The sequence below is a fragment of the Corythoichthys intestinalis genome, chromosome 3 (assembly GCF_030265065.1).
Source record: "Corythoichthys intestinalis isolate RoL2023-P3 chromosome 3, ASM3026506v1, whole genome shotgun sequence".
Classification (NCBI taxonomy): Eukaryota; Metazoa; Chordata; class Actinopteri; order Syngnathiformes; family Syngnathidae; genus Corythoichthys; species Corythoichthys intestinalis.
In genome coordinates this window covers 22,374,742-22,503,160 of record NC_080397.1, presented here as the reverse complement: position 1 = coordinate 22,503,160, position 128,419 = coordinate 22,374,742, and the positions used below count along the sequence as shown (strand labels likewise).

Below are 128,419 nucleotides of genomic sequence, written 5' to 3'. Positions count from 1 at the left end.
TATTTTTTTTTAATGAGACCAAATGAATATGAATAGTTTTATGAATAGGACTTTATTGTCATTGTCAGCAATGAATGAACATTGTCAACAACGAAATTTGACGTGGCACTCCAGTCAAAAAATATGTGTACTGTCTAATGACAAGAAAACAATAAAGAGCTATTCTATTCTATTGTATAAGTGAGTAACTATAGCTTGCATAGACTGAAATACTGTATGTGCAACATGGTCCTGAAGTTAGCAGTGCCATTTGAGCAAAAACAGGAATAAAATATGAATAACATTTTTCTAGAAATAGAAAAGTGGTCCGAGTAATGTGCAAGTTCACAGTTTAGTGCAGGTTAAAAACACCACTTGAACAGCGTTTATGGGGAGTTCACAGATTTTTGTGCATATTTAGGGTAGTAATGGCCCTGGGAAAGAAGATGAAAATACTGCTTGTCTGAACACTATGTCTAGTTTTAAAACAATTTAGGACTTAAAACAAGTGCAGTTAAATTGTGATGTAAAAAACATAAATAAATAAAAATGCTGGCCCTCAAATCTGGCCGTTTTTACAATAGAAGAAGTCGGACAACCGGGCATTAATGACATCACCAGCCACAACAAAGCGTCACCATATTGAAAACGGGGCAAAAGACGAGTCACAAGCAGTTGCTCTGTCGTGCATTTTAATACAAACGCGTTGAACTTTCGTCTTATTTGCGGTCTTTTTTCCGTCGGAATGACTAAAAGTCGCTGTGGTGCGGGTTGTCACACAAGAAAGAGTTCAGAGCCGCATTTGAAGTTCTTCATTCTTCCTCGTGAGAAGAAAAGGAGAAACAAATGGCTGAAAGCAATTAATCGAGGAACAGTAAAAGAAGACTGTTCCGTGGACTATTCTCGCCTGTGGGAACCTAAATCCAAGCACATTTACGTTTGCAGCCGACATTTTACTGGTGAGTAAACTTTAATCGTTTTTTTTTTGTGCCTCAATTAGCTGCTAGGATTCAATAGACTAGGCAGTGGTTATTATTACCGTAACCGGCAACTCGCAAAGCGTTATTTTTCTTTTGCCGTGAACTGCTCTGATTAGTCAATCGGTATATTATTGGCCTGGTGGGAATTTGTTATTTTGCCGTGACGTGTTCACGGCTAAATAACGTTTGGAGGCGAATTACCGGTTACGGCAGAAATAATCACTACGTATATACTACCAGTTTTTTTAGTTCCACACAGTGAATATTACACGTAATTGATAAAGGTCAACTTATTGTGCGACTTTATGAGGTAGTTGTAGATGTTTCCGAACTCCACTGCAGGCCATTCCTTTGGATCGTTCATCCAGCTATCAGCTGCGACTTTGTATGCGCAGATTTGCAAGCCAATACACGGTAATTTTAAATTGTATCGCCTCCTCGCGTCTGTCGGCAGTGACTCGTGATAATAGTAGGCCATGTTTAAGACGTTTTTATGAAAAAAGACGCAAAACACACCTGAAATATATGAATTTCAGACGTTTGTTTACGGAATGTTTAGCTGTGCGTGCCCCCTTTGCAAAATGGCAACACGTTGCTAAGCGAGGCGACGTAATCGTGACATCACGCAGACTTCCTCTATTTTAGTTATTCCACCCAAAATAAGGGAATGTCCACTTTTAGTAATTCTGGTTGTGACATCACACCCAGAATTAATGTCTAGCCTCTCCGGTGCCGCGCTAGCAAGTACACATTGACCAAATGACTACGCGGTCACATGGCAATGAGATAATAGAAAGCTTCTTTATAGAATGCTAGCAGACAGCATAAATCTGCTCAGACATTGTGGGTGGGGCCAAGGCACCTGAGAAAGGACTAATTAGGATCCAGTTTCATTAGGCCTTGTCACTGTTTGGATGAATTTTCCCAAAATCTAGTCTGCCATCATTTTAGGTCACATTGCAGCATTTCATTATGCTTCAAGTCCACTTACTGTTGGAGCCGGGTGTGCAACCAGAGGGGTAATGGTGACATTTTCTCAAGTAAATACTGCAACTTCTATGCTTTCACCAGATATGACGACAGCGGCTCTACCAGTATAATACATTCGTCCTTGCCCGCCGAAACTAGCAGACATCGACAAACTTGAGATATGTTCCTTTGTGAGTTTATAATTTACAAATTCGAGAATGCTCACGTAATTTGAACTTCAGATAAACAGTTACTCAGCACTTGAGTATAATGGATTATTTGTACTTTGGAAATTTTAAATAAAGCAACTCTTGCATACAATTTTTGGCTACTCCACCCACTTCTGTGCAAGTCACTGGTACTTTTAAAAATGTGATATCCAAGATATCTAAATTAGGAGCCACACTGTATAACTGTATAATTTTATTCTTCCCAGGTGTAGACTTAGAAGTTTGCATGTCCTCTTGTATACAAATGTCACCAAGTGTCATAGTCTGAAGAGGAGGATAAATGTTAATGTTCGAATGTGCTGATATTTGAAACTATGGAATTTAAAAGGTCGTACAATACTTACATTGACATTTGTGTCCTCTTTCAGGGGGGTGACCGACTAAATTCTCGTCAACGTATTGTATTTAAGCCAGACAATGAACAGGGTCATTATCAATATAAAGTGCCTTTTGGTGTCCTCATCAGAAACACCCAGTTATCATGAAAATGTATACAAATAATTAAAATCTTATGTCTTATTATGGGAGAACAAAGATTTTCACACATATCTGGACAACAATATGTCTCTTAAAATCTGTTTCCTTTATTTTATGTGTACGTTTTCCATTTGATATACTCCATTTTGTCATGTCCCACACACTGCACTGCCAACTTCAGTGTGTGTAATAAATGGTTAAATGATAAAAAATGAAACGTTTTTACATATTAACTTATTGCCACAGCAAGTTATTTGATAGAATTGGTCATTTTGACCATGCATATCCTTACTTTCATGAAAATATTTAACATTTTCCCCCAAAAATACAATGTTCCTGAAAAAATTGTCCTCCCTGTCATTTAGGGAAAACTGCCTCTTTAGAAAACCTGCTGATTTTTTCAGTGATGTCACAAGACCAATTTTGTCTTCCTTTATCGGTGACTAAAACAGAGGCTAGTTGCTGAGTATGTATTTACACTTATGTTTCGCAGTTTTTGTCATATTAGGTGTGTAGTCAGATGTTGTCAAGCTTAACCTGTCCACTCTGTCATTATAAAATATCAATTATTATAAAAACATTTGATATATTTGAAAGCTGTATGTAAATACGTCCACAGTCTGCTTGCTAATTTAACCATTTTGCGCACTGAAGGTCCACCATGTGGTTAATAAATACCAATATTAGACAAAAATCTCCACCCTGTCATTGTCCTCCCTGTCAGCAAAGCTTCCATGACAGGGTGGACAGGGTTCTTAAAAGTTTAAGCCACATACTGATAATGTCAACGTGCTAATATGATAAGAGTTATTACGTACATTTTATAATGGGTCATGCTAGACATGGTAAAAATGGATCAGAGCAGCACTACAGAAAGCCTAGTTTGATTGGGCAAGGCAGATTTACTCCCCATTAAATTGGTTAAGTTACACTTTTTGTGTTGAAATTTTCAAGGTACGAGATCAAAAGGAGCTAAGACAGTAAGGAGATAATCAGGAAAGTCGTGGTGCTGACACTGAAAGAAGAAGAGAATATCTGGAAAAAGAAAGGGCTTCCAAATGACCCTCCGAAAGACATGATCCCTTGTCAGTCTGGGCCCACCTCGATCCAGTTTTGAAGGTAGTGAGAGAACGACACCTACACGTCACAATAATTTTATCAGTTATGGGCCTGCTATGCGGTATCGACAAAGGACATATAACTTCCCTCTCAGCAAAGCCCTACTAGTATGGATTCAACGAAATGACATGGAATTACTTTGCGGCAAGTCATGGCAAAGGGGCACCAGATGCTGTGGGTGGGGTCCTCAAGAGCTCAGCAGATACAGATGCTCAGACCTAGTATGACAAGCTGAAAAGCCTTGACACATCTGTCGAGTTGCTCTTCATCTCAGAAAAGGATATTGTATCCAAAAGTGAAGTACCTGCAATAGCTGCCATAAAGGACACCATGAGAATCCACCAAGCATTTAAGAGGTCACTCCTGCTGATTCATCTAACGAGTCCCCATCATGTGGAAAGACATCAGAAAATACTTGGAGACCAAATATGATTGCGGTAAAACACATTGGAATCTGGTGTGTCGTTAATAATGACAATGAAGCATATTCAGATGTCATCAGAGAGGTCTAAAGGCACAGTGTGAAAGTTCAGTGCATGCACCGCCATGGCATAAACAAGTTCTATTGGCCAAGTACCTGGGATGACATTTGTTGGTACCATGACTGGCAGGTACTTTGCCGAATACCAGAACCACAGGGTGTGAAGAAGCGCTCTGTACAGATTGAACCATCTTAAGCCATGCCTCTGCAGAAATAAAATTTGTTTATAGATGTGCCTCATTGGTGTTCAGTTATGTTCATTTGTTTCTCTTCAGGTCAATTATTATTCAGCAATTTACCATCTCATTGTACAGTTCAATGTTTGGCTGATTCAGCAGAATCATCCATGGAGTTAAGTTGTAGAATGCCACAATTATGGCTCATTTTGGTGTTTTGGTAGGTTCTGGTAGTTCCATCTGAAGGGGATAGGACCTCTGGTATATATATTTACATTTAAATTATTTGATTCATTCAACGATCTTTCACAATTTGTCCACTCTGTCATGCTAGGTCAACCCTGTCAGTTTACTGTCCACTCTGTTATTTTTTATATTCTAGGAAAATAATGCATTTTTTTTCACAAGTTAGCAAACTTTTTGTGCGATTTCTGCATGAACAAGTAAGGGCCTTATAGTATCAGCTGAAAATTTGACCACATATCTTTGTTGACAGATTTTATTAAGAAAAGAATGTAGCATTTTTGCTGATTTTCAGGAAAATCAAATAATTTCCCCTAATTTAATTACTATCCAAATACTTTTCCAATTAAACAAAACGTAGGCTGTAGATAAGGACAAAAAACCTTCCTGAAAATATACATTTTATAATCACTATGCAATTAGAATATATTTATTCTGCTTTGAATTTGTCCATGACAGAGTTGACATAATTTGCTGTTTACGTGTACTTTGTCTGCTTGTAGTTATTATTAAAAAAGTGTGGGAGCTTGACCGACGTGCATTCCTAACAGTACAACAGGTAATTGATACTATAAATGTGAAGTTGAATGGAAAATCTCAGCTTTTTTTTGGGCAAGTTGGAAGTTCTCAAAGGCACCGTATATTGATAATGACCCAACAATTACATACAACTCACTTGCCAGTCAAAAAGTGATGGGGGGTGGGGGGTTGCAACAGCAGGTTTGAGTGTACTGTACAGTTTTAATCTTGATTTATAACTGACTACTAATGGAATTTACAATACCAATCATTAAAAAAATTCCTTTAATGATTTTAAGGCTGGAAACAAAACCATTAACACAAGCATAGCTCAAAAATCTATTCAGAATTAAAATGAGTCTTTGAGAACAAAAGTTGGCCAACCAGAGTTGCAAACTGTTACCACACAACAAAAACCCCGCCACATTTCTCATTTTAAGCCTACCTTGACCTTCTCGCACGTGATGGTCTCAAGCTCAGCCTCTTGCCCAATGGTGAAAGAGTTGACGAGGACCTTGGATCCAGTTGTGAACGTCACCTTAAAGTTGTTGCCATTCTCTTCAATCTCAGAGATGCTCTTAACATCTTTGCCCTTCTGGATAAGCTCATCAGGAAGACCTAGAATAAAATTAACTACATACATTTGACCTGTCCTTGGGGAGAAAAAAAAAAAAAAAACCTTACCAATGGCCTTCATGAAAGGCTCAAAGCTCTCTTGAGACTCCAGTTGGTATTTTCCAACAAAGGACATGGTGTCAGGTAAGTGAAGGTAAAGTGACAAGAAGCGCTCACATCGTCTTACATACAGTGCTGCTCGAAAGTTTGTGAACCCCACAGCGATGGTCAGATTTTTTGTAAAAAAAACTAAAATAACCTTATTAAATGTTAAGTTATACCCAAATCCACAATACTGACATTCCAAATAATGGACTGAAACAAAAGAAATAGTTATATTGTCATTCTTTATTTAACAAAAGTGGTTGATTTAAGAAAAACTCAGATATCATGTGTGCAAAAGTATGTGAACCCCTTCAGTTAATAGGATATTGCGCCTCCTTTTGCAGAGATTACCTCAACCAAACGGTTTCTGTAGTGACTAATCAGCCTCTCACATCTACTTTGGGGGATTTTTGCCCATTCTTCCTTGCAGAACGCAGTCAGTTGAGAGAGGTTTGATGGGCGTCTGGCATGAACTGCTCGCTTCAGGTCCCGCCACAGCATTTCAATGGGATTTAGGTCAGGACTTTGACTGGGCCAGTCCAGAACACGAATCTTCTTCTTTTTCAGCCATTCCTTGGTTGTATTGCTGGAATGCTTTGGATCATTATCATGTTGCATGATCCACCTTCTGCCAAGCTTTAACTTCAAAACAGATGGCGTCAGGTTATGTTCTAGGATTTGACAATATTCCTCAGAATTCATGATTCCCTGGACTATGTGGAGTTGTCCAGGTCCTGAGGATGAAAAGCAAGCCCAGATCTTGACATTCCCACCTCCATGCTTCACTGTTGGGAGAAGGTTCTTTTGGTGGTATGCAGTGTTGACTTTTCGCCAGACATGGCGGTTTTGGTTGTGACCAAACAGTTCAATTTTGCACCTACATCAGTTGATGAAAACTCTTTTTAATTTAGTCTCGACAACACAACTGTTAAAAAAACAAAAAAAAACTACTGAATTGATTGATTAGGAAATCAGGTTGAAATAATAGAAAATTCCAAAATGTTGAGGGGGTTCACAAACTTTTGAGCAGCACTGTATATGCACACTCACAAGGGTGGCGTGTGTGTGTGGTTTCGAGTAATAATAAAGAATAAATTATATCAGTCATCGGATAATATCTACATACATACATACATAGTATATGGCGGAAAACACAGACAAGGTTGAAAAAGCAGTTTCCGCTCTCGCATCCCTCTTTAAAATAAACTGTATTTTAAACCAAAAGAACTGTTGTGTTTGATAGAACAATGTCTGTATGCTGCCATAGCAAGATTCATGCCGCATTAAGCCCTGGAACTATATTTATAAATATTTTTAAACAAATTACGTCACAATGAAAAAAATAGTGTCTGTACATAAGTCACGGATAGCGACCTCATAACTATCGCTTAATTGTTTTTTTTTTGTTACTGTCGCATTTCCCCCAATGTTTTAGATCATAAATAATCAATCCAAACAAAGAAAAAAAAATATTTAAAAGGGTAACAATATGAAAAAAAATCTCAACCACTCCTTGTTGTCTGTGATTTCTGCATCACGACCCTTGTTATATCACCATGTTTCACCCATAAAATCCCACAAAAATCCGGCTGTGGCCATTCACAGCTGTCTTGACACTCGGTGATACATGCTACATGGTTTTTGGATTGAAACAAGGCAAGCACGCGACAATATTTCGTTAAAATCATGGAGTCTTTAATTTTGCTCTTTCATGCTCTCACCTCCAGTTAGGGTTTTGCTGTTAATATACATATATTTTTAAAATGTCCTCCTGTTCAAAATTTTTTCTTCCCCCAGACAGAAAATTAAGATTTAAAAAAAAAAAAAAAAAAATTAAACCCTAAACCCTAACTTGAGGTGAGGGCATGAGAGAGCATAAAGTCCCCATGATTTTAACGAGATATTATCGCGTACTTGCCTTGTTACGATCCAAAAACTCCGTGTAGCATCTATCACCGAGTGTCAAGACACAGCTGTGAATGGACACAGCTGGATTTTTGGGGGATTTTATGGGTGAAACACGGTCATATAACAAGGGTCGCGATGCAGAAATCAAGGAATGGTCGAGGTTTTCTTTTTCAAATATTTACCCTTTTAAACGCTACCCCCCCCCCCCCACACACACACACAATTTTTCTTTGTATGGATCGGTTATCTAAAATATCGATTATCATCTAAAATATCAGGGAAAATGCGACAGTAACAAAAAATATATATATATATATAGTTACGATAGTCATGAGGTACAGTGCCTTGCAAAAGTATTCGGCCCCCTTGAATCTTGCAACCTTTCGCCACATTTCAGGCTTCAAACATAAAGATATGAAATTAAATTTTTTTGTCAAGAATCAACAACAAGTGGGACACAATCGTGAAGTGGAACAACATTTATTGGATAATTTCAACTTTTTTAACAAATAAAAAACTGAAAAGTGGGGCGTGCAATATTATTCGGCCCCTTTACTTTCAGTGCAGCAAACTCACTCCAGAAGTTCAGTGAGGATCTCCGAATGATCCAATGTTGTCCTAAATGACCGATGATGATAAATAGAATCCACCTGTGTGTAATCAAGTCTCCGTATAAATGCACCTGCTCTGTGATAGTCTCAGGGTTCTGTTTAAAGTGCAGAGAGCATTATGAAAACCAAGGAACACACCAGGCAGGTCCGAGATACTGTTGTGGAGAAGTTTAAAGCCGGATTTGGATACAAAAAGATTTCCCAAGCTTTAAACATCTCAAGGAGCACTGTGCAAGCCATCATATTGAAATGGAAGGAGCATCAGACCACTGCAAATCTACCAAGACCCGGCCGTCCTTCCAAACTTTCTTCTCAAACAAGGAGAAAACTGATCAGAGATGCAGCCAAGAGGCCCATGATCACTCTGGATGAACTGCAGAGATCTACAGCTGAGGTGGGAGAGTCTGTCCATAGGACAACTATCAGTCGTACACTGCACAAATCTGGCCTTTATGGAAGAGTGGCAAGAAGAAAGCCATTTCTCAAAGATATCCATAAAAAGTCTCGTTTAAAGTTTGCCACAAGCCACCTGGGAGACACACCAAACATGTGGAAGAAGGTGCTTTGGTCAGATGAAACCAAAATTGAACTTTTTGGCCACAATGCAAAACGATATGTTTGGCGTAAAAGAAACACAGCTCATCACCCTGAACACACCATCCCCACTGTCAAACATGGTGGTGGCAGCATCATGGTTTGGGACTGCTTTTGTTCAGCAGGGACAGGGAAGATGGTTAAAAGTGACGGGAAGATGGATGCAGCCAAATACAGGAACATTCTGGAAGAAAACCTTTTGGTATCTGCACAAGACCTGAGACTGGGACGGAGATTTATCTTCCAACAGGACAATGATCCAAAACATAAAGCCAAATCTACAATGGAATGGTTAGAATGGACAAGTCAAAGTCCAGACCTGAATCCAATCGAGAATCTGTGGAAAGAGCTGAAGACTTCTGTTCACAAACACTCTCCATCCAACCTCACTGAGCTCGAGCTGTTTTGCAAGGAAGAATGGGCAAGAATGTCAGTCTCTCGATGTGCAAAACTGATAGAAACATACCCCAAGCGACTTGCAGCTGTAATTGGAGCAAAAGGTGGCGCTACAAAGTATTAACGCAAGGGGGCCGAATAATATTGCACGCCCCACTTTTCAGTTTTTTATTTGTTAAAAAAGTTGAAATTATCCAATAAATTTTGTTCCACTTCACGATTGTGTTCCACTTGTTGTTGATTCTTGACAAAAAATTAAAATTTTATATTTTTATGTTTGAAGCCTGAAATGTGGCGAAAGGTTGCAAGGTTCAAGGGGGCCGAATACTTTTGCAAGGCACTGTAGATATCCGTGACTTATTTAGACACTATTTTTTTTCATTCTGATGTAATTTGACTCAAACTTTAAAATACGCGACTGAATAATTTTATAGTTTTTTAAAAAACATATTAGACATCAATTAATGATTCTAAGCTACAAATGATACACATTTCAAATAAATATTGTTACCTTTTTATGGCTGTGTAGAAACAAAAGCAGTTGCGCGGTGTCTGTAAACAGGGGTCTCCAGGGTAAAAAGGACGAATTAAAAATAGTTTGGGGGCTTAATGCGCCATGAAACTGCTAAGGCAGCACATAAACATATTGTTCTATCAAACACAACAGTTCTTTTGGCTTAATATAAAAAACACCCTTCTTTATTTTAAAGAGGGGTGCAAGAGCAGAAAATGCTTTTTCATCGTTTTCTGTTTTCCGACACATATATATTTTTTATATATATTTTTTTTTATTCTCAGTACAGCAACCTATCAGACAAATGTCTGGGATATTGATCAGGCGAATTCATCAATAGCAGAGGGGGTAGTTAATCAATTTTAGCTGAGTTGTTGTAAATATGATCAACAACAGTTGCATCAGAGGGGCAACAATAAGACTGCTCCCAAAACTAGAATGGTTTTCCAGGTTGAGGCCACTGATACTTTTTTTCCCTTATTAGGAACGATATTAAAGGATTTTTTTCCATTTAGATCTGATGTTTTATATATTTGCAAAATCCTTATGCCTGATTTTTTTCTAAAATCACAATGGATTGACATCTATTGCCATCAATGGCAGTCAATGAGTAAACACTTAAAAATATTTTTTTTAAAAACAAAAAAAAATTTGGAATAAAGTTTCATACTAAAAGTTGAAATTTTAAAGCGAAAATTGCAAAACAGTGAGGGGGGAATGCATAAGAGAAGTGGTAAAGCAAGGATAGTTGTAATTTGACAAAAACTGTGAAGGAAGTCATTAGAGGATTCAAAATTTAGAATTTGAAAGACATGAGCCTCTCAAGTAGTTACATTAAATTAAGGAAAAAAACTAATCCCAATAAATATTCAAATTCATTTTAACAGTTTATAAGGAGAAAAAGTAACATTACATGAAGTCAATTTTCTATGGAAAAATGTGTTCAATATTCCCGGAATAAAATAAAAGATGAAAAAAGGATTCATGGCAAGATTGGCTTCCAAAGAAAAACAGCAGTCTTATCAGTTTTTAAAACTTTTTTTTATTTTATAATTTTTTTGTCTCTTTTTTTTTTTTTCAATTATTTATATTATCTACAAAGTAAAAGTTTAACTTAAAAGTTACATTACGGTCAGGTGAGAGGTGGGTTGTGATCACTGTCATATTTTTTTTTCTCTCATAAATAAACACTCCTATGTTCCCTGCCGCTGGCCGTTTTTTAGTCTGGTTAGACTTGTAGTCTTGTAGCAGCAGCGGTGGCGGCGGTAGAACAGTAAAATTAATACTGTTCAAAAGGGGTCGCTTCCCCCCCTCTCATTTGTTTTTCACCCCAGCACAAGTTGCAAAGTTCCAGTTGAATTCGTAGATTAGTTTTCTCTTCAAACACGTCACTGCATCATCAACCTGTTAACATTCTCTTATTGCCTTGACTGAGGAAGGAAAGAGGATGGGAGAAGAGGAAGAGAAAGAGGGATGGAGGAGGAAGGAGCGCTCTTCATTCTCTTCTTGAATGGAGGTTGCGCTGGCTGGCGCCCTCTGTTTGCCGTCTACAGCTGCTGCTGGTGATGTGGTTGCACTGCAGAAGTAGGCAAACGCACCGTCAACATGGCACCCGCGCGCAAAGTGTGGCGGCTCCTGTTTTAGTGGTTTACCTTGCGGATGCGCCAGGTAGGAGAAGGGTGTGGTGGAAGAAACTGGGATGTGGTTGAGGGCTGTCTGGGCCATGGGAGGCTGCGGGCCCCCAGGCGGGCCCTGGGCCGCCATCAGCATCATCGGTGGGTGGGCGGCTGCCGCGTGATGGGACGCCACCATGCCCGACTGCATGTGAGCCTGGATTGGAAGCGTCTATATTAAAATTGATTCATGTATTATGGCTGCACCTCCCAAAAATTTGATTTTTTTTAAACCCACAAAAAAAAAAAAAAAAAACAACAACAACAAAAAATCTTTTGGGTCAAAATACAGGTAGTCCCCGGGTTACAACGTACCAGACTTACGTGATTTCGGCTTTACAACACTGGAGTCTCGGTTGCCATTTTGTCTTTTTTTTTTTTTAACTCGTATAAACAGTACCTTATTGTACCTCACAGTATCTTATTTTTTTACTTTATTTTATTAAGGGGAACCTTGGACTCTAATAAGCCACAATTGTTCTCTTTTACTAAAATATGTTATTAGAAACACATAAAATATTGCCATTGATTTAAAACTCATCATATTTAGTATATGTTTTGACCTACGGAGGGCGCCAGGTTTTATGTGTGCAATGGACGCTCAGGGTAATGACGTAGTTTGTCACTGCCACTGGATGAACACTACCGGTGTTCTGCAACTCATTCTACACCGGTTAAAAGCGGCGAGTACTTAAGATTGGTGTTATTATACAATCTTTTATTACCTTTTCATTGCCCCAAAATAGTTTTTGCATGTGTTTCCCTTTCATACCTTTAAGCATTGTTTTCTTGTGGTAGCTTTAAAGCAGATTGTTGATCTGTTGAGCACATTAGTCGCGTAGCGTATTTAAACCACCCTTATTTGATATTACTACGTTTTAAGTATTTTCTTTTAGCATCTTCAGTATGTTCTCTCTGTATGCATCTAAACAAAACAAGCTGAAAGCGCAGGGTAGTACTTTGTGTGTCCAATTCGTCTCTTGTAGTACATTTTGCCGGTGTAGCACATTTTAGCAGAACACCGGTTTTGTCATACTTTCGTCTCGTCTCATCCCGCCTTTCCTGTTCATTTTGCTTTTGCTGCTCGTTTTGTAAAATATCAAAAGTGCTGTCATGCTCATTAACTCTTTCACTCCCAGCCATTTTCACCAGAGCAAGGCCGTTCGCTCCCGGCCGTTTTTTCTGGATTTTGACTGATTTTGCAAGGCCCACAGAAAATTCTGTTCTATTGCTATATAAACTTTGAACCCACCAAAAGAAAGATTGGACTCTCTTCTTTCAGCAGAAAAAAAAAGTAAGTTCGTATCTTTTTCCATTCTTTAGAAATCAGCATTAGAAAATAGCTTAGTTTGAGCAATTTTCCAATTTATGATGAAAAAACGGAGAAAATGAGCTTTTTGTAAACGCATACATTTCAAACATAACTTTGACTTTAACAAAGCTATTTTTTGCATTAGTTACATCCCAAACATCTGAATAATGTTTTCCTTTTACAAAATACTATGAACAACCAGACAAATAGAGCTTTAGATAGAATAGTAACAATTTATTCACACACAACGACTGAGAGATGACGGTTTGTCGGCGAGATGACGCCGTTGTCGCCACGTCAGCTGTGTAAACTTTTCCCTCATCGTTGTCTGTCTCACAAAAATGGATTATTTTTGCATTTCTGCGGGGTCTGCTAGGCGAGCCGCTCCACGGGGGGTTTCACTCGTTTTGCACGATCGTCCAGCGCCTGGTGTCCCAGGCGTCCTCTCTTTGTTTTGTCCGGACGGAGCGCCGACTGGGCTCAATCCGCCAGCGCTTTGACAATGCTGGCCGGCCGTTCACTGCTGTTGAATCGGCTTGTCTAGTCTTCCAAAATGCGTTACTGCCCTCCAGTGGCCAGTTTTATTGCTTTAAAATTGGTTTGGAGCGTTTTTCTTTGTTTCTCAGATACAGCGGAAGCTATATATGCTTCTTATAAAAAAAAAACGCAAAAGACGTATAAATACGGTTGCGGGACAGTTGAGCATTTAAAAATAAAACGTATTTATACGGTTCCGGGAGCAAATGAGTTAATGTTCCTCTTGGGTTCAAATTGAAAGGGTTGAACAGATCGCATCTTTATGTCGCTAGAGTCACAATCTGGAAGCCCGGCAGCGTAACCCAGTGACGTCTCCACCCTGCGACGTCAACAACAATGGCGACCTAATTTTACAAATTGTATGAAAACGAAAACATCAAGAGGGGTTTTAATATAAAATTATTTTAACTTAAAATAATGTTTATCTTTTAAGAACTACAAATCTTTTATCCGTGGATCCCTTTAATATGACTGTTCTGTCTTTTGGCAAAATATGTATTTGATTATAATGTTGACTTTTGTTTTGTGATGCATGGTTTTATTTTAGTGTAGGAAGCGTAGCACTGCTACTACTTCCACACGCGAGTAACAGCGAATGTACAGTGGGGCAAATAAGTATTTAGCCAACCACCAATTGTGCAAGTTATCCTACTTGAAAAGATTAGAGAGGCCTGTAATTGTCAACATGGGTAAACCTCAACCATGAGAGACAGAATGTGGAAAAAAAAAAACAGAAAATCACATTGTTTGATTTTTAAAGAATTTATTTCCAAATTAGAGTGGAAAATAAGTATTTGGTCACCTACAAACAAGCAAGATTTCTGGCTGTCAAAGAGGTCTAACTTCTTCTAACGAGGTCTAACGAGGCTCCACTCGTTACCTGTTTTAATGGCACCTGTTTTAACTCATTATTGTTATAAAAGACACCTGTCCACAACCTCACTCAGTCACACTCCAAACTCCACTATGGCCAAGACCAAAGAGCTGTCGAAGGACACCTGAGACAAAATTGTAGACCTGCACCAGGCTGGGAAGACTGAATCAGTAATAGTAATAGTAACGCTTGGTTTAAAGAAATCAACTGTGGGAGCAATTATTTGAAAATGGAAGACAAGACAAGACCACTGATAATCTCTCTCGATCTGGGGCTCCATGCAAGATCTCACCCCGTGGCGTCAAAATGATAACAAGAACGGTGAGCAAAAATCCCAGAACCACACGGGGGGGACCTAGTGAATGACCTACAGAGCGCTGGGACCACAGTAACAAAGGCTACTATGAGTAACACAATGCGCCGCCAGGGACTCAAATCCTGCACTGCCAGACAGGTCCCCCTGCTGAAGAAAGTACACGTCCAGGCCCGTCTGCGGTTCGCTAGAGAGCATTTGGATGATCCAGAAGAGGACTGGGAGAATGTGTTATGGTCAGATGAAACCAAAATAGAACTTTTTGGTAGAAACACAGGTTCCCGTGTTTGGAGGAGAAAGAATACTGAATTGAGTCCAAAGAACACCATTCCCACTGTGAAGCATGGGGGTGGAATGGTAACATCATGCTTTGGGGCTGTTTTTTTGCAAAGGGACCAGGAAGACTGATCTGTAGAGCTGGGAATCTTTGGGCACCTAACGATTCGATTACGATTACGATTCGATTATAAAACGATTATTGATGCACCCCCCTCGTTTTTATTTTTTTTTAATGTTTTGTACATTAGTTCCAAAATTGTTCAAAAATCCTCTCAGGCTAAACCAAACTACTATTTCAGTATCAAGTTAACATATAACAGTAAACAAATATAAAAAAAATAACAGTAACTCAAAAACTCCAGTCCCCATTCTGTATAAGTAGCTTTAAACAACATTCAATTAATTTAATGTTGTGAATCAACTGTTAGCTGTTAAAATTACTCCAGTTATTCCATAATTTCCCTTCTGTCTACTTTTGTCAAAGTTTTAAAACAATTTCATCATTTAAAGATAGATTCAAGACAAGATTCTGCCGATTTAGGAGTATTTTAGATTAAAAGTTAATTAGGTTCGCTACAACAGAGCCTTCTAGAGAGGTCTACTGCTTTAAGGTGGTGGCTGTTTACTTATGCCGGAAAGTGTCATTTCGCATCTCTGTTCAATAATACATGTTTTAACACCGACGTCGTCTACCATTTTGCATCTAGTTCTACATATATATGATATCTACTGCAGCCGTATGATTGTAGCAACTAGCAACTGGGCGTTGTTTGTAGCGGCTGTCAGCCGCAGTCAGGTATGATTGTTTTTTTATCTAGCGGCATGAGTTGAACATGATATTTATACTCTCGGTCCGTTCCTCATTGCGTCACAAAGACCGCGCTGACTGTGTTTTACTTCCGCTTTACCTGGTATAATTCAATAATCGGAATTTGGATATTTGTGAATCGTTCTCGAATCTTCCACGGCCGAATCGCGAATAATCTAAGAATCGGAAATTTCGCACGCCTCTACTGATCTGTGTAAAGGAGAGAATGAATGGGGCCATGTATTGAAAGATTTTGAGTGAAAATCTCCTTCCATCAGCAAGGGCATTGAAGGTGAGACGTGGCTGGGTCTTTCAGCAAGACAATGATCCCAAACACACAGCCAGGGCAACAAAGGAGTGGCTTCGTAAGAAGCATTTTAAGGTCCTGGAGTGGCCTAGCCAGTCTCCAGATCTTAACCCCATAGAAAATCTTTGGAGGGGGTTGAAAGTCCGTGTTGCCCAACGACAGCCCCAAAACATCACTGCTCTAGAGGAGATCTGCATGGAGGAATGGGCCAAAATACCAGCAACAGTGTGTGAAAAGCTTGTGAAGAGTTACAGAACACGTTTGGCCTCCGTTATTGCCAACAAAGGGTACATAACAAAGTATTGAGATGAACTTTTGGTATTGACCAAATACTTATTTTCCACCATGATTTGCAAATAAATTCTTTAAAAATCAAACAATGTGATTTTCTGGTTTTTTTTCCACATTCTGTCTCTCATGGTTGAGGTTTACCCATGTTGACAATTACAAGTCTCTCTAATATTTTCAAGTGGGAGAACTTGCACAATTAGTGGTTGACTAAATACTTATTTGCCCCACTGTTCACACGAAGAACGTGCTCGCGCACACAAAGAAGAGATTATTTGTTCCCACGAAGAAGTCACGCAGCCGAGTGAGCGAGAGGGAGGAAAGTTTACAGCTTAGCTCTCTGTCTAGCTTGGAGTTAGCGCCAAGGTCTTGGCGGGGGACAGTACAATGACGTATAATGCATGTTTTTGTATAGTTATTTTCAGATATAGAGCCTACCCACGTACCACGTGCTCGCTGTATGGTTCCGCCCACTTGTCCGTCAAAACATAGTGTTAACCTGTTACGGCTACGTACATTTCTCCTATTTACGGCGTGTTTTTCTGCTCCTTAACATTAATAATCAAAATGGTGAAGGCGTGTGTGGCTGTTGGTTGCACTAACAGAGAAGATGGAAGGAGAGATGGAAGGTTTTACCGTATTCCGAGGGATCCAAAGAGGAGAGCGAAATGGACGGCTGCAATTCGACGTGAAAACTGGACACCAAAAAATCACCACAGACTATGTAGTAGTCATTTTATATCCGGTAAGATGCATTTAATATATATTTAGAGGGTTTTGGCCTGACAACCACAATTAAGATCATTGCTAGGCTAATCGCCGACAACATACGACGTAGTACGACATAGTTTCAAATTCAAGATGTTTGTGACTTCCCTTTCTTCCACCATCGTTATTTTTTGAATAATATTTAGCTGGTACCAAGTGAAAGAAACTGGCCTCGTCTACGGGGCTGACAAATAACCACAATTAAGATCATTGCGAGGCTAATCGCCGACAACATACGACGTAGTACGACATAGTTTCAAATTCAAGATGTTTGTGACTTCCCTTTCTTCCACCATCGTTATTTTTTTAATAATATTTAGCTGGTACCAAGTGAAAGAAACTGGCCTCGTCTACGGGGCTGACAAATAACCACAATTAAGATCATTGCTAGGCTAATCGCCGACAACATACACGTATGTATGTCGTGAGAGTGCTATCGCTAAACCATATAAACATTAAAAGCCTTAACTCCATTGACAAACGACATGAAATACATTAGACTTGACAGTGGATGTTAGCAATAACAAAAGATTTTGAATTGAAAATTTCGTAACTCACCTTTCCAAGCACAAGATAGATTCTTGCCGAACGAGGACCTGTTCCACCCAACCAGCAACGAAGTATTATAAGCCTCCAAGCTCTTGAAGTTTTTCAAATTTTCGTGGGAATAGGCTGATTTTGTGTGGACAAGATAATTGTAAATATCAGCGTAGCAGATGTCAGGCAGACATGGCGAAGACAGTGGGTCGAAAAACATCGATTTGGGCATCAAATATGGATCTGGCGACTGTATAGAACGAAGCTTTTCCTCATAACGCCTTTTATGCAACAGATCCAGTGAGTTTGCGGCATCAGAAAGCACCGGGTCTTCCATGAAATGCATTTTAAATTCTGCCATCAATTGAAAACAATGCTAATACACAGTCAAAATGACGGACAAGTGGGCGGAACCATACAGCGAGCACGTGGTACGTGGGTAGGCTCTATAGGGGGCTTACGCAGAAATTCCGGTTACATCGCCAGCGTAGGAATGAACTCGTTCGTAACCCCGGGGCTACCTGTACATTAAAGCACCAATATCTCACAACAATAACAGTTTGTCAAACAACTACAGCATAAGGTGCAAAACTCATTTTGGTTTGCGAACCATTTTCAAGGCAATTTTATCTCATGTGGGCCGTACCAGTACAGTTTTGGCCAAATAAAATAACTCTTTGACTCCCATTGACTGGGAGGGGTGAATTGAACAGTCAAATTAGATTGGACGTCTAGCACCGTGAATGGCACTGAAAGATGAGCATTCATAGCCAGTCGTCCCAATTAAAGCGAAATGGACATCTATCGTTGTCAATATCAGCTAAAGTGTTTATTTTTGGCCACTTCCTTGTAATTTTAGGGTCCTATCAGGTCACTTTATGTACATTTTGGATTATTTCATGTTGATTTAAGGGCATTTACAGGTAGCTTCAGTTCATTGATCACTTCCTTTTGCTTTTGAGGCATTTTTGGATCACTTCCTCGTTAACGAATGCCGGCTGCCATTGACGGTGCTACACGTCCTATCCAATCTGAATATGATGGGGCGAATGACTGCAGACACAAAAGTGAGCCAAGTGCTGGAGTGCAAGCACTTGATCGCACATATCACAAATCTCCGGTTTTACGACGCCGATGTAAAAATAAAAGCGTGTGAAGCGAGTCAGGTGCACTCAATAGTCTGTAAATTACGGGAATTATTTATTTCATTATGAATTGATTACATTTTAGCAATCCTAGTCTTCAATCTTGTTCTCGTGACCAATGCAATGGCCTTACTGTGTTGTTTACCTGCTGCACGTGTGCCATGTGGTTAGGGTTGTAGCCGTGCTGCACCTGCTGCGGGTGGATGTAGACTGTCTGCTGGGCCGACGGAAAGGACGCCTGCGGGGATTGCGGATTGGGGCCCGGCGTCATGGAGGGCGGCGTAGGGGCCAGAGCAGAGTACATGGGCTGCTGGGATTGGTTGGCCAGGTGCAGCGCTTGGGCGGCGGCCACGGCAGCTGAGGGATGACATGACAAAACCAGAGTAGTGTTAAGCGACGTGGGCCGGGCCTGGACATTGGCGAAACGCGCTGGCGTCGTCACCTGCTGCTGCCTGAGGGTGCTGCGCGGGGCCGGCGGCCGGGTGGTTAGGCGGGCCTCCGTGTTGAGGCGGCCCCCCTTGCTGGCCTTGGCCCGTGGGTGTGGCGGAAGGCTGAGGGTGCTGCGGGTGGGGGTGCAAGGTGGCGCTTGGGTGGGGGTACTGCTGCGGCATGGGGCCAGGAGACACTATGTAGGTTAAAGACCAAAAAAATAGAATAAAAAAACTGCGGCGGCCTGTGAGATGATGTGTCGTCAACAGGCATGGTAGGAGGCGGGACTTACCATACATGGTGTGCGTCTGCTCTGGGTACTGAGTGGCGGAAGAAGACACCAGGCCGGGCTGGCCGTGTGCATGCGGCGCCATCATACGGGCGCTTCCCTGCATCACAGGACTGAACACGTGCTGTGCCTGCAACAATTTTTTTTTTTTCTTCATTCTTTACCATCGAAAGCAGCAGACAACAAATCCATTTAAACTAGGATAGGTGGCATTGAATGATTATGTTTTAGTGCCACTGTACATCATTAGGTCGCTGCCAACCAGACCGGTCAAACTGGGTAACACGTCCATCATCGTCAATTAGACGTAACAGTCACATGACCACACACAAGCTTGCAGTTGGAAGTTCCATGATCACGCCAGCCTGCTCAATTACATGGTGTCTTTAAAGCGCAGTAAAAAATACATTTTTGACATAGAGCGCTAGTCAGCATTAATGGAAAGTGCGGATTTCAACCTCTCTCCCAGTTTTTATTTGGCACCGTCATACCACAGAAAACTGGAGATATGGTCGTTTTAATTTCATGGTAGGAAATGTTTTCTCCACAAGAGGACACTGATGCTCTTGGAGGGGTTTCTTAGTTGGAATTTGATGAGTTTTGTGTTTTTCCTAGCCTAATATGGTCAAGTAATAGGGTATAGTACAAAATAATAATAACAATTCAAATACATGATGCTGTGCTAAGAAAAAAAATATACGATGGTTTAAACAGAGTTCTTGCGCCCTTTTAAAGGTCAAATTTAAAAGGACAGCAATTTTATTTCACTGTAAACACTGAACTGCTGCCACAGACGGCTGGTGTTTCTCCTCTCTCATGTACAACTTGACGGCTTTTACCCCCATTGGACCTAACAAAAAAAAGTCTTTCTGCAGACAGCGCTAGGAGTAGTAACCTCTGGGTAGCTCACAATATGATACGATTTGCCATAAAAGGCTCACGATATCAATCTCACAATATGGCAAGACAACAATTATCAATACATGTGTCAGGAAATCATTATATGATATTCTACAATAGAATTGGAATAAGCAAATGCCTATTAGACACCCAACCCATTTTAAGTGTGAGGTTGGCAGTGAATAAACATTTGTTCATTCTAGAGATGCAACAATTAATCGATTAATTGACAACTAATTGATTAGCAAATTTATTGACTACTATTTTGATAACCGATTAATCCTTTAGGACCTTCTTCGCCTTCAACTTGTCTAAATTCTTGAAATTATAACATATACTGTATATAAATGCTCAGTTGTAAATATCAGATTCCTTCATTATATTTTTTTTTATGTCAAAGTATGACATGAATAAAAATCTGCTTTTACTTTGGAAGATAACAATTCACATTTTTGCCATTCTTACTGTCTAAACTAGCTTTTTAGTAAAACTACAACAACGAATCAATTAAATCGATTAATAAATTAGTTGCCAAAAAATTTAATAGATGCAGTTAAAAGAAATAGTCACCCATTTTGTTTTCATTGCTACTTACAATTAGAGCTGAAACGAATACTCGAGCAACTCGAGTACCTCGAGTTTAAAAACTGATCCGAGTAATTTTATTCACCTCGAGGAATCGTTTAATTTTGCTAGCTCTATGCATCACATTTTGCCCGGACTACTTTTAATGTGGGACAACGCGCTGACGTCCAGACCTGTTAAGTTTCACGATTTGGTCGGGAGACTCCCGATTTTGACCCCAATGCTCACGCCTCACGATTAGAAAGCCAAATCTCCCGATTTTCCAAAAATGTCAATTTTTTTTTTTTACGTTTTTGTTTGTCACCGTTTTGTAACGATACCATTCGGCCCGATTCGGAAAGTGACCAACAACGAATAGCCTGGCCGTCTCCGACTTCCCTGCCCTCCCTCCCCTTCAGAGCTGGAAAAGCCCAACCCATACATCTGACAGGGAGGGAAGAGGCGAAGCACCACCGACTTCCCAAGATGCTGGCACTAATAAACCGGCTTTTAGACTGGTTCAAGTCTTACCTGCCAGCGATAGCTAACTAGCCTAATGCTAATAGCATTAGAGCTAATGATGGGAGAACGATGACGAGGAAGAAGTCGCTGCTTTACTCTGTTTTCGTGGATCAAACATCATGGAATATTAAACCACTGCGGTCCTACCCCCACAATATATGAATTTAAGTGAGAAAGCGTATCGTTACTTACTTGAAGTTTAATCATTTAGATTCGCTATTATGCTAAAGCTAAAGTGTATACTACACTTTATTACATTATATCATTATTACTGTGCTGAAACAAAAAATATAAAGTTGCAATTCTAGGTTACAATTCAATTAAAAAACTGCCATGACAAAGATACTTTTAAAAACAAATATGATTAATTTTCTAAATGATGTAATTAATGTTTTTAATCTTGCTGATTTAGTCTGACGAAACCCTAATTGGAGTGATGGTTGATGAGATGAAGAGGCTGCTGAGGAAGCTGATGTCCAAATTTGTGCAAATGGATGTGATCAAGAAAGCTGAGGATATCCTAGATGTTGATTACAGGAACAAGGAGAACTGGCATGACACAGGCAACATAGCAGTATCACATGATGCCAGACAATACATGGAGCAAGTTGAACACTATCTCTGATGCCACCAAAAAGAGGTTCTTTGACAGTGTAGTTAATTTTTACACAAGTGTTGTGACCAAAATGAACTTGAAAAAAAATGGTTGCATTTTGTCTTAGCGATTGTCGCGCGCGCGCGCGTCATCGGGGTTGGCAAACAGAAATCTCCCTATTTGCAATTTCTACAACTTAACAGGTATGGACGTCACGTGCGTAGAGGAAAAAGCAATAAAAAAATAAATAAACCTAACTGCAGCCGACAGGAGCTACACGCTACGCCGTCGTTGCTAAAAACTAGCCCGCATGATGCTAGTGTGGGAGCAGGTAGTGTCCGATGAGTCTCCTAGATATCGCATGCATTTACGACTAGATGCGAAATGACAGACTCGGCCGCGTCTGGGCAGCGTTAGTAAACAGCTGCCATCTTTAAGCAGTAGACTTCTCAGCACTAATAAATATAACGTTACTGTCACTCGCTCACGTAACGTAAACCCTTCGGAGGGCTATGTTTCTATTGATTATGACCACTGTCGATGCGTGGCTAACGTGTCTTACATACAGGCTTTATTTAATCTGTAAAAACACAGCGCTGTAGAGTGATGACGGTGTAAAATTAAAACACAATAAAGCTAACTGTCAAGTTTTAGCTCAGTAGTCATTGCTGAATAAAACACCAGGTAGCACTGGTCCCTAATCTGCTCCAATACAGCAGGTTTCATACATTTATTTTGAACACTGCAAAAACTCAAAATCCTATCAGTACTTACAGTTTAAACTAACTTAAAACTTAACTAGAACTTAAAAATAGCTTGACACAAATGGAAATTCAATTGAACCATGTGGGGAAAATCACGTAGCTTTCAAGTGATGTGTGATATCAAACGTAATTACATTTTTAGGTAAGAAATATGTGGGGTTTTTTTTATAAGATCTAGAGGTTTTTTGCGTGAAAGCAGTGAATTTTTTTTTTCTAGTCACATCTGAGATGCAATTTTTGGCTGTTTTCAACAATGTACATCGAAAATAAAGACATTGATTGACTGAAAATGGTTCAATATTGGATTAAATGTCTTTTTTTCTCAAGTATATTTATAATTGCTCTTTACCTAAAAAGAAAAAAGGTTTATCCGATTACTTGATTAATCGATAGAATTTTCAGTCGAATACTCGATTACTAAAATATTCGATAGCTGCAGCCCTACTTACAATATGCCGAAAACAACTTCAGGGTAAATTGTGAAGGTAATTGAAAGAAGTGACATTTATCCGATTAATCGTTTAAAGACGCGCACGATTGCCGATTATGAAAATAAGTTCTTTTGCTGCCCCAAGTTCATTCGCTGCCATCCCTCCCACTTCAAACGGATTGGATGTCTATGGCCATCAGTGTCAGCCATTGCCAGGCAACAAGTTCATTGTGGGGCATTTCACACCATTTCCTGTTGATTTTCAGTCAATTCCTTTTCCTGTTGAGGCATTTACGGGTCACTTCCTGCTGATTTTGGGACATTTACAAGTCGCTTCCTGTTGATTTCCAGTTACTGAAAAGGAAGTGACTAAAGAATGTCCTCAAATGAAAAGGAAGTGACTGCAAATCAACACGGAGTAACCTGTAAATGCCCTAAAATGAGCAGGGAATGCCCACAAAACACTGGCTGTGAATGCTGTGATTTCGATGCCATTAACGGCGCCAGGCGTTCAATCCAATCAAAATGAATTGGATGTATAGCGCTGTCAGTGGCAGCCAGTTAGCTGACATAAACACCAATGGAAGATTTTGGTAGCAACCTGTTAGTTCCTTTTTCCCCTAACAATGACACCTTTTTAAAACGATCTATCGGTGGGAGCATATCGATAACCTTTTGGGCCACATTGTACCATGATCTGTCACCTTTTCTCACCAGGCACTGCATTTCCATTAAATTTAAAACAATTAAGACCTTGATTATCTGAATTTTAAATTTAAGACATTTTACGACTTTTTAAGGACCCACGGGGGGATAAAATAGACATTGTAAGCAGTCACTCACATTGTTACTCATTACTTGTGTATTCTTTTCACCGAACACTTTTTTACTTGTACTTAATTCTTTGGATGATTACTTTTACTTGAATAATATTATTTTGAAGTAATGCTAATCTTACTTGAGTAAAATTTTGGCTAGTCTAAACACAGTCAAATCTCAAATTAACGATCCAAAAAAACAGTCATTTTACTGTCATCACCAAGACGATGGAGCTAAGTCCTAGACAGCGAGCTAAGCTGTAAGGCCTTAAATTCAAATAATTGGATTGAAGACTTAAAAAAAAAACAAAAAAAAAACGACTTTTCAAGACCCTGCGGATACCCTGATTTTACATTGGAAAGCACAATGTTTAATTTACTTTGTTTAGTTTGACATATTACCTCAATTGGAATATAATATATGGATTTAAATCCATCAACATTGAACTCTTTTTGAGGGACTGTTCACAATCTGCCAAACTAATCATTTTCTGTCAGCACCATGCTATGTTGAATTAAATATGTATTGTCTGATCACCAAGATCTAACTATTTTTTTTGTTTTGTTTTTGGAGCTTGCAACCAGACCTGAGACTGGTAGTGTGGCATCTGCTGGACCAGCTGCTGACTGGGGAACTGCTGAGGACTGCAGGTGAAGTACTGGGCAGAGTAGGCAGGGCTCTGCGTGATGATTGGCGGCCCGGCCGCTGTGGCCGGGTGCATGAGGGTGGGCGTGCCGGGCGGGTGGTGCTGGTCCGACCTCTGCTGCGGCATGTTGGGCACTGACAGAGTCAAAGCAAAAGAATGGACCACTTGGCATTGAAATCTTTTTTTTTTTTAGTTTTGTGCAAAGAGGAGGAAAAAGAAGGCAGTTCTCACCTTTACCTGGTCTGTAAGGTTTGGACTGGTTGACGGTCATGTGGGGCATCTGGACCTGGTACATCGCTGGAGACTGCACGAAAAGGACAATCAAGATGGAGATTCTTCATATGTTTATTTTCTACTTGATTTGGTACAATTAAGGCTTTAAAAAAAGGTTAACGCTCAACATAAAGGACACAAGCATGTCAGACTCTAGGCGTCATCTTACCTGGACTAGCATGCATTTTCTACTTGTTTGTGTGTGTGTGGGTGTGCGTGTGTGTTTAAACATCTCCCTGTCACTAAACCCCATGCACCTTTATCTAGTACCGCTAGAAATTAAAAGTTATAAGAGATGAATTGCAATAAGAAGTTGGCAAACCAACATCTGAATGCGTTAAAATTGACAAGCAAGCAAAACATCTCAGATCTAATTAGGCTAACCCCCAAAAATTGAAAGAAAAAAAATTTAGGAAAAATTCACAAACCTTCCATATTATGCTTTTCTAATGGAGCGAGAGACAGAGAGAGAGAAAGACAGAGAGAGGATGAGGAGCAGGGGGAGAAAAGGAAAAGTGCGTCTTTACATGTGTCTGATGTTGGATCACCAAGTTGTTCTTAAAGCAACACAAGATGAATACATCAGCATTTCCAGTCCAAGCGGAATATTCACGTCACACACGTGTCGGCTGCAAAGAGGCGAGTGACTCACCTGTACGCCGGGGCTAACTGGGGTGAGAGGATACATCTGGGGGAAGCACACTGGCTGACCGTAGACTGCGGGTGGCTGCTGGACCACGATGGAGGGGCTGGGCTGGCCCTGAGGTCGCGGGGGTGTTGGGGTGTTGGCTGGTTTGGGTTGCTGCGAAAGACAGGAACAAACAATAAAACGTTTATTTATGAATTTTTCCTACAGTTCCTCAAATCAGGGCCGCCGTTCTATGAGGTGCCGAGCCATAAAATGTGATTTGTAATGTATTTTCTGGCCTAAAAGTCATGCTTTCATACTTTTGTTTTGGTTGAGTTGGCGGTGTTGTTCAGAAGTGAAGACCAATACTTTCACAGATTTGGTAGTGAGTTAGAGTAAGATCAAGAGTTTGGTAAACAAGTTGTCTTGTTGTATTGTTTCGGATGTAGGTATCTGAATAACTGTTAATGTTACATTCACAGACGTCAATTTAGCCTGTTCTCGATTTTATTGAAAAATAGTTTTCTTTTCATTACTTTATACCTAACAGTTTGAAACTGTTTGATCCTAATTAGGGCTGCCAATATCAATCAATTAGGGATAACGTCGACGATCAAAAACATCAATTCAATATCCTTTTTTTTAATGTCTGAAATGACGCCTGCCTGTCTTTTAAGCACCTGCATACTGTAATGTTTAACTCATTGACAGACATCCAATCCATTTTAACTAGGACGGGCTGGCAGCATTAATTTCAGCGATAGAGGTACAGGCTGAAAGGGTAATAAAAGTTTAATATCACTATCTTCATTGTCTTTAATTATACTGTGCACATACCTGAAACAATTCAAGCTGGATTGTAATGGTTCTGTAAAATGCAGCTGCTTGCTGGCACAATAAAATGTTTTGTATTAAAAAATATGAAACAATGATTATCATATTTCCGGACTGAGTCTCTCATTTACGTAGCGCGGGATTAAAAAAATTGAATCAACATATCGACCGCTTCTGCACACATCCAAGTGGTCCATTTTATTCAGGAGCATGAAATACCGCATGTAATATGAAATAATATACTTTCTTGTGTCATAGGCACTTTAAGTGGATGAAATTTGACAAATTTATGTTTGGGGAATGATGGAGACCTTAGTGATGCAATATGACAAACATTGTAATTGTAATACTTATGTAATATTGTCGTGAATGTAATTGACTGCTTTGTGCATTATTTTGTTTTTCCTGATAACATTTATGGGACTAATTTTCCTCATTGTGTGCACCTGTGTGGGCGTGGTGAATAAATGTCCTCCTGCATGCAGTTGCTGTGTGTGCAGCGAGTGACTGAGGCCATGTCCACGCGTAGCAGGGTATTTGGCAAAAAGAAGATATTTTTCTACGGTTTGACCTATCATCCACACGCGCACGCAGATATAAACCAGGGTTCTTAAAAATGACAGGGAAGGTGAAGATTTGCGAATTCTGCGTTTGTGGCTCCATCATGTGGACACTGATAACCGAACATTTACGTCACTGGCTGCAACAAATTTTGTCCACACGTCACACATGAGACCAATTTTTACATTTGGAGTATATTAAATAGGCGCTTTTTTGCTTCCATTCTTTTTTACTAACTCTTGCTGTGCTTTTTATTGAATAATGGGTATTTTGGACAAATATTTTATTGTTTTGAATGTACTTAAAAACGAATAAAAGCGGCTGGCTGTGGAATTGTTTTTTTTTTTTTCCTACACAAACGTGCAGGTGGACGCAATTATTTTTCCCCTACGTATTAGGGCAGAATCCTCGTTTTTAAAAAACTCTGCTACATGTGGACATGGCCTGAGCAAGCAGCACCGTTTCCTTGTCCTCCTTGATTGGACACGTTTTTATATCTGCTTTTTTGTACAGTGCTATAGCAAATTGGAAAAGTTCGCGGCGTGGAGCCGCTGTAAGGGCTTACTGTGCCAACAGGTTCAGAGATGACCCACGCGGACGATGACGTCACACACAAGGCTGCTCCTTTATGCGCAGGTGTCGTCTGCGCAAATGCAGACGTCCCTAGCGTGGCTTTTATAAACGCACCTTAAAGTATTGCGGACAGGTATAAAATATTCTCTGAATTACAGGCCCCAAAAAAATTATCTGTCCCAAGTGTAGACGTAGCCTAAAGGGCCCGGTTTGTGGCCGTAAAGTGGGCGTGGTTTGTGCACTCGAGCCTTGTTCACATTTGTTCCGCCACTCATCTTGTGCTTGGGGGCTACTTGGGCGAGCACCAGATTGGTGACGCCGGCTTTAAAATATATATTATACTTGTACATAGATGAATATGAAATGTGGTTAAGAATACTTAAAAACTACTTTATATTTACTTCATATTTCAAATATTTAAACATGTATAAATTGTTCTCTTTGAAATGCATACAGTGCTGCTCGAAAGTTTGTGAACCCCACAGCGATGGTCAGATTTTTTGTAAAAAAAAACTAAAATAACCTTATTAAATGTTAAGTTATACCCAAATCCACAATACTGACATTCCAAATAATGGACTGAAACAAAAGAAATAGTTATATTGTCATTCTTTATTTAACAAAAGTGGTTGATTTAAGAAAAACTCAGATATCATGTGTGCAAAAGTATGTGAACCCCTTCAGTTAATAGGATATTGCGCCTCCTTTTGCAGAGATTACCTCAACCAAACGGTTTCTGTAGTGACTAATCAGCCTCTCACATCTACTTTAGGGGATTTTTGCCCATTCTTCCTTGCAGAACGCAGTCAGTTGAGAGAGGTTTGATGGGCGTCTGGCATGAACTGCTCGCTTCAGGTCCCGCCACAGCATTTCAATGGGATTTAGGTCAGGACTTTGACTGGGCCAGTCCAGAACACGAATCTTCTTCTTTTTCAGCCATTCCTTGGTTGTATTGCTGGAATACTTTGGATCATTATCATGTTGCATGATCCACCTTCTGCCAAGCTTTAACTTCAAAACAGATGGCGTCAGGTTATGTTCTAGGATTTGACAATATTCCTCAGAATTCATGATTCCCTGGACTATGTGGAGTTGTCCAGGTCCTGAGGATGAAAAGCAAGCCCAGATCTTGACATTCCCACCTCCATGCTTCACTGTTGGGAGAAGGTTCTTTTGGTGGTATGCAGTGCTGACTTTTCGCCAGACATGGCGGTTTTGGTTGTGACCAAACAGTTCAATTTTGCACCTACATCAGTTGATGAAAACTCTTTTTAATTTAGTCTCGACAACACAACTGTTAAAAAAACAAAAAAAAAACTACTGAATTGATTGATTAGGAAATCAGGTTGAAATAATAGAAAATTCCAAAATGTTGAGGAGGTTCACAAACTTTTGAGCAGCACTGTATAATAGGACTAATTCACATGTATACATATTCAAATAGAAATAAATGCAAAAACCTCAATGTGAGAAAAATTGAGCATTTACAACCAGTTTTTGCTGTCTGTTGTAAAGGCGCTCTCACCTGTGTGTTGAACCTTGGCTTGAACTCGTTGGCATTGGGGTTTAAAGTGGACTTCTTTATTTGACTGCAGGAAAAGAAGCAGATCATTTATCAATTCCATTATTTGACTGTTATGACAGCTGCATCTATGAAGTCTCACTCACTCTTGTACCGCCTCCTTTTTGTCCTCCTCTTCATGCTTGGACCCGCTAAAATTAGACACTGTTGTTGTCTGGACCCCTTGCGACGTCACATCCAGCCCCACTCTCTTCTGGTCCAGGCCTGAAGGAGAAGGGGACAGCGCAGCGGGGCTGCCGGGCTTGCTTGTGTTGATAGCACCCGTGGACGGGGAGGCTCCGCCATGGTCTTCGGGGCCTGTCGCGGAAGCTTTGTCCAAAGAGGCTAGTTCTGTAGGCTTGTCCGCAGAGTCTCTTGGAGGCTTGGTGATCATGTGGTCAAAGGCAGGGTCCGGGTTGGAACTAGACTGCAACTGAAAGAGCGAACACTCAAGAGTTAAATGTAGCATGGAATTTTGACAGTGTTTCAGCATTGCACTGCAAAATACTCACCCTAAAATCTTCACTAAATTTCTTTAAATTGTCTATTTGTTTCCTGTGGTCAGGTGCCAAAGAAGGGGGGCCTGTGATGAGAGGAAACTAACATTTGGGAAAAATCTCAACGCATACCACCTCACAAAAATGCATCAAAAACTAATAGAATGAAAATAGCATCTCAATTTATTGTATTTTCCAGACTATAAATCACATGTTTGGCAAAGTTTGGCTGGACCTGTGACATATATAATGTAAAAATATAGGATTTTATGTTCAAATGTCATGTTGCCAAGGAGTACGCATTACCAGCAACCAGCAGCACTCAAGGCTTGTGATTAAGAAGAAATAAAAAGTAGTGAGGTTGAGCAGAGCAAAATTAGATTTTTTTGTAAAATATTAATGAAACTGGAATAATAACTATGAGAAAGGATTGATTTGAAGCTGTTTGGTTTAATTAGTGAAGCTTTATTTTCCTTTCCATTTTCATTCATTGTTTTTAATAATTATTTCTAAAAACAAACAAGTGGCAAAACATTCTGTGAAAATTGATGTTTATTTTGAATGGAAAAAGGAACGTGGAGTTGTATGTATGCATGTTTTTAACAAGGCTTCAGAAGGAGTACACAAAGTACCAAAAGAAATCTGGACAGTCTGAAATTGTCTCTCGAGCCAAGCGAAGGAAACCAAGCCCTGAATGGAGAACAGATAACAAGCAAATGCGTTGAAGGTGAGCTGCATGACATGTCAAGAGATAACACGGAGTAGGCGAATTCACTTTAGCTAAAATAAGCTAATGGGACTGCTGGTGAGCTGAGTATTATCCGAAACCGCAAGTAAAAGTCTGTCAGCATGCTTAAAAAGTTGATGAAGTGAACATTGTTGATCTAAAGTGCTATAAAACTGAAGCTTGCTAAGCTGAAGGAATGATGGTAGATGGTAGGTTTGACACCATTACTTTGAACTACACTTTTGATGCTGAAGTAATACTGGTGACTGTGTTTAGTTAACCTGGCAATTTAGCCTGGCTTTTGTCATGTACAAGGATTTCGATGCTAGACGTGGGGCTAAAAAGTGCAGGCTGAATCTGAAAGAAGCGAATGTGCCGTAAATGCAATGCGACTCACTTGTCGGTTGTAGTCAATTTGTAGTTTACAAACAATCACGGCATCCAGTGAAATGGAATGTGCGCACCGGTGAACGAAAATTGTAGTAGCTGTTTTTGAAAAGAGAACTAATGCAAAAATTACGTTAGAAAGATTTGAAAATTTTTGGTTAAGTCTGCTTTTGACTCTGACAACAAGTTGGAGCGTGTGTGCCAAGTCTGTTTTGGTGTGCTCTAGTGCTTCTAACGAGACTTCACGTCGTACAAGAAACCTCAAGACGCTGAAAAAAATCAAGTCCAGTACAGCAGGGGTCTCCAACCTATTCCACAATTGCCTGGTGTGGCCAGCACCTTCCAAAACTCCAAGCAGTGTAAAAAGACTCACCGTCGCTCCCCTTCATGATAAATTAGAAACTCCCCCCTTACGTAATTTATTTCTAGGTCAAAATTAAACTGGAGTGGAAATCCAATTGAAACTATAGAAGACCTGACGGACTTGCCATGTGTATTGTACATGGCTAAAGTCAGGCTCGCTTGCAAGGTTAGTGTTGCTCTACCTGGCGTATGACAGATACCTGACATTTTCCTGCAGAATTGCAACTTATACAGTATACTATATATTTATTTTCTACATTGTGAAGCATTTTTTGACTAGTGGGATAAACTCCAGAGCGACTTATCGTCCGCAAAATACATGATTAAGTCAGTGTTAAATTTGTTTAGTTGAAGACAGTGGTAGAATTCTGCAGTATGAATGGATGAGTGATAATAGTTGCATTGTTACTATTTACTGGTTAATTTTTAGTTTTGTCATGTTGTATTAAATTCTCTACTTGGCAATACATACCACTGGCAAAGACACTTTCTGGTTTTTAAAGCTGTCAGGAATTTAGAGTACCTTTACACACAGGTCTGTTGATACTGGCTGAACTGTCCTTCATGGTGTCTTTGTTAGCTTTGGGGGATGTTTGTCTCGTCTCCTGGACACGATTTTCTTTAACTGTGACATATTTTCATGTTAGATACAAAATGAGGCATTCGTGTAAATTATTACATTGAAGCCTTACCATCTCCTGACAAGGAGGAGCCCATGCTGGGGGCAGGGCTCGCAGCAGTAGGGGAGGAAATGGACGTCGGTGTGGCAAAAGAATCTGCGGGAGCTGTTCCTGTCTGAGACAGAGAGGCCGAGGAAGGGGGGGTTCCGCCAATGCTATTCTGACGTGGGGAGCGAGGTCTGTGAGCTAACGGATAAAAAGAAAAAAAATTATGTAACTCATGTAAACTAAATGATTGCCCATTACACCAACACCTACGGTCTATATGAAAACATTGTCATAAGCTATGTAGTAAGCCCGTAACGATATGCGTATTGAAATTGCGAAACTCTGTCTCTCATGGTGTGAGATGATAGTATCATGACAACGTCATGCCAAGGTAAAAGCAAATATTCACATCTGTTGGCAACTTATGAGACTGGCTGAGATGTAAACAACGTTAGGTGTCATACCCGAACAAAGGAAGAAAACAGCTTGGGGAGAAGATGAAACAGAAGCAGAGTGAGAAGAGGGACTCTCGCAAAAGGGTTCCATACGCTGAGTGGATTAAATTTAATTTAAACCAAAGCCAGTACCGTAATTTTAGGACTACTAACCGCTACTTTTCCTACCGCTTGGAACCCTGCGGCTTATAGTCCAATGCGTCTTGTACTTTTGCAGTCTGATATTGTGTGTGTCTTTAGTAGGGGTTGTTAAAAGTATTGAATTGTATTGGTACTGAAATGTTTTATCGGGATACGATATTTGTTTCCTCAGTTATCCATTGGTTTTTTGGGCTACCACAGGTTAATAGAATTTGTTGTCATGGGGTAAATTTAATTCTGCGTGACTCTTGATAGTAATGGAGGACATTTTTGCATTTTCCTTGTTAACTCATTGGCTGCCGTTGACTGCGCTTGACGTCCAATCCATCTGAACTGGGAGGGTTGCAAGTGAATGAACATTCATCCCCCTAGTTCAAATGGATTGAACGGCTACTAGTCAAACTATAATAAAGAGTTTTAATTTTTCATGAGCCACAAGGCTGGACATCTATCATTGTCCAGTGGCACTGTAAGACTTCCTATTAAAAAAAAAAAAAAAACATCGCGTCAACAGTAGTTTTTAGGTGTGACTATCCCTATGGCTTATCGTCCAGTGCAGCTTATACAACATAGTTTCCTTGTCAAATTTGGTAGGCACAGCTTATCTATTAACAAATGCCGTTTTTGTGTAAAATTTGGTGGCTGGAGACTTCTAGTCAGGTGAGTCTTATAGTCCAAAAATTACGGTAATTTCTCTTCCACTGTCCATATGCGACCAAATTTTGCCCATTCTTAAAAAGCACTCTGTCCACTCCGCCTTGAGCCAATTTGCTGTGGACGTCACGGGAGCGAGTGGAGGCGAGCATCTTTCAGTCATTTGGATTCCCCCCCCCCCCCCCCACCCCCCCCAAGTTGCAACATTAGCCAGTAAGCAACAAGCAATTTGGGCTCAAAAGGTCACTCACTTTGTTTCAGGGGTGTGAACCTCAGAGTTCCTCACAACACGATTTCGATGCAGGACTCATGAGAATGATTACCTCACAATATGGCGATATAAAAAATATTGATAAATGGGTCAGGAAATGAACCAATGATGTCACTGGTCTAACGTTAGGGTTTGTAGGCGAGCAGGCAGGCGAGGAACCAAGAAATGGACCCAAATCAGGAAAACGGTGAGGCAATGCAGGGAGGTGATAACTCAAAAATGTATAACTGCAGTGAACAAAAAACAAGTACAAGCTAAACTCAAGAGTAAAAACAAAAGACTGGGTAACACAACAGCTTACTATGAGGATCAGAAATAAGGCAGGACGAGGGCACAGGAATAAGAAGAGCATAGACACTGACAAAGACGATGAGGCAACAAGAACGGACTGCTTATGGGAATCTTAAATACAGACATGGGGATAACAACACAAGAGGAAGCAGATAGGTTGTCATACAAGGGGCAGACACAACATGTTAAATCAATGGGCAATCACAAGGACAAGAGATACGATGGCAAAAGCATGTACGGTAACCAACCAAACGCTAACAAACCGAAACCCTAACAGTCTACAAAATTTTAGAAAATATCTGCGTCAGAGATAAAAATGGCCAAATCGCACTTGCTGTGGTCTGACTGGCTAAAATATTCAAGACATTTAACGTTATTATGCTACAAAGATACATTGACGTAATTATTAAAATATCAGTTTTACAAGTTTCTTCATTTGAACTAAGTTGTGCCACAGCTTATGAAATTTGTACATGGAAAAATGACGAATGTTTAGTTATTGAATTTCCATAGACAATCAGTCAAAAACTATTGTCTTCCTCACAGACTATGAAAATATTTAGAGCTGTCCTGACTAGTCAACATAGTCGATGTCATCGATGATGATGTCGACAAGCACACCATTCTGTCGACGGTTAATGAAGGGTTAAAAAATATATATGCGTTGAAAGTTGAGAATGGCGGACGCTGTTTGCAAGCGGGGAAAGCGGCACAAAGCAAAAAAAAAGCACACCAGAGTGGTCAAAGCATAGACTTATTTCAAAGAAACAGAGGAGGGTCTCTGCAATGCCAAGCTTGCATACAGCCGTGAATGAATACCTGAAGAGACGTCACCTAGTTGTAATTTTAGAAGACGACAGGAGACAACAAGCTGGCAAATCATAAGTCCATTTAACTAACGACATTTTTTATTGAAGTTGACTTCATGTGCGTCGTATCAAAGTGCATCATTAAGTAATTTTCCCGTACTTCACTCCAGTGACACGTGACATTTATCTATCTAATCTGCTGCTGCTCCCGAAAGCTGTAGGTTTCACAGTCTTGTTGTCTGTGCACAGCATGCAGATTGTATTTGTTAGAATGATGCCGCTTGGGGAAAAAAACATTTAAAAGGAAAGACTGGCCAGCTTACTATAGTCCATGACTGCACTAATCTCGCTTACTTTATAGTGTATTATTATGTATATACATATAGTAGTATACTATAATCAGGGGTCCACATAAGTAGTCCGCATGCGCGCATGCGTACCAGACGTAGACAAACGCGCTGGCCCTCAACGACTTCCATACGCTTTTGCGTACCGATGGCTGACCACCGTATTTGCGGCGGACACGAGAAAATAACTTCTCAAAATGTCAAAGAGGCAGGCCACACTGAGTAATTACTTCCGTGTTCCCCCACCCCCGTCAAAAGACAGACAGACGACAGAGACGTCACCGGAGCTACCGAAAAAAAGGACTTTTGCTGAAAAGTAGGAGGTACCATGGCTAGAAGCAAATGATGCTCGCACGGAAATGCGGTACAAAATGTGCTGTGAGAATCCCAATGTCGCCGATAAGAGCAGCGCATTTTATGTAGGGTCAAAGAATTTCAGCCATCCAAACTTTGAAAAGCACGAAAAAACAGAGAGCATGTGGCAATTAAGCAAACTATCGATGTCAAACAGGACCCCGCTCGCCCTATGGACAAGTGGCGGAATAAAGATAATGAACAGCGACATGCACTGACAAACGTGTTTTTGCTCGCATTTTACAAAGCTAAACATGCACGTTCAATAAGGTCTTATGAGGAGGACATCCCACTTTTAAAAAGGCTTGGAGTTAATGTGGGAGCCGCATAATGCCCTTTATTTTGAATTGGTGCTTTTTATTTCTTTACATTTCAAAGTAATGGCAATTTTGTTGTGCCAGTTGATGTTAATCAAGCATTAATTGTAAATATAATTAATTAAAGTTAATTGGCTCTAAGTCAGACATGTCCAAAGTCCGGCCCGGGGGCCAAATGCGGCCCGTGGTCAAATTTCATCCGGCCCCAAGCCTCTGTCATAAAATCAATAACGTCTGGCCCGCACACAAACTTCATAAATTGGTCAGCAGTACTGCAACCAGCATATGAAGTAGCTTACACACTAAATGCTGCTCCTCATTTACCCACTAAAAGGTAGCAGCACTCTAAGCAACATTACCCTGTGTACTTTAGTTCCAATTTTCTAAAATGGCGACAATCAACAAAAAAAAGTTGACTGTGACAGCCGACGCTTCAAGGATAGGTGGAAATTGGACTATTTCTTCACTAAAATACGCAACATCTGTGTCACTGTTTTTAAAGATTTCAATGTGAGGCGATATTACCAAACAAGACACGCAGACATGTACGACAAGATTACAGGGTCGATACGCAGCGAGAAATTGAAGCAACTCGAAGCTATTTTAATTTCATATTGGCAATATTTCGCAAGAGGCAGAGAGTCGAAAGAGAACGCCACAAAGGCTAGCTGCGAGATTGTTGAAATTATTAATTAAAAAAAAAAAATAAAGCAAATGTGACACGCAGAATGGCTTGCTAAAATTTGCTCAAATATATTGTTCTACGTAAAGGAAGTCAGCCGAGGTCGGCCCCCCACATTTTTGCCACACCAAATCTGGCCCCCTTTGCAAAATGTTTGGACACCCCTGCTCTAAGTAAAGCTTGTCATAAATTTATCGCATCAGGCGGGTTGGCTCTCAAGCTCAATGAGGACCAAGTCACATCTCCAGGTCCTCCTCTGAGAACCGGGGCAAAAAAATTATGTGCACCCCTGACTATAATATTAATGCTAGATAATCTTAATATTTAGTTTTAAGAATTGTTTTTAATCATGTTGGAAAGGTGAAGTCACAGTGTTCTGAATCTGTTTACATTCCTTTCTTTTGCACGAGTTAATGCTATCAGCATTGACTTCATCGTTTGTTATTTATGTGTTTATTTGTACTTAAATAAAGAATTTATTAAAGTGTTCCAAAATGTTTTTGTTAATTAATAAGTGTCAACAAAAACTTAATTGATTATTTTAAAATATATATATATTTATATATGTATTTAGAATAGTCGACTAATCTTTTAAAAAGTCTGCTGACTCATCGAAGAGAAAAATAGTCGTTTAGGAGAGCCCCCAAAAATATTTTGTAACATTTCTGTAAATACATCAACACTACTTTATTGCATACATCTTGAAGACACTTTTGTTGAGGATTTCGGCAGCAACCTGTACTTCCTTTATTAAACAATGACACCTTTCTAAAATGACATACCAATTCTTGGCGGGAGCAGATCGATAATCGATTGTGATCAAAAGTATTGCGATACATCACAATACTGATGTATTGTAACCCTAACCCCTGCTTTGTTCTACTTGTTCTTCTTGAGGACAGTAACTCAAATTGCCTACTCACTTGTTCAGACTTTCCTATTCACAAAATCATCTTTCCTTTGTACATTAATTTTCCACCACTTATTTCCATCTATTATTATTTTTACTGCTTTTAACCTTACATCTGCCTTAATGTTTTTGATTGTACGGTGACCTTGAGTACCAGAAAAACGTCTTCAAATAAAATATATTATTATTAGTAGTATTATTATTTATCCTTCCTCATTTGTGGACGGATCGGAATGAAGTTTGGTAGGTATTGTCTAGTGATGTATATGGATTGATGCGAAGAGCCTGATTTGTATTTTTTAGTCCAAGGTTAATTATTAGTGGACTTGTTATGTAGTTACTCTAGTTATCCACAAGAAGGCAGTATTATATCACATTGTGTTTTCAACCATTACACTAATGCACTAATGTCCAAAGTCCGGCCCAGGGGCCAAATGCGGCCCGTGGACAAATTTCATCCGGCCCCCAGCATCTGTCATAAAATCAATTAACGTCTGGCCCACACACAGACTTAATAAATTGGTCAGCAGTACTGCTACCAGCATATGAAGTATCTTACACACTAAATGCTGCTCCTCATTTACCCACAAAAAGGCAGCAGCACTCTAAGCAACATTACCCCGTGTGGCCTTTACTCCCAATTTTCTAAAATGGCGACAATCAACAAAAAAAAAAAGAACGTTGACTGCGACGGCCGACGCTTCAAGGATAGGTGGAAATTGGACTGTTTCTTCATGAAAATACGCAACAACTGTCTGCCTCATTTACAAAAAGACAGTTGTTGTTTTTAAAGAGTTCAATGTGAGGCGATATTACCAAACAAAATACGACAAGATTACAAGGAAGATCCGTAGCGAGAAATTGAAGCAACTTGAAGCTAGTTTAATTTCACAGCAGCAGTATTTCGCAAGAGCCCGAGAGTCGAAAGAGAACGCCAGAAAAGTTAGTTGCGAGATTGTTGAAATTATGAATTAATAAAAATAATAAAGCAAATGTGACACACAGAATGGATTGCTAAAATTTGCTTAAATATATTGTTCGACATAAAGGACGTCAGCCAAGGTCGGCCCCCCAAATTTTTACCACACCAAATCTGGCCCCCTTTGCAAAAAGTTTGGACACCCCTGCACTAATGGCAAGATTATTGTGGACTTGTGGATGTGAATTGGTGAAATTAGTATGTCGCCGCTATCATTTGAATCAGTCATTTAAAATGGGTGTAACAACTGAACAATAGCTATGAAGCCTAGCGATAGTGTGATGAGTGTAGGTCATTTGCAACTGTTACTATTTTTTGGTTAACCTCCTAAAGCCAACAAAATGCTAAAACTGCTTTTGGCACAGTTATAAATATCACACACAATAAAACACAACATGTTTCACAGTGGTTAGCACGTTACCCCCACAGTTCTGAGATCAAGGGTTCAATCCTGGGCTCCGGCCTTCCAGTGTGGAGTTGGAGGCTGATCAAACTCTTAATTGTCCCTAGGTATGACTGTGTGGGCTTCCTTGTGCCCTGCGATTGTCTGGCAACCGATTCAGGGTGTACCCCATATACTACCCATAGTTACCTGGGATTGGTTCCAGCGCCCCTGAGACCTTCGTGAGGATAAGCGGCTCAGAAAATGAATTAATAATTTTTAGGTTTCACACATGCACTAGGCTGCTGCATTACACTCGAACAAGGCCAAAATGAGAAACTGATTTCCAATTAAAAAAATGTATTTTTTCACAGATTTACAAAATTCCTCATAATTCTAATTTTTATATTTCCTCAAATCTAAAAGCAAAACCTCAATTTTAACTATCCAAGAACATAGGATGTACTTTAAAATTGAATATAAACACTGACTTTCAAAAATAAATAAATAAACAAAGATATAAGTTACATACATAAAAAAGAACAAATGACTTACATTATGCAGAGTAAAATGGAATATATTTTGAAGACAAAGCAAACATTGACATTTTAATTATAAGGAAATAAAGAAGTAACCTTACATAAATGAACAAAAATAAGTAGTTCAAAGCGCACATTAATATGGAAGATGTTCTGAACCACCCAAATAAAATAAAATAAACCTCATTGAACTCTATCCTTTCTCTTGAAGATCTGATCAATTTTCCGTTGCATTTGAACCAATCACAGCTAACAAGCAATGCTGATCACATGTCAGTATGTCAGCCAATTGAACGGACAGCAGAGTCCAGTTTTTTTTTTTTTTTTGCTGCTTGCTATGCCTAGTTGAACTTTGGAAGAAAAAAGCTACTTCTGCAATTTTGCAGATAGAGATATATGACCGCGACTGAAGATGAGTAAGTGTCTACCTCCACTAACAACAGAAGACCAAGTTCCGCCCGAGGAGTTGCCTCTGTTGGACGGAGCCAATGGGACCTCTCCAGCGGCATTGTGAGAAATTAGATCCACCCCTGGCGGCATCCCAGCAGTCCTGCTGGGGGGCACTCTGTGAGTACGAGGAGTCCTCTGGGATTTCGGAGACATCCGTGGTGGACCTGCAAAGATAGAAGGCAAAGGACATTTGAGAGAATCGCTAAAGAAAACGAGTCAAACAAACTGCAGTCACAAATGGTGTGTTGTGCATGCTTGTTAGTATCAGAGAAGTGACAAAACCACACACACACAAACACACACACACACACACAAACACCAAACGATTCAAACCGCAGCAAAGCGAACAGAGAGAGGAACTCGGGAGGATGGCAGGGAGAAGGTGAGATGGTATTGAACAGATTCACCAACAAGCAGCGTTTGTGCAGCTAATGAACTGGTGACCCCTTTGTGCATGGCTTTGACAAAAAATAGTCACAAACCACTGAAACTGGCAAATTCTTATTCCTTGGATGACACGGAAAATGCCCCATGGGCACATAGGCACATTCTTTTATTTGCAACTCTAGAAATATCCATCTATTTACAAAATATGTCATGAATTCAACATTGTAGCATTTTACCAAGATGCCTTTGTATGGAATTTTTGGGGTGTTTTGGATTAAATAATGATGATGATTGAGATCTGGCATCCACATATCTGGGCATCACATTTTGGATCATGTAGGCCAACTTAACTAGTCTACCAAACGTTAATATTTTGGCCTACGCAGCCCAAAATGCGATGTCCACGTACCATTATGTGGATGATATATATATATGTATTACCAGAAATAGTCACTCGTCCTTGAAAAAGCATTAATCTGAAATGACAATCTAGGACAGGGGTCGGCAACCCAAAATGTTGAAATGGCTATATTGGACCAAAAAATATATATATACAGTGCCTTGCAAAAGTATTCGGCCCCCTTGAATCTTGCAACCTTTCGCCACATTTCAGGCTTCAAACATAAAGATATGAAATTTAATTTTTTTGTCAAGAATCAACAACAAGTGGGACACAATCGTGAAGTGGAACAACATTTATTGGATAATTTAAACTTTTTTAACAAATAAAAAACTGAAAAGTGGGGCGTGCAATATTATTCGGCCCCTTTACTTTCAGTGCAGCAAACTCAGTTCAGTGTTCAGTGAGGATCTCTGAATGATCCAATGTTGTCCTAAATGACTGATGATGATAAATAGAATCCAACTGTGTGTAATCAAGTCTCCATATAAATGCACCTGCTCTGTGATAGTCTCAGGGTTCTGTTTAAAGTGCAGAGAGCATTATGAAAACCGAGGAACACACCAGGCAGGTCCGAGATACTGTTGTGGAGAAGTTTAAAGCTGGATTTGGATACAAAAAGATTTCCCAAGCTTTAAACATCTCAAGGAGCACTGTGCAAGCCATCATATTGAAATGGAAGGAGCATCAGACCACTGCAAATCTACCAAGACCCGGCCGTCCTTCCAAACTTTCTTCTCAAACAAGGAGAAAACTGATCAGAGATGCAGCCAAGAGGCCCGTGATCACTCTGGATGAACTGCAGAGATCTACAGCTGAGGTGGGAGAGTCTGTCCATAGGACAACAATCAGTCGTACACTGCACAAATCTGGCCTTTATGGAAGAGTGGCAAGAAGAAAGCCATTTCTCAAAGATATCCATAAAAAGTCTCGTTTAAAGTTTGCCACAAGCCACCTGGGAGACACACCAAACATGTGGAAGAAGGTGCTCTGGTCAGATGAAACCAAAATTGAACTTTTTGGCCACAATGCAAAACGATATGTTTGGCGTAAAAGCAACACAGCTCATCACCCTGAACACACCATCCCCACTGTCAAACATGGTGGTGGCAGCATCATGGTTTGGGCCTGCTTTTCTTCAGCAGGGACAGGGAAGATGGTTAAAATTGACGGGAAGATGGATGCAGCCAAATACAGGAACATTCTGGAAGAAAACCTGTTGGTATCTGCACAAGACCTGAGACTGGGACGGAGATTTATCTTCCAACAGGACAATGATCCAAAACATAAAGCCAAATCTACAATGGAATGGTTCAAAAATAAACGTATCCAGGTGTTAGAATGGCCAAGTCAAAGTCCAGACCTCAATCCAATCGAGAATCTGTGGAAAGAGCTGAAGACTGCTGTTCACAAACACTCTCCATCCAACCTCACTGAGCTCGAGCTGTTTTGCAAGGAAGAATGGGCAAGAATGTCAGTCTCTCAATGTGCAAAACTGATAGAAACATACCCCAAGCGACTTGCAGCTGTAATTGGAGAAAAAGGTGGCGCTACAAAGTATTAACGCAAGGGGGCCGAATAATATTGCACGCCCCACTTTTCAGTTTTTTATTTGTTAAAAAAGTTTAAATTATCCAATAAATTTTGTTCCACTTCACGATTGTGTCCCACTTGTTGTTGATTCTTGACAAAAAATTAAAATTTTATATCTTTATGTTTGAAGCCTGAAATGTGGCGAAAGGTTGCAAGGTTCAAGGGGGCCGAATACTTTTGCAAGGCACTGTATAAGTCTGGAGCCGCAAAAAATTAAAAGCCTTACAGTCTTATCTATCTATCTATCTATCCATCTATCTATCTATCTATCTATCTAATGAAGGCAACACATGCTGTATGCATCAATATTAGCCTATCAAAATAACTAAGTTGGCTACAAATACATAATGAGCCTTCATGATTAAATGTTTATTTTTGCTGCAGTGCATCCTATAGCATGAGACTACTCCGTTGTACGGTGCCGCCTCAAGTTTTAAATTCAGCACATTTTTAATGAATTAGAAGAATGCTTGTCATGTTTGTCCTTCTACAGAAACCATATTAAAACAAAAAATGTATTTCCCTCCCCATCTTCTTCCATTTTTGAGAAAGCCCAGGGAGCCATGAGGGCAGCGCTAAAGAGCCGCGGGTTGCTGACCCCTGATCTAGGAGATAACTAAAATACCATTAGGAAGGTTAATTTGTGGGGAAATAGCTTGTGTATCACGTTCCCCCCACCCCACGCACTCCCTAAACAGCCTGAGAACTATATTCTCACAAATTCCAAATCACTCTGCAGAAGCAACTTTATCGAACACTGTTGTTCCATACTAGACCTGGGCAAATTTACTTTTGAAAGCAGTCAACTTATGAAACTTTTTGGGCAAGTTAAACTGGGAGTTACGCGTCACTCTATTAGGACCAATCCATCCACCTTCAACTCATGCCTTTGCCCAGGTCTACGCCACACTGATGTGGGTACCTTCTGAAGACATGCGTTTGGGCAGAGTGGAGGCTGGCGACGAGGGCCCGTGGAGGGGAAAGGGAGACGAGGAGGAAGAAGAAGAGCAAGAGGGATAGGAGGAGTGGGAAGAATGAGAGGGAGGCCTGGAAGGTCGAGAGGGGGGTCTGGAGGGTGGCCTGGTGGGCGTGCTGGCCCGAGGAGGCAGAGAAGAGGTGCCGGGCTGGTAGCGAGGGAGGGGGCGGGAGGAAGGAGATGGACAGGGTGAGGGCCAATGGGATGAACCTAAAAGAGGGAAGGACAAATGATCAAAGATGACACATGGTGGATGATGAGCATTTCAAATGGAAAAAAAGAGTCAAGCCAGAACATAAAGGTGCGTGCCATTCATTAATTATTGAGACAAAAGAACAAGGCTTCAAAAACAAACATAATGGTATAGCAAAACTAACATGCCCCTAGTACACACCCATAACCAAACCAACTGTGATATATTGCCTTTGACAATGTCATGAATTTTCCAAAACTGAAGGGAGATGTATATATTAACTGACCCCATGTCCACACAAAACAAAATGTCTGCAGCAGCGGTAAAACCAAACCAATTACAATTTGAGAAATAGATGCCCGACCGTTACACTAAATGCAATCGAACCATCAAAGAAAAAAATGTGCATAATGAAAAGGTGAATTACATTGGTGCCTGAAGATAATGGTGACCCACGAAAAGCTTTTAGTTTGTCAAAGCAGATGTATACAATTTTGCAAAACCATCACTTCGGGACTGTGTCGTTACATTTTAAGCTGCTATGTGAGCAAAAATGCTTTCTCAATTTACACATGCAGCCAGTATAACAATAACGATTAATTTCCTCTGCGAAAAACAATATAGTATAGAGTATAATATATACCTGTACAATATGGTTCTTGTCATTTTTCTTAAGAGTATGTTTTAAATTTCAAGTTCTTATTAGAAGACTAGAATAGCTTAATCGCCTTCCCATTTTTTTCTATGTGTAAAATATTTGAGAGATGATCGTTCTGAGTTACATGCGTGAAGGAAACAATTAACTTATGCCTCAATGAGCCGTTGTATAAGGAAAAAAATATCAGTGTATGGGGGTCCTCAGAAAACCATAATTTTATTGAGGCAAGTTAACCAAATTTATCCTTAAATTAAAATGCTGTTCAATCTATTGCTGAACTATGCTCGTGTTGTAGTCAAGTCATCTTTATTGAATTTGTTGACCCGAATAATAGTCAATGGACGATTATAGTATGTCAAGTCAATTAATTAGGTTTTGTTTTTAAGACTGACACCTCTCTCAAACTAACATGACCAGAACAGCAGCAGCAGATGCCTAGTGTGTGAAAAAAAAGATAAAAAATTAGCCCCAACCTGGTTAGTTAAAAATAGGCAAGTACATTCCCAAATATAAATAAAACACAAAAAATTACACACGCACTCAAAAGGCAGACCACCGCCTAAACAGCTAAATTCAAAGCATTGCCATTTTTCTGACCTTTAACCCTTTCTCTTATCCTATCACCGAGTTTCAGTTAAATAATCTGATCTTTTATTAAGTTTTGCAAAATTCATTTTCTGACTTCTGTGACCTGAAACCTCACTACCCCAAAATACAAACATGTCTTCCATATAAGATTACAAAGATATCCTGAAAGTTTGATAATAATCCTTTTACCAATTCTTCAGTTATCTTGAACACAGAGACAAATAGATGGAACAGAATACCTACTTCCTACTGGTGGAGGTAATAAAATACCAGCTAACAATACAAGTAGCTGACAAACAACCTACATCCTAACGTCAGTCATCCGAGAACTCATCAAACGCTCTCATATAACAGTGAGGAGACAAAATACCATACTGTGAAGTCTACTGACAAAAGACAGCAGTTGATACATATAAATAATGGGTGTAGCAAATTAGTGTAACCAAATTACTATATTGCAATTAAAATATTTTACAGAAACAAGTAAATACTGCAATTCATATAACTGCATAAAATTAATAAATGCACCACGCGAAAAAATTAAAAAATGGAATGTTTCCCTACTAAATATTCCTAATTATAATATTGCCATATTATATGTGGATCAAAGTATGCTAGGAAATGCTGAACCGTGGGGGTTCTCTACAATATAAAATGGGAGGTCAGCATGCAGGATAAATTCCATAGGCATCACTATTCCAACCAAACCTCCTTTGCCTAGGTGCCAGTTTCGTTTTTAGCTTTTCATCATCATGATCATTTTGTAAACACTCACCCATGAGGTACTGCAAAGTTGATAAGACTCGGGGCTCTAGACTGCCAGTAAATGGGGGTATTTTGATCATAAAATTAAACACAAGCCAAGTAAATTTATCTACACACACCCGCGCAACCACTACATTTGCCGATTTTTCGGTTATTATGAGCTACACTAAAGCCCAGTTGTTGGTGATCGTGCACAAACGAGCTTGTAAAGTATTCATTGTTAATAAAGAGAAATTTTAAAAGAGCTGTGAATATTTACTTCGCGAGTCGATTTACATTGCGTGCCCCTAATTTTCGACTTGCGCCCCTTAAGTTTCAGGTTATGAGCTACTGTGCTCATAGTCAAACAATTTGTCTGCGCTTATAGGTAGCAACAGACGTAACTGGGTACATCTAAAAAAAATTTTTTTTAATATATTTATACTAGGGCTGTCAAACGATTAAAATTTTTAATCGAGTTAATTACAGCTTAAAAATTAATTAATCGTAATTAATCGCAATTAATCGCAATTCAAACCATCTATAAAATATGCCATATTTTTCTGTAAATTATATATATATTTTGTAAAATAAATTGTTGGAATGGAACGATAAGACACAAGATGGATATATACATTCAACATACGGTATATAAGGACTGTAGTGGGCATTTCACTCTACTGTCATTTAAATCTGTCTATGCTGTCCTCACTCCGAAGCGTCTACTTTTTCCAAAACTAGACAGCTAGTGAACGACGCCTTAATAATTAGACTTCTCCCTTTTAGTTCTGATTTATTAATAAAATGGCCTCAAACCATTGTCCTCTTTAGACCCTCGTAAAACTACAAAAAAAGAAAGTACACAAGCATTGCATTAGCAACAACGTTAGCTTAGCACGCTATACAGGTTCACTAAACATAAACAAAAAGCGTCTCATACAAAAAATATAATACTTCGCTTACTAACATAATATGTACATTCTTTACAACAACCATACTTACGGACAAATCTTGTCCAAGGATCATATAAGCACAACATTACAACGTAGGCGTCAGCCCGAGACGTCGTGCAGCCATATTGAACTGGCAAGAAATCAATAAACCATGTCGCAAAGCGACCACAAGAGTTCGCTGTTGGACAGCACAAAGAGCCTTGCTGTAAAACTTACCAAAAGGCAGAATACTGTCTGAGCTGGACATGTGCGTTAATTGCGTCAAATATTTTAACGTGATTAATTTAAAAAATTAATTACCGCGCGTTAACGCGATAATTTTGACAGCCCTAATTTATACATATAGCTTTCAAATTCAAATGTGTCTCTGAGGTACAAGATATTGTGTTAGTGGTAACGTCTTAAAAGGCAGATAAACAAAAGCATCGTTGATCAACATTCATTTGCATAAAAATGCAAAAATAATTAAAAAATAAAAATCATACATTTAAAGCATTAACAGTTCTTTATTAATTTTCATTTTTTTGACAAACTTATATTTTCTAAAGAAGGACGGAAAAAGAAAAAGCTGACCTAAAAACGTTAAGGCCATGTTTCAATGAAAATGTTGGTTACAAGGAAGCACAAAGCATCACGGGTATGTGTGAGGTGGACCTTCCGTACCTCCGTTCACCACCCTCTGGTCGCCCCCAGGGCTCTGATTGTAGTCATGCAGTCCAACACGAGGAGCTGAAGGCCCAGTAGAGTTCGCATTCAAACGAGGGGAATTCTGCCGTCCAGGCCCCCATGACATGGCATCACGGTTTCTCTGACCTGGGGGAATGTACTTGTTCTCTCTGCACGGAGACACACACACACAATCAATACGATCCTGCTTCGTCCCAGTGGGTCTGTCGCTGTGTAAACTTTGCATCACCTGCTCAATGTGTGCATCTCTCTTTCACCTCGCACGACCGCAGTGAATTTGTCCTCCTCTGAGCGCTCGTCGTTCTCTAGGGCCACACGGGCCTTATATGTGGAGCTGGCTTCTATCTCCTCAGCCAGCTGAGCAGCCCGTGCTTCCCTCTTGAGGAACTCCTCAGAGTTGTCACGTTCAAGGGGAACCCTTCGAATGCAAGAAAAGGCTTGAAAACAGCAATGGGCTAATACATGTACAGTATGTAATGTATGTAACTATTATGGTAGCCATAAATTGTTTAAATCAGAAAATTAACACATTTCTGAAAAAACATGACTTGAACTTGATAATGTATACGATCTATTCGGATTTATGAACAGTTTTAAAAATAAAGTAGGCCACAAGAGGCCCTCGGGCCCCTCTCTTTGTGCTCGCCGTTAATCCTGCCCATACTTGGCCCACCAATGTTATATTCAGAGGTGCACATCAGTGGTTAGCAAGTACACATGCACAATTCGAATATTAAAATGCGAACCAAAAATCCCTTAAAGCATAGTGGCGTACCAAGCATATTGAAAGTGAATTCTGCCAAATTGCAGCTGTCAAGACAATTTCCTAACTAGATGTTGGTTTGATCTTTATTCATGAGTTGTTGGGCTTTAAATTTGAAGTCGACCTCGTAGTAGTAATGTGTGTTTCTGGCATCATTGTGATAGCAGGCTTGACTTGGCTGGCCACCGAAACTTCCCGCACACACTGACACTTGGGGTTGACAGGACTGGCATTGGCACACCTTCAGTCTTGCTGTGCAGCAGCTTAAATGCTCAGTCAAAATGTTGTCTTTTACATGAAGGTGAAAAAGTGATGCAAAAAGATTGGAGACTGTTAGTTACACATGACAACTTGAGCTGCCAGATTAGCTAATTTTCCAGTTCAAACCCAGCAAGTGAGGGGAATTCATTTTTCAAAGGGGCAATTTGAGAAATATAAAGTTGTCGCGGGCCACAAAAATGCTTAACTTTGTTGTTGTGTTAAATATATGCGGCAGCAGGCCAACGAAGAAGCAACAGACCAAAACAAATACACAGCCTACGAGGGCGAAACATGCAACCCCGACAAGTAGTCACAAGGCTACTAGCAATGCAACAACGCAAAAGAAAAACAGGAAAACTAGGCCTGAACGATATATCGTTTAAACATCGCCATCGCGATGTGCGCATGCGCAATAGTCCCATCGCAAGGACGTGCGATAGTTTTTTCATTTCATTTTTTTAAATCCACAAACGTTTGTTTTGAGCAAGGAGCGAGAAAGAGAGTGCACAGTCACTCATTCTCTCCAGCTCGCAGTCATCGGCTCCTCCCCCTCCCCTGCTAGAGCAGAGTGGAGGGAGGAGGGGCCGAACAGCAGAGCGGAGGGAGGAGGGGCCGTTTTCAAAGTGAAAGCAAGCAATCAAGCAGCACGTTGAATAGGGAAGACTGTCTCCAAAAGGAGTTTTGGAAGTATTTTGGCTATCGACAAGAATATAAGGAACAAAAAACAGCCCTGTTGACAGTGCCTCGCCATGGTTGCCTCAACAAGAAGTAATCCGTCGAACATGTGGGACCATTTAAAACGCAGGTATCTATGCATTCCTGCTACGAGCTTCCCATCAGAGGCTTTTTAGTACAGGTGGGAACATTGTTACGTGCCAACGTTGTTGTCTCAAGCCTGCAATGGTGGATAAACTAGTAGTCTTGGCCAAAAACCTATGAGACCCAGTTGAGGATTGCTGAGCAAGGAAGGTGGACGATATGCAGACAAATACATAAATTTGGGAGTTAAAATGGTTCTGTTATTCATCAGTTATTTGCTGTTATTCAGTTCAATTATTTACAAGTTCAATTGAGTTTCTGTTTCTTTTATATTTAAATTAACTGTAAATCGTATTTTTCAAATAACTATAGTACAGCTGCACATAAAGTTTTGATACTTAATATTTTTTAAATATTTTTACAACTTTGTTGCAGTTTTGCAGTTCTATATTGTTATATTTTGTGTAAACAACTCAGGGGACTAATGCACTTGCACTTTTATTTGACAGATTTAATATTTAAGTTCAAATATGTTGACAACTTTATTGTTTTACTGAGGTTCTTATTTATTGTTATAGTTTGTGAACAACTCTTATTTGTCATATTTAATATTTTTGTTCAAATATGTTTACAACTTTGTTGTTATTTTACCGAAGTTGTTATTTATTGTTATATTTTGTCAAAAACTCAGGGGACGAATGCACCTGCTCTTTTATTTGTCATTTAATGTATTTGCTGCTGTTGAAGTGTCAAATATTGTGTTCAAGAAATTATCTATTTTGTGCAGACATGGCTTCCTGGATCCCTTCATAATAATACAGCAATCTTAATCATTCACAAATGAAACGGTATTATATGAATACACTGTGGTCACGGTGTGTCATGCAAAGTATTTCCAAACAGCTATTCAAGTCATCTAGTGAATATTTCTTTAAAAAATTTTTTTTTTTTTTTTTTTTTTTTTTTTTACTATCGCAATATAATATCGCAATATATTGCACACCTAACAAAAATCGCAACAATAGTTTTTTCCAATATCGTTCAGGCCTAAGGAAAACCCATAGGGATGCAGTGTCCAGCAGTATGCAACTGTCACGCGAGAAGAAAAAAGGGGACAGAAGCCTGTTGTTACCAGATTTTTTTTTTTTTTTCCCCTGAGTGTCAACCGGGGATGAGAGGTGACTTTTTTTGATATTGCTACTCGTACTACGCATGTGCAAAAGGATCATTCAATGTTTTAGCACCGCTTCTGGTGGTCAGCAGGGATGAAATAGAAATGAATTTAATCTTTTGTACTGTATTATTTGAATAAGGTGCTGCCAGTGTATCTATGGTCAATGTTTTATTTAGGTAAAAAATTTTAAATAGAAAATTAGGTTGAAAAAAACATTAGCATGACCTGATATTGACCCCTAGTTGTAAACAAAATGCCGTATTTTCTCCACTGGGCAGGAAATAAGGAGGACTACATCTGGTTAAAAGTAGCGTATACTTGACATTCTATTTTGACGTCCTTAAAGCAATGAGGGAGATTGAAAGATTGGACGGGGCAGATGTGGCCCACGGCCTATTCTTTGTTTAGTTATGTTGCAAGTCTTTCAGTTCTGCCATGAATTTGTGGGTCAGGGAAAAAATAGGCAGAAAACAACAGTAGTCTAAGCAACAACCTCTGGTCCTCATTGACGAATACACCAAAAATGTTATGTGCACCCCTGGTTTCATTGCTATTGTTGTTAATTGTCTACTCTATATAATGTATACGTTTATACAATACGAAACAGTCACTCTATTTAAAAAAAAAAAAAAAAAAAAAAACATGTATAGAAAAAAAATAGAGCTTAGAGAGAACCATCATTCTTACGTATAAGTGGACAGGCTGCTGTCATATGTAGACAAGACACCATATTTCTCCTCGTTGTACTTGAACATATCATTGGGGTCCCACCCGTTCGACTACAACAATAATAGGATGTTATTTTTTTTTTAGTCTGCACAACAGTTGTTTGTTGTGGCTTTGCATTCCGATTCTTACCACATCATTGTCAAGAGACTCAAGACTGTCAGAATTGTGGGTCTCACCGCCATCCCACGGTTCGAGATCTTTCTCTTTGTGCTCGCCGTTAATCCTGCCACTCACTGCGGCGTCAGTGAAGTTATCGGAGACACGCAAGGATACACCTTTATGCTCTGCAGACACACATACACAGAGGCATGAAAACCACATCCTTACTATTTTTGCACCGAAGCACATATGCCTTCATAATTTTGCCACAAACTCTGCGGTTTTCTATGTGGGAATAACAGTGACATTAACAAAAAAATATAATCCTTTGATAACAAAATATAGAACTATTGAGCTGGGGTTTTATGGCATCATCCATTTTAAAAGCTTTCCCACCAGGGTGGTCATTTTATAGTGGCAAAATACATGAATAAATAATTGCTGCCACCAATGGACAGAGTAAAGCACATCAGCCATATTACATATACTGTGTGTACTGTTATGGGCTAAGTTACAGTGCTGGCCAAAAGTATTGGTACCCTTGCAATTCTGTCAGATAATGCTCAAATTCTCCCAGAAAATGATTGCAATTAGAAATGCTTTGGTAGTAATTTTCATTGATTTTGCTTGCAACGAAAAAACACAAAAGAGAATGGGAATTTTTAAAAAAAATCATTATCATTTTACACAAAACTCCAAATATGGGCCGGATAAAAGTATTGGCACCCTTTGAAAAATTATGTGATGCTTCTCTGACTTGTGTAATTACAGCACCTGTTACTTGCCTGTGGCACATAACAGGTGGTGGCAATCACTAAATCACACTAGCAGCTAGTTAAAATGGATTAAAGTTGACTCAACCTCTGTCCTGTGTCCTTGTGTGTACCACATTGAGCATGGAGAAAATAAAGACCAAAGAACTGTCTGAGGGCTTGAGAAGCAAAATTGTGAGGTAGTATGGGCAATCTCAAGGCTACAAGTCCATCTCCAAAGACCTGAATGTTCCTGTGTCTACCTTGCGCAGTGCCATTAATAAGTGTAAAGCCAATGGCACTGTGGCTAACCTCCCTAGATGTGGACTGAAAAGAAAAATTGACGAGACATTTCAACAAAACATTAGGCGGGTGCGGATAAAGAAACTCATCTAACATCCAAACAAGTTCAAGCTGTCCTGCAATCCGAGGGTACAACAGTGTCTACCCGTACTGTCCGTCGGCGTCTGAATGAAAAGGGGCTTTATGGTAGGGGACCTAGGAAGACCCCACTTCTGATCCAGACACATAAAAAGCAAGGCTGGAGTTTGTAAAAACGTACCTGAGAAAGCCAAAAACGTTTTGGAAGAATGTTTTCTTGTCAGATGAGACAAAAGTAGAGATTTCTGGTAAAATGCATCAATATAAAGTTTACAGGAAAAAAACGAGGCATGCAAAGAAAAGAACACGGTCCCACAGTCAAACATGGTGGACGTTTCCTGATGTTTTGGGGTTGCTTTCCTCCATCTGGTACTGGACTGCTTGACCGTGTGCAGGGCATTATAAAGTCTGAAGACTACCAACAATTTTTTCACCATAATGTAGGGCCCAGTGTGAGAATGCTGGGTCTCCCTCCGAGGTCATGGGTCTTCCAGTAGGACAGTGACTCAAAACACACTTCAAAAAGCACTAGAAAATAGTTTGAGGGAAAGCGCTGGAGACTTCTAAAGTAGCCAGCAATGTGTCCAGACTTGAATCCCATATAACACCTATGGAGAGATCTGAAAATGGCAGTTTGGAGAAGGCACCCTTCAAATCTCAAAGACCTGGAGCAGTTGGCCAAAGAAGAATGCTCTAAAATTCCAGCAGAGCACTGTAAGAAATTCATTGATGGATACCGGAAGCTGTTGTCCGCAATTATGTTTTCTAAATGCTGTGCTACCAAGTATTAGGCTGAGGGTGCTAATACATTTGTCTGGCCCATTTTTGGAGTTTTGTGTAAAATAATAATGATTTTATTTTTCATTTTGTGTTTTTTCATTGCAAGCAAAATAAATGAAGATATTATTACCAAAGCATTTGTAATGACAATCATTTTCTGGGAGAAATTGAACATTATCTGACAGAATTGCAGGGATGCCAATACTTTTGGCCAGCACTGTATGTTAAGAGATCTTGTTTTATGAACACAATCAATCCTTTAAGTGGAATTTGCACACAAAGGGTAGAAGTGGCGTGAGGTAAAACAAGCATGCATTCAGACTGCAGTCAATCAAATGGATGTCAGAGTAAGGAAAGTTGGGGCATCTGAATATGATTATTAGTGAACAACTTCATTTTGCCATGTTTTAAGAATGTAATTCCAACCTGTTGCTTTCAATGGAAGTGAAATAGTCAATTTACCGGTACTGTACCCAGGGCCCAGTTGTCATCTACTAACTGAGCAACTGTTTCAAAAAACACAAAATGTCTAAATGGAATAAGTTTAAATGGCTTATTTCCACTAACGGTCTCCCTCTGCAGGATTTTATAGTGGAAACTGGGTGATCTTCCAGTGAAAACAACATTATGATGCTCAACTACAGTGGAACCATACAACTTAAACAGAAAAAGCTCCAGGATGTTGGTGGACCTTCACCTTAGAAACGGACATATTGCAAACCATTCAAGGTAAAAAAAAATAATAATAAAATTTAAAAAAATAGAATAAAAAAGATAAGATCATTTTAAATGTAAAGCCCGTCAAACAGCCTTGAGAACCAATACTAACATTGAAACACGTTTTTCTTTGAATTTGAATCAACCACACAAAGTACTACTGAAATCACAAACAATTGAGTGACTGACACTGACATCATTCAAATGATAGCCAAAAACAAATGACAAAATCCTACTGAGAGGAAAAGAGAGAGGGGAGAGGAAAGAATATCTACCAGACACCCTGCCATGCACCTCCCCAAATGATTATGTTGCCTATATTGTATATATGCAGCAACTGCTTGCCATTACATTAATAGCCCAAACCAAAATTAGCGCCTCCTCACCGTGAAAAGATTCTTCTTTGAGATGTTTTACTTTAACATTTAACTGACACCAATTCCTCTTTAGAAAGTGTGTTAGCTGAATCTGGTGGCATCTTTGGCAGTTTCAGAAAGAACACTAACACAGACAAGGACGTAGCATTGCATAGCTCCACAGAGAACAAAATATAAAAAAGTAAATTGAAGAATGAATTGTGAATGCATAGGTGAATAATGTAGTAGACACTGGCCTTTTACTGCTTTGACTCTTAAATTTGTGTTTGGTATTCATATTCGCTTCACTTTCTTCTATTTAGTGTAGCAGCTTAAGGTTAATACACACACACAAAAGCACAGAATTAGCACTTAAACAATCTTTATTTCCCAAAAATACTTATCTTAAAAAGTTAGGTTGCATAACTAGAAAAGATATCTAAACCATATAGGAAAATGAACATGGCTTCAAGAGCAGTTAATTTTGGAGGTTCCACTGTTTTTGATTTATTTCTAAGCCATATGCTACAGCAGCAGAATCCCCATACAGGGCAATAGCAGCAGCACGAGCAATTGCAACAGGTTTGATTGTTAGGAGTTTGCAAGGGAAAAAAAGGTTGAGGTTAATATATTACCTGTGTCTGAGGAAACTAGACCATGGGAGAGCAGAGACAGACAGATGGCACAGAGTCAGAAAATGGACTTACAGAATGAGAATGAACACCTACATCATTGCTATGCAGCGCAATATGATAAACTGCATGGCTTTGTAAAATTTAACCCATGCTTCATGTACAGTGATCCCTCGCTACTTTGCGCTTAAAACTTTGAGCTCTCAGTCCATCGCGGATTTTTTTTTCCAATTAAAAAATAAATAAGGGCTGTCGAACGATTAAAATTTTTAATCGAGTTAATCACAGCTTAGAAATTTATTAATCATAATTAATTGCAATTCAAACCATCTCTAAAATATGCCATATTTTTCTGTAAATTATTGTTGGAATCAAAAGATGGGACACAAGACAGATATATACATTCAACATACTGTACATAAGTACTGTATTTATTTATTATAACAATAAATCCACAACATGGCATTAACATTATTAACATTCTTTCTGTTAAAAGGATCCACGGATAGAAAGACTTGTAGTTCTTAAAAGATAAATGTTAGTACAAGTTATAGTAATTTTATATTAAAACCCCTCTTAATGTTTTTGTTTTCATAAAATGTGAAAATGTGATTCACGTTCATTTGAGTGCTGGCTTCACAACGTTCGAGACCACTGATAGTTTTTATATTGTGACAAAATATTGCCATCCAGTGTATTTGTTGAGCTAAATGAAATGTTTGAATAGAGTTTGTCCAAAGTGAGTAAGTTTTATGTGTATTTTGCATAGCTATTTTGATTGGGAATGCCAGCTTTTCTTTTTGTGAACATTATTTTTTTTGAGGGATAGGAATATTATTTTTGTTGTGCTTTCACAAAATGATACTTATGTTTGTTGTGAAGGAGATGAAGCTTATGCCAATAAACGGCGCGGGCCAATGAACGCCTGTGTCCACTGCCTTTCTCTGCGTCTTATCTCTCAATGTGCAAAAACGGCATCATTGTAATCTGTGTGAGGCAATGCATGAGCTGGTCATTCCGCGCACGCGTTAAATGCGTCAAATATTTTAACGTGATTAATTAAAAAAATTAATTACCGCCCATTAACGCGATAAATTTGAAAGTACTAAAATAAATATAGATGAGCCCTACGAGCCGATCACATAGTCTCACTCTCCCTCCCGCTTCTCTTTGTTAGTCAGGCAGTGCACTGTATTTGCTTATTAAAGTTAAGGATGATTGACAGACATTAAGATTCGGCTTCCAGGTATCCGTGGCAAGATCATACTTTCGGGGAAAAAAATTGAAAAAACATATTTCCAAGGCTAAATCTGAATAAATACAATGAACACACACACAAAAAAAATTGTAATTAAAAAAAAAAAAAAAAAAAAAAAAAAAATCGTTTTTTCACTTATCGCAGCGGGTTCTGGTCCTCATTAACCGAGAATAACGAGGGATCACTGTACAGTACTTCAACTGATAAAGAAATATTGCGTCACTAACAGTGCCTAGCCACAATCAACACTATTGCATCTATTCATTCTCAGACAATAAATGTCTGGCACACCAATATCTCAAAGGAGAACTGTTTGGGTCAAGATGAATTGGATGGCATCATTTAGTCTGTATTATAGAGTGCCTTCGCTGCACCACGGCTTTGGACCAATTGATGGATCGCATTAGTCTTCAAGGAGCAGCCTCTCAAAGCAGACATGACAAGAGTCCCTACTTATTAGTAGTTAATACAGGCTGTAAGATACGGTGTGTCGTCACTGCATCACTCAGCCATTTGTTTGTGAGTGAATTCAAAGTGACAATCACCTTCTGACACGCTGAATACCTCGTGAATTTCCATATCGTTTCATATGAATTAACACAAAGTCGATCAGTCAAAATATGTTGCTAACCTTTCCTGGCAAAGTTAAGGTCAACGTCCTTGAAAGAGACAGTGACCACATCGGACGCCCTGAAAACAATGCTCTCCACAATGTCCTCTTTCTTGGGGCCCACACTTGGCTCTGGGCTCTTCCTGTGGGCTGCGTCCAACACCAGATCGCACTGGAAAAAACATCAAAGAAACTCACAATTCAAAGCTATTTATGCTTAACAGAGCATAGATGCCAGCCAAGGTCAAATCACTGACAAAAATGAATACTTCTTCCAATAATAACTACAAGTGAACCCTTATCTGGAAGGTAACCAATGCTTTTGTTATAAATTTCAATGTTGCTCAACAATTTCTACATGATCAGGTAGGTTAATAGTAGGGGTCGGCAACCAGCAGGCGACTATTAGAACCCTCTGTTGCGGCTCACTTTTATTTAAATGAATAATCACTTGATAAAGTTAATTTTGGCGGGTGCGAGTTTTAACAAAGTTTAACTTCTCATTAGTAGGAGGATCAAGTCCTGCTCACTGTTTTGTGTGTTTGTTAACATTCATGCAAGTATAAATGTAAAGTCATGGTTGTCACTCAGAAGTGCCTGTAAGTGGCACAAAGACATGTGGGTACACCTTCCTGGTAGCAACCGTGACTTTAAATAGCTAACTCGTGCAGTTTGTGAATTCAGCAACTATGTAAAGTCATAGTTACCACTCGGAAGGTGTACCCACAAGTCTGTGCCCTTCACGGGCACAAAGACATAACTGTCGATGTAGCCACACCTCGCTACTCTTTACCCCTCTTTCACACAGGCTGCTACAAACATAAGGAATATAGGCTAATTATGGTTAATATAGTACTGTCACACATCAGAAATAAAAACATTTTATGGCAAAATACGTACTCTTTATTGAAGGTTGCTATTTCAAACTTCGTTAGTTACCCATTTCATTTGATTTGCGCTATGGTTACATTGCAATATAACAAGGATTGCTTAAATTATGTGTGCATTAGAAATGCTGTGCCATGCTGTGGCACAGTGGTGGAAAAACACTTGTCTAGATGGTTAAAAAAAATGCAAAATGAGTTTTGGTGGCAGCTGTCTCCAGGGTTGCCAGATCGGAAAGACGCAAATCACCACGGTGAAACCCGCTTAGTTCCATTAAAAAAAAAAAAAAAAAAAAAAAAAAAAGCGCCCAAATTACAACTTTCCATCCAAGATACAATTTCCCCCAAAAGTAGCCCAAATTTTTATCAATCTGTCTAATGTATTTCTCTCCCACCCAGAGTTTTTGAAAATTGCACAACTGGGCAGGAATCCACTCAGGAGACTAGTAGCCAAAAAAGGAAGATGAAGGCCCATGTATCGCTTATCCAAAAAAGGAAAGACTATAAGGAGTGGACTTTATCAACACCGCTTCTACAATGTGCCGAAAAGACAATCTTACCTCTGGACCATAGGTTTTGAACACTCCTTCATAGATGGCTCCATTTTTCACCTTTAGTTCACACTTGGTCCCCTGTAATCAGCATTCATGTACAGTAAGTTACTTTGGTGAGCATTATATTCGTGCACATCCTCAATAGTCAATGTCAATTCACAAGTTCTAAAGATACACTTTGAAACCATGCACATTTAAAATCCCTGATGCCTGATCAATGTATTTTGTTAAAGCAGGCAGCTGCCTAAGCAAATTGGCCAAACTGTTCTGTATTGCCACCCGGACATTTTGAGGAAACTACTACATGACAAAGTCAATTACAGAAAACAAACAAACAATATCATCTTGTATGACTGGCTTTACTGCTACAGGTTACACAAAATTCCGTCACATGCATCGGTCTACTACAAAGAGAAACATACCACAACTGACGTCAAGACGTGGACCATCCTCATGTTTCCATACACTCCACTGAAAATGACCTGAAGAGCAAATAAAATTAATCACTTGAACCTGGGAACTAAATATACTCATAAAACCATGTTTATCCTTTGAGGTTAAAAAAAAAAAAAAAAAAAAAAAAAAAAGGCATGGCACGTAGTTTACCTTGTGAAGAAAAAGATTTCATCTTTCAACCCCTTGTGACAGTTTTGGTATTTGTTCTACTGTTCTCTAGTCTACATAGCTTACTAGTATGTGATGATTGTTTTCATGCTTTACCCAAACATATAGGTGTTATAACTAACAAAAAGACTACCGTAGATTGAAATCGTTTCACATAATAGCAGTGTATCCAAAGACTTGCATAAATAAAAGAGAGGTCAAGCAAGTTACTTACTGCTGCAGGAGCTTTACCACTGTGTCTTCCCCTGTAAAACAAAAATGTCATTGATGACAAACATTCTCTCTCATGTTCTTACAAGCAAAGTGAAGTGATCAAGGATTTCCTGTAAGGGGTAATTGCAGAGATTCCTGGAGACCGACATCGACTGTACATCACTGAAAATGAAGCAGTGTGGTCCATACATGACGAACACATAGATGCCATTAATCCTGTTTTAATAATAATAATAATTATGTATTGGATTTATATTGCACTTTTTGGACACTTAAAGACACAGTACATTGCATTATTCTTTCACTCTTGCACTTGATTTTGGTACGCTACTATTGTAGCACCAGCTGCCCGGGTGCTGATTGGCAGAAGCGAGGCAGCTAATTTGCACCATCGGCCCTTCTGACCACCATCAACAACTCGTTCTCACGCTGCTTTCACTCAGGCAAGTAGGGTGAAGCTTCTTGCCCAAAGATACAATGCAAATGGCCACAGGTGGAAGCTGGAATTGAACCAGCAATCCTTCAGTAGATGACCCGCACAACCAACCGCTCACCCACCTCACCATTCTTTTGGAGGGATGTGTCAGAATTTAAAAAGAAATTCTTAGCTTTCCCAAAATCAAATAATGCTTCTACTATTATATAGTGTATGTAGAAATAACCTTTCACCCTCCGTTAAATATTTTCCACACTTATTGAAGAAAAGGCCGATTTTACTTGCCCATGCCGCAGGAGTTCCGAAGACAATTGGCCAATTCATCAGCTTGGCCAAACATTGTTTACTAGCCGGTGTGACGTCATCAAAGGAAGACAGTGTATGCAAACATACAACTCTGCCCACTGACCATTAAGGGCGTAACGAATTGCGTGGATGTATTGAACAGTTTCGGTTTGGATTATCGGTTTGGTTCACTTACGAACCGTTTCGGTTTGATCATTTTTTCCTCATAAAAGTGGTTATTGGCAAAAGCTAAGCGCCATGTGCGGAAACAACTGTGGGAGTTACAGCACGGACACCAAAAGTGTTGGATGCTCAGGGCATTCTTAGGGGCAAAACACACGGGAGGCGACATCGCTCCTGTTCAATACATTTTCTATGGAATGAGCGTGACGAGGCGAAAATTAACAGTCTTGCGACAAAGCGACACGCAACATTCGTGCACGTGAAATATTGCGGACCAGTGACGCAATACAAGAAAATAGGAAATGGTTCCATTTCTGTCGCCTGGCGCTACAACCAATTATCAACGGATTTATTCACTTTGGAATTTAAAAAAAAAAAAAAAAACTGTCAACATGGATATTAAATTTTTCTCTCGGCTCTCATACATTTGCTGTTCTGTACAAGTTTGAATGATTTTATAACATTGCTTCTCATTAAAAAATGTCAACATGGAAGAGTGTGTCATTTTAGCAGTGTACATGCGATCAGCACATACTTTATTAGACCTATGGGCTCTGGCTCTCATCACAATTTCAGAGACATAAATAAAAAAGCAGTAGTATGGGAAGTTGTTAGTGCTGAGAAAAGAAATTTTGAAATGCCCTCCAAATTCATAGCCAATCAGAGATGAGCGATGACACACAGCCAGAAGGTGATGCTTGTCGTTTGCCGCTGCAGTCACATTGCACCTCGTGTGCAGACCCGTGCCGCCCATAAGGAGGGCTAGGCAACTGCCTAAGGGCGCAGCATCGTCCAAAATGGCGTCAAGAAAAATATTCAAATATTTGATGATAGCAGTATTCAAAAAAATATACAAAACAAAAAAAACAACAAAACCGTTCGCGATAAGTCTTTAAATAACAATGAAATCATTTTCTAGTGTGCCTTCTCTCCATTTCACATTTTCCTGTGATGCGATAATTTAACCACAGACCCTAGTCTCACTCACCACCCATCAGACCAGCGAGCTAACTGAAGGTGCTATTTTTAGCCTCCACAATTGAGCGATGTTACATTGACAAGTCAACTTCATGAAAAGACAAAAGCCCTCCGGGTCAGAAGAAAAAGAAGAGAGCATAAACGGGAAGAAAAACAGAGGTTTGTCGTGATGATTTTTTTCAACAGCATAAGCACGTATACTTAGCGCAACTGCAAGCTTATGGTTATTTACATAGTTTATATGACTTACTGCTAAAGCAAAACTATACTGTATCATTAGCCAGGCTGTTGTTTTAGATATATCTTCAGTATTCAGCCAGCTGTGGATTAGTTTAAGTTAAATTTACTCCCCCTCCCATTTTAGAGAAAATTGGACAAAGTCTATGGGGGACTAAAATTGTCTTGCTTATTTTCATGTGATGTGAACCACTTTTACCTTGTGTTAAATTGTGCTTTTCAAATAAATTTGCTTTGCCTAAAAGTGCCAAGGTTAATTGAATAAATACACCATTAAATATGCAATTAATAATTTCAAAGTTCTGTGGTATGGGGGACTAAAAGTGCCAAGGATTTAAATGGAAACATTTGTTATTAAATGTGTCATTAATTCGTTAAAATGGTGATCACGTTCATGTAAAAAAATATTCAATTTTTTTTGTTTTTTGCTATCATATATTATTTAATTATTATTGGATAGTCCTGTGTAGTTGCAGTGCTTCAAGAATTTATTTTCTTTTAACTACGCCCACCAAAGATAGTGGCCGTATTTAATTGACAGGTACAGTAGGCTGCAAGAATTTAGGCGCTATTATGGTTATGTCATGCTGGTTTCACAATCAACAGCTATTTGACTAATATAATGTAACATTCCACTTTTTCTTTGTAGATGCTCTTCTGAAATATTTTCCTTCTACCTCTGTACACCCTGGGCCATGTTTTACAGCGAACTTATCCACATCAGCACCAAGTCCAAGCCCAACAAGTCCAGGAAAGAAGTGCACCTTCCAAAAACAACTGTGATATGAAAGTGCAATAGATGCGTTTGCATCAGTGAAGACAAGGTGAGTAAGGTTAAAGGCCAAGGTGAAAAATAAGTTGCATTTTAAAGTGTTCTGTGTGTCTTTATATAGGTTTGTGTGTATGTGTGTGTGTGGGGGGGGGTGTTAATAATATTGTAATAACAATTGTAATTAATTTCACTCATTTGTTTTTGAAGTGTTTTTTATTGGTGCTTTTGAAAAGTTATTAGAGCATTTTTCTTTTAATTTCTGCACTTGTTCGTTGTTGTCTTTTTTATATAATAAATTACAAAGAGATAATGTGCTTTTTCAGTGTGAGTGTTTAAATATATGTGGTGAAGATGGGGGGGGGGGGCAACAAATATGTTGCCTAGGGTACCAAATTAGTAAGGAACGCCCCTGCTCGTGTGTTAGCTTTCAGCTCAACGGCGATGACTTTCGTATTTCGCCTTCGCTCATCGTGTGTTTTGCCCCTTATATTTCACTACTGATTGGTCGGCCCGACTGGAACAGCTATGGACACCCAGGCTGCACCCGACGGGAGACGCTACAACCAGTGGCAGTAAGGGGAATACTTTTTGGCTTCCCCGTCAAAACTTAGCAATGGACAAACGCAGGTGGATAAATTTAAAGTTATATTGACACTGCCGCACGGATATTTAAAACCACTTAATACGGCAGGACCATTGGCCAATTCTTCTTTCTTCAGCAATTAAGAAATGGAATCAGATGAAAATGTTTTCGTTTTTTGCGGAGGATAGTTTTGAGGACGATATATGTTGTGACGACGATAGAAATCCTCCCGATTTTATTGGTCCGTACATGTATGAGCCGGAGGCAGAACCTTCAGCTGTTGATGCATTCGCCGACGGTGAAGAGAGAGAAGTTGAAGTAATCGACTTTAACGTTTAGGAAAATTGGTTAGCATTTCCTAAAAACTCTTAATATTCAAGATATGGTCATGGATGGGAGAAATGATTTGCTTGCTTATCTGCCTCCTCGCCTAACATCACCACAGGAAATCCCTAATATATTTCATACTGGGCATTAGTTTTGCTGTAGTAAACTGTCCTCTTTAAGAGTACAACAGGTTTAGTGTCATGAACAAATTTAGACCATGCACATGCATTCAAAGCAGCACACCACGGAGATCAAGCTTGAGACCTTTTGAACACGGAAATGTTCTATTATTCCTAGATGCCCCTTCTTATTCAAATAAAACAGCGTTTTCTTCCAGCATGTTTAACAATGCACCTTATTACTTGAGCATTTCCCAAAAGGCCCCTTATTCTTCTCATAAAATGCATAACATTTATTGAGCACGTCTGGAGATCCATTATTCTTCAAATCAAATCCTACAATTCACCTTACCCATTGAGTGTGCCCAGGAATGCACTTTTTCTTCTTGTGAAAATCTTCTAGTTAAAGTTGAATAAAAGTTCAACTTTAAGACGTTTGGAACAAATGGCTGTCAAAGATTAAATACGAACGTATGTGAAATAATAATAGAACTTAAAGGCAGGTTAAAGATGTGCTGTGCACAATCAGTAAACAAATGCCGTACATTGAATTAAAAAAAAAAAAAAAAAAAAAAAAGGCACAATTAATAGTTACTATATTCATTCAGTTTGATTTTATTCTACATTTTAATGTTGAAAATAGGGCTGTCAAACGATAAAACATTTTTAATCGAGTTAATCACAGCTTAAAAATTAATATTGATTGCAATTCAAACGATCTCTAAAATATGCCATATTTTTCTGTAAATTATTGTTGAAATGGAAAGATAAGACACAGGACGGATATATACATTCAACATACTGTACATAAGTACTGTATTTGTTTGTTATAACAATAAATCCACAAGATGGCATTAACATTATTAAATTTCTTTCGGCTAAAGGGATCCACGGATAGAAAGACTTGTCTTGTACTAACATTTATCTTTTAAGAACGACAAGTTATAGTAATTTTATATGAAAACCCCTCTTAATGTTTTCGTTTCAATAAAATTTGTAAAATTTTCAATCAAAAAATAAACAAGCAGCTTGCCACTGTTGACATCGCCGAGCGGTGGCGTCACAGCCGTTCTTCCGCAGTGTCTTTAACTACGTAAGATAGTGATTGAAATACACCACAAGGTGTCAATTGCGAGTTTTAAATTACTTAGAAATCAAGCCAATGAGTGTGTTTTGTCCCTCGACTGACGCCGTAGCTCCCTGTTTTTTTGGGGTTTTTTTTTTAGACTGGGTCTATTGTGATTCACGTTCATTTGCATGCTGGCTTCACTACGTACGAGACCACTGATTGTATATTGTGACTAAATATTGCCATGCAGTGTATTTGTTGAGCAAAACGAAATGTTTGAATAGAGTTTGACCAAAGTCTGAGTAAGTTTTATGTGTATTTTGCATAGCTATTTTGATTGGGAATGCCAGCTTTTCCTTTTGTGAACATTATTTTTTTGAGAGATAGGAATATTATTTTTGTTGCGCTTTCACTAAATGATACTTATGTTTGTTGTGAAGGAGTTGCCAAAGCTTATGCCAATAAACGGCGCGGTCCAATGAACGCATGTGTCCACTGCCTTTCTCTGCCTCTTAGCTCTCAATGTGCAAAAAACGGCGTCATTGTAATCTGTTTGAGGGAATGCATGAGCTGGTCATTCCGCGCATGCGTTAAATGCGTCAAATATTTTGACGTGAATTATTTAAAAAATTAATTACCCCCCCCCCCCCCCCCCCCCCGTTAATGCGATAAATTTGACAGCCCTAGTTGAAAAGTTTAGCACGGATACAGTGCACGGTGTATATCACATATTTTATAATGATAGAATACAATATTGACTCTCTGGAGAGCGCTACATCATTTACCGATAAAACAAAGTCTGACAGAATTCAATTTCAATTCCGTCCGAAGGCTTCCGATTGACGTAATATAGTATTACGCATGCATTCACAACACAAAGTTACGTTTCACCTAAAGCGACCAGGCAAGTTTTACGTTTTTTAGACAATTTTGCTGCAGAACTATTTTATACATTTGAAACCAGTCTTTAACAAAATGGCATATATAAATAATGATAAGGGGTGTGACAAAATATCGAAATAGTGATAAATTGTGATATTTTGCATCCCAAAAGGTTATCGATAGGCTCATGCCAATTCACGCCATTTTAAAAAGGTGTCAATGTTTAAAAAATAAAAAGGAACCAACATGTTGCTACCAAAATCTTTCACCATAATAGTGTCTGAGATAACTTTATAGCTGCCGCTGACGTTGCTCGACGCCCAATCTATTAAGACCGGGAATGGCGAAGCGAATGAACGTTCGCACGTTTGAAACCAGAGCATTCATAGTCACTCTTTCTGATTTTTGGGGCATTTACAAGTAATTTTCTGTTCATTTTAGGGTGGTTAAAGGTCACTTCATGTTACGTTTGAGTCATTGCCTATTCATTCCCGGGTCACTTCTTATTCTGTAATCCAAAATCAACAATAACTGACCAATAAAATGACCAAAAATCAACAGGAAGTGACCCTGAGATGTCCCAAAATCAAAAGAAAGTGACTGAAAATAAACAGGTAATGACCTGAAATGGCCCAAAAATTACTGCATTGCCTGGCATTGGCTGCCACTGACGGCCATAGAAGTGGGAGGGGCCCATTTGAAGTGGGAGAGGTTCATTTGCTGCCACACTCCCACTTAAAATGGACTGGACGTCTACTAGAGATTAATTTACATCAGAAGAATTTAAATAGCTTGTTTTTCTGTTTATAAGAATGATTTCCTGACCAAAATACATGGATAATCGTTGTATCGCCGTATCTTGAGATCGTTACCCTGAGCTTTGTATCGCAAGTCGTATTGTATCGTGAGGCAGCAAGAGGTTTCCATCCCTAATAATGACTATATTAAACTATGTTTTCCATTTCACTCGATTTAAATGGATTGTTGCTTGATGTAACCTGTATCGATCCAGATGGATGTACATAGAGATCGACCAATATACATATAACCACAAATATAAAAACAGGTCTAGACTAATGGACAACTAATCATAAAAATAAATACCGTATATAACTCAGATTTAAATAGATTTTTTTCATATCGGCCGGTCAGATTAAAAAAAGGCCGATACCAATAAACGTCAAATTTCCAAGTATCGGCGCCAATAATCGATCTATTTCTAGATGTAAATCATAATTTCATGACAATACGATATCTGCCGATATTACAAAGTCTGACACAATCAATTACAGAGGCCTTCGATCTATGTATCAATCCAGATCGATATATCATTACACCCCTAGTGCTACAATTTGGCTATGTTCACACGGCAGATCAATTCTGTCCCCGCACCCCAATCGGTGTGTGTGTGTGGGGTGCACGTGTGTGACTGTATATGGATATGATACAGTATGTCCATGTTGAGATCTCCATCCGGTGCCAGATTTACTTTTATAAAGACGGCACCGTGGGAATTTACGTTTTGCTTGCATATCACTCGACGTCATGCGTGGCACTTTATAGATTCAATACGTTCACATTAGGGGTCACGTTTGTTTTTGAGATGTGCACAACTACATAAAAAATTGTCTGATAAAAAAATTCTGAATTTAATATCGTGCCCTGTGCTGTGAATGCAGCTTTTGAAAATCGCTGTTCTAAAAAGGGTGGCGCTGCAGTTGATTGATTAGCATGGCGCTTCACAGTTCTGAGACCATGGGATCAATCCTAGACTTTCCTGTGTGGGGTTTGCATGTTCTCTCTGTGCCTTTGTGGCATTTCTCCAGGTACCCCGGTTTGCTCCCATGGCAATGAGTTAAGTAAACGTGTAGAACACACCTCAAGTTTGTGTATGTAATTCTTTTGTGTGTGTCCTTAAATGCACTCAACCTCTTGTAAAATGCACTGTGTTCTTTCAGTCACTTCTAACCATGCACCATCTTCATTGTGCATGTCCTTAGATGCACTTTGTTTCAATAAAATGCAGTGATTTCTTAGTGACATCCAATAAGACATCTCATTCATTGAGTTTGTCCTCAGATGCCCTTTATTCTTCTTGTGATAGACTCCTATTGTACCGTAGTCAGATCCCGAAATGCTCATTTTTTTGTTGAGCATATCCTGGAATGCACCTTGTTCGGCTGCTGGAACGCGGCCAGGTATGCAATCACGTGAAAGCTCACTCGCCTTCAGCATAATCAATAGATGTTCGCTATCATTAAACATCATTTTCCTCTAATATCGGCTCGTATAAATCCACTACAGATGCAGAGATCGAATAATTAGCTTCCTCCACTTGGATGCATTTAATAAATGAAGCAAGAAAATTAAAAAGGCGGCCTCAATTGAAAGCTACGCAGTGAACAAACAGGGCGTACTGTGCTGTGCCGGCAAGCCAGGCCATGAGAAACCGTGCTAAAATGAATTCATTTCGCTGACAGCTCAGCTATCACCTGTTCCTTCGGGCACTGCGTTTACAAGTCACACATGAAGGGCATTATTATTATTATTTCACATTAGCGGGACGACGTCAAGGTTGACAGACAGCTAGCTCATTTCTTCACCGTCACACACTCTGTGTGGGTATTGAATCAAAATTATTCCAAATCACAGAAAAACATTTGGAAACATCACTTTGTGTGTATTGTGCGCCAGTAACCATTCGCATGATGCATTTAAGTGACAGCCGTCAGATTAGCTTTACCGAGGCAATTGCCTTCAATTACGAGCTGTCAAAATCCTAATTAACATACACTACCCCTACGCTGGTGGGTGGTCTGTGCATGCAAGGGAAGAAATATGCCTTATAAATACGTGAATTAAGTCGATACGATGGCGTAATTGTGCAATAGATTGGGCGAGCGGACAGGCCGCGCTAGCTCGGGTGCTCCCTGGGTGACCAACGCGACGCAAGGCCCTCACGTTCCCTTCCCAACAAAAAAACAGCACAATACATAAATGTCAACTCTTCAAAACCACACTGAGGTCATTCAAATAGGACCAAGTCGGGGAAACGGGCCACGCTACGCCAACCCGTCAATTCGGACCGACGGTAGATAAAAAGTTTTCGATTTGCACGGACCTGCCCAGATTCTGCCGTCCCCCGCCGCTTCCTCCGGCACCAGCGGCGTTGCCACCGCCGGCCTTGCTGCGATTTCCACCGGCCTTCATTGACATGGCGAGCCCATAAAAGACGGCGTGTGAAAAAGACCAGCTAGGCACCGCAAATTCACTCGACGACGGTGAGACGATGTCTGTGGGGTTGGTTGGGCTGGGTTAGCCGCCGCCGTCCTGGTCTCAGGTTGGGGGCTAGCAGGCTAATGTCAACGTGCCTCAGTCTTGAAGGAAGATGCTAGGCTAACAAGCTACCTGTACAAGTGTTTTAAAACAAGATGGAAAACGCGACTTTAAAACAGGACAACACGTGAAAACGGTTCTCCTGAATTAACTACGGGCGTTGAACCTTTTGCCAACTTCCTGCGTTAATCCTATCGAAATATTTTTTAAATCTGAACTGATTTGAGTACTGTCTCGGGCTGTTTCCGTTGCTAACACCGAAAAGACCAAAACAGTCTGAAAGGGGACAAAAAATGGCGGAGGGATATTTTACATGTATAACGGTTGTTGGCATCCAGAGCAAAAAATAACTATAATAACCCAGCAAAATTCTACGGGTGTACACTAATAAATAGAACATATATTTAAAGATTTAAACTATACGAGCACAGTCGGACATGTGTATTTAAAGCAAAACCGCCAATTGACGGGACTATTTTCAGGAAGTTCTCCAAGGCTGTGTTGTGGCATCCACGTGAGCCGGCGAACACATACCGCATACACATGCGCTTCCTTCATCCAGTAACACTGTCACTGCGTGTGTAGAATCAAATATTACAGCCAAAATTCATTGTTATCGTACGTAATTAAAATAATATCAACCACACATGACGGACTACGTTAACCATACTGTATTATTGTCTCCCTCGCGTGGACAACCTTGAGAGAGATGATTAATGTACTAGTATATGTATTCACGTCACCAGCCACCACAAAAATGATACGCCAGCAGTGTTGCAGCCCGGTGAAGCGACGTGCTGAAGTGGCGGCCACGTACATTGAAAATACGAAAACAAGTAAAACCTTGGTCATTTTATATTATCTTGCTGCTGTAAAAACGTGTGCTATTCATACACAACATAAAAAATATATATCCATAAATGTGTGTATGGGGGATATCAGGGTTTGTTGTCCAATGAGTTGGTTGTCACACTGCCATAACCCGACCACCAGAGGATGGTGTTGAGCAACATCAGTATTGAAATCATCCCAATAGTGTACTTCACAAATGCTATTTTTAGACCGCAAGGCTGCGTGACGTCACCATCGTAAACCGGAAGGGGGTCAACATAGAAGCGCGCTCGCATTCAACCCATGCTAGTACTGCTTGTTTTGTGCCGGAAAAACTTTTTAAAAAGAACATGCCGTGTAAACGCTGCTGCCATGGAACAAACTACTTTAGACAATACAACATATGAAGGATGTGTTCTTTATACATTTCCCGAAGCCAAAAACTCAAAGGAAAAAATGTGAAGAATGGATCAACTTGTGCGGACATCCAAAAGACCAGTTTAACGCCAGCAAGGTGAAGCAATTCACCTTCAAATGCAGTAAAAATTTTGTTGGGGCCATGGTCCTACAGATGACAATGATGACAACAATCCATTGCCTGCCAAAGCCTGCACCGAAGAAGTAAGCTATTTTGATATTTTTACTTATTTTTTAAGCGTGGAGTTTTGCCGTGCTGCTTCTGTCTGACAATGAATGACCTGAAAAAAAATTAAATGGCCACTGCCACTGTGGTTAGCTTTTCTGTTGTAAGGAAACAACTTTACTAAGGGGGAAGTGTAAATAAATTAAGAGAATTAAGATTTGTTATTAATGAAAAAATTAAAAGTGTTCGTTGGCTGTCACCTGGTAACATTTGCGATCGCTACACAAAAATAGCAATATAAATTACCCAACAGGAACGGTCAGAGATGTAAGACAACCACAGGATATAATATATAAGAAAGACTGGGCATATGGTGGTAAAGGATAGCTTGTTGAAACAGGAGAATGTCATTGTCAGTGGCGTAAGGCAATGCCCACAAGAAAAAGGTGTCGATAAAAAAGCTACCTCTGGATCAGGTCGTCTCTTTTTCCCGTCTTTTTCAGCCCTCGACACCCAAGCCATCTCTATAACGTACAACATTTGTATTTTCTTCCACATCTTTACCTGTGAATTGGCACCAGGGACATCATTTTTGGACAGAATTGGTAGGTTTAGCGCAGTAAACATATCGTTCGTACACTATTTACATGAATTTAGCATGAGGGACAAATGCAAGTTTGACCTCCCTAGCAACAGTTTCTAACATCATGGATATTCATGAGCAAATGTGACGTGTTACGTGCAGTACGCTATTGTGCCTAGAAAAAAAAGATAATTTATTGTTAGCAGTGACATCACTTTGAGGTAAGCATGAAATCACTTTTTTTCAGGGTCAATTTAAAATTTTTAAGGCAGTTACTATTCTTTTCATAGATTTTTACACATGAGGTTTCTAATCATGAAAGTGTTATGATTAAAGAGTATAAGGAAAAGCTATAGTTTTGATTCACATTATCGAGCTAGCCAGTTGCTTGCTAGCTGTTCCTTTAGCTTTTAGCCAAAACCACAAATTGGGATTGGTTGTCCCAATTTGGATGGGGATCACTGTCATACCATCAATAGTGCAAAGGATTCAAGTATTTTTTTATTGCCACCATACATGGCACAGTGAATTGTATTAGCACGTCTGCCTCACAGTTCTGAGATCAAGTAGTTCTCACAGTGTTTGAAAAATACAGGGAGAACAGTCTGGCTGTGCCAGGCAAGAGATCAAGGGTTAAATCCCAGGCTCTTGCCTTCCTGTGTGGAGTTTGCATGTTATTTCCATGCCTGCGTGGGTTTTCTCTGGGTACGCTGGTTTCCTCCAACATCCCATAAACGTGCATGGTGGGCTGATTTGAACACTCCAAATTGTCCGTCGGTATGACTGTGTGTTTGTGTGTGTGTTTGTGTGTGTGTTTGTGTTGTATCGGTCGCGAACGATTCGGTCTTTTTGACTGAATTGTTTGGGTGAACGAGACCAAACTAATCACCATCTGCACTGATTCGTTCTATGAAGTTAGGGCTTTAAAAAAAAAAAAAAAAAAGTTAGGGCTTGTTCGCTGCGTGGGAGGGCGTTGAGCAAGCGGCAGCGTTTTCTGACATCACACACGACCAATCAGACCCCAGCCTCATCGCGGGCAGGGGAGGGAGCGGAAACAGAATCAGGGCGTCTGTCAATCACTTCCACGTGTAGCCAATAAGCAGCCAGCGTGCACGCAAGGGGGCAAGACTGAGTTATGTCACTTCCCGTTCAGTGACTCGGTCCTCCGGTTCCTGACCTAGCTTGCTGCTAACTTGACTTTCCAGTAATGCGGTGAACGAGTCAAAAAATGGAAGGAAATGACTTTGTCACATATTTGTTAATGTGGAGCCTATCAAATGCTGCTCAAACAGACAAAACACCACACAAATCTAGCGAGCATGGTTTAGTGTACTACTTTTCTCAACAGACTCGGGACTACCTATGACTGACAACATACTATCAAATTTACAGTAGTTAAAACACGGGTAGCTAAAAATAAATTTAAAAAAACACGGGTAGCTACGAGACAAGCAAAAGTGAGCTGCGGTCGCGTGACGGCACTCACGGCAGTGAAGGGGGCAGAGAACTGTCACTATATGGAGGCCAGTGTTGTTAATAACGGCGTTACAATATAACGGCGTTACTAACGGCGTTATTTTTTTCAGTAATGAGTAATCTAATTAATTACTTTTCTCATCTTGGCAACGCCGTTACCGTTACTGAGGCGGGAAAGGCGTGCGTTACTATGCGTTACTAAGTTGGTTGAATAAAAAAAAGTCTGAGAGAAACGGACTCACGGGGACGAGAGCAGAGCAGGAGTGGGGAAGACGCCGTTGCAACCGCGATGCTAGGTGGCTCCAATAATACCTGACTGCAGCCATAGCCGACAAACTACACCCACATGACATGGTAGATATCATATTATAGAACTAGATGCAAATGACAGACACAGCTGCATTGCCAACATGTTTTAAGGACTACATGCGTTTGTAAACAGCCGCCATCTTAAAGCAGTAGACCTCTCAGGAAGGCCCTGATGTAGAGATCCTTCCTAGCGAACCTAAGTAATTTTTTAAAATCTAAAATGGTCCTGAATCGGCAAAATCTTAACTTAAATCTATCTTTAAATGATGAAACAGTTTTAAAACTTACACATGTTTAAAGTAGACAGAAGGGAACTAATGCAATAACGGGAGAAATTTTAACAACTTTAACGATTGATTCACAACTTTAAATGACTTCCACACATAGCAAAGGTTACTAGCTAGTTATCGCAATACCCTTGTGTCTAGTTAAGTGAAGGGTAAAGAATTGGGCTAGGGCCAATTGTCCCCCAAACCCTTTAAGCTTCACATTGTGTGACCTGTGTTTTTTTTTTTTTTTTTTTTTTTTGAGAAAAAAAAATATATATATATATCACTAGTTACTTTGCCAAGTAACTAATTACTCTTACATTCAGGTAACTGAGTTACTAACGCAATTACTTTTTGGGAGAAGTAATTTGTAACTGTGATTAATTATTTTTTTTAAATAAAATTAACAACACTGCATGGCACTAAATGCGTTAGTAGACAGCCGCCATCTTAAAGCAGTAGACTTTTTAGGACGGCTCTGTTGTAGAGAACCTTCCTAGCGAACCTAAGTAACTTTTTACCTAAAATACTTCTAAATCGGCAAAATCTTGACTTGAATCTATCTTTAAATGATGAAACAGTTTTATAACTTTCATATGTCGAAAGTAGAGAGAAGGGAACAAATGCAATAATGGGAGCAATTTTAACAACTTTTAACAGTTGATTCAGGGTAAAGGGTAAATTAGGGTAAAGAATTGGGCTCGGGCCAATTGTACCAAAAACCTTCACAAAAAACTTCACATAGTGTGGCCAATGTTCTTTTTTTTTTTTTTTTTTGAGGGAAAAAAAAAAAAGTAATTATCACCAATTACTTTGCCAAGTAACTAATTACTCTTACATTCAGGTAATTGAGTTACTAACGCAATTACTTTTTGGGAGAAGTAATTTGTAACTATAATTAATTACTTTTTTTCAGTAAGATTAACAACACTGATGGAGGCTTCATGGCAGCGATATTTACCTCATATGCGCACAGAAAAAATATTTAGTATTATCACCATAATACTGATTTGCAATGAAACTGTATATACATGTCAATTTTTTCAGACTGTTTTATTTATTTTTTTTCGTGTCAGAGCGTGTCGGGTGTTGGTTGATTTGACAAATTATGTCCATCCGTCCATCATGTGCTACTCAAAAACAACGCACGCGGACACGGAAGATGTCGCAATATGTCTACATTTTTCTTAACAGACTAATGAGAGTAGAAAGGCAACATCGTAAAGAGCAAACAATTATTTCTCGTCAGCATTTGACGATCTGAGATGAGGGGGCGACAGGGGAGCTGACCGGATTATTTTATTTGTTAATACCAGTGCAAAAATTCAATAAAATCATCTTAATACTGATTTGCAATTAAACTGTCGAATATCAAAATGTAGTATTGTTTTTATTTCAGAGCAGCACATTTGACAACTAGCTATTTACACTTCAGTTTTAACAATAGTGACCTAAAATAATAGTGATGAGCATAAAAACAAAAATACAACAGAGCAAGAGGTAAATATGATGTGTTGGTCGTTCCATATTTAGAAATTAAACTTTCGATTTATTTTCGTGACAGCAAGCATGCTGCGTTGGCTGGTAGCAGCAGCATTGTATATGTGATCAAGAACATGCTAAAGAAAGTCCGTAAGCCCCCGACCACTACTCCCCTCACAAAAGTAAAATGTTTAACCGTGTCCTAAATCGAAATGCAAGCACGAGCCATGACTTTGAGCCCATAGAACTAGGACAGACGACGCGGAAGTTCTCCCTCGCTTTTGCAGCAGCAGGAGGGAGACGAGGCTGTCTGTGAAAGCAGAATGATACCGCCTGTCACTCATTTCTGAAACTATGACGAGCGGTGCCTGTGTGCAAGAGAGGGAGGGACCAAGCAATGTCACTTCCCGTTCAGTTATACTGCGAAGCGGTCTTTGGTGATTCGTTCGGCAACGTCACTTCCCGTTCAGTAACCGAACGATTCGTTTGGGCGGGGAGGGAGATGAGGGGGGCAAACGATTCGTTGAACGATTTGTTTGAACGAATCTTTTTACTGAACGAACCGGAATGGATTCGTTTACTCAAGTGAACGACAGATCCCGTCACTAGTGCGTGTATGGTTGTTTGTCTCATTGTGCCATGCGATCGGCTGCATGCAGCCAATTCAGAGTGTACCCTGCCTACTGCCCATAGTTAGTTGAGATTGGCTCATCACCCTCCAGCGATATATACTGTATATATTTATATACTGTTGTATGTTTATATGTTTATATACTGTACTGTATACAAATTCATCATTGGTTTGATTTTCGTTAGAGGTGCACGATAATTATCGGTCCGATAATAGGAATTATGACGTCATCCCAATAACTCCAATAACATTATATATTATCGGGCCTATTAATAATATTTTTGGCACGGTGTCGGATTGGGATGTGAGCGTTTGTTTCCACTCCTGTCTTGCCAGTATGCAAATTATTGTTAGCATTCTAGAGGCTGTATTTTTCCTTCAATTATTTATAAACCTTATTATGGAAATTAGCATGTTTATGTTTACAAGTTCTTAAGAGGCCTTTTGGTTATTGATAGGCTTGCTGTTCTATAATTGCCAGGTTAAGAAAGTTGTTTCATGGACCAGGACGACAAAAGTCTCCTTTCCTGTTGCACCAAATGTTTTATCTGCTGACAAAGAACAATACCTGTTGGGTTTATGTTTGTTTTAGATCAGTGTTCATTGTTCAGGGGAACACATCGTCAAAGATATTGACTGATTGATTGTGATTGACTCAAATTATATTTATTTGAAAAAAATAATATGGCACTTTTTTGAAGTCAAAACTGTTCTTGTCTTTGTTTTGTTTATTATAATAATGTTCATGTCATCATCAAAATTCTGGTTTGGTCAAAGGCAAATTTATGCTGACTCAACCACTAATATTTTGTACCTATAGGTGTTCAAAAACTCAGGTCATTGAAAAATTATATATATCTTATCGGTTATCGTATCGGTATCGGCCTTGAGGAGCGGGAAGTTATCGATATCGGTGTCAAAAAATGGATATCGTGCACCCCTAATTTTTGTATGCCTTTCCCACACCTATTGTTCATAATCAGATTCATGCTATAATGTATTCAGTATAGATTGGCGATACCAGTGTTTTTGGATTCGATCCGATACCAAGTCCAATATGGTTTCCAATGGAAAACTGCTGCTTTTAATAACTAGCAAAGCAGTTTCCCTCAAACTCACCAACCAATCCATCAACAACAAACTCTGATTAGTCAGTCTCACTCTTTAACCATGACCCTTAAATTCATATGCACAGAACATTTCCCTGCTACACGTTGTATTTGATCAAATTTTAATCTACCTAAATTAAATATTTTTGATCTAATTAAAGAACAAATTAATAGTAGCATGTTACCGCCCTCAAATGGTAGATCACTAAAAACAAATCCAATAATCAATAGTCAATTGCCGTTTTTGAATTTTATTTTACTAACACAATTTTCAAATGGATTTTGAAATAAAGAAAAAAATAAATAAAAATAAATAAATAAATTTAAAAAACAGATCTTGAAATAATTGAAACAGACCTTTAACAAAATAAAAATAAGTAGCAACAAAACATAAGAAATCAAGCATTTAATTGTTTGTAACATAAAGAAATATGGAAAAACATTTCATGAAAAAATAAAAATATGAAACATAAATTCCCAAGAAATATTAATAAATGAATAAGAAATAATAATAAGGTTAAGTAAGAAAGTAGGTGTGAAAGGGGCGGAGGAAAAGCATGCTGTTCGACACAGGATAGGGACGTGAATGGGGGCGAGAGCACACGCCGGTGCACTGCTTATGTGTGTGCAATGCTTACGTGCGTGTAGAATGCGAAAGGGAAAAGTAGTACAAAAAGTGTGCACAAAAATATTCCCAAAAATTGACAAAGAAAATATAATATATTAATTCCAGATATCGATACTTTTGCTTGGGGATCGATACCTAAAATTTAACGCGCTGGATCGAAATATCGATATTTTGATATCGATCCGCCCATCCCTAGTATTCAGTACTGAAAAATATAAATTAGCAATAGCAATAATTTCACGTGTAACTACCTGACTACATTAAAGGGACACTCCAGTTGAACTCAACATTAATAAATTATTTAATTGGGTGAAAGTGTAGCCCATCAGGTCTCAGATGCTGTAGGTGTGTTCACTGACTGTGCTCAACCCATCCCCACCTCAAATGCCAAATTTGTGACCATAGCTTTTTACAACGTAGATGATCCTTCGTTTAGACGGCTCCCATGTCTACAGAAATCATCTACTGTGCTAGTGAATGTGAGGATAAGCATCTTGTCAGCCAGGTTTAGCAAGAGCAAAACAGCTGGCCAGAATGGAGCTGTAACCTCAGGAAGCACACAAATACATGGTCACAGTCCCTCATGCAACAGCTGCCATCAAAAAATGCTTACAATCGGCTACAATTCGCTTGAAATTTAGCAGGCCCTTGGCATTATTGTAGCTGACTGTATGGATCCACTGCTGGTTGGCGATGAAGGACCTTCCAGCCATGGGGACCCCGCAGTGCTGCTTGCGACCGTGCATTATTTCACAAATTCCACATTACAGTACATAAAATGTATAAAAACCCAACGGAAGATGTATTTTGGTGACAAATGATGTGGAATGGGCCTGAAAGCAAGAGTTCCAGGTTCATTCATCTGACTCTTTTTATGCCTGCCTAACAAATCTTAGCCCCTTAGACAAAGAAAAAGATGTGGTGACCCTTTTGTTTGACATAATTCACCCACTGTACTTGAGTGTCCATTTGGCCGTGCGCGTTACAGTCACGTGACTAGACACTATAAAGAGCTGCGCGCGTTCCGGCTCATTAGAGAGAGAATGCACGAGAGTTCACAGAGGGCAGCTGAGTTATAGCGCTGGACGCAGCAATTGGAGCAATAAAGACTCTTAACTAAGCATACCGGTTCAAAGAGTTCCTTGCCCTAACTCCAGCATTCATTTGTTTTCAGCACTTTAAACATATTTAATGTATTTAGAGAGGGATCATCAAAATGACTGGAATGAAAATTGAAAAGAAAAGTGAAAGAAAATGAGGAAATGTGAATAATGCAAGTATGACCAGGTAAGATCAGTTTATTTTTGTCCCAGTGTGTTTTACGATATTAATTTTTGTTTATTACAACTGACAAAATGCATTCATATATTTCATGCATGTATGTCATTCATGTATTTACAGTTTCTTGTAACCTAAGATTGAGACTATTTGAGTGAAATAGGTTTTTTGATCTAAGAATGTTTTATTCAATGAATTCAATTTATTATTCTTATCATATTTACATTTAAGATATGCCTGATATGGGTAAATTGTGTTTTTGTTTTACGTGTAAGTAAAAGCATATAAATTGAGTAAAAGGACACCCATTAAAACATTTTGATCAGGCAATATGGTTGACCTCCTATTGTGTACCTTACACGACCGAGCTCATACAAGATTAGCTTATTAGGTGCATACGTCTACCAGGGCACTTTTTTGTTGTTGAAGTCTTTCCAACCTATGAGGCACCCTTTTGGCAAACAAGAACCAGGGGTTAATATGATGCGCCGGTGGAAGGATGTTAATGCGATTTTCGCATCTAAAAGCGGCAAACTTAACTTGTCACTCGAGCAGACTCACTAGCGTGTTAGCTAAGCCCAGGCTCGACGACACACTCAGGCAGCTGCTCGGGGAGTTATTCTTTCAGGGAATGGTCATAGTGGAAAACTTCATTTCGGCCTTAGGTTAAGGTAATACCTGCATATCTCAGGTTAAAATCCACGTGACTCTAGTGTCGCCACCCACTAAAATGGAATGCCATTCTGCTACACGCTAGCAAGCGAGCTAGCCGTTCCCGAGAGTCCTCGCGACATCGCTAGTTCGCTTCATTGCTCGGACTAAAAATACCCCCTTGTCCTGTGGTCCAACACCAAAGTGGTGGGTTCTCTGCTACAATTTTGCCGTCCTCGGCTTTTATGGTGACTTCGCTCGGCGTTTGGCACTCTACATGGTCACTACGGTGGATTCAGGACGACAGGAAGAGCAAGCCGGACCCCGAGGTGGTGAGCCGGGTTGGGCTGACTTGACGCCGCATCGCACCAGCCGCGGGGTGGTGGGTGGTGGTCGCGCGGTGCTTTGTCCCCATGCCCTGCCCTTAGTTGTCATATAACGAGCCCTGGTCCAGACCGGGGATACATGAGCGAGGCTTGTTGGAAAGGTCAATCAAGCATAAAGTCTTTTGTGTCCATTGTCAACTGTGAGATCTAACTGGATCAACTGCCAGGTGGATCACCATGTCGGAAGATAACAGTGCAGATAACTTCATCAAGGTAACTTTTGGGCAAAGATAACTGCCATTACATGTACATGGGGGATCCTGGGTTTACGACGTTAAACTGGTCATGTACGTTGGTCGAAACCCACTGTGGACTATCACGTACACGGTAGTAGAATATGCGCATCCAGTGATTACGTGATAATGACAGAACATGTGAGTTTATCATGGCCATAAAAATCAAGCAGTCAAATGACTGAATGTACATTGGCTGCGAAGGAGCCAGTTTGCTGCGTACACTTGATCAATTTGTGTTTTTACTGTAAATTGTCATAATTACAGTATATATATTTCTATGACAAACCCTTCGAGACCATAAATTCATAACAATGGAAAGAAGTTTGAAGCACTGTTGAATTTGAATGTGCCTTCTTGTGTATTCTTATGCTGCTGTAAACTAGTTCATTGCGCTGTCATAGTTTCGCATGGTTGCCCAAGACACTTTGTTTGGTGTAATACAGTAGTACATACTGTATGTACTTAGTGGGAAAATGTGGTGCAACAATTTACTCCTTCAGTACCGCTAATTTGTAGGCATCTATAAGGGATGACAGTTAAGACGAGGGTGTGACAGGGCAATGTTTGACATTTGAACTTAATGGCTACTTTGACAGCGATAGAGGTCTTGTCCATTTTGAGTAATTGTTTTTGAATCAAAATAATACATTTGCAACATCTGATGTGACTTTGGAACAAAATGTTTGACATTATTCTCTGTGATTGTGAAATCTTTTTTTTTTTTTTTTTTCCCTCTACTGGAAAGAAACTATAACTCTGCTTGTTCAATGGAAGCTTATTCATACCAAAGGATAAAGGAATGGACAGATTGATATTTTGGTAATCTTGTTTTATTTAATCCATTCTGTAAAGTGTTTTGGTACAGCTGCAGCTGTTGTTAATGGACTATATAAATAAATGTTAATAATAAAATTTGTGTGGCCTGTTACAAAGTAGACTGAAGTAATATCCATTTAGATCAGGTTTAGATCAGGTAATGTCATCTTGAAGATTTATTTTTTTATATTTATTAAATATTGCTAAATTACTGCTATTAATTATTGAGTGTTAACATCTGTGTGTCTGTTAAGTCCGTTGGGACCTAGTTGTGATTGAGGACTATATAATTAAAGTTGACAAGAAAAAATAATTTAGGTTTTTACAAAAATAATTGACATCTAATCGTACATGGGGCAGCCCCGTAAGTGTACATGAAACTAGTAGCCCTCTGCATTAATCAGTTTCCAAGAAGTAGCTCTCGGTTTCCAAAAGGTTGGCGAAATCACTGTTTCTCATGTGGTATTGCTTTAGTGTTCATTTGTTTAATCATTGAATAATACAAAATGCACAATAGTAATTGAGGAATTGACACTGAAGATGTGAACATAACAGTGAAGGTATAATACAGCAGCTATTACTTATGTTGCTATTGCAGGAGGCATCCATCTTAGAGGAATACAACATAAACTGGACACAGAAACTAGGGGCTGGCATCAGTGGACCTGTCAGGTGATTCTGATATGCTATCCTACAAAATGAAGCCAATTTGGCAAATGTATAACCCGGTGGTGAACTGCCTGTACACTTTTGTACTTGTTAAAAGTCTTGATTTCATAACATGAGTTATGACCTCAAGATGCCAAAAACTCCACTCATTTGTCTGACGAGCAAACATGATTCAGGAACTGTATGACTCAGACTGCACTTGTCTCTTGGGACACCCCTTAGTCACTGCATATTTCAACTGTTTTGTTTCTGAAAGAGACTGATGCATGAGGCCTTTTGCCCATTAGGCCTAAACAGTATATTGATGTTATGAAGACGCCCCCGTCTGCACTGCTCTGTGAGTCACTCTTGCCTTCCATCTGGTGAACTTTGGCCAATACTCAACTAATTCAATCCCACTGATGGCAATAGACATCCAATCCAAATGGATGTCTCTTGAGTGAGTTATCGAGAAAAGGAGCAGTTATCGAGAAAAGGAGTGGTAAAGGGAGGCCACTAGTTAGTTCAAATTTTCAACATATCTTTCATTTGTGGGGAGTAGGAAACATCTAAGGAATTGTTAACATGCGGATATCCCCTAACGCAGATGGTGAAGGGAAGACCTTACATTGTAATTCCTGACCAATGAAAGTGCAGTTGGGTCACACATGGCCTTTGTTTACATTTTAACCCAGTAATGCCATGAATGGCAAAGGTGACGAGTGTATTTAGTCCTTAAATCTGGGGAAAAAAAAAAAAAAAAGAGAAAAAAAAGGACCACAGGTCTGAAAGCCTTTGGTCATGAGTGACTTTCTACCTCTGTTTTGTCCTTGTTAAGAGTATGTGTGAAGAAGTCAAATCAGGAACGGTTGGCTCTGAAGATTCTCATTGATCGCCCCAAGGCCAGAAATGAGGTTAGGAAATCACTGTCACTGGTTACACTTGATTTTTCTTTTTTTTTTAACTGTGTTTGTGGTTCTGCTGCCGCGGTGCTCCTCCATGTCATTAACAGCCTTTTGCTTCTCTGGCAAAAAAAAAAAAGAACTTGACATGATGGGTTCTGTTACATACGCTGATTTAGTAAATTTCTCCGACTGTAGGTGCGACTCCACATGATGTGCGCCAATAACCCAAACATAGTGCAAATCTTGGAGGTGTACGCCAACAGTGTCCAGTTCCCACACGAGTCCAGCCCAAGGTAAATTTGTCCATCCATTTCCATTACGTTATTATTCTGAAAGCTAATGCTGTCTTAAAAAAACTATTTGGCAGGGCCAGGCTTTTAATTGTCATGGAGATGATGGAAGGTGGCGAACTGTTCCATAGAATCAGTCAGCACAGGCACTTTACTGAAAAGATGGCCAGCGAGGTCACAAAGCAGGTTGGCGACAGCAGTATACGCATGCAGTTTATTTCTTGCCATTTGTTACCATCACGTCTAGCAGTCTGGTTAGCAGCTCCTGCTTGGATTCATCAGTTGTTGTCACACCAGATCAGCGCACCATATGGCTAACAGAATTTATTGAGACCCACACAGTAAATGTGTGGCATCACTCCTCCTACAGATCAGTCAAGCCTTGGAACACTGTCACTCCTTAAATATTGCACATCGGGACCTGAAGCCAGAGAATCTACTCTTCAAGGATAATTCTCTGGTAATTGCCCACGTTCCTATTATACTGTAACAGTAATGCTTTACTGTGGTTGTTATTCTTCCCAACTTTCCCCAGGATGCTCCCGTGAAGCTGTGTGACTTTGGCTTCGCTAAAATAGATCAGGGGGACTTAATGACACCCCAGTTCACTCCTTACTATGTAGCACCTCAGGTAAAAAAAAAGACATAAAAGCTAACATGCAGAATACACGCTAAAGCTATTTGATGCTCTGCAGGTACTTGAGGCTCAAAGAAGACACCAAAAGGAGAAATCTGGAATCATACCTACCTCACCCACTCCTTACACCTACAACAAGGTGGGTACAAATCTGATATGTAGCAACAGATATGATGTAAATCTAGCCTCATTGTCTGTTTCCAGAGCTGCGACTTGTGGTCTCTGGGTGTCATCATTTACGTGATGCTGTGCGGGTACCCTCCATTCTACTCTAAGCATCACAGTCGGACCATTCCAAAAGACATGAGGAAGAAGATCATGATGGGCAGCTTTGACTTCCCCGAAGACGAGTGGAGTCAGATCTCGGAGATGGCCAAGGACATCGTGCGCAAGTAGGTTTTGTTACAGTACTCTGCTTTGTGGTGCCTATTTTTGGGCCATTCCAGGATTGGAGAACATTTTGGCCGATGTTGTTAATCTTACTTTAAAAAGTAATTAATTACAATTACAAATTACTTCTCCCAAAAAGTAATTTAGTAACCTAGTTACCTCATTATAAGACTAATTAGTTATTCAGCAAAGTAACTGATGTTGCTTGTCATGTTCTACACATTATACATTGTAGAACATCTTTCACATCAAAGATGTTTATATTAACTGATTGAATTGAACATAAAAAATAAAAAAAAAACAGGTCACACTTTTTTACATTTCACCTATATAACAGTATACAAACTTTAACTTTCAAATGCTGTGAGGGGAAAAAGTCTTTTTGTTTTTCCTGTTGTACTGAACCCGCATCGAACCGTGACCCCCCGTACCGTGGTACGCGCTGAACTGTGACTTGTGTTTACCATCACACACCTAATATATATATATGTATATATATATATATTTTTTTTTCAATATGCAGGTGAAGCTCTGAAATTCCTGCCTCTCCTATCTTTACTCTTGTTGTTTTGGTTAAAAACATCACACAAGATTCATGGATATGTCATTCAAGAAAAGTTTAGGGCAAGTGAGTTTTGTGTAATTAAAAAATCCCCAAATTATTATTATATCGTAGCGTTTTCAAGACAACGCTACTTGGTGATGATAATGCACACTCAGTAGGAAAACAGTACATTTTATTCAATTAATTGTACCCACCTGGATGCCACGGACTGTATGTTTAAAACAAAAAGTTGCCTGAGATTTTAAGATGACGCTCGCCACGCTTAATGCTAATGAGAACGTGAATGCTATGCTAAACGCTCCGAGCCACCTAGCAAATTACATCGCGTTTTCAACAGCGTCACCACCCCCTTCCTATTTCCCCCCTACCGCTCTGATCTCACCCAGGCAGCGGTGACAAAATCGGACAACTCGCGCCTCATTCAACCAAATTGTAGTAATGCGCCCCTTCACATCTTCAGTAATGGTAACGGCGTTGCAAAGATAGGAAAAGTAATTGATCAGATTACTCACCACTGAAAAAAATAACGCCGTTATTAACAACTGATTTTGGCTTCCAAGATTCTTAGGAAAAACAAGCCTTCACAATTTTGAATTTCTGCTTCATATTTGATATTAGCAAGTAATAAACAATAAATGCTGTTATTTGATTAGCTTACAGATAAATGGTAAAATATTTTCATAACTCCAGCAACAGCGTTGCAGGTAACAGAATTGAAAACATGTACTGTTTTCTCAGGCGTACAAGCTAGCTGTTTGTCCAACTCACTTATGTATAGAATTAAAGGGGGAAACTAGTCTTACCATATGCATGAGATACAGTGAGACATTGAATCGGGGCTAACTATGTTATAACAATATGAATTCTCAACTAGAGGGAACTTTAGAGGTTTAGATGGGTGATGTTTCATTTCTGTAGATTTTTGTAGTCTGAATTGGATTATTTTTGTGTATCTTTTGGTCTAATGTGGTCATGTAACAGGCTACAGAAGAGTATAATAAGTTCATATAGATGAAAGAAAAAACTTTTTTTTAAAACCAAATCTGACATTGTAAGCAGTTACTCACAATGTTACTCATAACTTGAGTATTCTTTTCACTGAATACTTGTACTTGAGTCAATTTTTTGAATGACTAATTTTACTTGTTTAATATTATTTTAAAGCAGTACTTCTCAAATAGTGGGGCGCGCCCCCCGCAGAGCGATGCCGGGGGGGGGGGGGGGGGGGGGGCGCGTGTGACCTCGGGGAACATGCTTTTTTTTTTTTTCTGCCGTACTGGAAAAAAGTGTACTTGCGCATCCACTCAGTGGGTGGCAGTGGCGCTCTCATTTTCAGAGTGCGTGCAGTATTTTTGAACTAAGGAAGAGCACTCATCACACAGAAAACAAATATGAAGAGCAGTGCGCAGCCGCCGTTTTCGAAAGTCGTTTTCCGACTGGACTCACTCATGCAGCGACCCACTGTCTTGTCCGGTTCTTACGCCGCCGCCCGATAAGTGCCATTTTCGGCTTGGGATCGTCACGACGACCGCCCTCACCTACGGTTCTACCTCGGCCGCCGAGAATGCGCTTTGTTCGTGCCGTTTGCCTTTTAGCTTTGACTTTTAATACTGTGGGTGATGAGGAAAGACTGTTTACTGTGTCTAAAAATAATTATAACGGACCGCCAGAAGCCAAATCAATTAAGACGCAACTTAAAGACATTCGACCCCAATCTCATTGATAAGCCGCTTGATTGTTTTTCAGCGAAAACGTGCCGAATATTGCCAACAATCGTCCTGCTTTGTCAGTGTTATATCAGTAAACCAGTGAGCATTGTTAGCATGCTCATTGCAAAATGACTCCACACCATTGCAGAGGAGGTAATACTGAGTGTGAGCAGCAAAAATAAAAATTGTCCTTCTGTCCAAGGACACTCTTTTTTTCCTTTATTCATTTTTGTTTTTTCGGTCAAATTTTTTGGCATATTGTCCTCATGAGTGAATGTTTCTAATCAATTTGAATTTGTTATTATTTACTGATTTTATTACATTTTATTTTTCTGTATCAAATGGTCAAAAATGTACCTTGAGTGTATTTTTACAGTTTGAATGTGACTTTTTTTTTTTTTAAATTCAGGCAAATTGATGCACGTCAAGTCTTCTCTGTTACAAACAAAACAATGTTAATAAAGTTATACTTCATTATAAGTTGATCTATGTTACTTTTTTTCTTTATTAGAAAAAAAGGACACAATATTAGGCAGATGCGTATTTATAATAGTAATTTTATAGACAAATAATACTATTTACAGCGGCGGCAGAGAGTTTGGGGGGGCGCGAAACATTTACGTCTTGCTTGGGGGGGCGTAGCAGAAAATAATTGAGAAGCACTGTTTTAAAGTAACGCTACTCTTACTCGAGTAAAACGTTTGACTACTGAATTCCTCTGTCCATCGTGTACAATGTTTAACTTTGTTGTCTTCCCTGGCAGGCTGCTGAAGGTGAAACCAGAGGAGAGGCTGACCATTGAGGGAGTCTTGTCTCACCCGTGGCTTAACTGCACGGAGGCACTGGACAATGTGCTGCCCTCCGCCCAGATGATGATGGATAAGGTGGGTAGAGAGTTGTTTTTTAACAAATATATACAAACACAAGGAAGTCTACCACAGATATTGATGTATTTTAGGCGGTGGTGGCAGGCATCCAGCAGGCTCATGCAGAGCAGTTGGCCAACATGAGGATTCAGGATCTGAACATCAGCCTGAAGCCACTCAACTCTGTCAACAACCCAATCCTCAGGAAGAGAAAACTACTTGGGTCTCTTTGCGTTTGCTCATTACTGTCACTCTCAATGTTAACTGTAATAACTATTAGGTGTCAAAGTCTGAACAATACGCATCCTCCTCTGTGTCTCAGCCCCAAGCCCAGTGATGGTTTCTTCATTCACGACCCGGAGAACGGCGGCGAGGACTCCAACGTAGCGCTGGAGAAACTACGAGATGTCATTGCACAATGTATTCTTCCACAGGCCGGTCAGTAAACAAGCAAACAGAGGGGAAGGCGTCCGGGGAATTCAAAGGATTCCATTGTCACTCGTTTGCGTGCGCGTTCAGGCGAAAACGAGGACGAGAAGCTGAACGTGGTGATGTATGAAGCCTGGCGATTCAACAGGGACTGTAAGCTGCTGCGGGACGGCCTGCAGGGCCTCAGCTGGGATGGTCAGTGATCATTGGAAAGATAGACATCCAATCCATTTGAACTGGGGAGGATGGCTAACCTGCCCTCCGGTTCAAATGGATTGGATATCTACTCGTGACAAAGTTATTTAAATTCACAGGTGAATGTTTAAAAATGTGAGCTATTTTCTCTTGCAGGTCGAGCGTTCTCTGATAAGGTGGACCGCTTGAAATTGGCCGAAATTGTGAAACAGGCCATTGAAGAAAGGACAAATCTGGAAGAGTCTCACTAGCAAAGGTCTTTCTATTGTGTTTTTATATACTTTTTAAGAAGGCTTTTTAAAAGTCAAAATGTGCTTTCCCCCCACGGATCCGCTCGCAAAGTCTATTGTACATCTCAACAAGAAATGAACAAAAAAACGACGCGGTAATTGCAATGAAAGGAAAAAGACTATATTTTCAACAAAGAAAAACAAAAATCAACATGAGAAATTATTTTTTGGAGGGAATTTTTATTCGCAGTTCGTAGTAATTTGCTTAATCCAAAACGATTTAACTTTCCAGTTTTATTTATTTGAAGAAAAGCTTCCAAGCTTATTTATGTGCTGTTTTTTTTTTTTTTTTTGTAGCCTGTGAGTCGGCTTTAAAAGAATTCTTATTTTTATGCCCGTTATATTTTTTTCCCCAACTGATCCAATGTATCCTTTTGATTTAAGACTATGTCTTCATCTAAGTGTGAGTCCCTATCTAAAGCTGTGGGGAGATGCTAAGAACCAGGAAGGCTTTGCCTTTGGACCGAAAATCTAACATATAAACTGGATTCCCAAAAAGTTGAAATGCTACAAATTGAACTGAATGCAATGAAGAAGTCAAATTTCAATCATTTATTCAGAATAAAACAAAGATGTCAGAGGTCAAAAGTTAAAACTGAGATATGTTGATTCAAAATTTCATGGCGTCAATATCATTTATTCAGAATAAAACACAGATGTCAGAGGTCAAAAGTTAAAACTGAGATATGTTGATTTAAAATTCCATGGTGTCAATAAATCTTTTAAGTTGGAAGGCAAACATACAAGTAGGAATGTTGTCCCATTCTTGTCTAATACAGATCTTACTGTTCAACCGTCTTGGGCCTTTCTCTTTATGATGCATCAAATGTTCTGTGTTCGGACTAGTCAGAGTAGAGATATGTGGATGTCGCCCTCTAGTGGTGACCACCATTACTAGGGTGTTAACATACCTCAGTAGCAGCTCTGCCAGTCAATGTAAATAGTAATGTTAGCTGCTGCTAGGGTTGCCAACTCCCTGAAAATAAAAATAAGGGACATCAGATTGGTAGATCCGACTGGCCTGCTAAGTCACCTTTTGATTATATATATATATATTTTTTTTATGTTTAATTATAATTTTACTCAAACCTAAATTAGTTGCATATTTGAGTGATATAAGCACATCAAAAAACGATAATTATTTGCCAATATGTTTTTAGTACTTTTTAAAATGTGGAAACATAAATTCCGTTCATTGCGTTCAAAGTTCCCTCAGCAATAAAAGGACAGGGCGCGTCCCTTGTAAGCTTAATACGAGACGCGTACTTTTGTTTCTGGATATGGAAACATCCAGTATTTCAATAGACGGCTGGCAACTCTGGCATCTGCTGGCTGTGTGTGCTGCGGGTGGCACACCACAACAATGGTGGATGGGGTACTTCTGGTCATTTTGCTCGGATTAGTCTATAAGTGAAGAATCTACACCTCAAGCTGGCCATTCCAATACCTGGATCCTTTTACTATGCTGCCATGATGCTTTAATTAATGCTGCATGTGGTCTGGCATGTTGAAAAAAATTGTGCCTTTCAAGATGCGCAAACTCCCCTTGCCACACGCACTCATGCAACTCATTACCATCACAGATGCAGATGTATAAACTGAGCGCTGATAACAACTTGGGTTGTCCTTGCCCTTAATTGTGATTAGGGCTGCAGCTATGGAAATATTTTAGTAGTCGATTAATCGATGGACTAGTTAGTTCGAATAATCGAGTAATCGGATAAGGAACATGAAAAATTAAAATACCTGAGCTGAGCCTCAAATGGTATATATATATATATATACATTTTTAAAATGAAGATCTATATAAAACAAAACAATTGGCTAACTTAAATTTAAAAAGTCGCTAGCTTAAATTCTATAAAATGCTAAAGTTTTTTTTTCAATGCTCTTAAATGGTTGACACAATTTCCCACAAAAAATGGCTAAATATACCTATAAACTAAATTATGAATGCATTAAAAAACATTAGCTCAAACAAAAACTTAGCTTACGTTGGTCTTAACAGGGATCAGTTGGATTCAGCCATGTAAAAAGAGGCAGACCAGAGGGCAGTACCCACCCTAATCAATAAAACTAAATGCAAACACTATCAAAATAAACCATTACAATGCCACTTTAATTAAACAAATACTCGAAGCAACAAAATTTAATTCGAAATCGAATATCTTTTTCCTAATCAAATACTCGAGTTAATCGATTAATCGTTGCAGCACTAATTGTGATTCTTTTGACCATAGAAGTTTTCCATTTTGCCATACTCCACTTTAAATGACCCTTACACGCAGAGATTGTTCCAGATTATATGAATCTTTGGACAATGTTATGCACTGGAGAGTGTGATTATTTAAACTTTGAAATTTGTCACTAGGAAACATTTCTGACATTGCTCTTTCTGAGCAGCATTGGGGGAATGGGAGACCAATTCGTGGTTTTCAAGCTGTTTATATTCAATTGACTATTCCAGCCTCTTATTGCTACCTGACCTAACTTTTAAAACATCACCAAGATGAAACTTACAATCAACACGTTTCCTTTAAAATGATATTTTCTCAGTTTTTCATCTTTGTCATCTATATTAAATTTTGGAAGAAAAAAAAAAAAAACCTGCTTTTTCATTCAGCTTTTATTCAGTTTGTATTGCGTCCTCCTTTTTGGGAATCTGGTTTGTACATGAGCTTATCGCTTCCCATGAATGTGTCACACTACGGCTTGCTTGTATCCTTCCATGGACATCCAGAGGACTCCTGTAGCCAGTGCTAAAGTCAGTCAGCCTTAAACGTTGGGGGTGTCCTTTTGTTTTGATGTGATTAGTTTAAAATTTACTAACAAAAATCAAATTTTTTTTTTTTTTTCTCGTGGGTGCGGTTTTCGTATATTGATTCTAGGGATGTCCCGTTCCAGGTTTTTGCACTTCCGATCCGATACCGATATTGTTTTGCACTTCCGATCCTATACCGATACTGGCCGATACAGATACCGACCTATCTGAGCATGTGTTAAAGTTTAAAGTTATTTAGCCTCCTTACTTAGTTGTCAACAGTTGAAATAGGTTTTACTACCCTTGATAACAACTAGCCAGCTGAATTAGGTGAGTTTGAATAACACACAACGGTTGGTAACAAGAAACTGACCTGTTTATTCAGTGGCAAACACAAAACATTATAAATAACAAACAGAAATGGCATAGTCAGTCAGTAAAACGTGCAAATAATATTGTAAACTGTCTTAAAAAAGCAAAACACACCAACAACCTCAGTGGGAAATCCCCCAAGCTATTAGATGCTTTTAATGTTTCGTGCATTAGTTACAAAAATTGTATAAAAAGCCTCTCAGGTTTAAATAAATTACTATTTCAGTATCAAGTTAACATTTTAAAACAGTAAAATACTCAAGTCCCCATTCTGTATCAGCAGCTTTAAACTACATTCAATTCATTTAATTTTGCGAATCAACTGTTAAAGTTGTTAAAATTGCTCCCGTTATTCCACAAATTCCCTTCTGTCTACTTTCGACATGTGAAAGTTTTAAAACTGTCTAAGATAGATTCAAGTCAAGATTTTGCCGATTTAGGAGTATTTTAGATAAAAAGTTAATTAGGTTCGCTTGGAAGGTTCACAACAGCCTACTAGGGAAGTCTCCTGCTTTAAGATGGCGACCGTTTAGTTTTCCATATTTCAATGTTGCTAACGCAGTCGAGTCTGTTGTGTAGCATCTGGTTCTAATTACATATGATATCTATTATCTCCAGTAAAACGACGTTGACGTAGTTTGTTGCAGCTGTCAGCAGAAGTCAGGTATTCTTGTGTTTTTTTTATCCAGCGGCATGAGTTGAGCTAAAGCCGTGAGTTGAGCATTGGCATTACCCGGGTCTAAGACAAGTTATGTTTACTTTGCGCATTGCGTCCCGAAGACCGCGCTGTGTATTAGTTCCACTTTACTTGACATATTTCAATAATCGGAATTTGGATGTTTGTGAATCGTTCTCGAATCTTCAGCGGCCGAATGGCGTCTTGGATGCTGCGTCTTTACTCACGTGAGATAATGGCTCGTCATCCAGAATGAATTCTTCGGCAATGAATCTTGATTTCCCTGGGCTTTGGGACTGTCGAGTGCCAGTTTGTCACGCATAGCAAAAGTTTCTGCCAGTGTTAGTTGCGTAGGACCTTTCTTTTTGTCTTCGGTTTTCTTAACATACTCCTCATATTGTTTGTGGTGGTATTTCGCTAAATGCTTGATTAGGTTGGTTGCATTAAAACTTCTTACAGCTTTACCACTACGCTTGACTTTATTGTGGCATATGTTGCTCTCTGCCTCTTCGTCTTTGTCGTCCTTTAAGGTGAAATGATCCCACACAGCTGACATTTTTACCGATAGTCTCTCGGTAAATTGGGAGACGGTAATGTAAATGTAGTGTGTTGAAGGTGTGCCGTAAAATGCGGACCGGATTTTAGGGAAACTGAAGCAAAAATTGGAATGGATTATGTAAATCGGTGCGCTGAAAAACCCGGACCGGACCCAAAAAAAAAAAAAAAAAACTGGATCGGAAGTCTGGATCGGAATTTTTCCCATGTTCCGATCCCATACCGATACGCTTTTTTTTTTTGCCCATATCTGCGTCCGATCCGATCCAAATATCGGATCGGGACATCTCTAATTGATTCGCTCAAATTCAGGCACGTACTCGAATAAACACCAAGCCCCAAAAGGTGGCTGGTGGTCATCCACTCAAAGCAAAAGAAAAGGAAAAAAAACTGTTGAGACACTATCGTTCCTGCTGTTCCCACTCTTGTTAACCAAAACAGTACCTGCTGATGCACTTAATACACTCAGATAAAAGGAATTATCAAGCCTTTGCATTGACAGAAGAAAAAAATATTGCAGGGCAACTTTTGTGGTCAACTACGCAAAAATAAAAGTGCTAGAATGAAACTGAAAAATGTTTTGCCAATTTCGAATCTAACCCTTGATAGCAGACTTCTTGAACTTATTGGCTGCCACTGACGGCGCTAGACGTCCAATATATTTTGACTGGGAAAAGCTTGCACAAGTAATGCTGTCAATAACATTGAAAGATGAGCAGTCAGTCCTCCCAATTTATATGAATTGGCAGTCTTGTTGTCAGTGGCAGGCAATGAATTAAATATGTACAATGAAATTTAGGGAGGCAATGACTTAAAACATAACTTTTGGCTATGGCCCCCAATAACGAGTATTTTTATGTATGAAAAGATTAGTGCATAAATGCATTAATATACAGTAGATATTTAAAAAACAACTCATAATTAAAACCTGGCATCCTCATATATCTACATCACATTTAGGGTCCTGTGTATACAAAATATTAATATGGGCCTACATGATCCAAAATGTGATGTTCACGTGTGTGAACACCAGGACTTTTGGGGGACGGTTAGCTTTTTTTCTTTTCATTTTAAACAAAAATAGTCACATGCCCTATAGAGTGTTAAGGAATTTTAGACTAAACACATAAAATTCAATGCCTTTTTAAGACACTATGAAGACTATCAAAATTTTAAAGACCCTGCAGGAAGTTCAGGAACTCTGTAATTCACATTCTACGTATGAAATATCTAAGCGTACATGTCCACATATGATCTTGTCCATTTGCTTATGTCCATGAATGATCGACAGCATATCACATCAGTAGCGAACCAGTGTGACACTTTCAAGGGGACTGACTGAACCGACAGGAGACTGCCATTGATGGATTTAGACGTCCAACCCATTTGAATGGGAGGGCTGACAGCAATCATTTCCTTCCAAATGAGTTGGACATCTATAGCCGTCAATGGCAGTGAGTTAATCTCAACGCCATTGTTTATTTATCCCTCGAAAATCTATATGGGATAATTGTATTTTCCTTTTTCAATCATCTGTTGTTGTGAAGTATGTTGTGTTTAGTTATGACCAGATCTCCACTATACTACTTTTTATACAAAAAGGCAATCGTTTCTACTGTGTTTACATTAAGTGTTAGTAAAATCTTATGGTAAACTGCTTATGATTTCGAATCGGAACACCTTTTCTGGTGGGTCTGCTATATCATTTCATATTGTAAGATATCATGTTGAGGATTTTTGACAAATGTGACTTAAATCTCCATGAGTATAACAGTTCTGAAGGCCTTATTGCACAAGCAAAATGTGCCTTGGTGACTTCTACTCTTTTGAGTACAAGGTTTTTCCATTGTTTTGTTATCAAAAGCATTCCACAAATGGGATTAAAAAAAAAAAAAAAGCATCACTCAAAAAATGTTAGAAAATGAGCCTTTTACTTTCAGCATCTGATTCAGTACTAGAAAATGATCTTTCATCAAGTGATTATCAATGTTTATTAAAAAAATAAAAGTATTCGTCAGCTGATGTAGCATGAGACCATCATGGAAGTCAACACATCTTTTTGCCTTCTCTGGAATGTCAATTTGCTGATTTTGTAATAAAAAGACTTTTCAAGAGCTATCATCTGAAGTCATTAAATACTTTGATGAAAATTATAGTTTCATTTTTGTTACGGCCAACCTTGTGACACATTACAACTTAATGTATATGATAAACTTTGCGTGGTTGCCAACTTTATTTCAACCATATGAGTTGGTACACAACTTTTAATCTAATTTTATAAGTTAGCCCTTTGTAATGTTATCCTTTTTTCAGTATTTGAATTGAAAATAGAAATTAACACAAAAACCTTTCACGGAACAGTGGTCGTCTATTCAAAAGTCATCTCTAGCTTAAGTCATTCAGCGCCCGCCCAGGCATGGGAGTATGTGTTGTCGTAGTTAGGAAGAGGAAAATTGACATTGAAAACACCAATTTACCGGCAATAGACGTCTAATGCATTTCAACTGGGAGGGGTTAGAAGATCACTTCTAGCTCCTCACAGGTGAAATGGGATGTCTTGCAGTCAATGGCAGCCAAAGCTATACATATTTCTAAATAAAATAAATTTCTCAGAGCAAAATACACAAGAGCCCCACTTATTTGAATTTCGATTTATTTTTTTGAATGTATTAAAATTATTATTTTTTTTGGATTAGATTTTACTTAGTTATTATTATTTTTTATTTGCATTTTTTTCAAATATTGCTATTTTTTCCAAAATGGATCCTTCAATTTTTATTTAAAAGTAACCTTTTAATTGCCCATCGCAAAATGCGTGCAACACTTTGAGACCCATGTTCTATATGAGTGTAATAGAAACATATATAAAAAATATAAAAATATATATGTATTAGGGCTGTCAAAATTATCGCGTTAACGGCCGGTAATTTTTTAATCACGTTAAAATATTTGACGCAATTAACGCACATGCCCCGCTCAGACAGATTTAAATGACAGTACAGTGAACTGCCCACTTGTGTTTTATGGAGTTTTGCTGCTCTCTGCTGGCGCTTGGGTGCGACTGATTTTATAGGCTTCAGCACCCATGAGCATTGTGTAAGTAATTATTGACATCAACAATGGCGGGCTACTAGTTTTTTTTGATAGAAAATTTTACAAATTTTGTTAAAACGAAAACATTAAGAGGGGTTTTAATATAAAATTTCTATAACTTGTACTAACATTTATCTTTTAAGAACTAAAAGTCTTTCTATCCATGGATCGCTTTAACAGACTTTTAAGAATGTTAATGCCATCTTGTTGATTTATTGTTATAACAAACCAATACAGTCCTTATATACCGCATGTTGAATGTATATATCCAGGGGTGCACATTATTTCGCCCAGGTTCTCAGATGAGGACCTGGAGATGTGACTTGGTCCTCATTGAGCTTGAGAGCCGACCCGCCTGATGCGATAAATTTATGACAAGCTTTACTTAGAGCCAATTAACTTTAATTATATTAACAATTAATGCTTGATTAACATCAACTGGCACAACAAAATTGCCATTACTTTGAAGTGAAATGTAAAGAAATAAACATAAAAGCACCAATTCAAAATAAAGGGCGTTATGCGGCTCCCACATTAACTCAAAGCCTTTTTAAAAGTGGGATGTCCTCCTCATAAGACCTCATTGAACGTGCATGTTTAGCTTTGTAAAATGCGAGCAAAAACACGTTTGTCAGTGCATGTCGCTGTTCATTACCTTTATTCCGCGACTTGTCCATAGGGCGAGTGGGGTCATGTCTGACATCGATAGTTTGCTTAATTGCCACATGCTCTCTGTTTTTTTCGTGCTTTTCAAAGTTTGGATGGCTGAAATTCTTTGACCCTACATAAAATGTGCTGCTCTTATCGGCGACATTGGGATTCTCACGCCACATTTTGTACTGCATTTCCGTGCGAGCATCATTTGCTTCTAGCCATGGTACCTCCTGTAGCCACTTTTCAGCAAAAGTCGTTTTTTTTCGGTAGCTCCGGTGACATCTCTGTCGTCTGTCTGTCTTTTGACGGGGATGGGGGAACACGGAAGTAATTACTCAGTGTGGCCTGCCTCTTCGACATTTTGAGAAGTTATTTTCTCGTGTCCGCCGCAAATACAGTGGTCAGCCATCGGTACGCAAAAGCGTATGGAAGCCGTTGAGGGCCAGCGCGTTTGTCTACGTCCAGTACGCATGCAGACCACTTATGTACACCCCTGTATATATCCATCTTGTGTCTTATCTTTCCATTCCAACAATAATTTACAGAAAAATATGGCATATTTTATAGATGGTTTGAATTGCGATTAATTGCGATTAATTATGATTAATTAATTTTTAAGCTGTAATTAACGATTAAAAATTTTAATTGGTTGACAGCCCTAATATGTATATGGCAGAAAACACAGACAAGGCTGAAAAAGCCGTTTCTGCTCTTGCACTCTTTAAACTGCTGTATTTTAAGCCAAAAGAACTGTTGTGTTTGATAGAACATGTCTATATGCTGCCATAGCAGTTTTATGGTGTATTAAGCCCCCCAACTATTTAAAATTTTTCCGTTTCACCCTGGAAACCCGTTTACAGACACCGTGCAACCGCTTTTGTTTCAACCCAGACATAACAAGTAATTACATTTAATATTCGAAATGTCGATGATTTTTAGCTTATTCATTGATATGTAATATTAAAAAAAAAAAAAATTTACGTCACAATGAAAAAAAGTGTCTGTATATAGGTCACAGATATCTATCTCATAACTATTTTTTTGGTGCTGTTGCATTTTCCCCGATATTTTAGATAATCGATCCAAACAAAGAAAAATTGAGAAAAAAAATGTAAAAGGGTAAATATTTGAAAAAGAAAATCTCGACCACTCCTTGATGTCTGCGATTTCTGCATTGCGACCCTTGTTATATTACCATATTTCACCCATAAAATCCCCAAAAAGTCTGGCTGTGGCCATTCACAGCTGTGTCTTGACACTCTGGTGACACATGCTACACGGAGTTTTTGGATTGAAACGAGTTAAGTACGCGATAATATCATTAAAATCATGGGGTCTTTAATTATGCTCTCTCATGCTCTCACTTCGAGTTAGGGTTTAGGGGTTAAAAAAATAAAAAATTTAAATGCCGTCCAGTTCAAAATTTTTCTTCCCCCAGAAAATACAGATTTTAAGCTTTCCAATGATGTACCACACATGCATATAGGACAATTTTGAAATTTGGCCAAATTGGGGGTCTCAGAGCTGAACTTCAAGTCAATTGTTGTTTTCCGGCATACATATAATTCGTTTATGAAAGGGTAAAGCATGGTTTCAAACTTTCAACAAAATCTGACAACAATTTAAGTTAAAACGCTTTTAATTTCAAATAGAAGAAGCAGGTAGAAATAAAGTGTTTTGTAAGAAAATAATTCACAGCCACCAACAAGACACTTGAGTCGCTTACACATACAAAAGGCACTTTGGTTTTTCCATGAACATTACTCATAAAAGCAACAAGACTTTGTTCCCATGACAGAATTTAAGACTTTTAAATCTTTTCATCGTTCATTCTTCAATTTCAAATTAGCAATCACAAAGCAGAAAAGGTGATGGTTATTTGGTCATGTGTTCGGGAAAAAAAATATTACTTAACTTTTGTTTTTGTCTTGCGTGCCATTTAAAAATGCAAGAAGTGCAGTGGATAATTTTTTAGCGTTTAGAAATATGCGGCATGACAGTTTTCTTAATTTGACAAAGAAGCAAATACAATCTTATTATACACACACACATACAAATCAAAGCCTGAAAGTGTGGCGTTAATGTGGTGATGCAGTTTTGGTCCTTTTTTCCGCAACACTCTAGAGACCATTCATTGTTTCAATTTTCTATTTGCACTACTATGATATTGTGGGCTTTTCTCAAAATAGAGTTACTGCACTGTAACAACCAGGCTGAAGGAGGTGACAAGGTCCATTTATTAGTCGGTGATCAAACCTTGACGGGCTCCGCCTCCTCAGTCTGAGTCTTCGTCATCCAAATACTCCTCAGCATTGCTGTGCGAGCGGGTAATAGCTGGGAGGGGGGAAAAAAAAGGAACAATGTGTTTGTGTTTAGTTATTTAGAATAATGGCGTAACATCAAGTCAACGGACTTACTGCTTGCCAGCTTCCTCTTGAGCAGCGACGCACACTGTGCATTGGTGGCCATTTCCAGCGCCAACTTGTTCTCGTTATTCCGGATGTCTGTTCTCGCATCTAAAGGTAAAAGGCACCACAGGAAAACAAGTGCATTTGATGGCAAAACAAAGGCAATTACAAGTTGTATTCATTTGATCAAAGGAAAACCTTTGTTTTGTTATCTTCATGCTAAAGCGCGATACAAAATTCAGTGGACAAGCTAATGAAATTAGCTAATGTAATTAGCATTGATCTTACGATGTTATAATGCCTTAAAACAGGGGTGTCAAACTTATTTTGGTGTGGGCCGGATCAGTTTATTTTTGGCCAAATAAGTTTATTGGCAGCCATTGACAGCACTAGACGCCTTATTCATTTTGACTGTGAGGAATGAATAAACATTTTAAATGATTGAAAAATGTTTTCGCACAAAAAAAGGCTGAGCTCCGAATAGACGCTTGGTATTCTATGCATGTCTGAAAAAGTAAACACTCATATGAAAAAGTTTACTCATTTTTGTATACATCTTTTTATTTGAGCTTTCGGATACATGAACATGATTTCATAGTTCTCAGCCAAATCAAAAATAACAATTCGATTGGTCTTTTTCATGGCCCATTTGGTATAAGTGGGAGGAAGAAAAACCCACAAAAATAATTAGTGTTGCACCGATACCATTTTTTGGCCCCGATACCGATACCTGGCTGTGCAGTATCGGCCGATACCGATACCACCCCGATTATATATATATATATATATATATATATATATATGTGTGTGTATTTGTTTTTTTTTCTTTTTTTTTTTTTTTTTTTTTCCCAAAAAGAGCTACATAATTGGATGTGAAATCATTGCTATCAAGGCTTTGTCAGGCTGTTGCTTACCTTTGCAAAATAGGAAAAAGTACACTAAACCCTAGTAGACAATAGTTGAATAAACCTTCCGCTCTCAAAGGCCAAAATAGTGCTAAATTTGTGAAATTAATAAAACGTATAATACTAGCCCAACAGTAAGAAAGTAAAAATAAATTCATAATAATAAACTCTGAATGAACTGAATAAACTTTTTCAAATCTCTCAAAGTCCAAACAGTGCAACTTTCATGAAATTATTCTCACATTCTGCTGCTGGTTAGATTTTGTTTGGGAACGTTTTGTTGCTGGGCGTGGGGGCGTGGCACTTGAATCCAATGCAGGCTCATCAACGCAGCATTTAAGCACGGGTGATCTCAGAGAAGGCTGCTGAGATATTTGCCTTGCTGATCGCTATTTGACATCTGGCACAATAATCTCGCTACATTTGCTTGTTATGCCCCTGCATTGGGTTTTTCTGTTAGTGTGCTGCTCTCGTTTGTAACCGCTGCCTATCGTCTTAGTTTGTCCGTCGATCTGCTGTCACGGACTCCTTTTGTTATTTCTACTGTCCCGCGATCGCGTGTTATTTTTTGTTTGCAATCATTAAACCCTTTTATGTATCCCCGCTTGTTGTCTGCTTCGAGGTTCAACCTTGTTTCCGCATTTGCGGACGCTAACAATTATAAGTAATAATAATTGACCACAGCATCCAGTCTCTTTTTTTCGGGAGGTGGGAGTCCCTTATTTCTATTTCTGAAAGGTGGCAACAATACTTTGGAAACACTTCCCAAATTACTGCGGCATTTCTTTCAGTAAAAGACAATAAAAGTAAAGTAGACGAAGTGAACTGACCAGAGATTGTTGCTCTGGTCCAGTGGCCTTCTTCCTCTGGATAGCAGTCCTGCTCTTGCAGGCTCAAACTCGTTGTGTTCGTTCACGTTTCGTCTTCAAATGTTTTATCAAGTTCGAGGTATTGAAACTGGCCGATTTAACTCCACATCTCCAAACTTTCAGGCCGCAAATCTTGCATGCAGCCATTGATTTTAGTCGACGGTTTGTTTTTCGTCCATATGAAAAAGCCCCCTTTTGATTGGTCAGGAGTGGCTATTGGCCCGCTCTCATTGGTCTGGAGCAGGCCAATAGCGATAGCTGCTTGGTGTTCACGTGTCATCACACAACACAGAGACAGAGTGTAGTGAGCGCCAGGAGGAGAAAAAGGCTGTGGTCAAATGTTATAATAATGGACCGGTAAATGGTATCGGCGCCGTCTTTGTTGGTACTCGCCGATACCGATACCACCATTTCGGGCCGGATCGGCGCCCCCTGCCGATACTAGTATCGGTATCGGTGCATCTTTAATAATAATAATAATGATAAAAAAAGGTTGGGTTTATAACAACACTTGGTCTTTGCCATAATTCCAAGGGAAAACAGAGTTATATTTGGCTATGTCGTAAGCAAGTCCTCTATCTGTTTTACACGAACCACACATACATTACTAAATTTAAAAAAAAAATCAAAACACAACAAACGGAAAAAGATATTAATGAAATTTAAAAAGAAAAAAAACTAAGCAGAACAAAAACAATTCAAGCATTCCATAACACAATAGGTAGGCATGAATGTTATGATAAACTGAATAAAATGAAATTAAAGGGGGAGGGGTGGGGCAGGCCATCTAGTTGCTATTCTGTGGGGATGATTAATCCAACCAGGTAGTCTCTGAAGGGCTGCCAGGTTTTGTGGAAGATATTTTTCCTACCAGAAAGTGAAAATCTTTGAGCCAACTATTATATGATGGGGAAGTGCATGTTTCCACTCAAGTAATATCATACGTCTCGCAAATAGGGTCGTGAAAGGGATTAAATGGCGTATTGGCGCGGATCGAACAGGTGATAGAGGAGAGCAGCCAAAAAGTGCTATGCATGCAGCGTGGATCATTCCCCAGGTTTGTGCCAGACACATTTTCCAGGGTATTGTAGGAGATAGTACTTTTTCTCGTAGGCACAGTCTAACTATTTGCATTACTCTGACACACCCAATATAAAATAAATAGCACTTATACCATAGTTTAAGGAAAACAAGCAGAATATAGGGCATAAAAGATAAACAGCGCCTTCTCATCACGGAAGCCTAGCGCGTGCGTCATACAACTAACTGAGCAAGATGGACGCTGACAAGCCCACGTCTGCACCACAAAGTCTCACGATCAGTTCTCCTGGACAGTCCACAATTAATGGCAGGACGGTCTGTCCTTACACGGGGAACACAGGAGAACACCAGATATCCAACCGATAACATGACTGACAAGACTAAGAGCCCCGTTGACGCTGAGGTGGCAAAATCCACATCCTCGTTGACCCGAAAACAGTAACTCCCGAATCCTCCTGCCCAATCCACAAACAAACAATAATCCCAAACACACACTTCTTCCTGCCCACGGTCCGCCCCGCGAGAGCCTTCAAAAGACAATGTTTAACTAAGCGTCATTTTTTCTCGGGAACTTCTGATATGGTGACCTTGGGATGAGTTTGCCTCCTTGCCTGAGTGTTTTTTGTTTCGCCTTGCCGTTTTGATCTCTGTCGACCTGAATAAATTGCGAACTTGTTTTCGGTGAGCTTTCTTTAAACTAGAGCTGTCAAAATTATCGCGTTAATGGGCGTTAATTAATTTTTTAAATTAATCACGTTAAAATATTTGACGCAATTAACGCAGATGTCCCGCTCAGACACATTTAAATGACAGTACAGTGAAACGCTTACTTGTTGTTATGGAGTTTTGCCGCCCTCTGCTGGCGCTTGGGTGAATGACCATCTCGCATATTGCCTCAAACAGATTACAATGAGGCCGTTTATGGACATTAAGAGTGAAGAGAATGCCACCGGCCGCTTGGGGGCAGCGCCGTTCCATACTCATGTTATTTCTTCTAAACGTGGGAGAATTAGTAGTTGTGAGACGTTTATGCTGTATTCACAATGCAATGCAGATTGCTATTTGTGCTCCACACATATTTCGGTAAGTTTTCTTTCTTTTAGTGGCAATTATGTGTCTCTTGTTGTATTTTGGGGAAGATATGTACTAGCAGTGCAACGGTTTGCGGTCCAAAACCAAACCGTACGGTTCGCCCTGTATGGTTCAATACGCCTTTATGAACCGCGCCTTTTTTGTTTTGCAATTACAGTAATTTATTCCGAACGCTTGTGGAATGAATTGGTCAAACTCTGTGTGCCTGTGTGTGACGTGAAGCGCAGCTGTGGAGAAATTCCCGCCCCGCGAGTAAATGTCCAATCGTTGTCAAGCACCTGTGTAATAGGAGCCGAGTAACGCCCTCTCTCGCTTACGAGCGAGGTGAAAGTGAAACAAGAAAGAAAACAAAAAAGGTTATGGCGAGCTGAGGAGTCGACAGACGGATTTTTGAGGAGGCACCGGCTTCTTTCAAATCTGCGGTGTGGCAACATTTCAGTTTCCCCGTGGACTACAATGCAGATGGAGAGAAAATATTGAAAAAAAAATAAAACAATTTGCGAGCATTGCTTAGCGCTTGTTCCCTATGCTAACGGCAACACTTCTAACATGACTTGGGCACCTCAGCCGGCATCACCCAAAGACATCGCTTTCTCAGAGCAGGACAACCCCGAAGATGACACCAGTGAAAACACACGGGTCTATAGAAGAGGCGTTCCAAAAGCCTTACAATATCAGGTCAGAAAAACACAAGAAAATAACCCACGCAGTGGGGATGTGCATTGCAAAAGACATGCAACCATATTCCATGGTTGAAGATGCGGGCTTAGTTAATTTAATTGCAACGCTTGACCCGCGTTATATTCTTCCCTCACGAACACATTTCGCCAACAACATAATCCCCGACATTTATGAAATGGCACGCAAAGCCATCGAAGATGATTTCGCGAAAGCACATAGTTTCGCCCTGACCGCTGATAGTTGGACGTCCTGTGCTACAGAGTGCTACTACCTAACTGTGACGGTCCACTATAATTCATACCTGTCAAGTTGTACTGTCTCGGCGTTATTTGTACAAGTGAGCACTGATTTTTTAATGTGTACGCCGTACGTTACGTTCAAAATCTGCACGTTTTTCGTGCATTGCGTTTTTTTTTTTTTTTTATCCGTTTGGATTTGGTCACGCGTTTGGTTTGTAGCAAACGCGATGCTAGGCGGCTCCAATATTTCCTGACTGTGGCCGACATCATACAATCTACGCCTAGATATCTCATGCATATAGAACTACGTGCGAAATGACACACGGTAGCGTTAGTAAACAGCCGCCATTTTAGAGCAGTAAACTTCTCAGAAAGGCTCTGTTGTAGTAAACCTTCCGAGCGAACCTAAGCAACTTTTTTAGAGCTGAAACGAATACTCGAGTAACTCGAGTTTAAAAACTGATCCGAGTAATTTTATTCACCTCGAGTAATCGTTTATTTTGACAGCTCTAAGCATCACGTTTCGCTCGGACTACTTTTAATGCGGGACAACGCGCCGACGTCACGTGCGTAGAGGAAGAAGCAATAAAAAAATATAAAAAACATTTCCGCAGCCGACAGCCGCTCCAAACTACGCCGACGTTGCTAAAAACTAGCCCGCGTGATGTTAAGTTGGTAGCAGGTAGCATCTGAGGAGTCTCATAGAGATCACATGTATGTTGAACTAGATGCAATATGATAGACTCGGCCGCGTCTGGGCAGAGGTAATAAACAGCGGCCATCTTAAAGCAGTAGAGCGCTAAGCGCTAATAAAGAGCGCTAAGCGCTAGTAAAGAGCGCTAAGCGCTAATAAAGAGCGCTAAGCGCTAAAAAATAAGATTAACGTTACTGTCTGAGTCACTAGCTCACGCAACGTTAGCCCTGCGGAGGGCTAGGTTTCTATTAATTATGACCACTTTCGATGCGTGGCTAACGTGTCTTACATACAGGCTTTAACATAACATAGCTTTGTGGAGTGATAAGGGTGTAAAATAAAAACTCAATAATGCTAACTATCAATTTTAGCTTAGTAGTCATTGCTGGATAAAACACCAAGTAGCACTGGTCCCTAATGTGCTCCAATACAGCCTGTATCATACATTTATCTTGAACACTGCAAAAACACAAAATCCTATCAGGACTTACAGTTTAGACTAACTTAAAACTTAACTAGAACTTAAAAATGGCTTGACACAAATAGAAATTCAATTGAAACACGTGGGAAAAAATCCTAACTTTTAAGTGATGTGTGTTATCAAGCGTAATGGCATTTTTAAGTATAAATATATATATATATATTTTTAATAAGATCTAAAGGTTTTTTGAATGAAAGCAGTGAATTTGTCTTTTTTTTTTATTCTAGTTACATCTGAGATGCAATTGTTGGCTGTTTTCAACAATATACATCGAAAATAAAGACATTGATTGACTGAAAATGGTTCAAGATTAGATGAAATGTCTTGTTTTCTCATGTATATTCATAATTGCTCTTCACCTAAAAATATATTTGTTTTATCCGATTACTCGATTAATCGATAGAATTTTCAGTCGATTACTCGATTACTAAAATATTCGATAGTTGCAGCCCTAATACTTTTTATCCCAAATACTCCTAAATCGGCAAAATCTTGACTTGAGTCTATCTTTAAAGGATGAAAGAGTTTTGAAATTTTCACATGTCGAAAGTAAACAGAAGGGAACTAAGGCAAAAACGGGAGCAATTTTATCAACATTAAATGACCTCCAAACATAGCAAAGGTTACTTTTTTTTTTTTTTTTTAAATGAAAAAAAAAACATGAAAGGTATCACCAGTTACTTTGCCAAATAACTTTTTTTACTACTGTGTGTGTATTTCAGTAGTCAGTCACTACACTTGCCAAAGAGCTAAGATGCATTTTAACTGTCAAAAATGTTTACATTTTAAGTGTTTATTTCATTTAAAAAAAAAAAAAAGCAAAATAAAGGCAGTTAAAAAAAAAAAAAAAAAAAAAAAAAAAAAAAGGCAAAACGCAAACCGAAACCGAACCGAAACCGTGATCCCAAAACCGAGGTTCAAACCGAACCGTGGGCTAACTGAACCGTTGCACACCTAATATGTACAGATATATGTTATACAGTAAAGGCGAGTGGATACAGGCGTTCTTTGGACCGCGCCGTTTATTGGCAACTCCTTCACAACAAACATACAGTGGGGAGTAGGCCTGAACGATATATCGTTTAAACATCGCCATCGCGATGTGCGCATGCGCAATAGTCCCATCGCAAGGACGTGCGATAGTTTTTTCATTTCATTTTTTTAAATCCACAAACGTTTGTTTTGAGCAAGGAGCGAGAAAGAGAGTGCACAGTCTCTCATTCTCTCCAGCTCGCAGTCATCGGCTCCTCCCCTTCCCCTGCTAGAGCGGAGTGGAGGAAGGAGGGGCCGAACAGCAGAGCGGAGGGAGGAGGGGCCGTTTTCAAAGTGAAAGCAAGCAATCAAGCAGCACGTTGAATAGGGAAGACTGTCTCCAAAAGAGTTTTGGAAGTATTTTGGCTATCGACAAGAATATAAGGAACAAAAAACAGCCCTGTTGACAGTGCCTCGCCATGGTTGCCTCAACAAGAAGTAATCCGTCGAACATGTGGGACCATTTAAAACGCAGGTATCTATGCATTCCTGCTACGAGCTTCCCATCAGAGGCTTTTTAGTACAGGTGGGAACATTGTTACGTGCCAACGTTGTTGTCTCAAGCCTGCAATGGTGGATAGACTAGTAGTCTTGGCCAAAAACCTATGAGACCCAGTTGAGAATTGCTGAGCAAGGAAGGTGAACGATATGCAGACAAATACATAAATTTGGGAGTTAAAATGGTTCTGTTATTCATCAGTTATTTGCTGTTATTCAGTTCAATTATTTACAAGTTCAATTGAGTTTCTGTTTCTTTTATATTTAAATTAACTGTAAATCGTATTTTTCAAATAACTATAGTACAGCTGCACATAAAGTTTTGATACTTAATATTTTTTAAATATTTTTACAACTTTGTTGCAGTTTTGCAGTTCTATATTGTTATATTTTGTGTAAACAACTCAGGGGACTAATGCACTTGCACTTTTATTTGACAGATTTAATATTTAAGTTCAAATATGTTGACAACTTTATTGTTTTACTGAGGTTCTTATTTATTGTTATAGTTTGTGAACAACTCTTATTTGTCATATTTAATATTTTTGTTCAAATATGTTTACAACTTTGTTGTTATTTTACCGAAGTTGTTATTTATTGTTATATTTTGTCAAAAACTCAGGGGACGAATGCACCTGCTCTTTTATTTGTCATTTAATGTATTTGCTGCTGTTGAAGTGTCAAATATTGTGTTCAAGAAATTATCTATTTTGTGCAGACATGGCTTCCTGGATCCCTTCATAATAATACAGCAATCTTAATCATTCACAAATGAAACGGTATTATATGAATACACTGTGGTCACCGTGTGTCATGCAAAGTATTTCCAAACAGCTATTCAAGTCATCTAGTGAATATTTCTTTAAAAAAATTTTTTTTTTTTTTTTACTATCGCAATATAATATCGCAATATATTGCACACCTAAAAAAAATCGCAACAATAGTTTTTTCCAATATCGTTTAGGCCTAGTGGGGAGAACAAGTATTTGATACACTGCCAATGGGAAAACCCAAATACTTGTTCTCCTCACTGTAAGTATCGTTTAGTGAAAGGAATATTATTTTTGTTGTGCCATCTCTCCCAAAAAAAATAATGTTCACGAAAAGAAAAGCACTTCAGTCTATAGTAATGAGGCCCTATTCGGACATAGTTTAACAACAATGCAAAATGAACTGGCATTCCGTATCAAAATAGCTATGCAAAATACACGTAAAACTTAGACTTTGGGCACTCTATTTTTATTATTATTTTTATTCTTCTTATTATTATATTAACTTTTGATTGAAATTTTTACTAATTTTATTAAAACGAAAACATGAAGAGGGGTTTTAATATAAAATTACTATAACTTGTAACTATAACATTTATCGTTTAAGAACTACAAGTCTTTCTATCCGTGGATCAGAAAGAATGTTAATGCCATTTGTGGATTTATTGTTACAATAAACGAATACAGTACTTATATACAGTATGTTGTATGTATATATCCGTCGTGTGTCTTATCTTTCCATTCCAACAATAATTTACAGAAAAATATGGCATATTTTAGAGATGGTTTGAATTGCGATTAATTACAATTAATTCATTTATAAGCTGTAATTAACTCGATTAAAAATTTTAATCGTTTGACAGCCCTAGTTTAAACCTTTCAAGATGGGGTCAGTACAAAGGGTTAAGACTAAGGTGAACGCGTAGTTTCTCTTCTGGCCAGATTGCCGGGGTCCCCCCGGCCCTGACCGTTGGATGTGCGCCAGCGCGGTTTCGGCGGTTCGGCTGGCGTGATTTTGGCGATCTGGCTAGAAGGTCAGATTCCTTAAGTATCAAAAATCTGGTGCCAAAAACCAGCGAGATTAGGACATGTCCAGAACATGTGCGTATGATTAGCAGGTGATTGTTTACATCTATTACAGCTGTCAATGATGGTGGGGTAAATTTTTGCGAGACTAGCGTTGGTGTAATGTACTCTAAAAACTACCTTGCACTGCAATAGACCATGCATAGACCATCTGGTACAGATTGAGGAAGAATGGACCAGTTTACAAACCTGCTTCCACCGATTGTTTGATATTGTGGTCCCAGTCTCATCCTCCCACTTCTGCTTTAAAGAACGAATATGTAGAGGGCACTGACAATCTAATGAATTATAAATGAATGAGATAGTACATCTATGGGCATAGTCTAAGTTAAAGAGCATACGACAGGAGAAAAAAAGTCTTAAATGGCATTATGATGTGAATTAGAATCATATTTTGAGACGATTCGACTATATACAACAATTTAGCAAAGCGCAGATGGCGAGAAATTAGTCTTTTAATCTGCCGGTTAGCCACGCCTACCATTATAGGGCTTTAGCGTCCCCAACAGTATTTTTACAGGATATTATTTTTATCCAATATTTTTACAGGATATTCTTTTTATCCAAGTATTTTTCCCCAATAGCTATATAAATGGCTTGAGAAGGACCAGTCAGACCGTCGAGGGGGAACTATTCACAACGAGGAAAACGCGACGAAGAGAGCTGCAAAATGTCATTGTTTCTGTCTCTTCAATAGTTTTACAGGATATTCTTTTTATCCAAGTATTTTCCCCAATTGCTAAATAAATGGCAGGGTCATGACAAATAACAGTCTTGTGCTAAATGGAATATAGAAATTAGTCTTTTAATCTGCCGGTTAGCCACGCCTACCATTATAGGGCTTTAGCGTCCCCAACAGTATTTTTACAGGATATTCTTTTTATCCAATATTTTTACAGGATATTCTTTTTATCCAAGTATTTTTCCCCAATAGCTATATAAATGGCTTGAGAAGGACCAGTCAGACCGTCGAGGGGGAACTATTCACAACGAGGAAAACGCGACGAAGAGAGCTGCAAAATGTCATTGTTTCTGTCTCTTCAATATTTTTACAGGATATTCTTTTTATCCAAGTATTTTCCCCAATTGCTATATAAATGGCAGGGTCATGACAAATAACAGTCTTGTGCTAAATGGAATATGAAATAATAAAAATGCATTTATTCAGGACGACATGGCAAAATTACTCCATAATGGTCAAAACTGTTGACTTCACTTTTACTGTTGCAACTCCCGAATGATATTTTATGACACCTAAATCGGACATATGTCATTTCCATTCCCCGGCTTCGGAGAATGTAAACAAACCAAAAGGCGTGACAGCTAGCCGACATGCTAACCCGAACCGAGTGATGTTTCAAAGTCTTCGAAGCGGAAAATCACACATAACTAGCCTGGATTTATTGACATGACGACTGGGTTGTCGATTGTCTACACCAGACATGTCCAAAGTGCGGCCCGGGGGCCAAATGCGGCCCCTGGTCAAATTTAATCCGGCCCCCAGCCTCTGTCATAAGATCAATAATGTCTGGCCCGCACACAGACTTAATAAATTGGTCAGCAGTACTGCTACCAGAAAATGAAGTAGCTTCCATACTAAATGCTGCTCCTCATTTACCCACTAAAAGGCAGCAGTACTCTAAGCAACATTACCCCGTGTGACCCTTTTCTAAAATGGTGACAATCAACAACAAAAAAAAAAAGAAAGTTGACTGCGACAGCCAACGTTTCAAGGATAGGTGGAAATTGGACTATTTTTTCACTAAAATACTCAACATTTGTGTCTGCCTCATTTGCAAAGAGATAGTCGCTGTTTTTAGAGAGTTCAATGTGAGGCGATATTACCAAACAAGAAACGCTTACATGTACGACAAGATTACAGGGAAGATACGCAGCAAGAAATTGAAGCAACTTGAAGCTAGTTTAATTTCACAGCAGCAGTATTTTGCAAGAGCCCGAGAGTCGAAAGAGAACGCCACAAAGGCTAGTTGTGAGATTGTTGAAATTATTAGTTTTAAAAAATTATAAAGTAAATGTGACACACAGAATGGCTTGCTAAAATTTGCTTGAATACAGTATATTGTTCTACGTAAAGGACGCCAGCCAAGGTCGGCCCCCCACCTTTTTACCACACCAAATCTGGCCCCCTTTGCAAAAAGTTTGGACACCTCTGGTCTACACGGATCGGCAAACCGCCCGACGGAGAGCAATTTACAGTCCGTTCCCCGGAGGAGGGTGGCTGCAGTTGTTGTGCAGCTAACGTGCTGCTAATGTGCATGAGGAGAGCTTTTTACATGCCTATCGATCAAACGGAAGTAGTCCTTTATTTAAAGAAAGTTTGTAGTGTTTACTTTGTAATCGCTGTATTCGTATTTGACATAATACAAAACAAGATGTTTACTTACTTCCTCGTAAGTCCAATGGTCCCACAGTAAATATCCACGGTGAATGGGAACCTTTTGAAACTCCAAAAAGGCACATACGCCTCTCCCTCATACAGAATGATTTTTCTGCAGCCGTTTGGCTGGCGTGATGCGAAAAATAAACGTATTAATCCGCAAAATCAGCAGAGTCCTTCGTCCTCATACACAACAGTACGGTGTATAGTGAAGAGGACGTTTTCTACCGTACACGTCACAGCGCCCTCCTCCTCAATGCAAGACCGAAGCCGGAAGTCACTCATTTTCATGGCGCGGGATTAAAAAAACTAAATAAATATAGCGATCGCTTCCACACACATCCAAGCGGTCCATATCATTCAGGAAAATAAAATACCGCGTGTGTTATGAAATAAACATGCTTTTTCATGTCACATGCACTTTAAGCACTGACTCGACCAAGGTGGTTGGTGGCTGAGTGTGAAAATCTGGATATGTAGCTTGAACAAAGTGCCGGTTGAAAAACCGGTTGAAGTGAGATTGAGGCTTCAATAGCTCCTCGAAATTCATAAAGCGGCCATCATCATATAGGTCTCAAATATTCATCAGGCCTCTAATGTGCCAAGTCACAAATGTGAAGTCGAAGTTGGATGGAGGAGATAAGTGATTTTTTGCTAGTTTACTCACTTTTGTTGAGCAACATGTCGACAATGTCAGAATAACCCTTCCAAGCAGCAGCGTGCAGAGCAGTGTCCCCAAGCTTATTCTAAGAAACACAGATCTCCTTTAAGCACCCATTTTTCTTTTGTTTTGAATTTCTTTTCCTCTGTATTTGAGCACTGGAATATTTGGAACATGTTCTCACCTGCTGGTTGAGTTCCACACTGGACTGGCTTAGCAGCAGTTCCACCACATCTAAGATGAAGAACCTCAAAATTAAACAACTGACAGGAGCAAGTGAGTGATTGTTCCATCCCCCAATATATTAGGCAGTCAGACAGGAACCATGACTCAAAAAAGCTTTTATAGACTCAGTTCCTGTAAAAACGAAGGCAAAATAAGGGCATACAAGCACCAAAAACCTAGTGGCTGTAAAATACGATAGCGATAAGCAAAGGTGAAATACTTAAACTATAATAAATCTGTTGAAAATTGACCCTCAATAATAGAAATGAAGGATGACAAAAATAAAATTGATAAAACTGTGGCGTGGACGCTATACGAACACTTAGAAACAATTAAGGGGGCCCTCGAGGGCTACCACAATGTATTCAACAGAAACGACAACGATTGGCCAATTGAAATTACATCGTAATTGTAAATCCCCCTTGTGGGGGCACTTGACGCCGTCATTGGATAGCATATTTCGTGAATTTCACGAAAAAAAACTTAAGTGTGCAATTTTTCAGTGTGTACCATATTTTTCGGACTATAAGTCGCAGTAACCATAGTTTGGCTGGGGGTGCGACATATACTCTGGAGAAAAATACGGTACGTTATCTATACTACCGTAATTTTCGGACTGTAAGGCCCCACCCACTAAATTTGACACGAAAACGGCCTCACTGTATTATGGAGTATTAACACCAAAAGATATTAACCGCTAACACTGTATTTGACAGCAGCATCATAAGACCAAATGAACCAATATGAACTTTGAACCATTTGGCTTGAAAGGTTCATTGCTTCAGTAAGCTTCTTTGGCCATTACTACTCCCTTACGGGAGACAGTCAACCTCCTGCTGTCAACATTGTTGTTGTCCAACATGTCTCCTAGCATGCATTGCAGCGCTACAGATGTAAATAACAATCAAAATTTATGTTCTGTGCTAATTATTTCTTCAGTTACTTTTCCAGTTTTTCATTAATTGCTACTTAGTGTTGGTGTAGTTAGTGACATAATTTGCCGGATAACACTGAATGACATCTGCCATAATCATTCAGTAATGCCCATGATAGTGTCATGTCATAATTATGACAGTCTTATGACGCCGCTGTCAAATAAAATATTACCTATTAACCTAAATAAATAAATAAAAAATAAGCCGCACTGGACTATAAACTGCAGGATGCAAAATGAAGGGAAAAACGTAGCGGCTTATAGTCCGAAAATTACGGCACTAAATGTATACTTTACGTATTGTCTGCAATTTTTTTCTTTTGATGCGGCCTTATACATTATTTACGTATTTATTGTTCATTTATGTGTGCAAAAAACATTTTCGCAGCATGCACGGGTAAGGTTGGGTCCCCAGGGTTTTCCTGCTCAAAGCCCCGAGTGACCCTCAGGAACCCCACAATCACGTGGCATGTTAAGGCTGTCACAGACCTTTTTAGGGTGGCTTTAAGGCACTCGCAAACAGGCTCGTCCGCATCACTGTACCTTTATGTCCTCCATGACATCCCCAATAGAGGGCAGTGTTGCCTGCCTTGTCCAAGCCGTTGATTCCCACCCTGTTCTCCACACATTCCCTCAACCAGGAAAGATTCCCTGTGTGAATATGCACACGAGGAAAAGTTACAAACAATGGAAACACAGGAAAAAATAAGGTAGCAAAGGACGCCGCACCTCGTTTGGCCGCCTCATGCATCGGGTGGTCGATAGACTCTGCCTGCTCTGTCACTGCAACCGACGACAAGTGTTTTGGGGTACAAGATGGAACACTTGAAATGTGCTTTTTCTTCTTACCATAGTTGCGCGGAATAAGTCCTGTTCTCCCTCGGCATGTTCCTTTCCACCAGTTACTGTCACTCTGATGAAGACGGAAAGATAATGAGCAAAAAACTGAAGCAAATCACTGACATGTAGGCTTACTGTATGCACATTTTTTAATGGGCAATAAACACAGTGTAAAGACGTGCTGCTGTTCCCCATAGGTTTAAAATGACAGCCATTCTTATTAGACCTATATAAGGTTTTGAACGCTTCTATAAGCACAGTGCTGTGTGCTACATGGGATTATCATAACAATGTTACCAAGCCCAATTTTATTTTTATCTTGATTGAGATTTCACTCGTTCTGTGCCATTGACTGTAATAGATGTCCAATTGTTTGACTCCTTTCATCTTTCTGCAGTGAAGTTGTCAGTTTGTAGGTTGGCAGCGAATATTAACATTCTTTGCCAGCCCTCCCACTTTTAATGAATCTGGCGTCTAGCGTCGTCAATGGCAGACAATAGGTTTATATAAAACAAACACAAAACAGGCCAGTTACAGACTCTTTACGTTATTCTTTTTCATGGTCTAGCCAATATTATGTGTTGAAATACAACATTCATACTACTGTAAATAAATATTCAGATACTCTTGTTGTGTATATAATGCTGAATGTTTTAAATGGATTTGTAAATGCACTCCCCCTCCCCAATCCAGATCCCTGAGGTCGAAATGCCTAAAGAGAACAAGAAGAACAACAGGATACAGTTGTCTAGTACAGCAGCTTTTGCCACAGTTATTCATCATTTTTTGTTTTGTTTTAGAACTCTTATGTGACCTCACATAGCTTAACTCTTCAGTGCCAGAGTGCCAATAAACAATAGGCATACAATTCATTTCACCTGGGAGTTTTCAGTTCAAATGGATTGGACGTCAATTGCTGTCAGGTTTTTAATATCAATTTCCCGCTTTCACCAAATACCACACCACGTACTCTGTGACCTGGGATGGTGAAGGATTTAAGCTAATAATAATGATCGCTGTCTACCGGGACCACTGTCCCTGAAAGAGTTAAAAGTCTGGTTTACCGTATCAGAGATGTAGAGAATGTCTCCCTCTTCAAAGTAAAGCTCATCGGGCTGCAACATACAAGTACATCACAACTTTAGAGGCTTGACCATACTGATTGGTGTCTGTCTCAATGGACAAAAACAACATCAGCAGTTGGTACGACCTGTTGGACAATGAGTCTGAGTTACCTGATTTTTGGGATCTGCCAATCAGATACCAATGTATCCTATTTTTTTATTTTTTTTTTTACACATCATTTGTGCAGCACAAAATAAGGTTGGAACCAATTTACGCTTGAATATTCTGTAGTACATTAAGTTATATAAAAAAATGCAATATTTGAAATTCCACCAACTGAAGTAATAACATGAGATCTTAAAAGTTCTGGTTTGTTTTGTTGCTTTGTAGCTCTTAGAAATAAGACATTTAAAAAAAAATAGGGCTGTCCCAAACGACTAATTTTCTCCCGATTAGTCAGCCGACTATTTTTACGATTAGTCGACTAATCTAATAATTTAAAAAAAAAATATTTATTTTTTTTTACTAATTGAGCAATGAAATTTTTGTTGACGCTTATCAATTCACAAAAAACATATTGGAACACTCAAATCATTTATTAAAGTACAAATAAACACGTAAATAACAATAATAAATCACAAATAAACAATGAGTTCAAATGCTGATAGAATTAACTAGTGTAGCATCCCGATTGAAAAGATGGTCTCTTAAACTGATGGTTTACAGCTTTTATTCCATCCTTGATGTAAACACACTGTAAGAGCTACGGTGCACACAAACAAAGCAACACAATTAGAAATTAACAAAAACTTTTCACCCTTTTCCTTTTAAACCTTATTTATATGAATGAATTGCCTATATTAATTGCCTTTACCTTATTACCTTATCATTGACAATCTCTCCCTTGAGTGCAATCACTGTATATACTGTATATATTTATGACCTTTTAACCTTATATAATTTTCTATACCATAAAATAAACCATAACATGAAATAAACCTTTCCATTAGCATTAAGAACAATACTAATAGCACTTATAGGCCCATTGTCAATGAAACATTATTATTTAGCAAGGCGACAGCACCCTGTGGTGTACAAAAAATGAAAAAAAAAAAATAAATTACAAACTGCGTGAAGGCGCTTGAGGTGTTTATTCACGGCCGACGTGCAGCCAAGCTTGGCACTGAAGAGACAGGACAGAAGAGTGTACTCTCCTTTGTTTCTTTGAAATAAGTCAATGTTTTGGACACTCTGGTGTGCTTTTTTGGCTTTGTGCCGCTTTCCCCGCTTGCAAACAGAGCATCCGACATTCTAACTTTCCACGCATATATTTTTTTAACCCTTCATTAACCGTCGACGGGATATTGTGCTCGTCGACGGATTTACGTCATCGATGTCGTCATCGATGACGTCGACATAGTCGACTAGTCGGGACAGCTCAAAAAAAAAAAAAAAAACAACCCTAAAATTTCAATTATTTTCTTCACCCGCTATGATCTTATGAAAACGATGTGATTTGGCCCGGTTTCCGATCTTTAGGTAAAACAACCTATCAAAGGTAACTGGAGGGTGTATAACATTCATATGTGATTATTTGCCCAGAAACAAGCAAAACAGAGGTCTCTTACCGTTCTGGGGTCAAAGGTGAACTCAGCTCTGAACACCTTGACTTGGCCTGCAAGCAAGAAAACAAACAATATGAGGTTGAGCACAAATACAAACAAAAGGTTGAATCCTTTTGATTGCTAACTCAACAGTAGGTGCATACTTGTGTCGATTGCATCTTACTTAATGGAATAATTGTGGACTCAAATCACGCGTTTTATTTACAGTGGTACCTCGACATACGATCGCTTCGACCCACGATCTTTTTGACATCCGACGTGAAATTTGACTCGCCATTTGTTTCTACATCCGACGACATGCGCGAAATACGACGACATGACAGCACCGCAGACAAACGAACGGCGGATTTTCTTGTGAGAGAAATCAGGTTTCAAAAAGGTTGGTACAGCTGTTGAAACAAGGAAAAAGGTGACGCTTACAATTGAAATGATGATGCAAATTGTAGAAAAGGGGTGCCCAAGTCCGGTCCTCGAGAGCCCCTATCCAGCTTGTTTTCAATGTCTCCCTCCTTGAACACACCTGAATCAAATGATCAGCATATCAGCAAGCTCTGCAGGAGCCTGATAATGATCCGGATTATTCGAGTCAGGTGCGTTGGAGGAGGGAGAAATGGAAAACAAGCTGGATAGGGGCTCTGGAGGACTGGACTTTGGCACCCCTGTTGTAGAAAAACATGAGCGTGGGGTTCGCAATCCGTGAACTGGCTCAACAATACATCTCCACGGTCCCCCTCTGACCACCAGTCTTTGTAAGTTAAGGTGACTATTGGTATTGTGTTAACATCGCCAAAGAAATTTCCAGCTTCGTCAGGTTTTTTATCATTTATTTCAGAACTTATCCAACACCAAACGCCTTCTGTCCGCCGCAGTTGACGGTGTTCTCAAGAAAACATTGAAAGTGAAAGTAAGCTCTCAACCTTACCGCTCTGTCACGTCAGTGGCACGGTGCGTTCAGGTACAGCAAAAAACGTCCGCCACATTAGAACCCAATTCGTAACATTATCACAGGAATTATCATTGTATTATTATTCCGATTTTTATTTATAATTTATTTGTTTTGCTATGTGTAACTGCCATTTGTAATAGTACCAGCCGTATTTATTAAGGATTTAATGGAGGTTTTAATTAATGGAATTTTAATGCATTCTTATGGGAAAATCCTGCTCGACATGCGACCAGTTCGACTTACAAAGTCCTGGAACGAATTAACTTCTTATGGAGGTACCACTGTACTCGAATTCAACTTTGAGAAAAATGTACTTCTAAGAGTAGTTTTACCATGCCTTCATTTTTACTTTTACTCGAGCAGAGTTGCAATACCGCTACTCTTACTGTACTACTCTGGGATACACTAGAGTCGTTAAATGTTTCCACTTTATTCTACATATTAAATTTGACTATATTTTTGCCAGACATGCCAACAGCGGCTCTACCAATTTCACCAATAAGACGTCGCAACAATAATCACATGACTCCATTATACCAATCAGACATAGCAATACACATTTGCCAAATGCAGAAGAGCTGAAACGGATTTTGTTGTTACATGGAAATACTACAAGGTATGTACATAAAAACAAAAATAGTATATTATTTTTTATAGCAGATATTGATCGCAATAAAACATTTGGACAGCGAGATTCCATTTCTTGTTTTATTTAAAACGATTGGTGCATGTGCAAAACAGGACATTAATCACAATTTATAAAATTATTGGAAAAATAGCATACGAGATTTGTGATATCAGACAGCAGAGGTCCGGAGCCTCGCCAAACTTTCACCCGACATTACGGCCTCCAGACAGGCTTTCTCCCACTGTCCTCGGTAATTCCAGCTCCAATAGCGTATCTTAACGTTGCTGCAATTAAAAAGCTCGTAGTTGGATCTCGGGATCGAGCTGATGGTCCACTGCGAGCCGGGCCGGTCTCCCAGCCGCCCCCGGGTAGAACACACGTAGTCTCGATATACAGTGGGAAGAACAAGTATTTGATACACTGCCAATGGGTTTTCCCATTGACTGTGTATCAAATAGTTGTTCTCCCCACTGTATGTCCATCAAAGTACAGTAACTGTTGTTGTGAGGCACATCAACTTGTCTCCCTTGCCTAACAGCGTTTTCCACCTGTAAACAAACGGACAAAAAAGTTGTAACACTTGCATTCTGTGCCATCCAACACGTACTGATTAGCAACAGACTAGCAGCAGATTCAGTAGTTGTAGTAAATATTATTAAAGATCATCATAATTAATGTCATCGTAAAAACAATATCAAATGCTACAAGTCGTTTCATGAGCAAGATTTTAGCTTTGGTATTTTTGGCGAACCGGACACATGAAAATGCAGTGATCGGAAGAACATACCTTCCATAACACAGCGGCAGCATGGCTCCAAAAACACTCGGTCTTTGTGGTGGCATGAGCTTGGTTCCACATCTGCCTTCATTAACATGTCCTCCTCTGTCGTGATGATGGCAGGTGGATTCGATATTTCCAAATTGTCCTTTTTAAGGGAATTTGAAGAGTAATGTTACTCCACCTCCACTGTTGTTTTGAATGGAGAAATTCTAAAACAAGTTGCGGGCAGACATGCGGAAGTACCTCGGAAACTTGTCTATAAAGGCTGAAAAGTTACCTAGTGTTGCTTTAAAAAAAAGGTTCACCAGTGCAACCAATTCAAAAAATGTGTGCAGAGCCTTGGCAATATACGTATATCGTAATGTTAATTTTTTATATAATATTGTTCAGGCCTAATATATTTACTTTTTTATTTTGCTTTTTAAGGGCTCATAAGTAAAACATATTCCACAAATACAACGGCATTGCCAAAAGATACAAAAATATATTCGTTTTATACCACGCAACAATCGCAAAAAGCGGAAGAGGAAGTACTGTAAAATGACAGTACTGGTAACATGTTTGGAACTTTTTTTTTAACAAAACATTTTTTTGTGTCAGACAGGGACTCTGTATAGGCAGAGTTTTAAATTCAGATGACTCAAACTCGTGTGCAAAAATATGAGATCGGAACATCCCTAGTTGTGATTGATTTCATTTTAGACACATGGATGTCATCTTTAATTGACAACTCCATGAAATGACGACAATTAGGAAGACTGGATTTTTTGTGAAATGAGACATTTAGACACTCTTTATTTAGCCAAAGATACCTCAAATCTGCCTCAAGTGACAGCTGCCCCACTGGAATGCAGAGTTGTTGCAGCCTTTCAATGACACTGACATGCATTACATACCCAAGCTCCCAACTAATTTCTTCGTCTTCAACTAGTAGGAATGTTTACATTCTGGTCTGTAAGTATATACGTGTGTGTTTGCTGACAAGCATAGCAGTGTTTAAGGCCGAGTGAGCGGCTCATGCACAAGCCTCGGCTCTGTTCACTTTTTCTGCATAATCCACAGGCCCAGTCATGTCTGGAGGTTCACACACCAATGCTTGTACAGCTCACCACACAGGCTCAATCACATTGCTATGGTTTCAAATAAAGGCTTTGTAAGGTCATTTTCATGAATTGTTTCTAAATACAAGAAATAGGTTTCGCTGATGATTACTCTTCCTTGAAAGATGTATTTGTGCCATGACTCCAGCCAGTGTCTGCAAGATTTTCCAGGAGCTTTTATGCATTCCAACAGAGCTTCTGGCTTGTTTTTCTAGCAGCAGTTGTTATTTTTCGAGATCTTCCACAACTTGTTTGGACCTCCATCAGCTCATTTCTGAATTACATTCAACTCGATCCAAATTAAAACTGGTATCAGGAATTGCTTTGGTTTCTTCTCGTAGCTTTCTCATCAATCATGTTCAGTTTTAGAGCTCTGGGTAACGGCTTAGAAGAACCCATTGCTGCAGATTGTTAGGAGAAAGAGAAGTCTGCGTTTAGACTTTAGGAAAGAAGAAAAATAATAAATATATTTCTAATAATATTTCTATTTTTATTCACGTTTTTCTGCAGGTCAAACAAGTGCAAATTTCAAAATATTACTATTATTACTCTAATAATGCAAAAACTTTTTTAACCAACACAACTTTAACAATCACGACTTTGCACTATTAACCTATAGATGTTAATTACCGGTATGTATATATTCGTCCTGTCAAGCGATTAAAAATATTTAATCACATTTTTGTATAGTTAACTCATTTTTGTAAAAAAAAAAAAAAAAAAATCCTCGATTTTTGCACTATCATTTCGTCAAACTGTAATACTACACAGTCAAGCGATTAAAAGATCAATTGCATGCAGTCCATAGTTAACTCGCGAATATTCGTTTTTTTTTTTTTTTTAAATTAAAAAATGATTATATATTTGAAGTTTTAAACGTACACCTATTCGCACAGCAGTTGACCGAGGTGCTTACCTTACATAATTCAAATTTAAGCCTCATTAGAAACGAGTTGGGCAACCTGACATTTGTGAAGATGAATTCAACATCAATTTTCCCCCAAATATGGCGTTATATTGCATCCACTATTCTGACCGAGCAATAATGGATTTTGAGCACAAAAACATATACTGAGCAAAAAAATATCTACTCTATGCCGCTCAATTCCCCCCCTTCCGCTCAATCTCTCAACCCCTGCGTTCGCCGGTTTGTTTTCTCTGCGCGCTCACTTGTGCACACATGTTGCAAATGAACCACGTAGCCTACCAATCAGAGAGCTCGCGGAAGTTCACAGATTGGCTGAATTGGACAGGAGAAAGACGACTTCTTTGGAAACAGCCAAGCTGTTTAACTCCTTCAGTGACATTGTCGATGACAGACGTCCAATCTTGTGGCTTTTTTCATCCTTCTGCTGTAAAGTTTGTCTCAAGCAGACATCCAATCCATTTGTGCTGGAAGGACTGGCAGTGAATGAACAAATGAGTTTATGCACAGGTGTCAGGCACAAAGCCCGGGGAATAGGGCATTTTGCGTGGCCTACCAAGGCAAACCATGTGCGTCGACTTCATATTTCTTGGCCAAATACCAAAATTGCAGATTTTCAACTATAAAAACGTCGAGATGTACGAACATTTTTTTTTTGTTACAAACCTTTTACTTGCTTCTGACTTCAAAACCAGTCAATTTAACATGTGTATGTATTAACACGAGATGATCTGACTAGAGCTGCCCCGACGTTGTTGACGTCATCGATAACAAATGCGTCGACGAGCACAACATACCGTCGACGGTTAATGACGTTTTAAAAATACATATATGCGGATATAGTTGAGAATGGCTGACGCTCGGGATGTAAGCGGGAAAGCGAACAAAGTCACAAAAACGGACCAGAGTGGCCAAAGCATGTACTTATTTCAAAGAAAATAGGCAAGATGCCACTGTCGTGTGCGGTCTCTGCAAATATGAGCTTGCATACGATACCAAGAAACAACAAGCTGGCAGATCGTAAGTCCATAAAACTAACAAGATTTTTTAAAAGCGTACAGCACGAATGCTATTTTTAGACTGTGACGTAGCATCGTAAAGCAGAAGTGGGACATTATAGACACGCCCTCACATACAGTGTATCAGAAAAGTGAGTAAACCCCTCGCAGTTCTGCAGATATGCAAGTATATCTTTTCATGGGACAACACTGACAAAATGACCCTTTGACACAATGAAAAGTAGTCTGTGTGCAGCTTATATAATACAGTTAAATTATTTCCCCCTCAAAATAGCTCAAAATATAGCCATTAATATTTAAACCCCTGCAACAAAAGTGAGTACACCCTGTTGAAAAAACGTACATCCCTAAATGTCCAAATTGAGTACTGCGTGTAATTTTCCCTCCAAAATGTCATGTGACTTGTTACAGGAGTGCTCTCAGCATTGCTGCAGAGATTGAAGAGGTGTGGGGTCAGCCTGTTAGTGCTCAGACCAAACGCCGCACTCTACATCAAATTTGTGCTCATGGCTGTCACCCCAGGAGAAAGCCTCTTCTGAAGATGGTACACAAGAAAGCCCGCCCGTCTCCTCAGACCATAGGACATGGTTCCAGTAATCCATGTGCTTTGTTGGCATGTCTTCAGCAAACTGTTTGCGGGCTTTATGGTATTTCTGCTAGTTTTCTCCAGTAACCTTTCAAAAACGAACATGCCGATCAAGCACTGCTGATATGGAACTTGTAGAAAGGACTGTAGACATTACGAAATATGAAGGATGTTTTCTTCATACATTTCCCGAAACCAAAAACCTTGAGGAAAAAATGTGAAGAATCGATCAACTTGCGTGGACGGTTAACGCCAGCAAGGTGAAGCCATTCACATTTCATATAAAGTAAACATTTTGCTGGGTTGGCATGGTCCTTCAGAGGACAAAGAGGTAAGCCATTTTGATATTTTTTACTTATTTTTTTACTCATTTTTTAGCGTGGCGTTTTGCTGTGCTGCTTCTGTCTGACAATTAATGACCTGGAAAGAATTAAAATGGTATCTGACTGCCACTGTTACCTTTTCAGGTGTAAAAAAAAAAAAAAAAAAAAAAAAAAAAAAAAGCACCTTTAGTAAGGGGGACGTGTAAATGACTTATAGATTAAGATTTGTTATTAATGAAAAAATTAAAAGTGTTTGTTGGCTGTCAACGACTAGCATTTGCGATCGCTACAAAAAAATAGCAATGTAAATTGCCCCAAAAAACGGTCAGAGACGTAAGACCACCAGAGAATATAATATATAAGATAGAGTATATGGTGGTAAAGGATAGATTGTTGAAACAGGAGAATGCCATTGTCAGTGGCATAAGAAAAAGGTGTCGATAATAAAAGCTAAGGCTAAAGCTTAGCTTGTTTCTTTTTTCCGTCTTTTTCAGCCCTCGACACTCAAGCCATCTCTTTAACTGAACATTTGTATGTTCTTCCACATCTTTACCAGTGAATTTGGCACCAGGGACATCATTTTCAGATAGAATTGGTAGGTTGAGCTCTGTAAACATCTCCTTCGTACAGTATTTCAATTCATTTACTATAAGGGAAAAACGGGAGCTTGTCCCCCTCTAAGCAATAGTTGCTAATGTCATGAATATTAATGAGCGGAAGCGACGTGTAGCGTGCGGTACACCATCGGAGTTGCCTTTATGTGCGTAGTATCAACCTGCATCATTAGGTTTTTTTTCACGTACTTAACTCCAGTGACACATGAGTGACGAGGCATTTATTTATCTACTCTGCTGCTGCTCCCGAAAGCTATCTGTCTCACCATCTCTGTGCACAGCATGCAGATCGTATTTGTTAAGATCATGGAAGCTCCCGCTTGGGGAAAAAAAGATATATATATTACCGTAATTTCCCGAATATAAGGCGCACCCGTGTATAATGCGCACCCCAAATTTACTTGTAAAATCTAGGGAAAATTATTGTACCCGTTTATAACGCGCACCCTAATTTTAGCACCAATAAAAAGAAGAATACAAGAAAACAGAGCTTGTGTACAGATACAGAGATGTCATTTTACTGACTGGTGAAACACAGCACAAGCATAGCACATTGGTAGTTCAAAACATTAACGTAAACTGACAATATTTACGGTAATAATATGATTTGACAACTTCTCCAACTTACCAGAATCTAGGAGAAAACAAAACAGATGTGACTTTTCTTTTAAAGGCTGCTGTATAACTAGTTTAGTATAGCTAGTTTCCTCATGATGAATAAATGTTTCTTCCATGGATTGATACGGTAAAATGAAAGTGAGAACATAAGTCGGAAATCCGTGAGAGCTCATAGCTGTCAACACGACAGTAACAATAGGAACTATTGTTATTTGGGTTTGAGTTTCCCGAGGGACCGATATAGTTGACGGACACAGGAAGTGTGTGTCCTTACATTTGTTATGGTCCGAATTGCGGAGCTGCAATAAACGTCGACTCAAATGAGTTCAAGAAACTAAATTCTGTGCTTTATGAAGAGTGAAAAAAGCAGAATTTAACACAGACGAAATCATTCGGCCGATTAGAGTGACGTATTACCGAAACAAAACGGTGACGTCACGTACCGTAATGGTCGGCAACGGGTCGCCGCATACGTTTCTTCAACACAACGCGGCCGTGTCAATGAAAAAAGATCGGTTTATATATATATATATGTAATACATATATATTTCTGTCTCCCTCCATGTACCCGTTTATAATGCGCACCATGAGTTTACAAGTTGATTTTGGGGAAAAAAAGTGCGCGTTATATTCGGGAAATTACGGTATATATTCATATTATCTGATAAAAATATATATGGAAAAACTGGCTTGCTTACTATAGTCCATGACTGCACTAGTCGTACTTTATATTATGAAGTATTATTATGTATGTACTAGGGGTGTAACGGTACATGTATTTGTATTGAACTGTTTTGGAACGTGGCTCGGTTCGGAACGGTGGCATACCGAACAAGTTTCTGACGTAATGTAACCCTTACTTTTCGAGGCTGAGAGTCGATCTGGTTACAGTTTCTTTGTGTATATTATATTTACTCCGTCTTCTCTACTATAATGAGGACCAACACGGTAGGACAGTATAACCCAGAAACGTCAACGGCGCGACGTGGCCGCCGCGAGAACGCAGTGAAACCCAGGCGTTAAAGTCAATCAGCCAATGCACACCAGTCGCAGTGCGGCCGCGTGTTAGACGCGTCCCAGAAGCGGCTCAACACGACGCACACGAAAAGAACGGCAGAGTTTATTATTTGACGCAAGATGCGACCGTCCTGCGTCAATACTATTACCGGTAGCTAGGATCGGGCAGACCGGAAGTCACTCGTGTAAAAATACGGTGGAGCCGGTCGATTTTCAAACTAATATGCAATTGTAACCCACTTTTTGAGTCCATCAGATCTCTTGAGTGGTAGATCGGGGCACAGTTGACTTGTCTTTGTTGATTTACTGCAGTCTTCTTTGCTATAATAATAACCAACATGGCCCCGTGTTCAATACAAAACCCTCCTACCACAACAAAACAGGTAGGAACTAATATTCCCATAGGAACTAAAGTTATACAACATAAAAGATACAATATAAATGAATACTACATCACATTTGCAAAATAGAAACACATAATAAAATAAATAATAGCCCATTTAAGTAAAATAAATTGAAATGAGCTAAAACACCTGTAATTAAATAATAAGAATATACAGATCCTGCTTACACAATTAAATTTATTAATTTCTGTGTGGCGCTTTAACTTGAGAAAATCCACCAATAAAGCTTTTGAAAACAGTTCATAAGAAAAAAAAAAAGATTCATTGAGGCATTTCATTTGTAAAATACATGTTAAAATCTTTGTCATTGGGATTGCTTTTCTCTTTAGCACAGGAGTCAGGACTTCTTTTTTCTTCTTTCTTTCAGAAAAAACTGACCAATACGCGGGGTCCGAAAGGCAAATTGTTGTTGCATTATCTTTCAATACCCGCTACTTTTTGAGCAGAATTCTAGCTTTGTATAGGCTAATGTTCCTATTGTTGAAAGCACAAAGGCGTGTACTAAACAACTACCACATTTATAGTTTGCATTGTTTTCTTACTGTACCGAAAATGAACTGAACCGTGACCTCAAAACCAAGGTACGTACCGAGATTTTTGTGTACAGTTACAGCCCTAGTATATAGACCCTACCCACCGACGTCACAAAACCACGTGCTTGCTGTATGGTTCCGCCCACTTGTCCGTCATTTTGTCTATGTATTAGCATTGGTTTCAATTGATCGAGGAATTTAAAATGCATTTCATGGAAGACCCGGTGCTTTCTGATGCCGTAAACTCACTGGATGTGTTGCATAAAAGGCGTTATGTGGAAAAGCTTTGTTCTATACAGTCGCCAGATCCATATTTGATGCCCAAATCGATGTTTTTCGACCCACTGTCTTCGCCCTGTCTGCCTGACATCTGCTACGCTGATATTTACAATTATCTTGTCCACACAAAATCAGCCTATTCTCACGAAAATTTGAAAAACTTCAAGAGCTTGGAGGCTTATAAATACTTCGTTGCTGGTTGGGTGAAACAGGTCCTCGTCCACGAAAATTCGGCAGGCATCTATCTTATGCTTGGAAAGGTGAGTTACGAAATTTTCAATTCAAAATCTTTTGTTATTGCTAACATCCACTGTCAAGTCTAATGTATTTCATGTCGTTTGTCAATGGAGTTAAGGCTTTTAATGTTTATATGGTTTAGCGATAGCACTCTCACTACATACATACGTGTATGTTGTCGGCGATTAGCCTAGCAATGATCTTAATGGTGGTTATTTGTCAGCCCAAAACCCTCTAAGTATATCTTAAATGCATCTTACCGGATATAAAATGACTACTACATAGTCTGTGGTGATTTTTTGGTGCCCAGTTTTCACGTCGAATTGCAGCCGTCCATTTCGCTCTCCTCGGAATACGGTAAAACTTCAAGTCTCTCCTTCCATCTTCTCTGTTAGTGCAACCAACAGCCACACACGCCTTCACCATTTTGATTATTAATGTTAAGGAGCAGAAAAACACGCCGTAAATAGGAGGAATGTACGTAGCCGTAACAGGTTAACACTATGTTTTGACGGACAGTTGGGCGGTACCATTCAGGAGAGCGGAGTTGTGACGTCACGTGGGTAGGGTCTATACATATAGTAGTAAACTATAATATTAATACTATATGTTTATTTTTTGAGACTGTGTATGCCTTTCATTCAAAATAATAGTGGTAATATTTTCAGTATGCCCTCTGCTTTATCAATTTTTCAGTTAAAACAAGGTTTTTCCAAACCTAGCTATCCTGGCCAGATCATACCTGGCAGTGCCAGCAACTTCAACACCATCTGAATGTCTTTTCTCAGCTGCTGGGAACATTGTTACCAACAAAAAAAAAAAAAAAAAAAAGGGCAAGCTTGACACATGTAGACATGCTCACCTTCCTTTATTTTAATGTTTAGAACAATATAGACATTCCAGAGAAAGAGATAGTAAGAACTGTTTTGACTCCTGTTGGAAAGGTGAAGTCAGTGTTTCCGTTTACATTCAAATCTTTTGCACTTGACCTCATTGTTTGTGATTCATTATTGTTATTTCTATGTTTATTATTTGTACATTAATAAAGAACTTAAGTGTTCCAAAATGTTTTTGTGAATAAATAAGCGTCAACAAAAATTTAATTGCTAAATTAGGAAAAAAAAAAAAAAATATATATATATATATATATATTAGATTAGTTGACTGATCATTAAAAAAAAAAAAATCATCTGACTAATCGCGAGAAAAATAATCGTTTCGGACAGCCCTAAATCTGACATTGCCAGTCATGATGGTCCTCCGAGGGAGACCATAACTAGGAGTGGGAACATCTTGGTACCTCACAATACGGTATGATATGCAGTACAAAGCTCACGATAACGATGATCTGACGATACAACGATTATCGATACATTGGTCAGGAAATCATTCTAGGATATTCTACAAACAACTAATAAACAGAAAAACAAGCTTCTGCTGTGAATTGGAATGATGGTAGATGGTAGATGGACAAGTTTAACATTAGTAGACATCCAATCCATTTGAACTGGGAGGGTGTTCATTCGCTGCCATCCCTCCCACTTCAAACTGATTGAACGTTTATGTCTAGAGTGGCAGCCAATGTTGGCCAATTTTGGGCCATTTGAGGTCATTTACCTGTTCATTTTCAGTTACTTCCTGTTGATTTGGGGGTATTTTATGGGTCTCTTCCTGTTTATTTTGAGTTACAGAACAGGAAATGACCTGGGAATCACCCAAATGAATAGGCAGTGACTCAAACTCAACAGAAAATGACCTGTAAATGCCCTAAAGTGAACCGCAAGTGACCTGTAAATGCCCTGAAAATTGGACAGAATGACTGTGAAAGCGCTGGTTTCCAATGAACGAAAGTTCCCAGTCTAAATGGATTGGGCGTCGAGCACCGTCAATGCAGCCTTATAGTTAACCGAGACATTATTACGGTGGAAAATTTTGGTAGCAACTTGTTGGTTAATTTTTATTCTTATTTTTAGAAATTAACACCTTTTCAAAACAATATCTCGATTCTTGGCAGGAGCATATCGATAACCTTTTGGGACACAAAGTATCACGATATATCACCATTTCGATATTTTGTCACATCCCTAACCATAACTATGATGTGCCCTGCCTAAATGTGAATAATATCAACTTGCCCCCCGCCTCCAAACACACACACCGTGCATGCGCAGCTGCAATAAACTTAGCTAAGAGAGGTTTACTTGTACGTAACTGTCTGACAGTTAAAATAATGGGAGTACACTAATACGGATATCGTTTGTACACGATTCTTACGTCTGATTCATGATTCTAGCGAACAGGGTAGATGGAGTGACGGGGGAAAGTCGTCACCATGTTTTTAGCTTGTCGTATGCATTTACCTGTCACCAAAACACGCATCGGTCACCTACAGGACAAGCATAAACAGGGAACTCCGATACCAACCGACCATCCAAAGAGCTGCATCCCTATTTTCGCCCGCTCTGTTTCCTTCTGTGGCTGTCCACAAGCTGAATTTACCACAAGTCACCAAATGTTGGGAACTAGTTCTTTTCCGAACGCCCACAAGGCTCTAAAACGCGCTAGCAAGGTGTTCTTAACTTCGACATTCAACCAAACAAGAGATACAAGGTAGAACGTAATAGTTGGCTTACCTGGCTTGGCCGGCTTGGGAGGGGGCTTGGACATTGGCGAGGGTAAAAGTGGAATGCAGATACAACACCTGGTACTAAATTGAAGTGGAAAAATTACCGAAGCTAGTCTGCACTTTGCTGTCACTCCCTTTGAGGAAGTCAAGACTGCTTCGGGTTACGCGGAAGTACTGCTTTGCGCATGCGCAAAAGACTCATACAATGAATTTTTGCTTTGCTTGAATTTAACTTTTGAATTCATCCGGTTTCTTTTGCCAGTTTTATTTCTTTGCTTATATTCTCATTATATTTGTTATTAGGGCCGAGTGGTGCGAGAGACCTATTGGAATACAAAGGATTATTATTATTTCTTCATGGCAAATGAAAATGGATGATTGGGAGGCCTTCCATAAGCGGATTTTAAGGGGGGGGCAGACCCCTCTGCCCCTGGTGGCCGAAAAGTGTCATTGCATGAAATTGACTTTCCTATATTTATAAAAGTTGTAAAGCAATACAACTGCAACAAAAATTAATGAAATGAACAAAAAATATATATTTTTATAATGGGTCAAAATTATTTTTTTCGAACAGATCATGTGACTAGCACCTTAGGTGGTCATTTGCTTTGCATATAATTAAAAAAATAAATAAATAAAAAATTAGGGGAGGGGAATTTTATTTTTCAAATGATTTTCTTCTTTGATTGAAATTTTTTTTTTTTTTTGATTGAAGCAACTTTTTTTGGGATTGAATGATTTAGAAACAAATGTCCTTCCGATAATATGGCCCAAACACAAAAAGGGTTGCTTCAATCAAACTTTTTCAATGAAAAATTAAGTGTTCAAATGCAAATTTTTCAATCTCAATTCAAAAACATTTTCTATGATTGATTTTTTTTTCTTCTTTTTTTTTGATTGAAGTGATTTTTCTTTTTGGAAATATATTTTTTTGAAGCAACTTATTTTTTTATTGACTAATAAAGACAAACATTTCCTAGCCAAAATGTGCCCCAAACACATACAAACATTACTTTAATTAAAAAGTTGCTTCAATCAATCAAAAAACAAAACAAAAAACAATCCCCAAAAAAGATCAAAGAAAAATAGCTTTCACATGCATTTTTTTTTGTTTCAAATTTATTTTTGCATTCAAACACATTTTTTAAAATTGAAACAACTTTTTTTTTGGATTGAAAATATATATTTTGATTGAAGCAACGTTTTCTTTGATTGAATAATAAAGACACAAATCTACCTCCATATGGTTCCACCCAGGGGATACAATTTTTGACTGGGGTAACTACATTGGCACGACATCGGCGGGCGTTCCATATTCAGTGGATGACGACCTTGGCGAAAAGTATTGCCTAAGCAGCCTGATTTAGAATTCCCCTCAAGCATGATGGGAAACAAAAAACGCTCATTGTCAACTTATTATTATAAATATTTTTGTAAGTTAATTTTATTGCTGACACTGCGTTTCGGGGTCATCAACATGTTGTGCCCCCCCTGCCCCAAAAGTCAAACTCCGTCTATGGCCTTAACATGCACGGAAACTCACCAAACTTTGAACATACATGCGGCTTGGCATATTTTGATAATTTTGCAACCTTGCGAAAAAACATAACAAAATGGCTGAGTGGCGCCCCCTTGAATTTTTAAAATAGACCTCTTCTATTAGGTTTTTTCATTGTAGAACGATGAAATTCGGGAGTCGATACCTTGTGCGAAACTGCTCCAGAAAGACTCTTGCACCCTTTCCAAACCCAGCAGGAAATTGGGTATTATGGATTGATTGTGAAATTTATATCGAGTTACAGGTTGCATGTCTGAGATATTGGCACCTAAGGAGTTAGTTGGATCCTCCTCAAAATTTGTGAGACTATTCATGAGACATGTGAGATATTAAGTTATCAAAATGGTGTGTTTTCATTCATGGGCCTGACCTGCGGGGTGCCAAAGTCAGCCATTTTTTGGGGCAACACGCCAAATTCAGTAAATGATACAAGGTTCAATCTTTTTCATATCTGGCATGTACGTGAGGTATTCTAGCCTGAACATGACTGCATTGAAATATTACCCATTAGGCCTGGCGCACCCTGCTGGGAACAGGAAACGCCCTTTTTTTTTTTTTTTTTTGAACGGCACAAGCTCCTCCTCCAAGGGAAAAAAAAAAGCTGACCTCAAACCTGCATCTGAGGAGCCTTAAGACACGTGCTCAGGTGCCTGATGAAAAATATTGAGAGAGAGAGAAAAGGTCCAAACAGGAAAGTGAAAATGACCGTCGCCATTTTGTCTCGCCACAAGTTTTGAACAGTCAAAAGACATATCTACGCCAAACTTCCCGTGCTTGATAAGAGTCTGTACCCTGAAAGATCCTGTAGGGGTTATTTGCATCAACTCTGCAGTGCCAACTAGTGGCCATAGAAAGACACTCATTTTACTTATGATGTCCTGTTCTTTTCCGGTTGTTCATTGCAGTTACAAGACCTTTTGTAATATTACATTTTAAGGCCCATGTCCACATCTCTGTCTGTTGCCGGGACGACTGTTTGTTTGCCATTAAAAGGAAGTAGATTTTTTTCTGGGACTTAGGCAGCTTGTAGAGCCACGAGATTTGGCCCACTTTGTCAAATTGGTCCAATTAGAAGATT

At 39.2% G+C, this 128,419-nt stretch overlaps 4 protein-coding genes across 15 annotated transcripts; 1 reads left to right on the top strand and 3 right to left on the bottom strand.

Annotated features, from left to right (window-relative positions):
• Positions 1–4,482: 4,482 nt before the first annotated feature.
• Positions 4,483–7,412, bottom strand: LOC130913565 (fatty acid binding protein 1-B.1-like). The gene has a single exon (XM_057832254.1). The coding sequence runs from the start codon at positions 5,922–5,924 to the stop codon at positions 5,604–5,606; it is 321 nt and encodes a 106-aa protein (XP_057688237.1). The 5' UTR covers positions 5,925–7,412; the 3' UTR covers positions 4,483–5,603.
• Positions 7,413–9,808: 2,396 nt separating this feature from the next.
• On the bottom strand, positions 9,809–71,122 carry atxn2 (ataxin 2). Of its 7 annotated transcripts, none has more exons than XM_057832946.1 (26): positions 67,086–67,603; positions 58,095–58,125; positions 57,679–57,738; positions 57,263–57,334; positions 55,840–55,990; positions 53,954–53,968; positions 50,363–50,517; positions 50,192–50,283; positions 46,777–46,965; positions 46,524–46,696; positions 42,671–42,934; positions 39,347–39,532; positions 31,812–31,985; positions 31,643–31,744; positions 29,658–29,728; positions 29,253–29,578; positions 29,110–29,173; positions 25,641–25,790; positions 25,417–25,434; positions 24,947–25,019; positions 24,656–24,849; positions 19,479–19,605; positions 19,200–19,382; positions 18,948–19,114; positions 11,569–11,746; positions 9,810–11,492 (listed from the first exon to the last, which is right to left on the bottom strand). In XM_057832946.1, the coding sequence occupies exons 1-26, from the start codon at positions 67,178–67,180 to the stop codon at positions 11,464–11,466; spliced, it is 3,339 nt and encodes a 1,112-aa protein (XP_057688929.1). In that variant the 5' UTR covers positions 67,181–67,603; the 3' UTR covers positions 9,810–11,463. The 7 variants fall into 7 exon arrangements, with proteins under 7 accessions (XP_057688930.1, XP_057688925.1, XP_057688929.1 ...); XM_057832945.1 differs by having other exon boundaries at positions 9,811–11,492; positions 18,903–19,114; positions 67,086–67,602; XM_057832947.1 differs by lacking the exon at positions 67,086–67,603 and adding an exon at positions 71,016–71,122 and having other exon boundaries at positions 9,809–11,492; positions 18,903–19,114; positions 19,200–19,605.
• On the top strand, positions 66,929–87,991 carry mapkapk5 (MAPK activated protein kinase 5). 6 transcript variants are annotated; one of them, XM_057832951.1, is made up of 14 exons: positions 76,823–77,729; positions 78,498–78,571; positions 79,167–79,240; positions 80,055–80,130; positions 80,317–80,414; positions 80,489–80,597; positions 80,782–80,871; positions 80,947–81,042; positions 81,107–81,187; positions 81,253–81,440; positions 84,476–84,596; positions 84,671–85,016; positions 85,098–85,202; positions 85,359–87,991. In XM_057832951.1, exons 5-14 carry the CDS (start codon positions 80,329–80,331, stop codon positions 85,451–85,453), a joined length of 1,317 nt encoding a protein of 438 aa, XP_057688934.1. In that variant the 5' UTR covers positions 76,823–77,729; positions 78,498–78,571; positions 79,167–79,240; positions 80,055–80,130; positions 80,317–80,328; the 3' UTR covers positions 85,454–87,991. The 6 variants fall into 6 exon arrangements, with proteins under 6 accessions (XP_057688936.1, XP_057688935.1, XP_057688934.1 ...); XM_057832950.1 differs by lacking the exon at positions 78,498–78,571 and having other exon boundaries at positions 76,826–77,729; positions 84,671–84,801; positions 84,901–85,016; XM_057832953.1 differs by lacking the exons at positions 76,823–77,729; positions 78,498–78,571 and adding an exon at positions 66,929–68,752.
• A 7,223-nt stretch (positions 87,992–95,214) lies between these two features.
• On the bottom strand, positions 95,215–125,956 carry ostf1 (osteoclast stimulating factor 1). Its single transcript, XM_057832956.1, has 10 exons — positions 125,791–125,956; positions 113,151–113,197; positions 111,522–111,572; positions 110,467–110,530; positions 110,347–110,400; positions 110,161–110,268; positions 108,643–108,692; positions 108,465–108,543; positions 96,021–96,119; positions 95,215–95,937 (listed from the first exon to the last, which is right to left on the bottom strand). The coding sequence occupies exons 1-10, from the start codon at positions 125,822–125,824 to the stop codon at positions 95,879–95,881; spliced, it is 645 nt and encodes a 214-aa protein (XP_057688939.1). The 5' UTR covers positions 125,825–125,956; the 3' UTR covers positions 95,215–95,878.
• Between the last annotated feature and the right edge of the window lie 2,463 nt (positions 125,957–128,419).

Coding starts and splice junctions, on each gene's coding strand:
- LOC130913565 (XM_057832254.1), bottom strand. CDS start 5,924: ATGTCCTTTGTTGGAAAATACCAACTGGAGTCTCAAGAGAGCTTTGAG.
- atxn2 (XM_057832942.1), bottom strand. CDS start 67,180: ATGTCAATGAAGGCCGGTGGAAATCGCAGCAAGGCCGGCGGTGGCAAC. Junction 55,991..57,262: donor TCAAAACCTATGGTCCAGAG/GTAAGATTGTCT, acceptor TGTTTTTTCCAG/TGCGATCTGGTGTTGGACGC. Junction 29,174..29,252: donor AAAAAGGAGGCGGTACAAGA/GTGAGTGAGACT, acceptor CTTTTCCTGCAG/TCAAATAAAGAAGTCCACTT.
- mapkapk5 (XM_057832949.1), top strand. CDS start 77,694: ATGTCGGAAGATAACAGTGCAGATAACTTCATCAAG. Junction 80,598..80,781: donor CCAGCGAGGTCACAAAGCAG/GTTGGCGACAGC, acceptor CTCCTCCTACAG/ATCAGTCAAGCCTTGGAACA. Junction 81,188..81,252: donor CTCCTTACACCTACAACAAG/GTGGGTACAAAT, acceptor GTCTGTTTCCAG/AGCTGCGACTTGTGGTCTCT.
- ostf1 (XM_057832956.1), bottom strand. CDS start 125,824: ATGTCCAAGCCCCCTCCCAAGCCGGCCAAGCCAG. Junction 110,269..110,346: donor GCATGAGGCGGCCAAACGAG/GTGCGGCGTCCT, acceptor ATATTCACACAG/GGAATCTTTCCTGGTTGAGG. Junction 96,120..108,464: donor CGACATGTTGCTCAACAAAA/GTGAGTAAACTA, acceptor TTTTACCTTTAG/ATGCGAGAACAGACATCCGG.